Source organism: Trifolium pratense, linkage group LG7 (assembly GCF_020283565.1).
Source record: "Trifolium pratense cultivar HEN17-A07 linkage group LG7, ARS_RC_1.1, whole genome shotgun sequence".
Taxonomy (NCBI): Eukaryota; Viridiplantae; Streptophyta; class Magnoliopsida; order Fabales; family Fabaceae; genus Trifolium; species Trifolium pratense.
In genome coordinates, this window is record NC_060065.1 from 16,139,804 (window position 1) to 16,254,430 (window position 114,627).

Below are 114,627 nucleotides of genomic sequence, written 5' to 3' on the forward strand. Positions count from 1 at the left end.
CTCCTCAAAAGCTTCTTCTTTGGCTCAGAGGGCCCAGTAATCTTACTCCACTGACTTTTAAGACCATAGATTTTCTTTTCCTTGGCAGTCTTGACAGGAACATTAGAAACAACTACACTATTACTAGCATTGCTCCTTAACTTCCTAGTACTAGAAGCAGGAGTCCTCCCAGTAAGGTTGAGATTGTCCACATAAATAACATTTGAATCTTTCTCAGCAGATTCATCAACATTCAAAGGAACAAACATAGTTTTACCACTATCATCAACATAAGGGATCACATAGATATGATGAACAAAAACATTATCAGTAGTAGTTGCTTCAGAACCCTTTTCTTTGTTAGAAACAATAACATTATCTGGAGACTCGGGTATAACAATGTCATCCAAATTTTCCCGTGCTGCAGATGTTGTAGCATCATGTGCAACATCTTTCTCAGGAACACTCTTCTTGACATGTTCCAACACAGAGTCATCTTTGACCTCAGTTGGAGCGCTAATATCATTACCAACAAATGTTAAACACAGCAGGGGAAAACACCACATAACTTTCTCTGACAAATACTTTCTCTCCACAAGAAACATCCTTATCATCAACAAACACACAATTCTTACCAAATCTTCAGATGTTTCAACATTACCCATAACAGCGTGCATTACTAAATAAATTGAAGGGAAAACTGCACGCCACACTTGCAATAATTGCTATAACTCTTCAGATAGGCAAACACCAAGTTTGCCTCGCAATTTTTCAAATTGGACCGCATCTAGAGCCTTAGTAAAAATATCAGCCAGCTGTTCTTCAGTGGCAATATGCTCAAGAGTCACTATACCTTCTTCAACTAGATCTCTAATAAAATGGTGCCTAATATCAATATGCTTCGTCCTGCTATGTTGGATAGGATTCTTTGAAATATTGATGGCACTAAGATTGTCACAGTACAATGCCATAGCATCTTGTACCACATTGTACTCCAGCAACATTTGTTTCATCCATAATAGCTGGGAGCAGCTACTACCAACAGCTATGTACTCAGCTTCAGCTGTAGATAAAGATACACAGTTCTGTTTCTTGCTGAACCAAGATATAAGATTGTTGCCTAAAAAGAAACAAACTCCTGAGGTGCTTTTTCTATCATCTGCACAACCTGCCCAATCAGCATCACAATACCCTACTAGCATAGAATTCTCACCATGAGTATACATGATCCCATAGTCACATGTACCATTCACATACTTCAAAATTCTTTTCACTTGAGCAAGATGACTCATCTTTGGCTCAGCTTGGTACCTAGCACATACTCCTACAGCAAAAGTAATATCAGGCCTGCTGGCTGTGAGATACAATAAGCTTCCTATCATGCTTCTATAAAGACTTTGATCAACATCAACTCCCTTTTCATCTTTGGTAAGCTTTAAATGGGTTGCTGCAGGTGTTCTGTTATGAGCAGCACTTTCCATACCAAACTTCTTCACTATATTTCTTGCATACTTACTTTGAGAAATAAAAATAGTGTCTTCCATCTGCTTTACCTGGAGCCCAAGAAAGTAGGTTAGTTCACCTACAAGACTCATCTCAAATTCAGACTGCATTTGCTGCACGAAATGCTGTACCATCTCACTAGACATTCCTCCAAAGACAATGTCATCAACATAGATTTGTGCTATAAGAAATTTGCCTTGATCCTCTTTCACAAATAGGGTCTTGTCATTTCCTCCTTTCCTGTAGCCTTGACTAATAAGGAACTCAGTCAATCTTTCATACCATGCTCGAGGTGCTTGTTTTAATCCATAAAGAGCTTTCTTTAATTTGTAAACATGATTTGGAAAGCTTGGATCAACAAACCCCTTTGGTTGTTCCACATATACTTCTTCATTTAAGTACCCATTGAGGAAGGCACTTTTCACATCCATTTGGAATAACTTGAATTTTAGAATGCATGCCACTCCTAGAAGTAATCTAATGGATTCAAGACGAGCAACCAGAGCAAAAGTCTCATCAAAATCTATCCATTCAATCTGTGAATATCCTTGTGCAACCAGTCTTGCCTTGTTTCTGGTCACAGTTCCACTTTCATCAGACTTGTTCTTGTAGACCCATTTGGTACCAATTACATTTGCATTTTCTGGTCTAGGAACCAAGTCCCAAACTTCATTCCTCTTGAACTGATTTAGCTCTTCTTGCATAGCATTTATCCAGAACTCATCAGTGAGAGCTTCCTTCACATTTTTTGGCTCAAACTTAGACACAAAACAAGCATTAGAAACTAAGTCAAGTGTCCTTCTAGTAGTGATTCCTTGATTGGGGTTACCAATAATCAGGTCTGTAGGGTGATTCTTTTGAGTACGAGTAGAAGGACCTTTCTTTGGAGTAGCAGAGATTTGTTCAGATGCAGTAACCTCTGTATCCTTTTTGGATTCATTAGTAGTTTCACAATCTTCACCACCCGTTATAGATGCTGTAGCATCTTCTGTATCATCTTCAGCAGTTTCACTTGAGGTGTCATCTATTACCACATTTATAGACTCCATCATGGTTTTGGTTCTATTATTATATACTCTGTAGGCTTTACTATTTGTTGAGTGTCCCAAGAATATGCCCTCATCACTTTTAGGGTCCATTTTGGTTCTTGGTTCTCTATCAGACAAGATGTAGCATTTACTCCCAAACACATGGAAGTGCTTAACAGTAGGTTTCCTCTCTTTCCATAGTTCGTACAGAGTAGTTGTAGTTCCAGATCTCAGGGTGACACGATTATGAATATAGCAGGCAGTATTCATAGCTTCTGCCCAAAAACCATGTGAAAGCTTCTTTGCATGTAACATTACCCTTGCAGACTCTTGTATAGTTCTATTTTTCCTTTCTACTACACCATTTTGTTGTGGTGTAATGGGAGATGAGAATTCATGTATGATGCCTTCAGAGGCACATAAGTCAGAGAAACTGGAGTTCTCAAACTCCTTACCATGATCACTTCTGATCCTTAATACAACATTGTTTTTCTCCCTTTGAAGTTGAATACATAGATCTTTGAACACATCAAAGGTTTCTGATTTCTTTCTAATAAAATTTATCCAGGTGTATCTAGAAAAGTCATCAACAACAACATATGCGTACCTTTTACCTCCCAAGCTTTCAGTTTGCATAGGACCCATCAAGTCCATGTGTAGAAGTTCAAGAACTCTGGTAGTGGTAAGATGCTGCAGCTTTGGATGTGGCATCTTGGTTTGTTTTCCAATCTGACAATCTCCACATATGCTACCTTCTTCAATTTTGAGATTTGGCAGTCCTCTGATGGCTTCTTTAGATATTGCTTTCTTCATGCTTCTTAGATTAAGATGACCAAGCTTTTGGTGCCATAGTTTTACTTCATCTTCTTTAGTGATTAAGCATGTTGACATATTTGCTTCTTCTTGGGGAACCCATAGATAGCAGTTGTCTTTTGATCTGACACCTTTCATCAAAATCTCACCTTCGTTATTTGTAACCAAACATTCAGACTTGGTGAAGTTTACTTTCATTCCTTGGTCGCATAGTTGACTAATACTTATCAAATTTGCAGTCAATCCTCTTACTAACAGCACATTGTTTAGTTTAGGCAAGCTATTACTTCTGAGCTCCCCTATCCCAACAATTTCTCCTTTTGCACCATCACCAAAGGTAACAAAGCTGGTTGAATAAGACTTTATACCGACAAGAAATTTACTTATTCCGGTCATGTGTCTTGAACAGCCACTATCGAAGTACCAGTCTTCCCTTGATGAAGCTCTAAGTGATGTGTGAGTAATCAGAGCAGTAATCTCTTCTTCAGGTTGAGTTGTATCACTTTTCTTCTCATTTTCACCTTTAGGTTTCCATTCTTGTTGAGTAGGGGCAGTTGTGGAAACAGGTTTGTGCTGAGGACGTCTGTTAGGGTACCCATATAGTTTGTAGCAGTAAGGCCTTATGTGCCCTTTTCTACCACAGTAATGACATCTCCAAGCATGGTGCTTTCTTCTATTTCTTGACATGGGATGCTGCTGATGATGCTGCGGCTTCTGATAAGGCATCCTTTGCTTTTGAGTTTCTCTAGGCTCCATGTACATGAGGTCAGGACTGTATTTTTTGAATTTGTTGACATTCTCATAGCTAAGCCCAATATTCCTAGGCTTTCGAACATTTTTCTCTAAGATTTCCTCCAGTTGTCCATCAGCCTTATGAAGTTTGTCAAGATGCTCATCATCTTTATACAACATGTCAGAGAATTTTCTCAGCCGCCAAATGTCAGCATTTAATTTTTCAATGACTTCCTTAGCTTCTTCAAGATCAGAGGATAGATAATTTACCTTCTTTTGAAGTTCCTCCATCTTTGAGATATTCTCAAATTTTTCTGCTTTTAACTCATTGATGGTTACCTTTTGTTTCTCAATAACCTTGCAGATTTCAAGATCAGAGGATAAATAATTTACCTTCTTTTGAAGTTCCTCCATTTTTGAGATATTCTCAGATCTTTCTGCTTTTAACTCATTGATGGTTACCTTTTGTTTCTCAATAACCCTGCAGATTTCTTCACTTTTAAGACAAAGTTCCTTGTAGGATGCAGCAAGCTCTTCATAGGTTACCTCTCCATCATCAGATTCTGTATCAGATGTAACAATACCTGTTAAGAATGAGATATGTTTAGCAGTTACAGATGCTGTATCATCTTCTAAGTCATCATCCTCAGACCAACTGACAGTTAGCCCTTTCTTTGTTCTCTTCTGATATGTTGGACACTCAGGTCTGATGTGGCCATATCCTTCACATTCATGACATCGAATGTTTCTGTTTAAGCTTGATTTTTCCTCACCTTTTGGTTTTCCTTGATTTTCATTGCTGCGCATAGTGCCTGGAGCATTGTTTTTGAAATTTGATCTGGGTCTCTTATCCATTCGTTTCAGAACTTTGTTGAATTGTTTTCCCAATAACACCATAGCCTCAGAGATACTCTCATTAGATTCTTCTTCATCCTCCAGTTCTTCTTCATTATTTTTAGATGAGAAGGCAATGCTCTTATTTTTCTTTTCACTTCTTCCATTTGCAACACTTTCATAAGTTTGGAGTGATCCAACCAGTTCATCCAGCTTCATCTGAGATATGTTTTTGGCTTCTTCCATAGCTGTGACTTTCATATCAAATTTCTTTGGAAGTGATCTAAGCATTTTTCTTACTAACTTTTCTTCGGGAATTTTCTCACCCAAAGCATCAAATTGATTATCATAGTCTAGAATAGTCATATGAAAATCTTGAATTGTTTCCTCCTCCTTCATACGTAAATTTTCAAACTGAGTAGTAAGAATCTGTAATTTAGACATTTTTACCTGAGGAGTACCTTCATGAACAGTTTCAAGAATCTTCCAAGCTTCCTTTGCTGAGACACATTTTTTGATCAGTTTGAAGATGTGTTTGTCTACCCCATTGTATAATGCATATAATGCTTTTGAGTTTCCCAAAGCAAGCTCATCCTCTTCTTTAGACCAGTCCTCCTCAGCTTTTAGTTCAAGTGTTGGCTTTCCATCCTTGTCCATGACCACAGGGGGGTCCCATCCTTTCAGAACAGCCTTCCAAGTTTTGCTATCCATAGATTTTAGGAAAGCAATCATGCGTGATTTCCAATAATCATAGTTGGAGACACCAACTAGAAGCGGTGGTCTGCTTACAAGCCCTCCTTCTTTTTCCATGTTGCCAGACATTCTCCCTGGAGCTCACCCTATAACCAGAAAGGGTGTCTGCTCTGATGCCAATTGAAATCTGGCACGCAGTGAACACAATGCTGCACAAGATGCTATAGCACACGTTGCAGCAAGACAGTCGCAGAACACAGTAAATAAATAAATAAATTGCAGAACAATAAATAAGACAGGTAATTGTTAACCCAGTTCAGTGCAACGTCACCTACTCTGGGGGATACCAATCCAGGAATGAATCCACTATAATAGCTCTAGTTCAAAGCCCTCGACCAACACCCGGTACTTGACTTATCACCTAGACACTACCCGTGCAATCCTACCTAAGAACCTCTTAGATAATGAGACCCCGTCCCAAATTCCCTCTAACAACACGTACTATGTTGCTGTCAATAATTATTGTAAGGATGGAGACACTCTCCTAGAAACTAGACAACACTCTTGCTTAAAAGCTTATGAGTGAATCACACACGCTAACTCCGTGCTTCAAAGCTTATGAGCAGCTTACAATAAACAACACAAACCCAGTCCTAAACTTGCATCAAAACGACACAAGAAAGGCTCACAAAAGACACACACACTAAACCTTAAAACGCACGCTTTTTGTAATACAAGGTTTAGAAATCGCAAATAAAATAGCTTGATGCTTCACATATTTATAGTCTTCAATTGTCTTGATGTCCAAGTTAGGTCTTCAGACAAACACAGCTGTAGAATTGCGGCCAACCCTAGATTATTTCCAGAAATATAATTCATGTTGTACCAAACAAAAAAAACGCAAAAATATAATATAATTATATTTTTGTTTTAAATAACTTTCCTTCAACCGACTTCAATAAAACTTGCTGAGCAAGGCTCGTTTTGCCCAGACGCACGTGCCTGAATATATAATTGAAGCAAATCTTGACTCAGATTTGAAATAAAAATTCTGCACGAAAACAGAGCTTCAGTATGCTGTACTATAATGCTACAGCATCTCAGTCCAGCATCTGGCTGGTTGGCTTTTGCAAAATGTAGCCAATCAAAACACCAACAGGATCCAAGGAGCAGGAGGTTTTAATAGCCATAGACATATTAGGTCCAGACGCCTTGCTTGATGACCTGGTCGATTACAATGGTGTTGCTCAACTGAGGTTGCCAAAAAGTTTGTTTTGGATCAGTGTCGGAAGTGGAATTTGGTATGGGTGGGCAAGAATAAAGTTGCCCCCTCTAGAGCCCGGCGAAGTGGAAATGTTGTTGGAATTACACAAGGGGGTGGTATAAGTCGGACGGACAGATTCAAATCACTTGGAAATTCTTTACAGGTTGACGCAGTGGCACATCATCTATCTGTTCTTAAGGAAATGTATCCTGATGGGGTTAATCTTTTGTCTCTCTCTTTTCTGGAATTGGCGGTGCAGAGGTAGCTCTCCATCGACTTGGCATCCCCCTAAAGAATGTGGTGTGAGTTGAATAATCATAAGTCAATAGGAACATTTGTCAAAAGTTGGTGGGAGCAGACAAATAAGAAGGGGACTTTGTATGATATGGATGATGTGCAGCAACTTGATTCTGATCATTTGGAGTAGCTGATGAGCGCATTCGGTGGTTTTGATTTGATTGTTGGTGGAAGTCCGTGTAATAATATGGCCGGAAGTAATAAGGTTAGTCGGAATGGACTCGACGACTCTGAGTTGTCTATCTTTTATGACTTCTTTAGGATTTTTGGCTTGGTGAAAGCTATGACACCAAGATTTAGATGAATTGTCTATAGGATGAACGATGATGTAGGTCATAATGCCACTTTTGGGGAGGCAACATTTAATAATGAACTTAATAAGCGCCAAAAAGTCTCTCGTTAATTAATATAACAATCGCAATCACTATCATTGAATAACATTGATGAAATTGTTATGACTAACTGACGACGACAGACTATGTGACCTTTTGCGCCTGAATTGTGAAAAGAAAGTAGAAGGAAATAAAATTATGGAAATAAATGAATGAACTTAGACTACTCTAATCTAAATTAATTCATCGATTTTCTTAATTTTCTTTTTTTTCACTTTTTTTTCTTTTCTTCGAACCAAACAAAGCCTTTTAGGTGAGCCGGAGAATGGAGAGAAAAATGGGAGATGAGAAATGAGAGTATACGGCCTTTTACATCCTTATCTCTTTCAAGCTTCTTCAAAAAAAAGTTTCATATTAAATACTTTCTATTAGGTGAGCTACAAATGCATGTGATCTTGGTTTCATGGTTTTGTTGAAATGATGTCATGTCATGTATGTGTTCTAGACAGCAAATTGTCACTAGAAGAAAAAGTATAAGAATTTGAGTAGGGACCTACACTTTGGGGCATAACATGTCTTGTATTTAAGTGAACAAGTCATTTAGCCAACCTGTAAGGATTAAGACCGATTTTGTTCAGCCTAATTAAAATCTTCCTCTAATCTCATTAATTGCCATTTGGCAGCAATAAAGAGATTGAAAACAGCAATGCAACTAAGTTTACCTGGAAAGTACACACAATAAAAAAGTTGAACAAAAACCTAACAAATATTCATGAAGGAAAAGAAAAGCTCTCAGTTAAGTGTCATACAAACCCCCACCAAAAGTCCCAATCATTTTACTAGCTAGCTGCAACTTACAGCGCCAATTGATTCAGTCCTTGTGCCAATTGTGTAATGGTGGATGTTTTATTTATGGTCATCTTAAACGTTTCCTTCGAAGCAGTTATTAAACATATAAAAAAAAATAATAAAAGATAAAATTAATGTTGATAAGATCATTTTTTACACTTTTAAATATTGAATATACAGTACAAGTTTTAAGATAAAATTTTCTAACTTATATACTTCTGAGATAGTCTTATTTAACATTTTCCTTTATTTAACTATGTTTTATTTATTGTCGCTATTTTAGAAAAAAGATAGTGAAGTATTAATGAGATATATTCATAAGTGGGTTTCACTAATGTCTCACTTGTGTTTATTTCTCTCATATATATTTCTTTTGTTTTACAATGAATGATTCATTTGTAAAAAAAAAATCTTAAAATAAATGAACTTTTTATTTTCAATACAATATTAATTTATTTTTTTAATTCTACTATCTAATTAATACTATTTGTATATTATTCACAATTCAATATATTTCACTTTGCGTTTGTGGTAATTGTAAATTCACCAATACTTGACAAAAGTACCTTAGTAAAAACATTCTTTCGAGTTGGCGAATGAACCCTAATCTAAAAATATGTAATCCAAAACGATCCCTAAGAAAAGCCAATTAGATGAAAGTTGGCGAATGAACCATCCATCAACGTAAAATGGTCCATGTACCACCAACTCCATGCGACAAACGGCATCATGCAATAACTACTCTTTCGAATCAAATAGTCTGAAATCAATCATAAAGATAAATACATATATTGAGACGGCACTAGCACAACTATCGACAAAACGATACACAATGTAACAATGGATTATGGGGTTGCAAATCAATTACGTGATTTCTCAAAATTCATCAATGATATTTGATGAATCTTAAATCAGCAACATTAAAAACATCCACACGTATTCACCTTGCGACGCATTGAAAACATCCTAAAATTGTGTGTATAAATTTTTCAAAAAATGTTATGTGGATAATAATTTTGTAGATAAAAAAAAGTCTTATTAGTAAAAAATAAAATAAAATAAAATAAAGGGTGTTGAGCCTAGACATCTTGTGTGCTTTTTTTTTTCTACGTTTACACATGGATATAGAAAGAGAATGAGATAGTGACAGAGAATGAGATTCTATACAGCTAAAAAGAATACACCAATTTAATGATTGGTGTTTTTTGTTCTTGCATTTTTACCTTCCTTGCCCCTCACTCCAGCCTAAAGAATCCTTCGGAAGAGAAGCACATTACCACAACATGGTGGAAATGGGAAAGTTCCATGCATGTAATAAAAACACGGTTCATGACTGCACAACACAATATCCAACCCAACGAATCCACCGATAAGCTTGATTCTCTTCTAATTAAAGCTTAATACTATTCTATTACCAATATGTAGTATAAAATAACTATGGCCAAAAAATAGTACAACACATTTTCTAACATAGAAATATCAACAAATAACAATATTACCATTATAGAAAGAGAAATAACAATCATAGAAGTACTAGTAACATACTCTTGGACACCAATACGAAACTTATAATTTAGTTTAAAAAATATAATATTTCTCTGGTGTTTATCGCGGTCGGTTCATATAGTTGAATCTTTTACTTGTATCTATAGTGATTTGAATTTAAGTTGTGACATGTGTTGTCTGATGGCAGAGCGGTTGACCCAGGAGGTCCACGTATTCCTGTGGTGCGGGTATCACCTGTAATCAGGACGTGTCCATCGTGTGATCTGCGCAATTATCTCCCGATCGAGTAACCCGTCCCAACATGTAGATGGGCCCTTGGCCCAGTCTGAAACACAAGTATACAATTCTCTCCTTGATTGAAAGATATATTGTCTCAAAATATGTTTATAAGTGAGGACAACTCTCACCTTACAAATCGAGTTTGTAAGGTTGAGTTAGATAAATCATAAATTCAAAGATAACATTACAACATCTCCAAAATTCATTGAACCATCTGCAATTAGATTTCCAGTATCAAACCACTCTCAATTTATATCGATGCATCAAATTTAATAGTGTATTTCATAGGGTTATAGAATGTGTGTCTACATCTAAATTTATATTTATCAAAAAACGAAAAGTAATACCGCTTGAGAGTAGGTTGTAATTGTTGTATGACAGATTCCAACCTCCCCATGTTACAAGTTCTCCTTGACCTGTCCTGCCCCACCAACCATCCAAACATTTTATAAAACCCCATTTCCTTCCCTTCCAACCCCTCATCACACACACATCCTTCATTTCTTACCTTCACTTTTCATATCATTCTTCCATTATCACTTCACCTCTTAATCCACTATCCTCTCTTTCAAAAATGTGTAGCTCCAAAACCAAAGTAACTGTAGGCATAGAAATTACAACCACAGCTACATCACCTGTTGCCAAAATCAATGGAAGACCTGTTCTTCAACCAACTTGTAACAGAGTTCCAATCCTTGAAAGAAGAAATTCAATTAAAAAAAAAGTCCAACCAAAATCACTTACTTCACCACTACCATCATCACCACCACTTCCACCAAGCAAAACATCATCAACACCACCACTTTCACCAAAGTTAAAGTCACTATCACCAAGACTTCCATCAACAAAAAGAGTCAATGAAACTAATGGATTGAACACAAGTTCTGAAAAGATTGTAACAGGAACAAGAAACTTAACAAAGACTCCAACTTTAGAGAGGAAAAAATCAAAGAGCTTTAAAGAAGGTTCATGTGGTTCTATTGAAGCATCATTGAGTTACTCTTCAAATATGATAACTGATTCACCAGGGAGTATTGCTGGCTTGAGGAGAGAACAAATGGCATTGCAAAATGCTCAGAGGAAATTGAAGATTGCTCATTATGGAAGATCAAAGTCCGCAAAATTTGAAAGTGTTGTTGTTCCTCTTGTTGATCCTTTAACCAATATTATTACTTCAAAAACATGTGAAGAGGAGGAGAAAAGATGCAGCTTTATCACACCCAATTCTGGTACTTCTTCCGTCCCAAATTATAAATTATTTTGTAAAAAAATTGTCATAAATTATAAGTCGTTTTATAATACTCATTAAACATTTAATATTATTTTTTCTCTTATATCTTTAATTATTTATTATTCTATTTTTTTTTTCAATTTTTTAATTTACCTTTTTAATACCATTAATAAAAGATAATTTTTTTTTCAACACAAAATTAATTACACTTTTTAATTTATTAAAATGACTTATAATTTAAGAAGGAGATAATAATCAATTGAGAATTCAAATTTTAATACAAATTCATAACTACCATTGGTTAAACAATCCAAGTCTAGTTCCACTCGGACCACCGTAAAATTAATATGCTAGAAGTCCACATGATTAATTATTTTTGTTAGCTACTATAATTAACAATTACATAAACAATGATTTAACAAATTAATTGCTTTACAGGCATATTGATGATCTTTGATTTTATACATAGTTGTGTGTGTTTTTTGTATATGAAAAGCAGAATGTGCTAATTTCAGTTTGCTTCTTTTCATAAATAGATCCAATATATATTGCTTATCATGATGAGGAATGGGGAGTTCCAGTTCATGATGACAAGTAAGTTCCCATTTTTTTCTCTCATCACACACAAATTATACAATGAAGATCAAACAAAAAATATGTAAAGAAAAAATGAGGATGATGATTGACAAAAATATGTTTTTGCACATGCAGGATGTTGTTTGAACTTCTAGTTTTAAGTGGTGCTCAAGTTGGATCTGATTGGACATCAATCTTAAAGAAACGTCAAGATTTCAGGTTCGATTACGCTGTAATTACTCACTTAGCAAAGACACTTTATATTAAAGGTGTATCTGATGTCTAACACGTGTTATGTGTCTACCACGACATTGACACTTGTAATAACATACTACTTCTGACCTTAACTATAAGTAAAATTGAGTTAAAGAAAGTTAATTTATCTAGTCTTATTTTTGGACCAGATACATCAACTTTCTTTAAGGTCGGAGAGTGAACAATAACTTTTATCTAATCAAATTACTACTGGCATCTATGTGTCAATGTCTTTATGTGTGTACGGTGTTGGTGTGTGTCACTTCTAGATGCATGATTGCATATGCATACATGTATGTACTTTTCTTTGTAATGAGAGAACTAATGAACATTAAATTATTTACAGGAATGCATTTTCAGAATTTAATCCAGCAACTTTGGCCAACTTGACTGATAAGCAAATGATGTCTATTAGTTTGGAATATGGCATTGATATAAGCAGAGTTCGAGGAGTTGTTGATAATGCTAATCGAATTTTAGAGGTAAACAGACTCAGAAACTTAGTCTTCGTTGTAGTTATAGTTATGCTGTGAACCTTTATATTGCAGTAAAATACTGACAAATGTGATTGACGCGGTTGCAATATCATCCTAGAGACATGTAAAACCTTTATGGTGCGGTCGCAACTGTAATTGCGGACCTAATCAGAACTATATAGTCCACAAAAACACTAGATTTACCTGTTTTTAGTGTATATTCTAAAGAAAATAAAAGATTAGTTATCAATGATGAAAAGGTACACTAAAGTCTTATAAAAAACTTCATTTTAATATTTTATCTGTACTTCAACCATGACAAGAAAGTTTGCACTTTGCATACATATATCCAGCTCCCGACAGGATGGAAATTTTGATACCTGACCCCATATGTTCTGTTTGATCTCTATTTTTAAATTTCAAACTTTATCAATACATATATGCACGATTTTAATTAGTCACCAATGTAGGGCGAAATGGGTATCTCAACTGGTTGAGCCGGTTGAGCTAAGAGTTAAAGAGTTCGAGTTGCAGGGTTCAAGTCGTGGCAATGATTATAATTGTAGACAAATGTGACTAATAGTCTCAAATGTTTATTTAAAATCTTCTTAGTCATTTTATAGTTATGATTTAAAATCTCTTTTGAAATATGATGATATTCTCTAGTTTAAAGATTTTTAATATTCTCTTATATAAATTGGTTCATTTTGCATTTACAGGTTAACAAGCACTTTGGTTCATTTGAGAAATACATATGGGGTTTTGTGAACCACAAACCCATTTCCACACAATACAAATTTGGGCATAAGATTCCAGTGAAGACATCAAAATCAGAGAGCATAAGCAAAGACATGATTAGAAGAGGCTTTAGGTTTGTAGGCCCAACAATGGTACATTCCTTTATGCAAGCAGCTGGCCTCACCAATGACCACTTAACCACTTGCCATAGGCACTTGCAATGTACCTCATTGGCATGCTGATGAGCATATTTAATGTGCTAACTATAGTTCACTTTTAATTAATGTGTTGTGTATAATTTTAGATAGGAACAAAAAAAAAAATTGGTTTTCTTAGTTATGAGATGTGAGAGGAGTTTTAATGATAGTTTGAGTGTGGTTTGTAACTGATAGTTGAGGGCCTGAGGGGTGAAATTGATTATTAGAACAAGAAAAAAGGTTTAGGATTGTGTAGTATAAGTGTGTTTTGTTCTATTGGTGGCGAAAATTAATTTTGATTGAATTGATTTTATTAAATTGGTTTTAGAAGGTGAATTTCAAATAAAATATGTTTAGGTACTTTTATGTAAAAGTGAGTTACATTGAACCTTAAATTTTGAATATAAAAATCACATTTGAACCCAAAATATGCAAATTCAATTTTTAAGTTAGAATTTGTTACGAATAATATAAAATTATTGATGTGACTCTATCCTATAAACTTAAGTTTTTGAGATAATCGATTATTTGACATGGTATGAGAGCCTCTATAATTAAGTGGTCTAGAGTTCGATCCTCATTTTCCTCACTTTCTAATTTAAAAGTGGAATTTAAACATATGATAGGTGGGCATATGCATTGCCCAAGTGAGTTCTTGCGTGACTCTATCCTATAAACTTAAGCTTTTAGGATATTTGACAGAATTAATTATGGCAACATAACAAATTTTAATCAAGAATCCTAAAATACATAAAAAGCAATTTCAAGTCTTTGGATGAATTTTTGCCTCTCCCAAAAAGTGCATTCATGAACTAAAGTGGTGGAAACATTAGGGGCCAGTCACCATGTGCATTTGCAATTGTGAAGCAAGGGCATGTGTAGTGTCAGTTTGCCTTTAGTTGCATTATATGTTCCCTTTAACAGCCTGTGTGAATTGTAGAGGGGAGGTGTAGGACCATATAACCCTCCTCACACTTTCATTCTGTTAGCTTTGTTTATGGGATACTGTACCTCTAACTCTTTGGTTTAGGTGAATATTGTCCCACAATATTATGTTTGGAATTTGTGTGGGGATCTTTTGAGTGACTTTCAATACACTTGTCATGTGCTTGTGTGAGTATATGATTATTATTAAATCATAAATCACTAATGCATACATGTTAACAAGATAAGTATATTCTACCATGTGAAACTCTTTCTTATTGATAGAAATAGTTCTCTTCTTCTATGAAGAGAGTAAACAACTATTTTATACTCCGTCCGACCTTATTTATAAGTAAAGGTGTTGGATCACTGAAGGAGCAGTAAAGAATCATTCACATTAGGCTCAAGAACAACTATACAAGTGAGTTAGACACTACACTTTAACCCACAAAACCTTAAACTGTTAGATTTATGGGTCCTCTCACTTATAAAGTATTCAACCTCCAATTTTCTAAGCAATACAAGACTTAATCACACTTTGTCACAACACTAAGAGCATCTAAATATCAAGGATTGAATGGACATCCCAATTAAATTGGTACATTTAAGCTCTTCCATCCTATAACTATAGCTCATAATAATATTAAATAAAAATAGAAAAACATATGTACATGGGGGCGAGCTAGACCTTACCCCAAAAATAACCTACGGGTTTAATAATACTATAAACTACCATTTGCACTCTGTTAGCAATATGAAGAAGCCACTTTTGCTGAAAGTTGGAGTATTGATTAAACATCAATTCGTTACGATCCTTGCCAAAAGCATTGACAGAAAAGACAAAAAAAGTCACCTGACTCCAGTGTGTATTTCCAATATCTTCATTACCAAGGTTCTTTTCAAGCCAAGACATGAGACCTAGGCTAAAGAATTTTGCCCAATTATCTAGTTTGATAATTGGTGACCAAAGTTCTCATGCTTCTTCATAGTGTCTCGATATATGTATAATGGATTCAGGTCCTTGTTGGCACCGGATACAACTATTGTCATATGTCATATTGATTTTATATCTCTCTTAATCAGTCATAAGTCTACCATGAGCTATTTTCCAAATAAAAGAATGGATCCTATTAGGACCTTTCCATTTCCAAGCCAGCTTGAATAAGTGTGAACCAGTTTTCTCAATGAGTCTTTTATCCATGACAATTGAGTAGGGTGAGTTAAGAGAAAATTTACCATCAGTAAAAGCTCTCCAATTTGGGAAATCTAAATGCAACTCTATGGATGGAGGTTTAGTAGAAGCTATTTTGGTACGAACATCGTCCGACAATTGTTGGTTAAGGACCTCCCATTTCCACTCAGTGTCATGTGCGAAAAACAAACGGTGAAGTTTATCTGACCAACTGGAATACTATTAGCAAAATTGGTACTGAGATGAGCAATATCATCGATCCACCTATCCTTCCAAAACCTAATCTTTTCCATTTTGAATGGATCAAGGTATATTAGTTTTAGCAATATCTTCCTAAACATTGCAAATTGCTCTCCAAATGTTTGAACAACGATGGCTCAATTTACTAAATTACCATAAATATTTCTAATTTAATGGTCTTAATCATCTTTTTGTTCTACTAAACATGCAAAATCTTAACCTTATTTGAATTTTCCTCAATTTTAGCAACAACCAATTATTTTATTTCCCACTTAATTCTACTCTATTTTTATATATATATATATATATATAGATGGGGAGGGATCAAATTACACGGGTGTGGTTATGGTGCATAAGCCCAAACTTATGCACCATGCATAAACTTGTTTCCTACACCCACCATATTTGCTTCCTACACCAAAAGTCAACCAAAAGTCAGCCCAAGCCCAAAATTAGTCAATCCATTACTCGCGCGCCCCCCATATACTACCACATTACTTGCGCGCCCCCTATTTGCTTAGCGCACCCCCCAGTTTTTTCTCCCTTTTTTTTCCCTAGATTTCTTGTGAGCCCCCCAAATTTTTTTCCTCCCCTAGAATTTTAGCGCGTCCCCAATTTTTTTCCCTCCTCCAAACTTCTAGCGCACCCCCCCCCAATTTATAGCGCGCCCCCCGTTTCCAATTAAATAATAACTTTTGTTCCTTTGAAGTATATATTATAAAAATTTATTTTTAATTAATTTTCGTCATACACCCCCTCGAAGCCCAACATAATAACGAATGGTTAATGTATATATAAAGCATACTTGTCAAACATACAATTTAATTTTAAGTTTTATCAATCATAATCACAATATAAATAAAATCTCATACATTAATTACATATATATATATATATATCGATTTTTCTTTACAATAAAGAAATGATCGAATCCAATATCTCATGCATACTATCCAAATTTTTTTCAACTAAACTAACCCTAATTGCTTTATATGATTTTTTGTTTTATGTAGCATGGTTTTGTAAAATGGTTATGTGATGTTTTACTTAATAACAATGGTTTTAGTGGATAACATCTTGGCACTAATGCCCATATGAAACCATTTAACTAAAATAATGATTTCAGTGTATAACGCTATGAAACCATTTAACTAGACTAATGGTTTCAGTGTATAACATCTTGAAACCAAATAACAAGACTAATGGTTTCAGTGTATAACAGTATGAAACCATTTAACTAGACAAATGGTTTCAGTGTATAACATCTTGAAACCAATTAACAAGACTAATGGTTTCAGTAATAATCAATATTTAAACCATTAAACCATACTTATGGTTTCAGTAATAATCAATATTTAAAATCATTAAACCATTTAGTGTAAAACCATTTTACAATACAAATGGTTTCAGTGTATAACTATATGAAACAATTTAACCAGCATAATGGTTTCCAGGATTTTTAAAACCATAAAAACACAATATTGATTTCAATAAACACATAAAACCATTTTATAATACAAATGGTTTCACTTTTTAACTCTCTGAAACCATTTAACGAGCATAATGGTTTCCAGGATTTTTAAAACCATAAAAACACAATATTGATTTCAATAAACACATAAAACCATTTTATAATACAAATGGTTTCACTTTTTAACTCTCTGAAACCATTTAACCAGCATAATGGTTTCCGGAATAATTGTAACGAAAATTCATACTTATGGTTTCACTGTTGTAACGAAAATTTATATTCTCGAGGAAAACATACAACCAGAGAGATTGACTGGTCTCAAAGGGTCTCCAAATATTCAAATAATTTTGTATAAAATTCTGCGAATTTTTCAAGAAATATTAATATTTTTAATAACATTTCTTCCTCATTTAAATAATTAAAAATAGTTACAGGTGTCCAAAAATTCCCAAAGAGATACCCAAATTTCAAGAAAATTATGTATTATTTTTATATAAAACAAAATTAAAAAAAAGGATTTCATAGGACCCACACGCGCCTCCACGCGCCTCAGCTGCGACTGGGCGTAGATGACGCGCACTGTTCATCTCCACCTTCACCCATTTCTGCAATTCGCGGGTCACGCGACCCGGTTTACCGACCCACACGCGAAATTATTAGTCTTGTTAAATGGTTTCAATATGTTAATTAATTAATATTGACTATGAAGGTAAAATAGATTTTTTGAATCCTTAAATTTCAGCAACAAGAGATGCTTCTTGCCACGTTTCCCTAGACTAAGCACTTGTTCAAGTAAGCACTTATTTGATTAAGCTAAAAATAAAAACATAAAAATTAAGCAAGTAGAGGGGGTGCAGAACGTAAGTCAGGCGGGTGCAGAAAACAAATACAGAAGTCCAGGCCCAAGCCCAGTCCATTTTCAAAAAAAAAAAGTAGAAAGGAAGAAACGATTCCGTGCGGCGCCAGTCCATGGCGCGTGATACAGATCTCAGATGTCGGCCTTCTGATCCATCCGATGGCTAGGATTTAACAAATCAAAATAGATCTGAGCCTTAAGATCGTTTTATAATAATCTAACGGTCATGACTTAAAATTGGAGGGAGCCAATGACACGTCGCCACGTCATCGTCTTCAACCTCCACCTTCTTCTTCCTCATGAAGAACATGAAGGGAAGCCATGAAAGCTTCAAAATACCTTCATGATCATAACAACAACAACACTAAATCTCAACCGAAAATTATGAGTGGGTATACCATTTTACTCGAAATTTAACGCTGATCATGAATCCATGCTTAGATTTCACAGTGGAGGTATAGATTTTAAAAAACGATTCAATCTTTAAAACCTAAAAAAATTGAAAACACTTATTTGAGCGAAATAAGCAAAATAAACGGTTGGAAAAGCTTGAGGACATGATTTGGAACATGAATCAATTCGAAACTTACTTAGTTTGACTTTTAATTCGAAACTTACTTACTTAGTTTGGGATTTTGAGATGATAACATGTTTCATCAAAATGTCTATAATCGGATGGTTGTGATTAACTTATGCACCATACATAAGATTGACCTTATGCATATTAACTTGTGCCAAATTACACCGGTGTAATGTAACACCCAAACCCGTTATTTAATTAACTCTGCCTTTATAAAATCTTTTTCGAAAATACGCAGCGGAAAAATTGAAAATCTGATTTATAAAGCGCTGGTTTGAATATCACAAACTTCATTCAAAATAATACTAATACATTTATCTAGTAGAATATTCGAATGAACTAAAAACAAAACCTCGCATCGAACGATACGTTATTAGTTATACAAAACGGATACTTTTCAAATGAAAGCTTAAGACCAACAGAGTATACTAAGAGGACTACATGCATATACATATAAAAACCCCTTTTTCCCGTGTCTCAATCAGAGCAGAGCTTCACCATTGCACTCGGACGAGGCTAACACATAACCTGTCAACCTGGACCCCCAAAGGTCCAGCAATTAACACAAAGCAGAGAGTTAGAAAACATAAACATAAATATAAGTGTGAGTAGTATACTACACACTTCACACGCTATCATACATTTCTAACTCACGCACATACATCGTCAAATACGACTACCAATTAATCATTCATTTACAAACACACCAATCATATAGTTTCACGTCTTCTCGGACACTACCAAATTGTTCATTTTATAGTCATGACGGACTCTGCTCATATACCAAGACATGGCAAAATCACAGTATTAAACAATTAGTAAATACCAAAGCTTAACACATACGGAAAACACATTACAATCCAATCAGATAATGTCACATAACAATTATCAAACACATGTGCATTTACCCTAATGCATCTAATGCCAATTATCCAATGTCATGTCATCCCTAGACACGACTAATGCATGTGGTACCAAGGCGTCTCACCAACGGTGGACCAAGAACAGTTTTATATCTTGCTGGATATGTCGGAACTTACCGAACCATCTTATCTCCCTTGGATAAGCCAACACAGTTTTACATCATGTTGGATGCTGCTATTCACCCCATTTAAGATGAACCCAGTTTTACATCTTGTTGGATGCGTCGGAACTTACCGAACCATCTTATCTCCCTTGGATAAGCTCAATAACAGTTTTATATCATGTAGGATATGGTTATCATCAACCATCTCTCCCATAAAGAGGAGTCACACAGTTTTATATCATGTTTGGATATGGGTTCCAGATCTCGGATAACATAATCCCATCTTCGACCACTTTTCATAAACATAAACCATTTTCATCAATTATTGGAATTCACATGATTCCCATAACACAATTATTCATGAATGCATGATTACTTTTAAACACATCAAATACCTGACGCTATCTAGCTCGAAGCTATTCATTCACTGATGCGGAAACACAATTCCAACATCTAACACATTAGGATAACACAATATCCTATCACTCAAATCATAATTATTCACATGATAATTATCTGCATAACCATTTTTATACACATAAAGTTTCATTTACACTTATGTCATAAAACACACATCATTTCCTTAACATTGCAATTTAATGCTAAAACATCACATTGCTCACTTTAAGCTACAACTTATTGCATACACGTTTATCAATCATATAACGATTAACAATAAGCATTAACAGTATCAACATGTATCAACAATCATGTAAGGATACCCTTAAACCATGTTACAAGTGTCTAATTACACTTACAAACATCAATCAAAATTGCTGTCACAGTGCTGTTCGCTAAGCGAATCCGTAGCGAACCCGTAGCGAATCCGTAGCGAACCCGTAGCGAACCCGTAGCGAACTACATCAGAGGGTTACAGGTACATGGCGAACAGGTAGCGAACTTATTCGCTAAGCGAAGCCGTAGCGAACAGGTAGCGAACTTATTCGCTAAGCGAAGCCGTAGCGAACCCGTAGCGAACTACACCAGAAATATCTGTTCTTGAGTTTCTAAGGCGGTTTAACCTTGAATCCACTCAAAAATCCATCTAGACATGTTATAAATTCTTATAAACAGCTAATTCAAGCATATATGGTATCAAGGAACATTAATCATCCCTTCCAAACATCCAAATACATCAAACAATCAAAATCATGCCAATTTCTTGCAAAATAAGCAAAGTTGCATAAACATGCAAATCATTGATCAAACATCTACATATTCCCATTTTCAACTCCCGAAAGTTGTTTACCTCATCTACCATGAGTTCACTACACATGTTAGGATCAAAAGAATCCATTTTCCATTAAGAAAATCACCCACAAAACCCACAAGAAAAATAGAGTGGAAAGAGTTTGGGAATGGAGGAATCGACATCCTCCCCTCTTCCGAATCACTCACGAATATGTAATCTAACTCTCGTACCTTAGCTCGACGAATCCACAAGCTTGCTCTTCTCTTTCTCTCCCACGAGCTCTCCCTCTCCCTCATGAGCTCCTCCTCTTGCTCTTTCTCAAGAATTGCAACTTATGAGACTATTCATTGGTTTGACTTGCTACTTATAGCTCTCTCTATTCTCATGGATCAAAGCCCAATTGGCTTAGGCCCAATGCCTATTCCACGCCCAAAGGCCCAAACAACATAACTTCTCGCTCATTAACTTACGTTCTCGCTAAATGATTATTCGCCGCTTAATAATTTAATTATAAATCACGCCCTCGCGTAATAAAATAATTAAATAACGAATACTAAATTTTGGGTCGTTACAACTCTACCCCCTTAAAAGATTTTCGCCCTCGAAAATTACCCGACTAAAACACAACCCCGGATAAACTCCCTCATCCGACTTTCTAATTCCCAACTTGCATTCTAACCAACGGGTTTTCTAGTCATAATACCTTAACCGATACGGTCTCTTACACAAACTCCGATTCAAAATCATACTTCTTCCGAATTCATACCAACAACACATACAAACTCCAAACCAAACCAAGTTTGACAAAATCAGTCAATCCCAATCGACACAATCTCGTCTACTCATCAACAATAGATCAAGGACAGCTAATCCCTTGATTTGTCGATAGATAGTCAACAATCGTGATGATGGCATAAACCATTCTCATCAAACTACTTAAAATTTCAACTTAACATCTTACGGTACTCGCAGCACTACTCCAAAACAAAACCACTCCACTCGAAATACTCCGAAAGACCCTTCCGTTGCATACTTCACAACTTTCCAAATTCCATAAGTTCTCAACTGCGTCGAATCTCACTCCAACCATTCATTTGGTAGCACAACCTCTACACTCATTTGTTGTCCAACTTCTCAAGGTTCTTAACACATTCCAAAATTATATTTTCTCCAACCGTCAAATTCTTTTCCTTCGCAACTCCCAAATCGTTGCGTCGAACCCCTTCATAACTGTTTTATTTTCCAAACAATCTCTTATCCAAATTTCTAGGTTCCTTAACACGACATTTCCAATGTCACTTTCCGTCGAGGTACTTCTATCCAAAATATTACCTTAAGTCACTCGTCGACTAACTATCCTTTCATCGTCCATGATGAAAATATCCAAAATATTTTATTTCCTTACCACATAATATTACTATACTACTCCAACATATACGATGTTCCCAACATCACTTAGTCTCCACCAACTTTTTTTTTTTTTTTTTTTTTTTTTTTTTCCATAAATAATTTTCCAATTGCTACAAAACATCTCTGATACTTACTTCAAGCATCACTTCCAAATTCTCAACACACATTTTCCAAACACAACAATCACTTATGTGTGAGATAGTCCTTTCCGCAAATTCTTACTTGACATAAGTCACTTTCTTACGTCTCTCTAATACTCGTGCTCGACACGTTTTCAAAGGCTAACTTTCTTATCCCCAAACATCCAAAGGTAATACTTCGCACTTAGCTTCTCAAATCCTTCCAAGAAATGACTACTCGGTTCAAACATACTCAACCTTTATAAATCCTTCCTAGGCTCTTCTTGATCACCTAGTAATTCTGTATTTAAATCTCAGCTACTATCAAAAGTTGATTTCCAAACAACCATGATCTCCGTCTTGTTGATTCCAACACAACTCTCATCAGATTCCTCTGAAAACTTTTCATCAACAAAGCTTCCATCTTTATCACTCTTCCTCCTCTTTGAGGATGAACCATCAAGTGAAAGACAACCAAACAATGGAACATTCTTGCTACGAGTTCCGCTAGAAACACCACCAGTCCCACTTATTGTAATCGGGTTTTCAGTTCCCTAACCACACCTTCCATCCTTGACATCAATCTCCCACTTAACTTAACCCTCAAGGTACCCACCATTCGCATACTCGTCGTATGATCATCACTAGGTTTTCTTACCCTCGACGCACACGTCTTCTCTGTTTCCCAGCAACGGTTTTCACTTATCATTCAATCTGCTCCATCGTTCCCCAATGGCCACATTCTCCCTACGGCTAAACAACTTCATTCCGACTCACTCCGAAATGATCATCTGATACTTCCTCCAAAATATTCTCCAAATAAGAACTCCACTTCGAACAACGCTACTCAATCTTAAACAATCCACTTCAAGAACATCTCTATTCGTCCTTACTTCTCGCGTTCGAAACATCTTGGAGAGACAAAATCTTCTCCCCCACTTATCTCAAACCCACCTTTACACTTCCACTAGAACATCCGGTGTAAGCACCTAACCGTCCTATCGATTCCAAATTTATTCCTCCCAAGAGAAATCTAATACCGACAGCATTCACATGCATGTCGTATGCAAAGGGTAAACATAAGGTAAGATATCTAAGCATCTACTCAAAACCCCGGTGCAGTCCTCTTGACATACACACCACTACAAAATACATAAACACACTATTCCCATCTATGCTAATGTAACGACCTACGTAACAACTAGCATACATAATTACTACCACATGTCTGTACATATATTTATAACTAAACTATATGTAAGACAATGAAACATCCATGTACACAAGACATCGAGTCAAGTACATGCATTACATTTCATATCACTCACAGATATGAATTCCACAAAATCAATTCAAACATGTATATATATATATATACATATATAAAATATAGCATGCTTTCAACAACTTCTCAACACGAGAATACATTCACACTTAAGTAAACACTCAAGCTATAAACATAATAATACACAACAAAAACAGACAGACACGACTGGCACACATGCTCACTCGATCTGAATGCACAGACCGACTCTGATTGACACATAACCTCACAGTCCGAAGACGACCTGCTCTGATACCACTTTGTAACACCCAAACCCGTTATTTACTTAACTCTGCCTTTATAAAATCTTTTTCGAAAATACGCAGCGGAAAAATTGAAAATCTGATTTATAAAGCGCTGGTTTGAATATCACAAACTTCATTCAAAATAATACTAATACATTTATCTAGTAGAATATTCGAATGAACTAAAAACAAAACCTCGCATCGAACGATACGTTATTAGTTATACAAAACGGATACTTTTCAAATGAAAGCTTAAGACCAACAGAGTATACTAAGAGGACTACATGCATATACATATAAAAACCCCTTTTTCCCGTGTCTCAATCAGAGCAGAGCTTCACCATTGCACTCGGACGAGGCTAACACATAACCTGTCAACCTGGACCCCCAAAGGTCCAGCAATTAACACAAAGCAGAGAGTTAGAAAACATAAACATAAATATAAGTGTGAGTAGTATACTACACACTTCACACGCTATCATACATTTCTAACTCACGCACATACATCGTCAAATACGACTACCAATTAATCATTCATTTACAAACACACCAATCATATAGTTTCACGTCTTCTCGGACACTACCAAATTGTTCATTTTATAGTCATGACGGACTCTGCTCATATACCAAGACATGGCAAAATCACAGTATTAAACAATTAGTAAATACCAAAGCTTAACACATACGGAAAACACATTACAATCCAATCAGATAATGTCACATAACAATTATCAAACACATGTGCATTTACCCTAATGCATCTAATGCCAATTATCCAATGTCATGTCATCCCTAGACACGACTAATGCATGTGGTACCAAGGCGTCTCACCAACGGTGGACCAAGAACAGTTTTATATCTTGCTGGATATGTCGGAACTTACCGAACCATCTTATCTCCCTTGGATAAGCCAACACAGTTTTACATCATGTTGGATGCTGCTATTCACCCCATTTAAGATGAACCCAGTTTTACATCTTGTTGGATGCGTCGGAACTTACCGAACCATCTTATCTCCCTTGGATAAGCTCAATAACAGTTTTATATCATGTAGGATATGGTTATCATCAACCATCTCTCCCATAAAGAGGAGTCACACAGTTTTATATCATGTTTGGATATGGGTTCCAGATCTCGGATAACATAATCCCATCTTCGACCACTTTTCATAAACATAAACCATTTTCATCAATTATTGGAATTCACATGATTCCCATAACACAATTATTCATGAATGCATGATTACTTTTAAACACATCAAATACATGACGCTATCTAGCTCGAAGCTATTCATTCACTGATGCGGAAACACAATTCCAACATCTAACACATTAGGATAACACAATATCCTATCACTCAAATCATAATTATTCACATGATAATTATCTGCATAACCATTTTTATACACATAAAGTTTCATTTACACTTATGTCATAAAACACACATCATTTCCTTAACATTGCAATTTAATGCTAAAACATCACATTGCTCACTTTAAGCTACAACTTATTGCATACACGTTTATCAATCATATAACGATTAACAATAAGCATTAACAGTATCAACATGTATCAACAATCATGTAAGGATACCCTTAAACCATGTTACAAGTGTCTAATTACACTTACAAACATCAATCAAAATTGCTGTCACAGTGCTGTTCGCTAAGCGAATCCGTAGCGAACCCGTAGCGAATCCGTAGCGAACCCGTAGCGAACCCGTAGCGAACCCGTAGCGAACTACATCAGAGGGTTACAGGTACATGGCGAACAGGTAGCGAACTTATTCGCTAAGCGAAGCCGTAGCGAACAGGTAGCGAACTTATTCGCTAAGCGAAGCCGTAGCGAACCCGTAGCGAACTACACCAGAAATATCTGTTCTTGAGTTTCTAAGGCGGTTTAACCTTGAATCCACTCAAAAATCCATCTAGACATGTTATAAATTCTTATAAACAGCTAATTCAAGCATATATGGTATCAAGGAACATTAATCATCCCTTCCAAACATCCAAATACATCAAACAATCAAAATCATGCCAATTTCTTGCAAAATAAGCAAAGTTGCATAAACATGCAAATCATTGATCAAACATCTACATATTCCCATTTTCAACTCCCGAAAGTTGTTTACCTCATCTACCATGAGTTCACTACACATGTTAGGATCAAAAGAATCCATTTTCCATTAAGAAAATCACCCACAAAACCCACAAGAAAAATAGAGTGGAAAGAGTTTGGGAATGGAGGAATCGACATCCTCCCCTCTTCCGAATCACTCACGAATATGTAATCTAACTCTCGTACCTTAGCTCGACGAATCCACAAGCTTGCTCTTCTCTTTCTCTCCCACGAGCTCTCCCTCTCCCTCATGAGCTCCTCCTCTTGCTCTTTCTCAAGAATTGCAACTTATGAGACTATTCATTGGTTTGACTTGCTACTTATAGCTCTCTCTATTCTCATGGATCAAAGCCCAATTGGCTTAGGCCCAATGCCTATTCCACGCCCAAAGGCCCAAACAACATAACTTCTCGCTCATTAACTTACGTTCTCGCTAAATGATTATTCGCCGCTTAATAATTTAATTATAAATCACGCCCTCGCGTAATAAAATAATTAAATAACGAATACTAAATTTTGGGTCGTTACATGTAACATTTGAGTAATGTTACACCGCTCAATAACGCTCAATATATATACTAGTATAACTTACCCGTGCAAATGCACGGGTTAATGTTCAATGAAAAATATAGATATTTTTTTGACACATGAAAAATATGGATTATTAAATTTTCAATATTTTGTGGTTTTTTTAATTATTTGTAAAATTAATTTTATATTTAATGTAATAATTTATTTAAATATGATAAATGATCCAAATTTTGGAGATTTTAAGGAGAAATGGTAGAACAGAGAGTGATACTCCACTCCTCGTTCCCAACCCACATGTTCGTATATTTGTTCTTTTATTTTCATAAAAAATGTCATTAAGCAAAAACTAATCTAACGGTTAATATATATTAGTTCTTAATCGTCATCTCTCTCCTTTAGACATTTGTTTTCTTCTGGAGTATTTTAGCCCATGTCCCCATGTGAAAAAATTTCACATTTGTGTAATGAACAGTAGAATTATTTGTCATTTGCTTGACAAAAAAAAATTTATATCATTTTTTTTATGCATATCTCATTTGTTAATGGTGCAAATTTTAAAAAATTTATCTATTTGTTTATCTTACAGTGATGTTTGGAAAATAAAAACAAAGTAATACATGATATTATTACTTTTAATTCTTTCTTTTTTTATATATAAAATCATTGTTACTTTCCTTACTTTCAGTTGATATTTATCGTATTTTTTATATAATAAAATCTACAAATGTATGTCCCACCCCATGTAAGTTATTTTTTGCTTGATACCTCCATGTAGATTATTTTTTTTATCAATACCCCCTATTGTAATATTATGTTTGGTATAAATCACTATGTAACTTTTTTTTATTAATAAAATTAATAAAATAAAATAGAAAAATAATCTATGAAGTCAATTACTTCATTCCTTTTATATTTCAGACAATCACACCATTTTCTCTGTTCGATAAGTATGAAGTTTAAGAATAACTTTTTTTGTGAACAATTAAATTACTATTTTTATTTTTTTTTATATTCCTTTTAAGGTGAGTATTTTTGTTCAGAGATTCTTAAGCCTTCAATTTTGTTTTGAAACATATTAAGCCTTCAATTTCTCAGTTCCACATTTGGCCAATTCGTTCTATATAATTTTTTTTTGATAAGCAATTCGTTCTATAGTATAGTCTTTCGAGGAGTTTCTATTATTTTATCAGTATATTTGTTAAATATCACATGAAAAATAAGACAAACAAGAAAATAATGAGTAAAAAAAAAGAGTACAACATTTATTAATAATAGTAAAAAAAAAAAAACATTTATAAGCATGATTTACACCAATAAAAAATAATATGAACAAAAAGTGTTTTTTAATAAGTAAACATGATTAAAAAAAATGACAAAAAAAAAATAATATAAATAAATACTTAAAACTCTAACATCAGTTGATAATACCTAATCCTAATTTGAATAACGAACAATATGTTCTTCCGTTTGATAGTAATAATTATGAATATTTTGATATAGTTCTTTGATAGTACCTGCAAAAAAAAGTGCATTTTCGTTTTTATGGTTTTATTGAAATTGAGTAAAAAAAATAGTTTTATTTAAAATTGGATCGATATAATTCTTTTTACTTTTTATTTTCTTTTTATCACCTCCAAAAATTATTGCATCATGTTGTTAGATGCTGCGACTGGCACCCACTGTTCTCTTTGTTTTCCTTACTCATATATAATTTTTTTTTTGTTGGTACATATTATATTTATTAACAAATTGATTTGTTAATAAATATAATATGTTTATTTTCCTAATTTGTGAATGTGCAAATTAAATACTATGAGTTTTAAGGAAACCTATAAACAAAGAGAATTAAAAAAAAAAAACTTAAATAGGAGTTTTAAATGTGATAAGAAGATCAAAAACTACCAAAATTGTGAACATAAAACTCAAGAAGTGTAAACAAATGACACATAAGCAACTCATGCTTGAGAAGATGCCATGTAGGATGTGAAAACAAAGTTGGCTAAGCAAGAGAATGCCACATAGGAAAGTTTCCATGAGAAAAAACTCCTAAACATATAAATAACTAGTATAACTTACCCGTGCTATCGCCCGGGTTAATGTTCTATGAAAAATATAGATCATTTTTTTTCACACATGAAAAATATGGATTATTAAAATTTTAATATTGTGATTTTTTTAATTATTTGTAAAATTAATTTTATATTTAATGTAATAGTTTATTTAAATATGATAAAAGATCCAAATTTTGGAGATTTTAAGGAGAAATGGCATAATGGAGAGTGATACTCCACTCCCCGTTCCCAACTCACATGTTCATATATTTGTTCTTTTATTTTCATAAAAAAAAAGGTCATTATGCAAAAACTAATCTAACGGTTAATATATTTGTTCTTAATCGTCATCTCTCTCCTTTAGACATTTGTTTTCTTCAGAAGTATTTTATCTCATGTCCTCGTGTGAAAAAATTTCACATTTGAGAAGCAAAATGGGGCGATTTTAATAATATTATTTATTTAAAAGTAATGAACAGTATAATTGTTTGTCATTTGCTTGACACAAAAAAAAATTATATAATTTTTTTAAGCATATCTCATTTGTTAATGTACAAATTTTAAAAAATGTATCTATTTGTTTAAAAAAAACTAACAATAGCAATAGATAGAAAAAAAAGTAGTGATTCTGTAAAAAAAAAAAAAAAAAAAAAGAAGAGTAGTGAAGGTGAGAAGAGAAAATAGAGAAGGGGCGCTGAGACACTCAATGACCCTCACTCTTACATGTTGACCCGTATATATAGAAACTATAGTAGATTTTTGGTCCTTAATTTTTGAAATTTTCATACATTTCAACATTGATTTAATTTAATCAATATATATTCCAAAAATGAGTTGGTCAATAATCAAGAGTTTCCATATGTAAAATTTCAATTGTATCAAAATATTAATATATAGACATTTGTTCATAAAACCTGATTGAGCAATTTCTATATTTATAATTGAGCACTAATGACTAAAGGAAAAAACATAGAAGAATGATACATCAGCAAAATGAATTGAGAGATTGTCACGTGAGATTTTGACCGGTAAAAGAAATGAGAGGACGCCACCTAAGAGAATGATGAATGAGAGGATGCCACATTGGATTAGTAAAAATTAAAGTTCATAAGAAAGTGACACGTAGATTTGTTTCCTTGAGAAAAAACTCTTAAACATATAAATAATAGATAACGAAAATATTTACTAATAAAAATTTAAACGCCATACATAAAGTGTTTAAAATATTTAGTTAATAATATTTATAAAAATTATTTCTTTTGAAAATTTAAATGTATATTCATGTTAAAAAAATAGAATAAGATGTCAAAATATTTCCTAAAATATTTCTAGCAAAGACATTGGTGACAATATTTGCTATTTTTTTATGGATTCAAATTTTCATTGACCATCTTAATGGTCTCTTAATTATTGCGTGGCAATTTTAATGACAATATTTCACTCTTTTTTTCCCTTTTATGAGTTCATATTTGCTTTGACTAATATGTTTATTGACAAAATATGAATATCACGAAAATATTTACTAATAAAAAAACAAAGACACGTTTGCATGAGTTTGTTGCTACTCCTCTGATCACTCGTATAAAAACAGTACGTAAAAAAAAAATGTTTGGGAATGGAACGTTCCATATATCCTTGCTTTAAGAAATAATTAAAAAAAATTATCTGAGAACATGTAACGATGATTTCTATGTTCCAAAAGAGACTACACCCACCAAAACTATATTAATAGGATAAAATAATTACAGTAAAATAGGGAGATTAAACCTAACCCTCTCAAAATGAATAGAACATATAACTTGACACAAATGAAGTTTGTTATTAACAAAGCTATTACATAAAAACAAAAGAACTAATGAAGAAAATAGTTGGAATCTAACCCTCTCAAGTAAATATATTTAATATTATTTTCGAAATTTAAATCAATTTGAAAATTCAAATGTATTCATGTTAAAAAAAAGAAGAAAAAGATAAGATATCAAAATATTTCTCGTAAAGGTCATTGGTGGATGAGAAATTCTTAGGTGAGTACTTACCTAACAATTAATGATTAGACACATTCAATAAAATAATTACATGTAATTACATGTAGTAAAACCATAACAATAAGCAAATATGTTAAAAAAATGCAATACACATATGAGATCAACAGCAAGAAAAGACATTTGCGTTTCCAACAACGTATAAATTCAATAATTAATACATATATTATCGTTTTATTTCTTTTTTTTGTTAAGTTCAATACATATATTATTCTTTCTTTTTTTTCTTGTTTTCTTTTTGGGTTAAGTTCAACATATATTTTTTTTTGTTGGTCAAGCATATATTTTTATTTTATCTAAAAAAAATATGGTGGTACATATTCTTTTGGTATTTTTTTCAATTGTGTATAAAAAGAGAACAAATATATAAGTGTGATTGAAATTGCCTGCTAAGAAATATAGAATTAATGATTTAAAAAAAAAATTGGAACAAAAAAATTACAAAAGAGCTTAATTGAATTTGAAACAAATATATAATAATAAAATAAGAGTGGTTGATTAGTAGTGAGCTATTGGATAAAAAAGATAAACAATGCATTTATGTCTATTGTCTTTTTAATTTTAACATATTTGTTTATTATTATGGTTTTATTACATCTAATTATCTTATTGAATATGTCTAACCATTAATTGTTGGGTGATTACTCACCTAAGAATTTTTCTGGATGGATTCAAATTTTCATTGACCATCTTAATGATCTCTTAATTATTTTGTGCAATAATTTTAATGATAATTATTTCATTTTTTTTCCTTTTATGTGAATTCATATTTGCTTTGACTAATGTTTTATTGACACAATATGAATATTAACGAAAATGTTATCTTTTCTAGATTGTTTTTTTGGTGTTTTTTAGTTTTATTCTGGACATGTTGTATCTCTTTGATGTTCTGCTATCATATAAGGACAGGACTGAGCTTATGAGCTCCATGCTTAAAGTTGAGCTTTGGTTTTTTTGAGGCTCTTATGTACCAGACTTTGCTTGTATTGTGTTTTAGCACTTCTTGTGCTCTTTTCTCTATTTAATTAAAAAATTGCTTTTCCAAAAAAAATTATGTTATATTTTCTAAAGAATTGAATTCATTTAAGTAGAAATATTTCAAAATTGCCATTAATATATTTTTTATTAAAATAAAATATTCTCTCAATTTATTTTTTTATAGCCATTGTACCCAAGAAAAAACCTAATAGGAAATAAATCATGGACCCTGTTAATATTAGATTGATACGTTTTATAATTAATATATTTAATCATTATGGTATTTAATTTGAATTCATTTAAGTGTATGTGTTTCAAAATTGGTATTAATATGTTTTCTAATTAATTGAAAATTTTCATTCTTGTAACAAAAAAACATTCTTTCCATTAACTTTGAATTTAAAATTTCAGAACCATAAAGTCAAAATAAATAGTAATTCAGAACCATAGATGACTCATAGCGTGCCATTTTTCGATGTTCTTTTTTATCAAGTTTTTTCTATGTGAATAATAAACAGGTTTATTTTGCGGTGGCTTCTAAGGTGAGGGCTCTGTTAAGTCCCTCACCGGTGTACCACTTATTTTAACCATCAGATTGAATAGGCTTTACTTGATAAAATAATTTATGACCACACCCGATTAATTTCTTTCACTCTCCTTGCCAAATCTCATTCTCTTTGTGTCCTGCAATTTTTCTTCCATCATTCCTTTCTCCCTCCACCGCCTGAACAAAATTAGTAATTACTCTTAAAATTATATTATACTTAGTATTAATGGTGTGAAATTGGGATTTAATGCCCCTTTGCGACCAACTTGTTACCAAACTGCTTTTGAAGGTTTGACCCAATTGGCAGTTTATAATTTTGATAAAATTGTAAAAACAAACTTTAATTAGTAAAGGATAATCGGTAACTGTAATGGTCTTTGAATTCCATCTTTAATTTAAACACGGGAAAAAGAATAACTGGATTATAACTTTGAATTTCTAGATGTGTAATTGATGTCTTTTTCTCTTGTCAATTTATAAGGGTAGTGCACCATTGGTACGACACTGAAAACTTTGCAAAGAACAAACATGTTTTCTGTTTCTTTCTGAATAATAAGGGTTTTATTAAAAAAAAATACGGAGACAATTTTGATCGGTATGGACATATATCTTCTGATAAAAAAACGGTGTGGCTGTATCCTGGATGTGTCGATGTACAAAGATAACTTTCTGCAGATTTTGTGAGTGGAAGATGATTCATATGGAGAAGAGATAGAGTGAAGGTTGTGTGTGAATATGTGTAGAAGTTCTTATTTTAATTTCTGTCTAATCCAAACCATTGATCAGATCTGATGGTAGTATTTTAATGCCTCACCGGTGAGGGACTTAATTGAGCCCTCACCTTAGAATCCACCTTATTTTGCATATAAAAATAAAAAGACAGATTTATTTTGCTTATATTAATAGAACAATAACATTAGTTGATACTACTAAATTCTAATTTGTATAAGGAATATTGTCATTCTTCTACATGAATCTGCAAATAAAAAATTATATCTCAAAATTAGTACGATTATAATTATTTATAAACATCATTTAAGTACAAAACTTATATCAACAAAAAAAATGTAGTAGAAAGATGTAAATTAAAGATATATACCAACACATTGCAATTTGGATCGTCGGCTTCACTACTACAAATAAAACAATGAAGAGTCACGAAAATTATAAACATGTGTAATGTTCATCCAAAGACCTCTTATAGAATAACAAAGAGACATAACAAAGAGACATACCTGAAATGTGATTTGTAATGTTCATCAAAAGACCTCTTATATAGAATAATAAACATGGGTATATAAATAATTTTCCCAAAATGTGTAGTTAAAACCATTACTAAAAATTAATTAAAAATATATTGATTCCTTTTTTGGAATATATCAATGTTTTACACAAAATAAAAATAAAAATTTCACACAAATGAATTATTTGGACGTACATGAATAAAAAAAATATTAAATTTGCATAACTAATTAATATAGAAATTAGACCAATCGTTAGTTGGTCAGTGGTGATTGATTGACGTTGAACTTGTCCCGAACCAGATTAAATTGGTGGTGAAAACAAAAAAAAATATAGAAATTAGTAATTTTTCGAACCATAAGAGTGTCACCTATTACATAGATTAAGGAGAGGTTGCCACTTAGGAAAGATCATGAAAGAGAAACTTATAAACATATAAATAATAGATATTAATGAGATATAATTATTTATATTTGAATTTGAGTTATTTCCTTTTAAAATTATTTTTAATAGGTGCATTAAATACGATTTATAAACAATAATTGAGAAATGGTTGAATTTCTAAATTAGCCAAAGATTCTAAGTAAAATGATATCATCATGTATTAGAGAAATTGCAAATGCCTTCATAGTTAGCCACATAGGAATTGGAGAAATATTAGAATGCCACATAAGACATGGATCAAGGAAATGGTGCCACATAGGAATAAGACCATGAGAGAGAAACTCCTAAATATATATATATATGGCCAATGCTAGGGTGGGAGACCATGACATGTCTCTCACCGGTGCACCATATGATATGTGGATTGGATTGAATGTGTACATGATATTATGGTGTACTGTCAGTATTATATTATTTATTAATTTTTTTGACAAAAAAAAGTTTTCAATTTTTCCGGATAAAATTTTTCTATTTTTTTTTTGGAAAAAAAATTTCGGTTTTTTTTTCGAAAAAAAAAGTTCCAAATTTTTAAGGAAAAAAGTTTCGATTTTAGAAAAAAACAATTCCGGAGTCTTTGCTGAACAAAAAAGTTTTCGTTCTTTTTTCAAAAAAAAAAGTTTCGGATATTTTCCGAAAATAAAGTTTCCGATTTTTTTTCTGAAAAAGATCCAATATTTTATTCGGAAAAAAAGTTTCAAATATTTTCTATTTTTTTACTCTTTTTTGTATCGACAATAATTTTTAGGTGAACATTTCGAAACTATTTTTCCCAAAAAATCGGAAATTTTTTTTGGGAAAAATCTGAACTTTTTCCATAAAAAAACAAAAACTTTTTTTTTTTTAAAAATATCCGAAACTTTTTTCCCGAAAAAAGAACGGAAAATTTTTTTCCCAGAAAAACTCTGGAATTGCTTTTATGTGAAATCGAAATTTTTTCCCCCAAAAATCAGGAACTTTTTTTCCAAAAGAAAAAATCGAAAATTTTGTGCCCGAAAAAAAGATAGAAAACTTTTTTCCAGAAAAATTTAAAACTTTTTTTTTTCAAAAAAATATAAATAATATAATACTGACAGTACACCATAATATCATGTACACATTCAATCCAATCCACATATCATATGGTGCACCAGTGAGAGACATGTCATGGTCTCCCACCCTAGAATTGGCCTATATATATACTCTTACAGGGGTGTATTTTATTGAGATTTTAAAGGATTTTAAAAGATTTTTTTTGATAAAAAAATCTTGTGGTATTCGATCATGATTTTTACCAAAGTTAAATAAATTGTGTGGTATATTAAGATAATCAAGATTTTTTTTCAGGGCAATAAAATTCGTTGGTATTGTATTCAAAAGTCTATAGATTTTGATAGATTATTCTTTCAATCGATTAACATATTTTCTTTTGAATGACAAATCGTTCATCGCACACACATATTTTGTACTTTTCAATCGATTAACATATTTTCTCCTTGAATGACTAATTATTCATCACACATATACGCAAAAAAAAAAAAAAAATGCAAACAATGTGTTTATTTTCAATCATTATATATATGCCACTTTGAAAAAAATTTAGCATATAATTTTGTAAATTTTTGCAACCTAAAAATAAAAAAATAATTCAGCAACTTTTTTGATGATTCATAGTTGTTTTTCCTCTTGCAACGTTATTTTTATTTGTTGTTGATTTTCTCAAGGAATTATTCATTGATTTTATTTGTTGTTGGGTTTTTTTTAAGGAAATGATTCATTTTTATTGATCATTGATTGATTCATTATATTTTTAGAAAAAATTTGTATCGAATTTATTGAGTTATAAAAATCTATAAAATAATTTGAAATCTCAAAAGTCAGGGTTATAAAATCTCACGGATTCTTGTGTTAAAATCTTGATTGTAAAAAGTCTTTTAAAATTTCACAAAATCAATATAATCTCACGAAATCTTTTAAAATCTTCAAGATTTTTTTTTGCCAAAATAGTCTTTTGAAATCTCAATCCAATACATCCACTTAATAATAATAATAATAATAATAATAATAATAATAATAATATACTTCCTCCGGACACAAATATAGGCAAAAATCCATTTTTAGATTCATTGAATAATGAATTAATGTATCTTGACTATAAAAATAAATTTTACTGTTCTAACCATTCAATTTAAAAGTTCATTATAAAAATAAATTTTACTGTCCTAACCATTTCAAATTAAAAGTTCTTATTGAGTATATAAATTTCATAAATTTTAATATAATTTTAAATGAATGTATAATAAACTTTTAAAAAACATAAATAAATATAAAAATATGCATATATTTGTTTAAAATTATCAAGGCTCATTTTCTTGAAAATTAAGAGGGTTAAAAAAAAAAATACCTGAACCAATTAACTTACAATTGTTTAAAATGCATATATTTGTTTAAAATTATGCACTAGAGTTAAGTTTTGGCTGTGATATAGGTTACACTATACCTGAAAATTGATTTAGATAGAACTAGACAAGTGGACAGAGAGAGTTTGAAAATTTGAAAAAACAAACAAAACTACTATTTTTCATAGAGAATTAGACGCATATCCATCCATATCTTCATGACCATTTCCTCTCCCTCTTCATACATTCTTCTTTCAATTTTTATGTATGTATAGTGTGCTCATAAATTAACACATTGATAATAATTAATATCATATAGTTTTAATTTTCTATTTATATATGATATATAAATGTGTGTTTTTCCAATTTTTGGTTTTGTTATGATCTTCTCCCTTTTCAATCCACAATTTCTTGTCAATTACTTACTTCCATTCTTGTCAATTAATTTATTCATATCTCTCTATTCTTTCTTTCTTTCTTAATTTGTTCACTTTTGAATGTTACAAAATGCAAACAAAAGGGAGATGTCTCTTCATTATTGACCACATGCAAAGGAAAAATTATCATTAAATTCTCTAGTGATCGATCATTCTCAGAGATCTTAAGAAGATATCAAATATTGCTGATATTTCTTTTTATTTTCAGGTTTGACATGCATTCCATTATTAACATTTTTTTTAGGGGTTAGGTTATCTCATTTTATTATCACTACAAAATGTTCAAATTATATTCCACGATAGTTTTTCATGTCATTCAAGAAATGGGTTAAAACCCTTAAAAAACAAAAACAAAACGGTTAAAATTATTTCTTTAATTTGTGATTTGGTAACCAATTAGCTTCATGCCAAAAATAATTTTACATATGGATTAACATTAGAAACATTGTACTACAATAATATATTTAATATTATGCTCTAATGAGAAATTTTCCTTTTATTTTTTTGCCAACCCATCTTAATTAGGGTCCATGATCCCAATAGACATCCTACGACATCTCGGTAAGGCCTCGGTGTGTTACGTGTTATGTAGCTAAACCGAGAGTAGATGAGTCGAGTAATCGATTTCAGTGTTCTTATTTTTAGAAGAGTCGTGTTATTAACTCTCCCAAACTTTTAATCCGAGTGTGCATTGAATGTCACATTTGCTATTTATTATATTAACTTATTTTCATACATTGTTGCAGAAATTTCTCTTGTGAGCTGTGTTATTGTGTTGTTGACGGCGTCAAAGCCTATCAAAATGCCTGATTCACCTCATGTAACCGTAAGCATTCAATTTGATAAAAGGCTATAATTTGCTCTTAAGACTTAAAACTTGACGTAATCTTGTTTTGTAATAGACAAATAATTATTGCTTAAATATACAAAAGGTCTCTGTACTTACGGGTCATTTGAGTTTTAGTCTCTGCATTTTAAAATTTTTTCGTTCTGCCACTGCACTTATGGGCCGGCAAAATGAAATGTTTATAAAATGTAGGACTAAAACTTAAATAACCCGTAAGTGTAGGGGCCTTTTGCATATTTTTAAGTCAATAATTATTTATGAATTATGAAATTGTAGGAATTGAGTATCAAAATTCAAAACTTGTTTTTTTAAACGTTTATTAAATAAATGCAGATGAGTAACAACAATGTATCAGAAGAAGTTGACAAAACTGAACAAAGTTGTGCAAATGAAAATACAGAAAATGATGATATTAGAAAGGTGAATAATCAGGAAACAAAAGATGGTTTGACAAATGAAAACAATGCAAAGAAAACAACAAATAAGCCAGCAAAATCACCATCATTTTCATCATCTAGGCCTCAAAAGTTAGAATCACACATGAGGAATTTCTCTGAATTTTCCAATACTCCTAGAGATAGATCAAGTCCAAGAATGATTTCAAAGAGCGGACCGAATTCGCGTAGTGATAGTTTAGAAAGCACAAGTACACCAATATTTAAGCCACATACAGGAGGTGATGTGAGATGGGATGCAATTAACTTGGTTACAAGAGTGTCACAATGTAATCTCAACTTTGGTCATTTTCGGCTTGTGAAGCGTGTCGGTTATGGTGACATCGGAAGCGTTTATCTTGTTGAACTTAAAGGGACAAGAACATTTTATGCTATGAAAGTAATGGATAAGGCTTCACTTGCTAGTAGAAACAAGCTTCTTAGAGCACAAACTGAAAGGGAGATTCTTGGACTTCTTGATCACCCTTTCTTGCCAACTTTGTATTCTCATTTTGAAAATGACAAGTATTATTGTTTGATCATGGAGTTTTGTAGTTGTGGTAGTTTGCATAGCCTCAGAATGAAGCAACCCAACAAGCATTTCACTGAAAATGCTGCAAGGTTAGTTACTTTTATTTCAGTTCAATAACATATATAGTTATATGTTTTTAGTTTTCACCACGTATTCGGTTCACTGGACCGCCTAATCTGATTCGGGGGTCAATTCTGACATCAAGTGGTTTCAGACCCCTCCTTTAACTTAATTTAAAGTTTCAAACAGGTTACATATTTTTTCGTATATAATTAGTCCTTTATATTTAAAATTATTTTCACCCTTGACCCAACTTTCATTCTTATTAGTCCACCTTTGTTAACAAACTTCATTAAATTGATAATAAAGGTCATATTAATTTTGATGAATTATACATTGTAATGATCATTATGGTGTAATGTAGATGTAATCTTTTGATGAATCGAAGATGTAAGTTACATTTTCCGTTCGAACATCGTGAAACTTTAAATTAAGTTAAAGGACTCCTGGCGTAAGATAATAGACCATAGTTCGAAATTGCAGTATTTGATAAAGATTTTAGAGGTCTTTGCAACGACATTACAACTACAATTGTGATCGCATTGGCTATCTTGTCAGCATTTTGCCTCAATATAAATATTTCAACCACTACATGTTAAGAAAATAAAATTTTGTTAGAATAGTTTTTTTTTTTAACCAATTTTGTTAGAATAGTTAGTTCATTAGTGAATTATGTTTTTAGTTTGTTTGTTTGTTAATCTTAATCTAAGCTTTATAAATGCATTTTATTGAAAGAATTGATTTTTCAAATTTCACTGTGCTAACTAATTTTGTTGTGGCATGTAGGTTTTATTGTTCAGAGATTCTATTAGCATTGGAGTACCTCCACATGTTAGGAATAGTATACAGAGATTTAAAACCAGAAAACGTTCTAGTCCGTGACGAAGGCCACATAATGCTATCGGATTTTGATTTATCCCTTCGATGTTCGGTTAACCCTACACTCGTCAAGTCCTCCTCCGCACACATAACCACCACCGCGACATCCATTGGAATCCTAGACGACGATCACGCCGTACAAGGTTGTATGCAACCATCAAGTTACTTGTTTCCAAGAATCCTCCCATCTAAAAAAAACCGAAAATCAAAATCAGATTTCGGTCTCATCCGTCTACCAGAATTAATGGCAGAACCAACGAACGTCAGATCAATGTCGTTCGTTGGGACACATGAATATCTTGCACCGGAAATCGTGCGTGGTGAAGGACACGGTAGTGCTGTTGATTGGTGGACATTTGGGATATTTTTATACGAGCTTTTAACCGGAACAACGCCGTTTAAAGGTAACGGAAACCGTGCTACGCTTTTCAATGTTGTAGGACAACCTTTAAGGTTTCCTGACTATCCTTCTTGTAGTCCTATTGCTAAAGATCTTATTAGAGGATTGTTGGTTAAGGAACCTCAAAAAAGATTTGCTTATAAAAGAGGTGCTACTGAGATTAAACAACACCCATTTTTTGAAGGGGTTAATTGGGCTTTGATTCGAAGTGCAACTCCACCTATTATACCAGAACCATTTGATTTTAGTCAGTATGTTAGTAAGGAAACTGTTGTAGCTGATGTTGCTGATAAGAAGATTGTTGATATTGTGAGTGATAAAAATAATAGTAAGGTGCAACATGATTCTTCTTATGAAGATTTTGAGTATTTTTAGGGGTACTAGTTGGGTATGAGTGTTAATTAGTCAAAGACGCATATTCCTTCCTCTATTTAGGTCTGTGTATAAACTTTTTGAAGCCTAAGGCAAAGCAGAATTTTTTACTTTCATTCTATTTTTATTTTTTTTTATATGTTTTCTTTCATTCGAATTTTAATTAGTAGTTCAGTCGTTTCGAATATACTAGCACTATCTTTAATATAGAAATAAGTACAAATTACTACATGAACAATAATAAATTATAGGGTAAATGTTGTCTACCCCTGCAAAAAGTTAGTGAAATTTGATTTATTCCGTGCATAATTTTTTATTTTATTTATAAAATAATTGTTTTTTTAAAAAATTATTATAAGCTGATTTGGAATTAAAAATAAATATAAATTAAATTTATTTTCACGTGTCCATGCATGCTATGTCATCGAAAATGCACAATAAGAGATTCTCATAAATTTATTGTTTTTTTAATTAGATTGTAACATTTTTTTATAAGCTTCAAGTAGCTTATATTTTATCTCAATTATATTCACAGAGATATAAGAGCATCCACAAAAGAGATACTCATTTTTGAGTACTTAATTAGACCCCACGTGTACACATCACTCATTTATAATATTTTAATAATACTATACTATCTAATAAGTATTCAATCCCTCTAACCCAACATCTCTTAAAAAGTGATGGTTTCTCTCCCAACCCCCCTCAATTCTTTTCTACCCCCTGAATTTCCGTTTTTCCCCTGGGTACTGCGGTTTATACGAACCGAAATAAGCTGACATTCTGATAAATTTTGGTAACCACTTACCGAAATCTGGGACATTTCGGTTCGCAGGTACCGAAACAATTATTTCGGTAAACTTCTACCGAAAATAGCCTAATTTCAGCGACCAACGTACCGAAATCTATGACATTTCGGTTCGCAGATACCGAACAAACTGACGTTCGTTTTTTGTGTACCGAAAACGCTAATGTTCGGTTTGCAGTTATCGAAATGGTCTAATATTTGGCTTCGGTGAATACGAACCGAAGTTTTTTGGCAAAAATGTTTCAAACCGCAAGGGCAAACTTGGATTTTTGGGGGGTAGAAAAGAATTGAGGGGGGTTGGAAGAGAAACCATCTTAAAAAGTTCTAATTAGGCCCTACCAATAACACATTTCATCACATCAATAAATATACATCATTATAAATGGGACCCACAAAAACACAATACTAATGCTTATTGTAGAACTAGTACCTATTAGGTACTCAAATGAATATTGCTCCAATGGTAGTACCTAATAAGTACCATGAGTACCTAATAGGTACTACACCATTGGAGATGGTCTAAGCGTCTACAACAAAATGCGATCAATAATCATCCTAAGAAATGCAATTACCAAGACCCTTTTTCCAAAAAATTGGAAGATTAAAAAAATCAATAAAAGATAGTCATCTAAAAATAATTGAAAATAAATTACAAATGTAAATGTTTATATCACAAAACTTTTTATTTTTAAAATATAGGAATAATGAATAAATAACTAAACAAATATATAGGAATAATGAATAAATAACTAAAATACCTATTTTGCCAAATATATTTAATCAAAATAAGTGAAGTGTAAGAAAAACCCATTAAAATTGCCAAATAAAAACTTTTGCTTTATTTCTAAACCTCATAATTTTTTTTAGTTTACGATGGAGTTAAGGATCGAACTCACGACTTCTAGCATATTACCCAAATTTCTCACTACTGGATCAAATCTAGTGGCTTAAAGCTGATAAATTTTAAAAAGTATTTGTTTTCTAAACTAAAAACAAGAGAATTGAGATAAAAAAAATAAAAAAAATGCAAAATTATAATAATTGTAAACTAAATTGTAATAAAACCGTAAATAAAATAAAGGTTCATGCTAAACACCAACAGTGCCCCGACACTAGTTAAACATACTAAAAAAAAAAAATGACAAAGTTTTTTTATTTATTTTCTTTTTAAGTATGTTTAACCTAGGAAGCACCGACCCTCTATGGTTAGGCGTGTCGTGGTGTCCGACACGTGTCGGATAACTCATATCGGTGTCGGAAAAAATTCAATTTTTTCTTTAGTTTGACACTCCTTTGATCGGTGTTTGACACTTGTAAAACACTCGTATGACACGTGTCGGACAAGTGTCCCAAAAATAATTATTTTTTCTTTACTTATACTCTCCTTAGACACATATCAGACACATCTACAAGAGTTAAAGATGTGTAGAAACAACAATATTGATCAATGAGGGATTGAAGATATTACATTTTGATTACGATATTTTTAGTTTTTTCGATCGTAGATGGATAAATAAAGATAAAATACTATCATATCTTGTTTTAAAACTTTTTTTAAAAAATAACTTACTCAAATTAGATTTATATGTATATATTTTGATTCTCAATTTATATGTTTTATAAATATGTAACGGTGTCGGTATCCTATATTTTTTACATTAGCGGTGTCGTGGTGTCCATATCTGTGTCGTGTCGCGGTATTCGTGTCGGAGTTCGTGCTTAATAGTTTAACTAGTGTCAATTTTTTCATATTTAAAGTATTTAATGCATAATTTCCATTTTGATGCCCATTTGCCTAATAGGTACCACTTCTAATATAAGAACTCCCTCTCTCTTCTTTTTATGGGACCCACTTTATTTAATATATTCAAAAAAATTTAATTTGGCAATATTATTTTAAATTAAATTTCAAATTTTAATGATGTGGAGTTATTGATGAGATCAATTTTAGAACTTTTTAAGAAATGCTCCATTGGAGGAGTTGAGTACCTATTAGGTACTATTATTAAAAAAATAATAAATTGATGATGTGTCTATGTGGGACCATTTAAGTACTCAAAAATAGAGTGCTCCATTGTGGATGCTCTAAAATAGATATTTCACGAGCCAAACAAACAAAACCCACTAATAATAGCCTCAAATAAATAAAAATGCATTATATGCTCCAATCATTCTCATGTTTCTCCAATGAGTTTTGTTTTGACTGAACGAACGAACGAACCTTATTTCTATTTCATTTCATTTCATGTGACAGTAACATCCTTTTCTTATTTTTCTTCAAAATAAATCTAACCAAATGGAAAATCGAATCTACACTTCAAATAGCCCAACCAACTACATATCCCCGACGACCCGATTTTACGACCCGAATACAATGTTCCTCGCTCATTATCGCCGCACCGCCGAAGCTGCCGCCGCTGCTTCCTCTATCCGTTACTCATCTTCTCTTTCTGATATCGACATTGCTCCACCTGGAGTTTCTTCTAGAATCTCCTCTTCTTCCACTGCTAATTTCCTCTCCCAAACTAATCCTTGGGCTAACGCTTTCAATAACACCGCCGCAAATGTTGCCTCTGCTTCACTTCAACTTAAACGCTCTGCTGACGGTTAGTTTTCTTCTTGTTCTTGTTTTTGTAATTGATTTGTTTTTATAATAGCTTCAGTTATGTGGATTATTATGAAATTATGATTTATGACAGTTAGATTATAATCTTTTAGGTTTTATTTATTTATTTATTTATTTATTTATTTGATGATTGATTGTTGGACCGGGTTTGGAGTTGGATCTTGTTTTAAAATTGAATGAAGTTGAAATAGAAAATATCGAATGAGGTAAATAAATTAATAAATGAAATGAAATAAAGTACGTAGTATATTGTACTTTTTTTTGTAGTATAGTGTACTTGTTAGTGTTATTTGCTTATTTATAATTGTCAAAATAAATGCTTGCTTTGTTCAGTTTTATAGAACGGTTATGTTTGTGTTTGAGATTTGTGCAAGTGTGAGTGACTGAGTGAGGATGCAAATCCTATGAAGTACATACATTCCTCGGATCATGCTTGTCCTGACGACGGACACGTTTCGATGTCCGACAGAGACCCATATGATCACATTGAATTATGTCATTTTCTCAAATTATCAACGGTGTCGTGTATAGTGTATGTGTATGTGCCTGTGTCTGGGCTTCATAGTATACATGGATACTGAACACAAGTTACTGGACAACACCCTAATTGCTACCAAGAGATAGTGTGTGTGTGTGTGTGTGTGTGTGTGTGTGTCTATATATATATATATATATATATATATATATATATATATATATATAAATAATAGGGGAGCCATCCGGCTCTCACCTGTCATAGGGAAGATCTGCCACTGGTGCTACATGGTGTACTTCTCAGCATTCTCGTGTTTGCATTGTTTATTGCATATTTAGTAGTATGTGATTATGACTCTAGTGGCATTGGCTTAGGTGGGATTTATGTAGTTTTAGCAGTGTTGTCAATCGCAGATCGTTATAAATAACAATTTGTTCAAATTCTGCTACTACAGTACTATAGCGCTATAGTTGCTATTGGACAATACTTTTACTAAACAGCATATTACATAACGAAAACTATTTTGTCTAAATTTTGCTATTCTATAACACTAGAGAACAACTATAACCGCTGTTTGACAACACTAATGTGAGATAGGTGATGTGAAGTTGTGAACAATAACAATTAGTACTAATAGCGACAGAAAAAAGAAAGAAAAAACCTCTAGAGTTAGCTTCTTATTTGAGTGTTTCACTACTTACTAACCAAGTGAATTTGACTTCAAACTGAGGGCACAGTGTTGCTATTTTAATACCCCAGATTTATATATGCTATTTTGATATAATTCTGACAAACATATACTTAAAGCTTTTATACAATATTAATGAATATTTGTCATCTCAGTTTCTAGATGAAATGTATTCTTTGTAGTTACTAAAGCTTATGCTCTTTGTTAAAATTATTTTCTAAGTCAAACTTATAAAGTAACATTATACATTTGTTTTGGTTTCCCTGTATATACACTTCTATTATGTACTATAGCGCTCTACCATCCAACCATTTTGAATACATACGGGCAAAACGAAGCTTGGTATACTACAAACTCACTGGCCAAGCGCCCTAGATATGATACCGGAAGCACTTTGCCTATTTATCCACAGAGACCAGGAGAGAAGGATTGTGCCCACTATATGCTAACAAGAACCTGTAAATTTGGAGAGAGCTGCAAGTTTGATCATCCTATTTGGGTTCCTGAGGGTGGAATCCCAGATTGGAAAGAGGTGACTATTGTTATTATTTATGCCTATATTAAAATTATATTTTATTGTATAGTACTCTATTATTGGCTAATGAAAAATGATGTATTTTATGATTCTATATTTATAGAAAGTATATTTGAATATATATAATGGTGCGGTGTATTATATACTAGTTTAATCAATTCTATTTCTTACAGTTTATATGTATTATATACATGTCAGTGTCCAACACAGTAGAGGTATTATTAATGGATTTTAATAAAATAAAATGTAGCACAGATATGTCAAGTACAATAGTACTTGTAGTACAAGAATATACAAACTAACAATATGAAAGACTAATAACTAATTCTAATATCTTAATGTTTTACCCAAGATGGAGTATATAAATCGTATGTATCAAACTTGTCAATGATTCAAGCATTTAACCAGCTTGGTGACTTCTGAAGAACTGAGTTGATAATTCAGATATATCAGCGGAAGTTAATGGTTCTTGTTAACATATCCTGATTACTGTGTTCCTATCAATTTGGAATAAGAGCATATGATTTAGGAGCTATATTTGAATTCTGTCATAATGCTACTTTTTATCTGTTTTCTTTCGTTAACGATTTTATATCAACCAAGATTTTTTTTTTATCGTGTCACATCGTTGTTTACAACGATTTCACTAATTTGAAGTTGAGTAACTCAGTATATATCTGTCTGTTTAATGGTGAATGTAGTCAACTGCATAACTGTATTAGAATGATATTTTACTATGCTGTCAACTTGTCAATCAATTTTTATTCTAGTAGTATCCAGTGCCCAGTGAAATTTAGGGCGTGCATGCGAGGTTGTTTAAATTGTATGCCAGGACAATTCTTTTCTAGTTGATTCATATACTAAATATGTTACCTGTATTGCTTGTCATTTTTATGTTTCCTGATTAGTGTCTGTTGGAAATTCGTTTTGGTCGCAAATCAACTACAAATTTAAATTCTTAAATAGAATACGGTTTTACTGATTTGTTATGAATCATGATACACAGTTTATTCATAACCGTTTCAGGTTCCAAATGTTGTTCCAAGTGAAACTCTTCCTGAAAGACCTGGAGAACCAGATTGTCCAGTAAGTAGAATTTGCAATTATCTTTTTCCTTCAGATGCATTTGATCATTTACTAACTCATTTTGGGTTAAATACATGGCAGTTCTTTCTGAAAACTCAAAAATGCAAGTTTGGTTCAAGGTGTAAATTTAATCATCCAAATGTTCCCTCAGAAAATCCTGATGTTTCTGGCTTACCCGAGAGACCACAAGAGCCCCCTTGTGCGGTTAGATATTCATCTTTGGCACGAATACTTGAGACATCATTTATAAATGGCTTACATATTTTTTATATTTATCCAGTTCTACTTGAAAACTGGAAAATGTAAATATGGTGCTGCATGCAAATTCCATCACCCCAAGGATATCCAGATTCAGTTCTCTGATGAATCGAGCCGTACCGTTGAGCAGACACAAACAAATTCTTCTATGTTTGACGGGGCAATAGGAGATACACAACAAATTCAGCCTCTTATATCTCCACTGTTGCATAATAGCAAAGGGCTTCCTGTGAGACAGGTATTTAATTTTCTCATAATTTCTTTGGTGTTCATTTCTGTTGCATAATATCTAAAACGCATAACCACAAAATTGCTTGGTTTTTCACTGTACAAATATCTGCTGACAGGGGGAAGTGGATTGTCCGTTCTACATGAAAACTGGAAGGTAAATACCGATTTTTCTTTTTCTTGAAGTGGAATATTGATTTCTGTTTAATTGGTTAATAGTTAATAGTTATGTTGTTAATGGAAGTATTTTATGAATTAAATGTCCTTACTTTTTTTCATTCATGTGTAATTATCCTATAATGATTTAAATGTCCTTACTCTTTTTTTACCATTCATATACACATCAGTTGCAAGTTTGGGGCCACTTGCCGCTACAATCATCCCGTCATGAATGGTATGTATGGCGTTGGATGTTAACACTTTTTCATGTTCTTAAACAATAATTTCACATGTTTGTGTTTTGGTGCAGCAATTAATCCACCTATTTCTGCATTGGCCCCTTCTCTTTTGGGATCCTCGGCTGCTAATCATAACATTGGAGTTATTAATCCAGCTGCATCTTTTTATCAAGCTTTTGACCCCAGGATCTCAAATCCAATGGTAATGTGGAAGTTTTTACTGTACTTCATCTCGTAGAGAATAGACTGATGCAAATTGCAAATGATGTTAACAAACACCTGTTCCTCATTCTTGTGGGGTATGGGAGTGGTTGTTTCAAACAAATGAATGTTTCAGGTGCTTAAACATAAAATTTACAGGTGACCTCGAAGTTATTGTTTTATTGGTATACTATTTCTGTAGTGGCTCTACTTATTGGTGTACTATTTCTGTAGTGGCTCTACTTAGAAGTGTGATAGTTTAGAAAAGTTGCTATTCTTGTGTTATTGTAAATTATATTCACGAGAGGTATCATCCATTTTATTTTGAACATACTTGAAGTTTAATGCATCTCGTGGCTATTTGTTTTCCAGACCCAGGTGGGAGTAACAGGGACTATCTATCCTCAGCGTCCTGGACAGATTGAATGTGATGTAAGAATTTATATTATTATACTTCTTCCACCAATTTCTATCTGGGGTACCTTGCATTTGTTTCTTTTATTGCTCTGCTTAGGAAAATTTAGTATTAGGTGAAAAATGTTGGGAGCTAGGGACTCAGTTTCTGTTTAATGATTACTAGTAACATACTTTAGGCTGCTAGGGGCTCATATCATACCATTACTGGTCTTGCCTCAAAATAAGACTACTACTGTTCAAACTTCATGCAAGCTTATATTATTTGCTGTTTAACTCTGCATGCAAAGCCATAGTCTCTGAATGAAACATCTAATTTTCTTTTACATTTCTATTTAATGATTTGCCATGCAGTTCTATATGAAATCTGGCATATGTAAATTTGGGGAAAGATGCAAATATCATCACCCAATTGACCGCTCAACAGAATCATCAAAACTGCAATCAAATGTTAAACTTACTGCTGCAGGGTTACCAAGAAGAGAGGTATGTTTGCTTGTTTTCACATGCATGCATGTTACCCTTAGTAAAAAAAATTGTCGAAAAAAGTGCAAAATTACTTGAATTGTTACGTCCTGCATGTCATGGAAAAGTTTCAAGTCATTTTTAGTAGATGCTGATTGTTGGACTGCACGAGTAATGTGACGAAGGAAGTGACTCTTGTGCATTGTCCTTGTTTGTAGCCATTAACTTCAGTTTTTAGTAGCAATGTAGCATCAACCTAACTAGCTTCAAATTTCTATCAGAGATTCATGATACTAGTGAATTTCATATTCAATATTAAGTGATGTATAAATCTATTGGCATATCATAACTTTTTTGTATGGTGTCTTTAAGGGTGTTGAGATTTGCCCATATTATTTGAAAACTGCCACGTGCAAGTTTGGCGCGACATGCAAGTTTGATCATCCACCACCAGGAGAAGTGATGGAGTTGGCCAAGTCGCAAGGAACTTCTACAACCAATGGAGGAGAAACAGAGACCAATGTAGATGTGTCTGGTTCTGCTCCGGAACAATAGAGATCATGCTTGAAATTTCACGCTATTTCCAAGTCACCTTGTTTTATTTCATATCATGTCTTGAATAGCTTTAGCAGAAGACCTGATTTACTTATTGTAATGGAAAATTTATCTCTGGATTGGCACCAGTGCTTATTTATTTGGCCTATGAAAGTTATGTTCAACTATAGCTTTTATAATCATTAACATAATTTTAAACTAGTTAGTTCCATGCCTCTATAAATAATATGTTTATCGTGTGTGCTTCTAACATACCACGTAGTCTAGTGATAAAAAGATAGGTTTTGAATCAGAGAGGTCTTGGGTGTGAATTCCGCCAGTGCCTTTGGAGGGATGTAATTGTAAATACCTTTGTAGGCCTTGGCATTGATGGATATAGTTGATGTTGGAAAAATTAGACAGAATCATCACAAATAGGTAAATGTAAAACACATAAAATTATACATACTCATAATTTAGTTTTAAGAAACTTTGTCGATGATTGTGTATATTACATATAGGTTGATGGTTAAATTTCCGAGCATATATGAAAAATGGTGTGGGTTTGATAATGTTATCGTGCCTAAGATTAGAAAGATGTTTGACACTACAATGCAAGATGGAAGAAGAGTCACATCATGCAACTGATGCGAAATATATGCTTAACATTTTTTGTGGTGAACTTGAGGGCATGAATGAACATGAACCAATTTTTTTACTCCATTCAGTTCTAGTCTGAGTACCGTTCGCAGGTTAAGTAGTAAACTCAGTTTGCATCATAGGTTACAAATAATGGTTTGCAATTTTTTTTTTAATATTTTTATAACGTCCGCTACTTAAGAAACAAAAAGAATAAAAATAAAAATACAGAGGGAGCACGAGTAGCAGAATGAAAAGAAATTGTCAAATTATGAAAATTGTGGCAATCATTTTTTGAGTTCAAGACTTATAAGAAGTGCGTTCCATCAACAAATTATTGACATCATTAGAACTAACCCTCCTAATGCTTGATTAAACTCTTTTGATGGAGATTCTTTTTTCTACAGCCAAAGCTCTTACTTGGTTCTGTTGCGGCTGCATATCAGATTCAAAGTGTTGTTTTTCCTTTAACTTGACATTTGTATAAAGGCATGGATCAATCTAACCTTTGCCCCCTTTGTAATTTAACCCCGAAATATCCAGTGTATTTGTGACTGCCAAAAGATCAAACCAATTTGGGTGCATATCAGAAGGCACACAAGAGGGAATTTCTAGTCTAAATAAAGTGATCCCTTGACTTAACCAATCATTAAACAAACATGGTCTACTTGGTGCGTCTTTTACTCTATTTACTACCCTCTATTGTTGGTCCATTTATGAGAGATCGACACAAAAGATTCTTTTGTGTCGATAGATTAATGATATTCATTTAATAAATCCCACTAACGGGTCCCATAAATCTTTTATTTGTGTCTATATCTCAAAAATGGAGCAAAGTCAAATTCAATCCTACTATGTTAACCTACTTGAGATTGGTCTAGTGGTGTTGGTTTGGGTCCTTGAAGTATGCTCCTCTCAAGATCTCAGGTTCGATCTCCCCTAGTGCCAATTTCGGTGGGCTAAGTCCATACAGAGCAAAAAACTCTGGCTTTAAATAGAGCCCCCGCAAGTGGGCGGTGGGATTGCTCCCCTTGGATTAGCCGGTCGTAGGGCCGGATACCAAGTTTTCAAAAATAAGCTAATCAAGTTGATAATAGTTAGATTCCTTCTTGCGCCCCTTGAGTCTCACACACGTCCCCCAGCCTTCCAATACTACCCCACTCGCAACATAGGATGCGAGTGAATAAATAGCAAAAAGTAGAGAAAAATAGTTCGCATCCTAGAATGCAAACCTTATAAAATCTAATATTTTTGTATCTCACTCCCTTCGCCCCCTATTTTATAAAGTTCGCATTCTAGAATGCAAACTGAGTTCACATTCTAGGATGCAAACTGTTTTTTCCCAGAATGTGTGCCCCTTGAGTTCACTACTTAGTTGCGAGGGGGGTGTTTTTGAAATTTTCAGGGGCAAACAAAGACTTCTGTGGGGCGCGAGAAAAAAATCTCTAATAGTTAAGCCAAAGTTGGTCTCTCACATGTGGAGTTGATATGCTTCCTGATCGGGGTTTTGCCGCTTACCTTTCATACACACAAAAATGACATTGCATTCACATATATCTTACCAAAGATTGTCAAGAGAGAAGCTTGAAAGTTGTTTCATTTGTAAACAGGTCATCAAGAATCAGCCAAAATATTCCGGAAAAAGGAAAACTAGAAAGGAAATGAAAGTGGTTTTTCCACCGTAAAGGAGAAATGGGTTTTAAAACTCATCACATTATTCCTTACAAGAAAAAAACCACTATTTCGAACCGTTGTGAAAAGCAAAACATTAATAACATCCATAAGCTTCACCTATATGCTTGGAAACAAAAGTTGTTACACCCAAAATTTGCTTCATGCTAGAAACAAAAGCTATAGGTAGAGCTCAAACTTATCTCTAACCAAACAACTCAAAACTGTACAAACTAACTAAGAACAAAAATGTGTTCGGATAGAACCAAAGCACAATTGTAGGATTAAAAAGTTTGACTAAACTCCCTCCTCCGCATTTAAGGAACTATTGGGGCATACAACATTTAAGGAACCATTAGAAGATTTCAACACATTTCCATTTTGTGCTTTCGATGTTGGCGAGTGTGGTTCATGTATCCCATTGGTTAAGTTTGCATTTTCTTTGCTTTTTGACACAACTGTCCTCTCACATGCTGCTTCTATTAATCCTGTTGTTACAGTGTAGCATTGATGGGACCAAATTAAAATATCAGAAAAATATTATCCATTAAATGGAGCACATGAAAGGTATTCAAAGAAATATTAACAATTGCACCTTAATGGACATAATTTAATACTCTGCATCATTATTAACTAAAGAAAACTGAACAACCATCCAAACCTAGGGAATACATACTCTCATGTTACATATTTATGTGACACAAGCATGTGAAAATTTCTATCTCAGCATTAAACATTAAAATTTGCGAATGCGAACAATTTTTAAATGACCTCGTCAGGATCAATTCACCAGAACCTCATTTCAGTGAGAAAGGAGATATATTTGTTAGAGTTGTTCTTTTGATTAATTAAAAAAACCTTCGCTTTTCTTAAAAATCTGTAAAACATACTCCCTCCGTGACAAAATATAAGCAAAATTCACCTTTTCAGATTCATCGCATAATTAATGTATCTGGTAGAGACCAGGCATGGAATAACTTTGAAAGAAAAATACCTGAGAATAGTGGAGAAGGTTTCCCTGGTCTAGACTTAAACTCAGGGTGAAACTGAGCACCAATAAAGAAAGGATGACCAGGCATTTCAACTATCTGCAATTGTATCATAATAACATAATTACAATAAAAAAAAATGTAGTTATAAATTTTCAGATGCTACAAGATTTTAAGATTTCCACTTTCATGCAAATACACACCTCCATACGCCTCCCAGTTTCATCTTTGCCGACAAAAGATAGACCAGCAGTCTCAAGTTTTGATATCATGTCAGGATTAACCTGTATAGTTCAACCACTTTTGCACATGAACAATGTTGATTTATTTTCTCATAAAGGAAGCTTTTTCGCATGCAAACACAACTTACCTCGTATCTATGGCGATGCCGCTCATCGATAAAGCTAACATTGCCATACCTACACAGAATTCCAATATAATATCACAAATGAGATATAAATGTTTGGTGAAGATACACAACATCCATTTTGAATTATTTTTATTAAACATGTTAAGATAAATTATCTAGTCGAATTAAATTAAAGATGAAGACAAAATTTCACATAAATTTAAATATTGGAGCACATTCATCTTAGGATGATAGGTCATGCAACATGTTTGTACATATCAATAAACTTGGTTTATTAATCCTTACAACTTGGCTGATTTGCAGTCAGCAACATTGAAGTAAGTTCTCCTTGAACCAAGACGCATAGTTCCTCCCATATGAGTCTTCGAACCCTATCAATAGAAAACCAGGTTAACTAAATTCTAAAAGGAATAGTATTATCACGACATAACTACAGAAAAATGGGAGTATCAGTGCGAACATACTTCTGGCATAAATATGACACAAGGATTTTTGGTTTTAGGATCAAATTCTGTGCTATTAGCATCATGAAGACCTAGAACAGATCTTGCAAATTCAACGACAGCAATTTGCATCCCCAAACAAATGCCAAGAAACGGAACACTATGTTCACGAGCATACTTAGCAGCAAGAGTTTTCCCTTGCACTCCTCTATCACCAAAACCTCCCGGAACTAGAATCCCATTAGCACCCTGTAACAAAAAACATTTAGGTAACATTTGAAGATAATTTAACATTTGAATACATTTAAGTTAAAGAAATGCATTTAGTGCATAAAAGTGCAAATAGTACAAACAATAAAAAAAACCTCTAGAAGACTCCAAGCAGCTTTATATGCATTGGGATCCTGCAGTCAGGAAATTAACCATCAGAGGTTTGGAATAAAGCAAAACAAAACAGGTTAACTAACATGCAGCAACAGTAGAAAGATCAATAATTACCTCTTTAAAGGTATCGTCTTCCAGATTCTCAGCAGGAACCCAATCCACAACCAACTTGCGGTTGCGAGCAACAGAAGCGTGCAGAAGTGCCTGCACAGGACCAATTATAAAAGATGTTTCCTTTCAGCATATCACAGTACACAGGTTCCATGAGTGCTATAGCGCCACTATTTGACAACATTTCGTACTAAATAGTGTATTGTGGAACAATAGTGATTTGTTCAAATTCTGCTATGCTATAGAGTTATAACACTGCTATAGCCACTATTTAACGGCACAAACAGTGGCACACCATAAAAAGAAGAAAGAAAGGTTCCATACAGCAGTTCATATTGGGAACTGAAAATGAGATAACACACAATACACACCCAAAACAGTCGATATCAATCGTTTGTGAATTACCACATGCATTTTAAAGAATAGCATCTCACTGGCTTATCCTTACAACAAACAATAAATCTTGTTACACAAAAATGGCAAAGAAGCACAGATAACAAAGCAAATGAGTTAATAGATAATACCTAATCATAAAAAGTACTACATATTTCATTGGGTTAAAAAAAAGGTAACAAGATCTTTCCTTGACGATAAAAGAATCTCAGTCTGTTGACTCATGCTCGCCGTTGACATAAAACATGAAGTTGCGTAAAAGAAACAAAAAATGAACAACTTATCCAATCATTTCCCTTAACTGTGACCAAAACAAAATGGCTGTGCAGTTGAGTTAAACCGGAAATAAATATTCGTCTATTGTTTCAACTTTAACCGGAAAAAATCCTAATCTCCGTCAATCATCACAAGTATCTCTGAAAGTCGGATAAAATTCAGGTTTTCCTGCATCAGAATTGCAGGTAGTCGTATAGAAACACATTACTGATAGTACTATTGCACATCAACCATTCTAAGTGTATCTAAACTCGAGATAACAGCATCAGAACTGAAAGCAATAAAATAGTCGTATAGAAACACATTACTGATAGTACTATTACATCTGCTACAGAAAAAATATGGTGTACAGGCCACCGATGTTACTTTAGATGAGACAGCTCACTCTATTAACAAGCTTAACGACTAAAACTGCGAGTTGCTGTGAATAGGGGGGGAAAGGAGAGAGAATTATTGAAAAGTAATGTACCTTCAGTACAGAAAGATATGCATCTGAAAGGTCTGTATATTTTCCCACCATTGCAATTCTAACCTGTGAACAGCATAATATGTGTGAAGCCAATACTTGACACAATTCATGGAGGTGAAAAACTAGTCCTGGATTATTATAATTATTATAATTTTTATGATTTATCATAAATATAGAAACGCACAGATTCGGGAAATTTGTCATAAACTTTTGTTCTAGTGATCCACTCCTTAAAATCAGGCTCTCTGGCAACACTGAAAATAATAACAAAATCAGTTCAAAGACAATCATTTTGACAAAACTATGGTACCATAGCTAACAATAAATTCTCAAAAAATCAACACAACAGGATAACGATTCTTTCTGGGGATAGGGATGAAGATTACACCAACAAAAGAATGAGTTGGTCGAACAAACCCTTGCAAGTTTAAAGTTTTCAGGATTGCTTCGTGTGCCTTCTGGTCCTATTCGTAACAAAACAATATCAAAAGAAAAATTTCTAGTTAATATATGAATCACATAACAGAAAAATAATGCAATTGAACAATCTAGGAAAAAGTATATTAGAAACAAGTTTCGTAAAATATCATAGAATTACTTACTCGTAACAGCAAAGGAATGTGCCAAATATTTGGAACATCACAGAGAGTGAGTATGTTTGATAACTGCAGCAGATACACAAGTTTGCTTTGAGATTATATATATGCGAGACTTCAAGGATATGTGAAGTGAAAAAGTGTGAAGAGTTCTTTTGTGTCAGTTACCGGCACGTGACAAAATTGAGAAAGTTTTGCCTTAACATTTTCATCAAGTTCCTGGTAAGGACAACATAATAATGTTCAATCATTATTAGTGGAAAACCATCGGGGATGAAAAGAAAAAACAAAGAGCAAGAGACAGACCTTTGAACTGCGACAAGCAAGAAGATTTGGGATCAACCCTAACCCTCTTAGTTGACGGACACTGTGTTGGGTTGGTTTTGTTTTCTGTAGATTAAAACTTCCATTAAGTAAAAATATACTATTAAATTTCAATGTTTATTTATTACATACAGTATGCAGTGTACCTGTTCACCAACAACACTGAGAACAGGCACCAGGCTGACATGAACCAAACAGAAGTTGCTAGGGCCTAAAAAAAACAACAATGAGATGCGACTCCTTTGCCAAAGAACATCCAACCAAAATATTTTTAAATAATTCAGTATACTATAAGGTCTCGGTCATGACAAACATTACCTACACGGTACGAAAATTGGCCAAGAGCTTCAATAAAAGGCATAGATTCAATATCCCCTACATCAAAGTAAAGTAATTTTATATTAGCATTTTATAGAAAATTATAGAAGTACTGAAAATGAAATTCTACAAAGTATTAATTAGAATCTGTACAAAACACAACAATTTACCTATAGTTCCACCCAATTCAATGACACAAACATCAGCAGGGCCTTCTTTTCCATCAACGGGTACCTGTGCTACGCGTTCTATCCACTCTTGGATAGCATCTGTAACGTGTGGAACAACCTACAAATACAGCGAACGTAAAATCAAAACCAAGAGACGATCAACCATAACAATAGATTTTGAAGGAAGATTAAGAATGGCTAAACATACCTGAACAGTTTTGCCAAGATAATCTCCTCTTCTTTCTTTCTCAATAACAGACTATTAAGCATTCAAAACAAAACAAAAAAATATTAAGAAACCACGATCACTCATAATAAACAAAAACAAAATAAAATCTAGACATTTAAATAGAAGAAACAAACATTTTGTTCACCTGATAAATTTTTCCGGTTGTGATATTATTTTCGCGAGTTAATTTGATGTCCAAGAAACGTTCATAGTTTCCAAGATCAAGGTCAACCTTCAACCAAAAAAGAAGAAGAATGAAAATAGAACATGAGTGAAACAGGAATGCTATTAGTGTGTTATTATAGTCGAAAATTGAAAATGAATCATGTGACCTTCAGAACAAATAAGCTACATGTTCAAGTGAGTTGCAATAAAAGGAAAGATGCACACCACATAAGTAAGATTCACATTAATATGTCTGATGCCGTGTTTTAAAAATGTAATCGATACAATCTCAAACCACCAATTTAGTGCCTAAAAGGACAAGCATGACAAAAAAATAGAAGGTTAACTAATTTTATTTACCTCACCACCATCATCTAAGACAAACACTTCACCATGCTCAAAAGGAGACATTGTCCCTGCATCAGTGTTCAAGTAGGGATCTGCAATATAAAGTTTAAATGCAACTAAAATAACTATAAACAAATAGCAATATTCACAACATCGAAAGATTAGTTTTACAAAAGATAAAAAGACTTGCGTGATTAAAAAAAAAAAAATCTGTTTTTGCTTTTAATTTCAAAATTATCAATCTGTCACCTTATTTTCAACATATTACAAATGGGAGATCGTAGAAAATAGTGGTTTGCTCATATTTCGCTTCGCTTGAGTGCTATAGAGCTTCTATACCAGCTACTTGATAATGATATGTACTAAATCACTTATCACAGAACAATAGTAGTTTGTAAAATTCTGTCCCACTATAGCCGCTATTTGACATCACTGGTTACTTGTTTTCAAAACTGTACAATATGTTTGTTTCACTATTTCCATAATAAATATTTGAAAATAGGGAACAGAAAAACAATGTGGAATTTTCATTATCAAAAGCAAAAACAAAAAATGTAAACATAAAAAAGTTTTGTCAAACCAAATAGGCTGCGTTTCTTATAGTTCTAAATGGTAGACCCCAACCAAATGTTAGTTGGTTCAGTGGTGATTGGCGCTGAACTTGGTAGGGAGGACCACGGTTCGATCCCCTGCAACTGCATTTGGGAGGGGACTGGAACCACTTGATGCCAGAACTCGCCCCAAACTCTGGACTACTAGGGTCCCCTTCCCCTAGGAACCAGAGGGTGAAAACCAAAAAAAAATAAAAATAAATTGTAGACCCCGGGCGCAATACAAAGGTTTTAGAGGCCTCTGCAACAGCATCACAACCGCAATTGCGGCCACATTTTTCCTCAATATGGTTTGTTGCTTAAGCACAACCGCAATTTAGAACTGGATCTATCAACTCAAATAGAGTAAACTAATCATCTCCTTCCTATCAACAAATACATAAAAATGCAACCACCTCTAAAAATCTGCATAATGTTTGTTAAAAAGGGAAAATACCAATTTTGATCGAAGTAACACGAAAGCCGCAAGCCTGAAGGAGTACTCCAATGCTGCTAGCAGTAACTCCTTTCCCAAGTCCACTGACAACTCCACCCGTCACCAAAACGTACTTCATTTTTCCTGGATTTATTTACTCCAAACAAGTCTTCTTGAGCTGCTTATTGTAGGTAAAATGCACAAAACCATATAGCAATGTTATTACAAAAACAGCATTAGACTAAGACACAATGATATAGTTTTCATCACTTCAATTCCTTTTTCTTACTGCGAACCATTTCATTATAGTACAAGGCCTTTTCGGATCGACTTATTTGAACTTATCTATTAGTATAAGCACTTCTGAGACTGTTTCTGAGAGCATAAAGAAACTAGTTATGACATGTCTTTAACGTATTTTCATAAGCCCTACTACATTAGCTTATGAAAACAACTTAGTATAAAAAAGTGACTTAATTTTGTCTTTTGTTATAGAAATAGATTATACATAAGCAATTATATGATAAGTGGTTATGCTATAAGCCTACAAGCCCTAAATTAATTAGTTTATCCAAAAGGGGTCTAAAAAAATTCACCTATAATAAAAAATTATATACTTTTAACCTTTTTTTGAAAAACATACAACATTTCCTAGAAAAAATTCAAAAAAATAAGAAACTGACAAAAGACCCTAAAAGTTGTTAATTTATGAGATCCACTTTAAGTTGGTTTTCTGATAAAACTGAAACAATAACGAGAAAACAAAGATGAATAGTAATGATAATAAAATAGACAAAGGGCAATGGCATTACATAAACAAAACACAACATGCAGAAACAAAAAACGAAACTTTAGAAGAAAATAAAAAATGGGTTGTGAAAGAAATTGCAAAGAAGAGAGAAAAATGAGAAACCTTATTGGTATTGGGGGAATATGAAAGAAAGAAAGAAAGAAAGAAAGAAAGTGAATGAGAGGCAATGTGCATGGAAAGATGGAAGGAGAAAGGGTTTGTTGATATCTCTGACTCACTCACTCCTTTCTTCTTCTTGTTGCTTGTTTTCAGGCGGCGGGGAACAACCCAAACTAGCTTCTACTTTTCAACTTATACAACAAGCTAAACCCACAAACAAACAAATCATTAACAAATTAAATAATAAATAAATTCATTTTTATTAGTATCACATTAAACAAAAAAAAATAACAGTAAACAATTTTTTTTATAAAATACAAAATCTTTTTTTTTATCCTATAGAATTCAATTTAAGGAACAACGATGAATTTGTTCAAGTGGCAAGGGTCTTGATCTCCTTAAATATATGGTCATGGGTTCGATTTCTGACTCATCTGATTGAAGAAAATTTGGATAAGAGAGGAGAACCCACCTCGTGTGTCCCACAAGTTTTCCGATGAAAATTAGTCATCATTAACGACGGTGAAGACTTCGTACCAATGATAACCCAAAAAAAAAATTCAATTCAAAGGTGAATTTTAGAGATCGTTTGTTACCTTTTTAAAATTAAAAAAAAAAAAAAAATACTTGTCTTGTAAAAATAATTGATTTAATTTTTTTTCATTCGATCGTTACAAATTTTCAAATCAGAATCTAAAAACAATAAAAAAAAAATAGTTTCAAATAAGAAGGTGCCAAGAGTTATTAACAATGGCGGATCTTGAGTGATTTTGTGAAGGGTGCCAAAGATTTATAAAGTTATACTAAAAAAAAAAGTTGTATTTAATATTTTTTTTTTTAGATTACCATTATATTGGTACGAAGTTTTCAACGCTATTAGCGATGACTAATTTTTTTCGGAAAATATGTGGGGCACATAAGTTGGTTTCTCCCCTCCTAATTTAGGAAACCTAATTTTTGTCCATTTTTTCTTTGTGTTTTTCTTTTTTGCGTGATTTCTTTCTTCTTTTGATAATTTATTTTATTATTTTTTTAAATCTAATATATTTTTAAATCTAATATATTAATTTTTTTTTGTAAGTATATCCTGTTTGGCCCTACTTATTTTTCACTTTTTTTCTTCTCCTTAAAAGTAGTAAATAAGTAAAAAATTATGTTTGACCCAACTTCTCCTTATTTTCTATTTCTTTACTTTATTTCTTTAATTCTTTTAAGGAGAAATAGGATCAAATACAATTTTCTACTTCTCTGTTTCTTTTAAGGAGAAGTAGAAAAGTAAAAAATAAGTAGGGCCAAACAAGGAAGTTTCTATTTCTATTTTTCAAATTTATTATTTTTTAAAAATAAAATAAATCAGACATGTTATTTAATTTTTTCAATTTTTAAATGAATATGATATGTTTCAGATGCCTATTACAAAGGTTGAAATTCAACAAGCTTTGTTTCAGATGCATCCGGATAAATCTTCAGGGCCTGATGGATTTAATCCAGCTTTTTATCAGAGGTTCTGGGAGCAATGTGGTGATGATATTTTTTTGGCAGCATCTAACTGGTTGGAGAGAGGGTACTTCCCCACTAGTCTTAACGAAACAAACATTTGTCTCATTCATAAATGTGACAATCCGATGTCTATGAAAGACATGCGTCCTATATCTCTCTATAACGTCCTTTATAAGATGATATCTAAAGTGCTTGCTAATAGGTTGAAGATTTGTCTCGACTAATGTGTTTCCCAGGAGCAGTCAGCATTTGTGGAAGGAAGATCGATTCTTGATAATGCTATTATTGCGATCGAAGTGATTCATGCTTTGAAGAGAAAAACTACAGGGCGTAGAGGCGAGTTAGCACTAAAGATTGATATTAGCAAAGCGCGCTTATGATAAGGTGGACTGGGGTTTTCTCCGTGGAGTTCTGACTAGAATGGGATTTGGTGACGTTTGGATACGTTGGATAATGATGTGTGTAAGTTCTGTCAATTACTCGGTACTCATGAATTATGACAGAGTTGGACCGATTATACCGGGTCGTGGGTTGCGACAAGGAGACCCTCTTTCTCCTTATCTGTTTATTCTGGTAGCGGAGGGCTTGACTTCTCTTATTCACCAGGCGGTTGGGAGGGGTGATGTTCATGGAGCGAGAATTTGTCGTGGCACCCCAGAGGTGTCTCACCTTCTGTTTGCGGATGATTGTTTCTTGTTTTGCCGGGCAAGTGTAGCAGAGGTAAATCAGCTTATGAGCATTCTTCATACTTATGAACTAGCCTCTGGTAAGGAAATTAATTTGGCCAAATCCGAAGTATTTTTTAGTCGCAATATGTCTCCTGCCGATAAAGAAGACCTATCCCGTATACTTGGTGTCCGTTATGTTTTAGGAATAGGTATATATCTTGGTCTTCTGTCTATGATAGGAAGGAGCAAGAAAGCAATATTCTCTTACATTAAGGATCGTATCTGGAAGAAAATGAATTCTTGGAGAGGAAGAGCATTGTCTAAGGCCGGTAAGGAGGTTATGATAAAATCTGTGCTTCAAGCCATCCCATCATATGTTATGAGTATGTTTATCCTTCCTTCCTCACTCATTAACGATATCGAGAAAATGTTGAATGCCTTTTGGTGGGGAGGCGGAGGTAACAACAATAAAGGGATCCACTGGTTAGCTTGGGACAGACTCGCATGCCCTAAGGCGAAGGGTGGTTTAGGCTTTCGTAATTTTGAAGCGTTCAATATGGCTATGGTGGCAAAACAAGCATGGAACATCATTCAAAATCCGGACTCGTTGGCGGCTAAACTAGTTAAAGCAAGGTATTTCCCACGCTCATCGTTACTCGAAGCATCTTTGGGTTATAATCCTAGCTTTGCGTGGCGTAGCATTTGGAAGGCTAGACAAATTCTCTTACGTGGGTGTAGGTGGCAGATTGGTAGTGGCGACAACATCCGTGTTATGTATGATCCATGGCTGCGTGGAAAGGTTGATCGATGGGTGTCCTCACCTCAAGTGGAAGATGTTTATCATTTAGTTGTTAAAGACTTGTTACTTGAGAATTATAAAGCGTGGGATATAGCTAAGATTCGTAACTTGTTTACAAGTCGGGTAATGGACGAGATTATTGCAACCCCTCTTATTGGATCAGTTAAAAAGGATAACGTGGTTTGGGAGGAGGAAAGGAATGAGTGTTATTCAGTTAAATCTGGTTACAATCTAGCCATGAGATGTATTATTCGAAGCGATAGGCACCATGTAGAGGGCAATTGGAATGATATTTGGAAAGCTCAATCTCCTCACAAAACGCGTCACTTACTATGGAGGTTGTGTAGGGGGTGCCTGCCGACACGAGTTCGCTTAAGACAACGTTATGTAGAATGTGAACTAAGTTGTCCTGTGTGCAATGTTGAGGTCGAAGATGATACTTGATGACGTATCGTCACACTCTCATAACCCATGCTTATTTGAGGAACATTAGACTTATTTTAGAGGTTTTTAAGCAATAAATCAAGAGAAATCAACTCAGAAGCAAGGTTACTTGGAATGCAAGAAAGCAGGAAATTATGCATTTGAACTACGCTGGGGGCGTGAAGCATCACGCGCCGCGTAATGGACATATCAGAGAAGAGTACATCCTGCTTCAATTACGCGCGGCGTGGGGACCTGTCCACGTGCGGCGTAATACCCTGATCAGAAGAGGGTTTGCCACTGACATCATCACGCGCGGCATGATGGAGGAGTTGAACTACGCCGGGGGCGTGGAACCAGTCACGCGCGGCGTAATAGCTTTACTGAAGATCAGTTCTCCTCTGACTTCTTCACGCGCGGCGTGGAGCAGTTACACGCGCGGCGTAGTAGACAAAGAAGCAACCACGTGTGGCGTGATGGATCTGACGCGCGGCGTGGTTGCAATCAGTATATATGGAAAAGTCAGTTTTCTGCGAAAGAGTTCGAAAATTCTGAGTTCATCACTACATTTCAGAGATTCTGGGCAAGAATTAAGGTCCGATCTTGCATTCAACTGGATAACTTCAAGGTATTTAGCAGCATGGGAGCTTTCACCATGGAGTTGGAGCTTGGAGTGAATCAAGAAGCTATGAGGAGCTAAATCCCTCAAAGAGGTTGGATCTAGGATGAAACTTAGGCAGTAATCTAATGTAATCTTGCTTATTGAATTGAAACTCTCTTGTAAGTGTTATTTCATGAATGACTTTACTTAATGCATTTCAAATTCTGATCAACTTTGCAATGATCTTAGATTCTAATTATGTATGAGAATATGAGTTAGAATCCGAACTGAATTCATGAAGCATTTGAGTGTTTCCGGTCGAGAGATTGAAACATAGAGTGTAGCACACGATCAATGCGTTTTCAATTACTCCGTTGTCAGTAGCTTTCATCCGAGAGATCGGAGGAGTATCGACAAAGGATAGAGTGAATTTATCAAGAGATTGAGATTCACCATATTGTTGATCTAGTTGTAACGCTTGAGTGATTCAATTCGATATAATTGATGGCATATGATTACTATAGCTTAGGTGGTTCCGATGATCCAACCTCGCTCGTCTACTATTTGAACTCGAAACGTTTTCTTACAACCCAAACTACTCAAACAAACCCCCAAAATGTGTGTTATTTTTAGATATTTATAGACACAATTACTTTGTTACAATCGCGCAATCCCTGAGGATCAATATCTTTTTTATTACTCAATTGACGAAATTGTACACTTGCAAGAAGTCAATCAAGTTTTTGGCGCCGTTGCCGGGGATTGTTGATCGATTCGACAAGGCGCTTGTGTCTATTTTTCTGTGTTTTCTTTACATTTTCTGTAGAGGGCAATTAGAATGATATTTGGAAAGCTCAATCTGTAGAGGACAAAACGCGTCACTTACTATGGAGGTTGTGTAAGGGGTGCCTGCCGACGCGAGTTCGCTTAAGACAGCGTTATGTAGAATGTGAACTAAGTTGTCCTGTGTGCAATGTTGAGGTCGAAGATGATACTCATGTGTTTTTTGGATGCGTAGCAACTCGCGAATGTTGGTCGGTCGCAGGCCTGTCACAGTTGCTTCATAATGCAACTTACCAGCATGGGACTGTCGCAGACAGGGTATTTCGAATGTGCAGAAACGAGGATAGTGCAATGATAGGACGGGTTGCATCGTTATTTTGGTGCATTTGGCATAATCGAAACGACAAGATTTGGAATGACAATATTCAGTCCCCGAGCCAAGTTGGAAGCATGGCGTTTGTCGTATGGAATGAGTGGTTTTCTGTCCACCAACTGCAGCGTCATAACGGTGCTCCGATTGAGGATCCTAGGGCGGTTCGGTGGGAGAAACCAGAAGCGGTATGGATAAAGTGTAATGTTGATGCTGCGTTTGTGGTTGGGTCAGGTGTTACTTCTATAGGTCTTTGCTTTCGTGATACCAATGGGCATTTTGTGGCTGGCTTGACTCAATGGCAGCAGTCTTTTTATTCCATAGTGGAAGGCGAAACATTGGCACTATTACATACAATGAAATAGGCTATCCATCGTGGATTTCAGCGAGTCCAATTTGAAAGTGACTCAAAGGTGTTGGTTGACGTCATCCATTCGAGAAGACGGGACAATTCGGAATTTAGTTTAATTGTTAACGACATTATTCTTCTTATGTCATCTTCTGTAAACTTTGAGGTTAAGTTTGTTAGGAGACAAGCGAATTTGGTTGCTCATACTCTTGCTAGGGCGGCCAATGTTTGGGCTAATTTCCATAGATTTGAGAGTATTCCCTTATGTATTGAACATTTATTAGTTAATGATATAAATTAAGTTTGTTTGGTTCAAAAAAGTGAAAATGATATGTTAATTCTACGTCGTCAAAAATCCTAGTCAATATTTGTCTCATAATCAATTACTTGACATGGCAGCCAAAAATTTACCTCAAGAACCTTTTTAAAAGTTTTGATATTTTTCAGAGACTAAAATCAAACTTTTTATTTTACAGGGGCTAAAATCAAAACAAGCCGTAATTGCAAGACCGTTTTCATATTTAAGCCATAAATAAAAGGAGTCACTAAGACCTTATGTTAAAAAAGTTACTCCTTATCCACTACATGCATACCATGTTAATTTTTGTCTAATATATAGTTTATATAAGATATCTAAGAGGTGCAAATATCATGTCAATATGCACCTACTTTAAGATGCTTAAAGAATATCTCGACACCGTTGGCATTTTTCATAATATATATATATTTGAGGGGTGTTGTGGCTCCTGACAACCCTAGTAAAAATTCGACCCTGCAAGAGTAACATCTCAAATAATAAATTATTTTAGAAACATCCCAAATAAAAATTCGACCCTGCAAGAGTAATATCTTGATGGCAGTAAATTATATGATGTTTTTAGTTGTATTTTAGAATAGTTTTTAGTAGTTTTAGTAGCAATTGAAGACCAAATGTAAACAAATACCTAGAGAATCGAAGTTACTTGGCCAAGAAACAAGAAAAATGGAAAAAATATTAAAAAAAAAACCCAAATGGGTTAGCTATTTAAAACAGTTATCATTCATCCCGTTGATAAGTCTCTTATCATAACTTTTTTTTTTCTCTTAAAAATCGGAGTATTTTCAAATCAATATCTCAAAATATATACATACATGATCATGAGTTGTAATAATGATAAATTATGATCTTAGCTAACCAGAGTCAACCTTTGTCTGGTGGTGCTCCTCTTCCGTTCTGGTGAATGGGAGGGGCGTTTTGTACTTACAGCTAGGGATGTAAATTTACACCCGTCAGAGCGGATCCCCGTGGGGGATTGCCCTGTTCGGAGCTCTGAAAATAGAGATTTTTTCCCTGTGGGGACTGGGATGGAGACAAAAACTCCCGCGCAGGCACTTCGGGGCGGGGATTTGGGTCGAAGCACATGTCCTCGCGGATTTCCCGAATTCGTCCATATATACTTTTTGACATGATATTTTTGGGATAATTATTTAATATTTTGTCAAAAGTAACTTTACTTGTCTAATTTGGTTGGATATTTATCAATTACTAACAATTTTGAGATATTTTGGTTATGAATTTTTGTATGATTATGCATACTTTGCTATACATGATGGAATACTTTGGCTATTAGGTTTTGTATAATTATTAGTAGTCAAATGTTTTTACAATGTTTTTTGGTTATGAATGCATTATGTGTTGTATTTATTTTTTAAAAAAGAAAGATGCAAAATATTTGTTTTTTTATAAATAAAACCGGAAAAATAACGTCATACTATTGTCATATTTTAGATCGAAAAATATAAAAAAAAAAAAATATTCGATATCCATGGATCTCCACGGGTACCGTGGGGATCTGTGGGGATGAGGATAAATATTCCCCCATGGGGACGGGGATGGAGACAAAAACTCCCGCAGACACTTTGGAGCGGGGAATGGGACACTTCCTCCGCACATTCCCCGCCCCATTGACATCCCTACTTACAGCTGCTTTAACACTCAGGTCGGTAAGAGGTGAAATAAAGTTTTAAGAAAGAAGTAGAATGTACTTGGTTTCTCTGCATGAGAGGAGTATATATAGCCCCGACTTTGGGCCAAGACCATTGATGAGTGTATCACGCCATCAAATGGATGTCGGAAAACAGCCGAGGAGCCTTGTTGGACAGTAAATGCACATCATTCCGATGTCAGACATTATAGTATGACGGGACACTGTGTCTGTTGGGTAGAGACGCACGATCTTGGGCATACTATGTGATGGATAATTTTCGCAAGTGAACGAATTACCACGTAGTAATAAAAATATCGATCCACAGGGATTGTGTGATTAAACTAGTCTAATAGTGTTCATAAACATTATGCAAGAAATACACATAAATTGGGGGTATGTTGAGTGATCAATTGTTAGAAAACGTGCTTTGATATAATGGAAAAGCGAGGTAGAATCATCGGAATCACCTAGTCTATAGCTAAACCACATGCAATCTACTATATCATAGGAATCTACTCAAGTGTTCACAACTGGATCAACAAATTAGTGAATCGCAATCTCTTGTCAAAATCCACTCTATTCGTTGTCGATACTCCCCCGATCTCTCGGGCGGAAGCTTCCTACAACGAATGATATGAAAGCGCGTCGATCGTTCGCTACACTCTATGTCTCAATCTCTCGACCGGAAACACTCGAGTGCTCAATGCAATTCAGTTCGGAAATTAAATCAATACTCTCGCACGTGACTTAACTCGAAATCATTACAACACTAATGAAGGATTATAAAGCATTAAGAATAGATTTGCATTGAGTAAACACATGAACAGAGTACATTCTTACATATAGCAGATCACAATTGATTCATCTACATCCTAGACTATCCTAGATCCTACCTCCAAAAGAAGCTTAGCTCCTCATGTTGCTTCGTTCGCGTCCTCGCTTCAACTTCATGGCTTGAGAATCCATGCTATTGAGGTGCTCGGAGCTATCCTATGGAGTCCTTGATCTGGATCTTGATGCTTCCAAAATCAGAGAATAGATGAATATTGCAGAATTTTCCAACCCTCTAACAGAAAAATGCAGAATCCTTATATAATGAACGCAACCACGCCGCGCGCCAGATCTATCACGCCGCGCGTGGTTGCACTTTCTTCAACGACGCCGCGCGTGTAACGGTATCACGCGGCGCGTGATCAAATCTGAGGTCTCTGATCTTCAACTCTGCCATCTTCACGCCGCGCGTGATAGCTCCACGCCCCCGGCGTAGTTGTTCCTCTTCTCTTCACGCCGCGCGTGGTCAAGTGCTACGCCGCGCGTGATCAAGTCAGAGAGCAATCCAATTCCTGAACAAAGCTTCACGCCGCGCGTGGTCAGGTATCACGCCGCGCGTGATCAAAGTGAAAACTTGGCTCCCTGTGATCTCCATCACGCGGCGCGTGATGGGCTACGCCCCCAGCGTAGTGAAAACCAGCAATTTCCTGCAATTTTTCCTGTTTTCTTGCAAAACAAGTAATCAAGCTTATGATTAGATTTCTCTTACATTTATTGCTTAAAACCTACTAAAATGCATTTAATGTTGCTAAAATAGGCATGGATTAGAGAGTGTGACGATCCGTCATCACTATGTTTGGTCGTGCTCGACGAATAGAAATGAGGATTTCCTTAGCCGTTGGGCTGAAAGCCCGTCCAGAACAAATTATTTAAAAGAATATATATATTCCTTTCTAACTAAAATTTGAATCAACAAAATATCTTTATTTAATATTCTAAAAAAAATAGAGGGTTAAGAAAAAAATGTATACCTACATTCATTTTTTTTCAATATTAGTAGTACTTAATAATAAAAAAATAAAAAGAATTAAGTATTAAGTATATATATCAGTTTTTTTTGACAATGCAAGACATATATATATATTTCACTAAAAGAAAAAAAAGAAAGAAAGCTTAAGGCAAGTTACTACACATACACACGTCAACCAAAAAAAAGTAAGGAAAAAAAAGAGCCACATTACTAACATTGGTTTTGTGCCCATGTTTTTGGCCGCGTATTTGACGTGTCACTTACCACTTTAGGCCTTTTTTTTCTTTTTTGTTTTTGTTTGTTGTTGAATGGTGTGCCTATGAAACAGAAATATTGAGGTCCCTTGTAAAATAGAGGCCCTGCTCTATAGAGTGTGGTGCCCTGGGCCTATGAAACAGAAATATTGAGGTCCCAGTAAAATAGAGGTCTGCTCTATAGAGTCGGGTGCACTATGCTTGGGCCGGTTAGTGGGAATATGTTAGGTTGAATTAGGTTTTGTCGAAGCTAGGTAAGAGCTTTCGAAAAATTAAAGGATTGTGTCTGACTTTTTGAAAAGTTGATATGATTTTTTTTTTTACTAAAAATAAGATGTTCATTCATTCTAATAATTGATAGAATACATCAGATGCAAATACAAATTCAACTTCGCTAAAAATGAAAATGATGAATCTGCGAACAAACTCACAGCATCCAAGTTAATAGCATACAACGACAAAATGCCTACAAGTAATATGATAAAATTAAAGTCACCGGAATGTGCATGCTTCCGGATCTGCAATGTTAACGTCCAAATCATTGATTGAATTTGTTATGTGAAAAAACTAAAAAACTTGGTTATGTGAAAATAACTTATTTATGTGAAAAGTTGATATGATTTGTTAGTCCGTTTAAAAGTATATTTCATACGAATATATTAATTAAATAAGTAATTATATTTATGTTTAAATATGCTTATCATTCTATAAAAAAACATACATACTAACATAGTTAAAATATACTAATTATATTTATGAGATTAAAATCGCCTTTTAATATTTAACATGATAGTTTAAAAAATGTGACTATACATGGCAACATATTATAATTCTATAAATTCTAGTTTATAATAATATGTTTAATAAAAATTTTAATAGATTTATAATTTAATCAAGGTTTAAATTTTAATATATATAATAATAATAATAGTAATAAAAATATAGTTCATATTTAGTTAAGTAGATCAGCCTAACAGGCCTAAAAAACTATTTTATGTCCTATGATTTGACCTAAACCTAACAAGATTAGATTGTAAGACCCCGTAAGCTGGCCTATATATATATATATATATATATATATATATATATATATATATATATATATATATATATATATATATATATATATATATATATATATATATATATGCTTTGTCTAATATGAAAAAATTCATCAAGTCTTACACCTTGTACAAATCATGAATAACAATATAACGAATACAAATTTTATAAAATTCATCGTTGCATTGAAAATTTATATCATATAGATCCTTCATAATGTTTTAAAAAAAAATTGAAAACCATTTGACATGTTAGTTATTGAGATCCATCAAAATTAACAATTTATGAGTTTTTATTGAATATCGTTAATTTTGATGAGTTTCAATAACATATATAATAAAATGATTTTCAATTCTTTTTAAAAAATTTATGAATGATGTATATGATATAAAATTTCAATCTAACGATGAATTTTATAAAATTTGTATTCGTTATAGTAGTATTCATGTCTTGTGCAAGGTGAAAGACTTGATGAAATCTTTCCCCATAAACTTGGCCATATATATATATATATATGGGGAGTGCTAGCAACACACTCCAATAACAAACACACTCTAACACACTCTCTTTTATTGGTTAAAATTTATATGGGTCCCATAAAAGTTATATGGGTCCACATTTTTTTATGGGACCCATGTGAATTTCAACCAATAAAAGAGAGTGTGTTGGAGTGTGTTTATTAAAGAGTGTGTTGCTAGCATTATTCATATATATATATATATATATATAGGGGGCTGCTAACTTAGACCCAGTTGGGTCTAAGTTAGCAAGGTGCACCTTTTGAGTTGGACAAAAATACCCATTTTTTTAATTTTTGAAAGAATAGAGCAACAGGGGCATTTCTGTAATTTTACCCAACAATACACGCGCCCCCAACTTCTTTCCCCCCCCCAGGACGCGTGGCAGCGTGTGATTGCACAAAATTCGCGCGCGTGCATCACACGCGCCGACAGGCGCGCGTGGGTGGAAGGATGACGCGGAGAGAGAAAACTTTTTGAAAAGGCAGGCCATGTGTCACGCTATTATTGGTTGCGTTAATTTTTTTCCATTTAATACTTTAAACTCGATTATTTTGTCGTAAATTAATTTTTTATTTTTTATTTTTTATACCAAAATTCATAATTTTTTTTTCTCTACAAATAGAGACTTGGTTCGTTTGATTTGGACACAGAAAAAAAAAACCCAATTTTTCACTACCTTAATCTCATTTTTCACTACCTTACATCAACTCACTGAAACCATTCTACAAGCTAAATGGTTTCAGAAGCAAATAACTAATAATCAACTTACTGAAACCATTCTACCAGCAAAATGGTTTCAGATTACAACTCTCTGAAACCATTGTACCAGATAAATGGTTTCAGAAGCAAACACAATTAATAAATTACTCACTGAAACCATTCTACCAGTAAAATGGTTTCAGAATACAACTATGTGCAACCATTCTACAAGCTAAATGGTTTCAGAAGCAAATAACTAATAATCAACTTACTGAAACCATTCTACCAGCAAAATGGTTTCAGATTACAACTCTCTGAAACCATTGTACCAGATAAATGGTTTCAGAAGCAAACACAATTAATAAATTACTCATTGAAACCATTCTACCAGTAAAATGGTTTCAGAATACAACTATGTGCAACCATTCTACCAGTAAAATGGTTTCAGAAGCAAACATTAGTTTTTAATTACCGTTTTATCTCATTTAATTAACTAAAAATAGTTTCAGGTCTCCAAAAATTTCATAAAATATACCAAAAGTTCCAGAATATTATCTACTATTTTCCTGGTATAATGGTTTCAGTGAGTTGGTTGAGTGGTGCGTGTTAAATTACAACACACAAGTAACGTATTTAGTAGACAAAAAATGAGATTAAGGTAGTGGAAAATTGCGTTTTTTTTTCGGTGTCCAAATCAAACGAACCAAGTCTCTATTTGTAGACAAAAAAAAATTATGAATTTTGGTATAAAAATAAAAAAATAAAAAATTAATTTACAACGAAATAATTGAGTTCAAAGTATTAAATGAACAAAAATCACGCCCAGCCAACCATTGTGTGACACGTGTCCTACTTTTAAAAAGCAAATTTTTCTCTCTCCAGGATGTAATCCAGTGTGGCGCAGGCGCTGGAATCTGATGGATCAGGATGATCTGGGCTGTCTGATTGATCAGACAGTCTTGATGAGATCAGATCTTGGCTGTCTGATGGAAATCAACGGTCTGTAACCATGGTCGTTCGGTACGCGCGCGACACTGGATCCGCGTCTATTAATGGGTATTTTGGGAAAAGAAGGTGGGGGCGCGTGTATTGTTGGGGAAAATTACAGAAATGCCCCTGTTGCTTTATTCTTTCAAAAATTAAAAGAATGAGTATTTTGGTCCAATTGAAAAGGTGCACCTTGCTAACTTAGACCTAACTAGGGTCTAAGTTAGAAAACCCCATATATATATATATATAGACACACACAAGGTGTATGGGTAATTACCCATAAAAGTGAGCTGGTATGGGTGCAGGTACGAGTACCTTAGTGTCCACCCCTCCTCGTACCGACATAGTATATATTTATTTATTTTATTTATATTATTATATAATAATATATATGTATATCAATTTAAATAAAATACAACACTATTAAACTATTACACATTTTTGCTTGTTCAAAAAACTATTACACATTTTTAATAAAAAAATATTTATTTATAACATAATGCAAATAAAATGTGAATATGTCATGAACAATATGAATTTTACCACGAGGTTAGTAATAATTTTGTTTATAATTTTCATGAGTCAACATTAAAATCTTTAAATTTTTTTAATTTTATTAAAATGATATGATATTTTATAATTGATCTATTTACTTTTGTGCAAAAGTGCGGGTAACGGGTACGAGTACTTAAGTACCCATAGGGTATGGAGACTTGTACAAAGATTGTTACTCATGCAGATGAGTACGAGTATCTTTTTAAACCGCGGGTATGAGGATGAGTACTATAGTACCCGATCAATATCCAACCCATTGTCATCCCTAGCAAATACTCCCCCCGTCCCAAATTATAAGAAAAAAACTCAATTTCTTTGTCCCAAATTATAAGAGAAAAAAACCAAAATTCTCTTTTTCAAGAATTATTTTTACTTAAAAAGTAAAAAAGAATTCTCTTTTTACTTGTATTATAAAAAAAAAAGAATTATTTTTACTTATTCACATAAAATTAAATGCAAATTGCATTTAATTTTCTCTCTTTCTCTCTCTCCCCACTTTTATCAATAAACAATAACCAATGAGAATTATTTGTACATCTTCCTATGAAACTTATTTCAAGGAAAATACAAAAACACATACTCCAAATTTATGTTTTGGTTTTTCTTAATAAGTGTGATTTTTATTTTTTCCCTTATAATTTGGGACGGAGGGAGTACCTAACCACATCTCACAACACTCTAATAAAAGAGTACAAGAGAAAAACAAAAAAGTCAGATATAAGGTTAAAGTGCTATGATCGGTGCATTGAAACAAGAAACTTGAGGTCTCTATATATACCCTTGAGCTCCCCTTGTTCACTTCTCTAAGCAATGTGAGACTTCTCAAATATTATTTCCTTAACATTTATTTCCTTCATTAACAATGTGAGATTTACATCGCAATCAACCCCAACAATAAATATGACATGATATATATAGTAGTGACAAATATATTGGATAATAAATAGCGAGATTCTATGGTGCACTCCATTTTTGGAATATTTTGGTGCAGTTCTTTTTAGCAAACTTTTATTTAGCAAACTATGGTGAGTCTTTTTTTTTTTAGCAAACTTTTATTTATTGCATATGAGTCCCCCATCAAGTAAATATTTATTTACAATTTGCAAACAAAAAATAAATTTTATTTCAATTTAAAACAAATCAGATAATATAATTTATAATGTTTTTTATTTGACCAAATTAAAAATGAAATTAGAAACTCTAAATCACAAATTTCACCTTTTCTTTGTCTCATCTTCTTGTTCAACAAACAAACAACTTGTGTATGCTTTCATTATCAAAGAATTGGCAAATATAAGATAATACGATTATGCTTAATATACCTTTCTTTTTCAAAAGCTGCTACAATCCTATGGGTATTAAATTGGGAAAAATAACCAGAAAATAAAATCAAAGAATTTTGATCTGTGTAAAATGTCCTTTCTGAATTTTTTTTTTTTGATGTCTTTCATGGGTAAATCAAAGACTTTTTTGATAAATAATAACTCTACAATTGAATAAATGATACACACAAGAGATTTTTTTTCAAAATTCTTTGATTTTATTATCTATCGATTTCAAAATTGATTGTACGTGGTGGCAGATGCAGTCATGTTTAAGAAGGAGTATAAGAATTTTAACATAGGGATTATTTGTAATTAATCACAACCATCTTCTTGGCGGTATGAACAAAAGTTTTGATTTTTTTTTTTTTTTTTTTGAGGTTAAACATACTTCCAATTAACTAAAAACTGCTGATACACCAGCTGTGTTACAAAGTGCTGCAGATATGGAGTTTGGAACTACTCCCATCCACAATTTAGTACCAACAACATTTGAAAAACCTGCTAATCCATGAGCAACAACATTTAGGTGACGCCTAACATATGTCACAACTACACTATCTAATTGTTCAATAAGTAAATTACAATCTTGAATCACTAAATCTATCACAGCAACATGCTTGTTTGAGTTAATACAACTTACTACAGTGGCAGCATCAGATACAATAACAATGTCTGTCATATTTAATTCAATAGCTTTTTGAAGACACCATCTCACACCAATTGCCTCGGCCAAGACAGGCTCAACATCAATTAATTCTTTCCTGCAGGCTGAGAGAACAACACGGCCTGATTGGTTGTAAATAACCATTCCCCATCCAGTTGCATTACCTGAAAAACAGCCAGCATCAACATAAAATACATGTGGGGCAGAAGGCATTGGTTGCGCAGCCTGATTTTATGACTTTGGTGTTTTGTTTCAATTTTAGTGACTTTGGGGTATGCAGAGCTTCCGGTGTGATGTACACATGTAAGCTTTAATTTCAGTGATTTTGATGAAAGCAGGTGATGAGTAAAGAAGTTTCAATTTTAGTGATTTTGTGACTTGTTGTTTTTTGTTTCAATTTTAGTTGTAATTTTGTTTTAATTGATTTACGATCACAATTAAAATTAAAAACAATTTAAATATTGGGGTAATTTTGTAACTTTTAATATGATAGAGACTTAGTTGAAATATTAATAGATATAAAGATACATGGTAAGTACCATATAAGTAGTTTGTACCATATAATTCAAAGTGAGTCAACACTGCGTGCTCATTGACCAGATTAAGACTGCACCAAAACGGTCCAAATAATGGCTGCACCATAGAATTTTCCAAATAAATATACAACAAATATATACTTTTCTGAGGAGGGATCCGTTGACTCCAGGAGTAAGTCTCCACTGACTTACTCCGCTTAATAACTCGATATCGACATTATATTTCTTCAATCCAACCGTTGAATTCAAAGATCTCATTGAGTAGATCAACTCCACAAATTTTATAAAAATTCAAAAAATGTAGTTATGTATTCAGACTATTGAAATTCAACGGTTTTTTTTTAAAAGTTTGTCGTATGTTCAATTGAAGTTATCAGAAAAAGTATCAAACAGTTTTGAATTTTTATAAAAATTTGTAAAGTTGATATACTCAATGAGATCTTTGAATTCAACGGTTGGATTGTAAAAATATAATACCGATATCGAGTTATTAAGCGGAGTAAGTCAATAGAGACTTACTCCTGAGTCAACGGATCTCTCCTCTACTTTTTTAATTTTTTTAATATTATTTATAAGTTTTGGATTTCGTGTGCTTGTAAGTGGAGAGAGAAAGATATCAATTTGTTATCCCAAAATGTGATGTTCAAATAACATATATCAGTTTATTAGGCATGACAATAAAACTCATATCCGCAGGTACCCGTCCAAACCATGTCCGCTTTGACGGGGAAAACCCGAGTTGACTGGGTTAGAGTTTTCCCCGATTTCAAAAGATGTGTTTGGGGCGGGTAATGAGTACATTGATACCCACCCCGAATCCGTCCCCGAACCCGCCCCGCTTATACTAAAAATTAGATTTCATCTCTTTTAAATTAGAAACGTTTAAACAAACTCTTAAATTACATTTATATATTTATTTTTTATTTTTAATTTGAGTATTAAACAAACCATTTTCTCTATTTTTTTTCTTTATTTAAAAAAATATTGTTAAGAGAAAATAATTTTGGACATTTAACTTTTTTTTTTAATAAAAAAATACTAAAATACAATCTAAATTCATGTGGAAAGAGACGTAATGGGGATACCCGAAACCCGATGGGGATACCCGATCCCTGTTGAGTATGAGTTTGGAGTTATCATTTTTATTCCCGCTAGAATTTGAGATGAGTTTGGGGAAACCCAAACTTTATAAGTTTGAGTTTGGGGAGGGCAAAACCCGTCTCCGCCCCACCCGATTGTCATGCCTACCGTTTATAATACTCATCTCAAGAGGCGAGTGAAGCAAATCTTGAGGAATTAAGAGAGACTTTCGGTTGCATAGTCTGGTGGGAATTGGTCATAACATACAAATCAATATTTATGATTTGAAAAAAGAATATAACTAAACATAATTCAAAACACAAATCAATATCCTTCAATTTAAAAGCTGAGACTAATTAATTTATCCGCAAAAGTAAACTTGTGCATGACATAAAATCTACATCACTAAGTGCAACTTAGAACTAACCCATGTTTCATCTCTCAATCCTTTTCACTCTCATCTGTAATTTATTTTTGACATAATATCTGGGGTTGTATAAGAAACCAAAGAATTACAAAAGAGGACGAAAGACAAAAATCACAAATATAAAAAAACAAAGTAAAATAAAGAAAGCAAAAATGAAGAAAATTGAATTTTCATCATTTCTAGTATTGTAATGCTGTTGACCTTGCACTTCCATATCGACTATGTGATAGTCAGCCTTGGTTGAACTCCCAATATCTGATAACAATAAGAGAATTCAACAATTTTAATACTTATAGCAAACATAGCATATAAGTATATATTAGAAAAAACAAGAAATTTAATAAAACATATAAAATTTGAGAAATGAATGTAAAAAAACTTACCCTCATTTGATGAAGGAAGAATAGGAAAGCCCTTAATCTTGGGAGATCCCAAAGGCTCAATCCACCAAGGACAAACCCTTTCAAGTTCTGTAAAAGTATTTGGTGGTTTGGAATCCCATTGCACCTAAGAGGAGATATGTAATTAAGTTTATTTAAATCAATCAAGATAAAAGAAAAATGTATTAATAAAATCTTCAAACTATTTCTAAAGGTTAGTAAAGTACTATTTGATTTTACCTTGATACATCTCCATTCAGATCCAGGCCACCTAATGGGATCAATATCTTCATTACCAACAATTGTACCATATCTAAATACTCAACAAAAAAAAAAAAAAAGTAAAAAAATGTTATTATGACTAGTTTCATAGACAACAATATAAAATACAATATAAAATTTGGGATTGTGATTTACCTTCTTGCAGATTCTTCATCTTGAGACAACCTACGTACCCTCGTTCCAATGGGGTAGTCTCTTTCAATGGACTCAACATAAGTTTTCAGAGGGATCATAAACTCAAAGGGAGTAATCCTACATATGTATTAATATAAGTGAAATTTTTTAAAATTTTGAATGATCACAAGAAAATTGTGAGTTATATATTCTTCATTATAATTTCAAACAAAAATATCAATAGCTCACCAAGGGTAGTACTGGACAGTGAACATAGTTCCTGTTAAAACAGCAAAGGAAGCAACACCCATTGGTGCAAATGTAGATGATGTTTTCCATATATCACTATCTTGTTTCATGGCTCGACGAATCCCAATACCAATTTCACCATTCTCTCCTCTACAATAACATATATAATATAAGTATTGTCCAAGTTATTGATAATTTCTAGCTATGATATAAAATTAATGTATACAACATTAGTAATGTTTTTTTTTTTTAAAACTCGATATGCAGTCTAAAAACCGACTAATCTGAAGGGTTCAATTCCACCATCTACTCGCAATTAGTCTAAGAAGCTCTGTGTGGATTAGATCACTAAAATTAAGACTAGGAGGAATTGAACCTGAAACCTTAAAAAGAGTATACTTAGGGTTTCAAGCTAACATCACTAGGCCAACTCAAATTAGTAAATGTTATTGCTATATAAATTTTAATGCAGAAAGAACTTTTTTTTAAATTTTAAACTACGGTGTTGATATCTCATATAACATAGTTGTAAAATTGACATTAATGTCATCATTATTAATAAAAATTCCGCTTTATAATAAAACAAAACATGGAAATAAAAAGAGAACCTGGCAAAAATGCATGAATCTCCGGGAACAAGTTTTTTAGAATTTACGAACTTGCTCCAACCACTTGTAAGGTAGTGAGCTTTTTGATGATCTGCATTTCATGATAAATTTTTGATAGAATATGTTGTGTTAATGTCTCTAAAAAAAAGACTCTTGTGTTAACAAAAGAAGGTAAATATTTGAAATAAAATACATTAACTTAAACTTACCACAGTAAATATGTCGAAAATTCCACTCAATTCCATGCAAGTCCTTCATCACTAAATCTTGCATTGGTGGTTGACCAGTCATATCCTATAAAAATGACACTGATGTAATTTTGTGTAATGCATGTGTAAAAAAATTTACACCGTCGTCGATGAAAACAATGAATCTCTCTCTCTCTCTATATATATATATAAATAGAATAACATTGTGAAATTAAAGGTAAAAAGAGACACAATTGCATCAACTAAAACAAACCAGTGTAGGGAAGCATCTATCTGCATGTTCCTTTGGAATATAAAGTCCAGCAGCATGTGTACTTGTTTCCAGCATCTTAGTGAAAGTAAATATTTCACTAAGACTATCATCAACTGGATCATTCTCCTCTTCCATCAACTCTTGTTGCTGTAATCATTCAAGCAATAATCATAAAAATATAATTATTTTTTTCTTTTCATTTTCATGGAATAAAAGTACAAATATTAAGTTTAGTGCCAATTCCTATAAAAGTTCCAACCATTTTTAGTACTTTTTTTTTTTTTTTGACATTAAGAAATTTCATTTAACTAGAAGCAGGAGATTCAATACAAACAACTTTTGCCACTGGGCCTGGGACGCAGCCCACCCATGATTTGGCACCTACATTCCTAGCCAAAGTAGCTAGTTCATGAGCAGCAAAATTTTTGCTCCTTCTAATAAAAACAACAATTACATTTGGCAATCTAGAAAGAAAATCTCTACAATCTTGAATTATATTTTCCACTAGAACATCACAAACACTGCCATGTAGACATTTGACAGATATCTCAGAATCAGATTCAATGGTGATATGCTCATGATGCGTTGAAGCTTGAATCCACTTTAAACACCATCGCAGCGCCATAGCCTCGGCCAGAGTTGGAGAAACTTTGATCTTCTCTAGATGAGTTGCAGCAAAATCAACCATACCAAGATGGTTTCTCATAATCATTCCCCATCCAGTAGTTCCATTAGAGAAGCACCCTGCATCAATGTTTACTTTAAATTTTGCTTGCTCCGGAGGCTCCCAACTGTCCGGATTCTCGCGAACTATATTGCTCTCATTACAGCAAGAACCTGAGTTGAATTCTGCCACAAAATCAGAACTAGCAGCAGCAACATAAATTGGACAGAATTTCACATTCTTAAAAATCAACTTGTTCCTTCCTTTCCAAATCATCCATAGAGTAGTGCTAAATAGTTGGGAGGCTAATTTGTCAGGATTTGAAAGCCAAAGTTGCATCCAAGAAATTAGGTCGACATTGTTAGGAGCATGTAACCCAAGAGGAGATGAGAACCAAACCTGTTTAGACAAAGGGCAATGCATGAACAGATGTTCATTGCATTCAATATCATTAAAACAAAGAGGACATGTTGTATCAAGAGTGATCCCTTTCTTTTCCAGTCTGCTTCTAGTTGGGAGAATTGCTTTTGCCAACCTCCATAAGAAATTCTTGATGCAATTTGGCACATTTACTTTCCAGATAGCCTTCCACAACAAGTGATCTCTGGATGAAGATGCCTCGGGACTGTTTTGGTTCCTAATTTCAGATAACATATGGTAAGCTGAACGTACAGAAAATTCTCCATTTTTCTCCCAGTGCCAAATCAACTTGTCAGCAGGAAGTCTCCAAGAAAGTGGAATATTAAGAATTTGTTCGGCTTCAAAAGAATTGAAACAATTTTGAACCAGGTTCTTGTCCCACATTTTTGTCTCTAGATTGATCAAATCACTAACCATTGCATTAGGAGCCAAATTAGACACGGGACTCCAGACCTTGAACTTGTCTTGCGCCGGCAACCATTTGTCATTCCATATGTGCACATCCTTCCCATTACCAATTAACCATCTAGCTCCCACATCAATTACTTCTCTTGAATTACACAAGCTCCGCCAAGCATAGCTAGGTTGATATCCCACATTCGCATCCATGAATTTTGATCTTGGGAAGTACCTGCTCTTGAACACTTTTGCAAGAAGTGAATCTGGATTTTGAAGTAGTCTCCAACATTGTTTCCCAAGAAGGGCTTTATTAAAATCTTCGAAGCTTCTGAATCCGAGACCGCCTTTACTCTTTGCCTTTCCTAGTTTGTTCCAACTGACCCAATGAATTTTCCTTTGCTTCTCAGTTGTTCCCCACCAAAATTTTGCCAACATAGCTTCAATATTATCACAACAACCAGTAGGTAACTTGTAACAACTCATAATGTAGTTTGGGATGGCCTGGGCGACTGACTTTATCAAAGTTTCCTTTCCCGCTCTTGACAAACATTTCTCTTTCCAACCTTTGATCTTCTTCCAAATCCTCTCTTGAACACTAGCGAAGATTTCTTTCTTAGATCTACCAAAAATAACAGGAAGTCCCAGGTACTTGGAGTGATTTGTCACAGCCTTTACATCAATCTTGTTACAGATCATATTCTTCTCAATAGTTGGCAAATTTCGGCTAAATGACACTTCTGATTTCTCAAGACTCACTAATTGACCTGAAGCTGTCTGATAAGTTTGGAGAATATTAATAATTACCTCTGCTTCCTTCTGGTTAGCTCTAGCAAAGAGAAGGCTATCATCCGCAAAAAGTAAATGAGTAATCTTTGGAGCATTCCTCGCCACTTGAAGACCGTGAATCTTATTGTTTCTAGCACCCTTGTGTAACATACCAGATAATACATTAGCACACAGAATAAAAACATATGGGGATAATGGATCGCCTTGGCGAATACCTCTTTCTGGCTTGAATCTTCTACTTGGTTGACCATTCACCAATAATTGATATGACACAGTAGATATGCAGTTCATAATCAGGTTTATCATTGTGGGCGGGAAACCTGTGGCTTGAAGAGTTGATCTGATGAAAGGCCACTCCATTCGATCATAAGCTTTTGCCATGTCTAACTTGAGTGCCATCATTCCTTTCTTCCCTTTTGTCTTCTTTTTCATCCAATGAAAACATTCCATAGCTATCAGAGCGTTGTCAGTTATCAATCTCCCTTTCACAAATGCACTTTGCTCTTCATCTACAACCTCTGGTAGGATGCATTTCATTCTGTTAGCTATGCATTTTGTCACAATTTTCATAATTACATTGCACAAACTTATGGGCCTGAAGTGATTTGGGGAACCAGGATTCTTGCACTTTGGAATTAAAGCCACAAAAGTTCGGTTTAAACTTTCAGGAGTACCATTATCATTAAGAATGCTCAAAACCTTTAAACAAGTATCCTTACCCACAATATGCCAGTATTTTTGAAAGAAAAGAGCAGGTATTCCATCCGGGCCAGGAGCCTTTAAAGGATGCATTTGATCAACAGCTTCTTTAATCTCTTCAAGGTTGTAAGGTTGGCTGCACCAGTCCTTTTGATCATCTGAGAGTTTTTTGTTTACTGCTTCACATACTTGATCCATACTAGTGGGATTAGATGATGTAAATAAGTCAGAGAAAAAATCAATTAACACACCCTCCACTTTATCTTGGCCATGCCACCAAATACCGTCTTCATCTTTCAACTTTTTTATAGCATTTGTTTTCTTTCTTTGAGAAGCCTTTCCATGGAAGAATTTTGTATTCTTATCTCCATCCTTTAACCAAACAGCCCTGCTGCGTTGTCTCCAAAGTAGCTCTTCATGTTGCAGAAGTTCAGAGTGTTTTCTTTCCATTTCTCTATATTTCTGAATTTCATCCTTAGAACCATCCCACAAACATTCTTCTTTTAAAGCCTCCTCTATTTTTAGAATCTCTTTTTTCACCTCATTTGATCTATAGTGTTTAAAATCAACATCTAGAGATTGAAGGGCAACTAATTTTGTCTCACAGTCACCCCTAGTGCTAGACCAATACTTCTTAATGAGAGACTCACAATTTCTATCTTTGGACCAGCATTCTTCAAACCGAAAAATGTGAGGTTTCTTATTTCTTCCATCATGGTCATGCGCTTCCAGCAGAATTTGGAGAGCAGAGTGATCGGATCTGAATCTAGGTAAATGAGTGACTTTGATGGGGCTGAATCTGTTTGTGAAACCAGAAGAAGCCATAGCCCTATCAAGACGACATTGAATGTTCTCCTCGCCCTCTCTTCCATTTGTCCAAGTAAAAGGATAACCAGTGAATCCCAAATCTGTCAAACTGCACTCTTCCATCGCCACTCTACCCAAATTTAACTGAGTGAGACTTCTAGGATTGCCACCTACTTTCTCTGTAGCAGACACAATATCATTCAAGTCTCCAAAACAAATCCAGTTTTCAGCTGCAGAGGTTGAAATCTCATTAATTAAAGCCCACGTTTTCCTCTTGTTATATTCTTCTGGGAATCCATAAATTCCTGTAATACTCCAAGGCTCGCCATTCAAATCATCACCAACCGTCCCATTAATATGATTTAGAGAATAGGAGGATATGGTGATATTTGTAGCATCATTCCACCACAAAGCAATACCACCTGCTCTATCTTTACCATGACCTGTACATCCAACCGCAATCCCAGCATTAAAACCACATCGAATTCGGACTCTTTCAATTTCATCTTCAAACATTTTGGTCTCCATCAAGAACAAAACGTGGGGATTTTCAAGGTTGTTGAGCCTTGACAAGGCTCGAATTGCCCGAGGGTTCCCCAACCCCCTGCAATTCCAACTTATAATTTTCATTGATTTAGGAGGTGTTGGTCCTCCAACACCCCCTCTAGTAAATTTTCACAAGTCATGTCAGTTGTCAATCTTCTCTTTGGATCGCCACCACAAAGCTCCATGGCCTCTTCCTCAACAATTGTCACTTCCGCAAGTTGTCGCTTCCCAAGTTCAGCCACCACATTATCACTAGTTTTGCCTTTTTTGGTTCCTGCCCTCCTGGTCCACTTTTTTCTTGGTTTTGGGACTGGTTTAGGCTTTGTGTTTGAGCCTTTGTCGAATTTCCCCAACTCTGATTTTGAGATAACAACATTGCTTAGGGATTCAGCCACACTTTCCACAGCCTGCGTGTTCTTCCCCTCCTCTTGAGTTGCCCCCTTATCAATCTGTAGGATATTTTCTGATGCAACCATAACTTGTTCAACCTCTAATCCTTTTTCTTTCTCAACTGAACCCTCTTTGCTTTGGCTGGTTTCAGTGAATAAATTCTTGCTACATGATCCAGTACTAGTATCTTTTTTAACTTCACCAGTGATTTTTGGTAGTGGTGATGCTCTCAGCCATTGACCAAAAGGCAGTTCCTTCTCAACAATATCCTCGAACTCAGTCTCATCTTTACCTTCCATGTCCTCACAATCTTTTAATTGGTGCCCAATCCTCCCACAAACAAAACAAAAGGTAGGTAATCTCTCATATTTGAAGAAAATTCTGAGACTTTTACCTTGATATTTGATTATTGTTCCCCGTTTGAGTGGATTTCGCAGATCAATGGTAGATTTGATCCGGAGGAACTTTCCCATTCTGTTGCTCTCCTTGCTGTCAACTTCAACAAACTTCCCCAACACATCACCCAGCTTCCTTGCCATCTCATCTGATCTAAGCTTGAGCGGTAAATCATATATTCTAGTCCAAAACTCACCAGAATGCATTTCAATGTCTGATGGTTGCTCATCACCAGAAATCCGCTTCAGAATGACGATATTACGGTCAAAACTCCATGGCCCATTCCTTAAGACAGTTTCCAGATCTCGTTTTGAAGAGAAACGAAATAGGAAAAGATTTTTGTTAAGGTCTTGAATTTCAACTGGGTTCTTCAACCTCCAAGCTTGAACAATCACTTGTTTGAAAATCCTCCCGTTGAACGGATTCGTGGTCCACAGCTTACCTACCAGAGAGTTAGCAAAGATTTCTTCATCACACACTTCCACTCCATCCGCCTCAAAACCATCTTCTTCTTCTTCCTTCGTGAGCGCAACATTCTTCCAATTCTCCATTCTTCCAAACAAAAAACCAGATCCAAAGAAAGGGATAGGCTTGCTAGAATGAGCTAGACGATAGGGCCATACAAGGAGTAGGAGGAAAAAAACCAGAAAAAACTAGTGGAGTGAGCCGCCGCAAGACTAAGCGGTAACCTAGTTTTGGGTTGCAGAGAAACACGATAAGTTTAGAGAGAGAGAGTCTAACTTCTCTCTAGAAACACGTGGATCAATATTGAGTGTTTTTGGTCACTACAAAAAGATTAAAAGTAGTCTTGTAGACTAAAAACATATATTTTTATATGTGAAATACAAACCCGAACACCGGAGTACAACATGGACACTGATATATTGTTGAAATTAATAATAAATTGAGAAAATGACAAAGTTTTAATGCAATTATAAATATCAGTATTGTACCGGATATCAATCACTGTTTGATATTGAAATATGCCTAATAAAAAAAATGTTTGTATAATCCCATAAGTGTAGCTGAAATGGCAGCTACGAGGAATATTATTGGAGTGACCGGGGTTCGAATCATGAATTTCATATTTCTCCATATTTAAATGTGTGAGAGTCTAGCCAATAAGCTACTTGACAAAAAAAAGTTTGTATAGTGAATAATTAAATGAACTTATAGAGAAAATAAAAGCTTATTTAACTCATTGAAAAGTTCTAACCTCCGGGTCCGGGATTATTGTAACTAGAGCGAAAACCTCATCTGTGTTAACATGTACCTACAAATATCAAATATAAGTATATTATTTACAACATGAGTTAAACGGGAATGAATTATCTGAAGTGTGATTTACACTTGAGAGAATAAAGTGTAATCTAACACCATCTAAATTTGTTTTCTCTAAATTTTTATATGTTTCTCTCTCTTGATCAACGGTAACAAACCACACTTTATTCTCTCAAATATAATTTTAGTGAATGAAACAATACTCTTGTATAAAAATGACACTACGTACCTTCAACTGAACAGCAATAACGACACATAAAATTTTGCTTGAAACCTTAAAGTTAGGAATTTCAAAGTTGGGATCTTGTTGATGGTATATTGCGACCTATTTTAGATTTCCATAATTAGTCATTGGTAACATTTTATACAATAGAATAATATATACATGACCATATATAAAAGCAAAGAAATAACCATTCATTTTCATAACTTTTTATTAATTAATGGAAAAATATTGAATTAAAAAATTAAAGAGTACAAGAGAAACTAGAACTCTTGCAAATTTCCGCTAAAGTTACTCTTTAAATTTTTAATATAGGACAAAATTTACTCTTTATATTTTACTTTTTTGAAAAGACCAAAATAAGATACTCTTTAAATTTATTGTAAGATTAATGTATTTAGTCGATATTATATATTAAATACATCAATTTTTTAATAAATATGAAAGCAATTTTTTTATATTAATGAAAATAGAGAATAATATACAATAATCAAATACTAAATCAATATCAATAATAGAAAACAAGAGTCTACCAAAAAAAATAAAAAAAATAATAGAAAACAAGACACAAATAAGAAAATCTAGAGTAAAGAAGGTAACTAAACCAGGTGATTACCCAGCAATAAACAAAACAAAGAAAGTGGTCCAGAACAGACACAAACAATGGCCAAACAAAAAATCTCAAAAAAAGCAATACCAAACACCATGCTTGACTAAGAAAACTATTTTCCAAATTTACGTGTAGAATATTCATCACATTAGTGACAATATTAATCGCAAGTGTTGGAGATCCCTTATATTATTTTTTTAAAATAAATTATTTTGCTTATTAAAAAATAAATCCGCCGAACCAAAAATGAAACGTTATAATACTAATTTATAGAAAAAGTACAAAGAGATTGTAAGGAATTCGTGAATAATTTTTGACTTTTAAATAATTTTTTTTACTATAAATAATTTTTCTTTTAGAATGTGGAAATTGGAAAGTATTATTTGGAAGGAATTATTGAATATTTTTGCAACTAGTTAATGTAAGAGATTTTAGTAAAAATAAAAAATAGGATTTTTTCTATCATTTGTTTGATTGAAATTTAACTGTGTCAAAAAAAGAATGTGAGTGTCTAGTTACTAAAAATTAAAGGGGATGTTGGTGTTATATAATAAACGTCCAAAAACTAAAAGGGATATTGGTGTTATGTTTTTAATATTTTACACCCTTGTAAGGTTTTTTCTAGCTTTGCGATTTAAAAAGCCGACGTATAAAGGTTCTGTTTGACAAAAATAACTTATAGCTGGTAAGCGCTGATAGCTTATGACTGATGGCTGATGATTGATGGCTGGTGGCTTCTAGCTTCTAGCTGATAAGTTGATTGAAGTATTTGGTAAAATTAGCGAAAATTAGCGGTTTAACTGACTGATAAATGTAAAATGACATAAGAACATCTTTAATTCAATAATTTTTTTTATCAAATTAATACTATTTAAGATACTTAGAATTTTGTTTCAAAAAAAAAATACTTAGAATTTAATATTTTAAGTTTGTTTTATTTTTTTTACAATATTTTAAGTTTATTAATTCAATAAATATATCTTTCAAATATTATTATTAAACTAATTTTTATATGCTGAATTTTTTTTAAAAAAATTATTTTTCTTTCGGTTAATATACTTTATGAAAAAATAACAACAAAATATATTCACAATATAATATAATGGTTAATTATAGTAAGGTACGTTGTTTAAAAAAAAAATTATAGTAAGGTACATACCTATGAATTGATAAAAAAAAATGTTTTAGCCTTCATATTTGAAAATAGATAATAAGGCAAAATTAAAACATACTATATACATGTGATTTTAAAAGAAGCAACGTTAAAACATGCATTTACTTATTTTATTTTAAATTCTAATGATAATAAATTATAAAGGGTAAATATGGATTTTAGTTAAAATAATAAGGGTAAAAGAGGAAGAAAAAATGAAAAGCTATAAGTTATAAGCTCAGAAGCTACTTGAAATAACTTTTGAAAAAGAAGCTATAAGTCAGTAAAATAAGCTAAAAGCTCTTTATGAAAAGACTGTTACCAAACAAGTCTTTTAGCTTATAAGCCATAAGACAAAAGCTAAAAGTTAGCTTTTTTGGCTTGCCAAACAGACCCAAACTCTACTAAAGTAGCCATGTGAATACCGTCTTTAACAAATATGATAGTCAACATTCACAAAAATTAATCATAAAGTTTGAATAGAATTATATAATACTACTAGTAATAGACCCGTGCGACACAGGTCGTAACGTTACGCCGATATTTTTTGAAGTTATACTTTGTTAATTAAAATTTTAAAAAAATGAACGAAATAAAAGATTGCATTATAAGACAGCAAACAATGTAGAAGATTTTCATTAAGTAGACATTCATTCACGAAAAAGACATTGTTTTTTGTTGTTGAGACGACAAAAAGTCTTGTGATAATATCAAATATGGTGTTATAATTGGATAGTGTCATAGTTTAATCTTATCATTTGGAAACGGTAAGATAAGTTATGTTAAAAGACAAACCAATCGAGTTGCTCACGACTTAGGTCAGGCAGCTCGTTATAATGCTAGTCACCAAGTCTTTTTATTATTGTCATCGTTGTATTGGAACTACTATTATGATTGAAATGCACTACGTTTTCTTTTGTAAAAAAAAAGTATTTTTATTTTAATTAATTGAATTAAGATAAGATTAGAATTGATTATAATTGAATTTAGATTTAAATTTTAAATTAGGATCATAGTTAAATTTGAAGTTAAAATTTTCTGTTGAACATGGTAATAAATTATTAAATTTAATTATTTAGATATATAATAATAAAAATGTAATGAAAATAATTTAAATAAACGTTAAAAATTTTGACTCAAAATAAACGTTAAAATTAGAAGAGAAAAACTACACAAAACTTTTTTTATTTATTTTTGTAATAACTACACAAAACTTTGATACTTCCTATAATATATAAAAAGAGCGATAAAACCAAATACAAAATTTAATATTTTTATTAATGTACTACTCTACTATTCATTGAATAATTTCTTCCTACAAATGTTTTTTTTTTTTTTTTTTTAACTAATTCATTGAACCACTATCTGGTGTCTTTTTTGTGAAGAATATATATATATATATATATATATTCGTTCCCAATAATTTTATTTTGTTTTTTTATAAATTCTCTCTTGATTATGTATTTTTATTCGAAATGTGTATGTATACACATTAAAAAACTTATGTACATATTCTGTCCAAATACATTTATATCATAAAATAAATGCATTATTAGCTCAAAAAGGTAAATAATGCTCGTAATATGATTTTAATAATTCTCTATAAAATTTCTAAAAAAATATTGATTTTTTTTAAAGTATTTAAAAATTCATAGATAATTGAAAAAATTACATAAATAGTAGTTCAAATATTATAGCTTTCAAAATAATAGATAAAATATTATAGTTCTCTTAATTTATAGATTAAACAAAAATATTATACTAGTTGTTGTATTTATTGATTTGACTGGAGTTTTTTTTTTTATGTATTAAATAGGTATACCATAAAAGTCAAGTAGACTGTACAAATACACTTTTTTTTTCATAAAAAATCTTTTTATAAAGCAAAAAAAAAAAGAAGAAGTCAAGTATCATTATAATATTAGTTTATAGTTAAAAAAAAATAGTTTATTATTGTAATTGTTCTTTGAATAATAGATAAAAACTCTATAAAAAAAAGAATAATATTAATAGATAAAAAAAGAGGTAAACAATACAATAAAAAGGTTGACCAAAGTTTTATTTTTTTGACTAAATTGACCAAACTTTTATTTAAAATCAAAATATTCTTTTTTTTTTTTTTGCTAAGAAAAAATCACAATTGCTTTTCAATGTGACTAATTTACAGTGAATATATTTTAAATGTTATATCAACCATTTGGTGAATTTTATTTCACTCACAAACAACACCATGAAGAATCAGGAGTATGTTTTAACTATGAATCTTAAACATGAAATTCAAATAAGAGAAATTCTATACATATTAAAATTATTTAGACAATATATATCATTTTAAAATCCAATTTTGTTATTTGTTGATATTTGTTCTTAAAATTATACAAACACAAATTTGATTATTTAATGATAATAAAGAAATCATCTTATGTATTTCAAGCCCTTATCTTTTCAATAAAAATGATATGACAACTATATGAGAATTAACATATTTTCTTGAACATATAAAAGATCCTCACACTGAAAAAATAAGAGTTTAGAATATAAAAAATGGTAAAGAAGATAGAACCTGCTCATTGTGTCCTTGAACAAAGTAGAAAACCTTATCGCCAGTCTTAGGGATGTATAGTGAATCACCAGCACATTTGTACCAAAGTTTGGTACAAAGATCATCATTCACAGCTATATCAACAAGACCAAAAGAAAGAAAATTAGAAGACAAACAAGATGGAGAAAAAATAAAATAAAGGATGAACACAACACATGGGATAAATAATCAAAATAAAAATATTGAAAATGAATTTACGACGATTACCGGAGGCCGCGGCATACACACAGCCTCTATCTGCATAATCCATTTCTCTCCTTTCTCGCTCTTCAAAGGTTTTAAAAGACGGCAGAGAAACTAAAACGATATATTCTTATATAGAGAACAAATGAGATCTACGATATATAGGAATAAAATATAATAAGAAATAAAATTAAAGAACCGAAAAAAAAGAATAATAGAGCAAAAAAGGAAAATGATACTAAAGAGCTGCGTTTTTCCTAAGCAAGCAAAAAATCGAAAATGTTTCGCACAATGAGACCTAATTTTATGTGGACCCACTGACGACATACGTCATTACACGAAAATAAAGACTGTTTGCAAGAGTTTTTAGAAGAATTTGCACCAAATTCATGGAGGAATAATGCACTAGTATGAGAGATTTTGTAAAGGAAGAAAATAGCTGAAGAATTGTAAAAAAGAGCCAAATTTCCTGTTTTGCCGCCCCAGGGGCGGAGGTTTTAGTGCCTGGGGCGAAAATTTCAGCAGAAAGGTTCTTCTGCTGCTGTTTTGCCGTCTGGGGCGGAACTTTCAGTGCCTGGGGCGAATTTCTTGCAGCCTGGGGCGAAAATCTCATTAATTGACCCCAGTTATAAAAGGAAGTTGCAGATCCGAGCCAGGGTATTCGATTTTGGACATTGGAAACATCAATTGGGAGAATTCTTGATGATTTAGGAGCTTTGAGGCAAGGATCGAAGTGTGGAAACACATAGACATCAACTTGTAATCATGCTTTCTTTCATTTCTTTGATTGTAATGTTTTCTTATACTATGTGTAACTAAATTCCCATGATTGGTCATTAGGGGATTCTGATTTCTATTTCTCTTGAACCATGTGATTCTCATTTGATTTGATATATGAATTACGAAGTTAGTTTCTTCAATTATTCCTTGTGCTTAATGCTTTGCATGACTTGATCAATTGTGTAATGATTTCAATTATTTGTTTTACTATGACGATAAGAATGAATGATCGATCTAGGAATGACTGGTCGATTAACTTTCACTTAAGAATTTCAGATTGTTAATTGAGATTAAAAGATTAAAGTTTGTAAACCTCAATTGATCATAGATTACCTAAGACATTAGGAATCGATGATCAAGGGAGAAGATTATGTTACCAAGACATTGAGCATAATCATTTTTGATTTAATCTAATCGTGAAACTAAACTGAGTAAATTTATAATCATACATGAAATTACCAGGAAAAGTAGTAATTAGATGAACCAAAAGGATCAACCGTCTTTCTTCTATTGAATTAATTATAAGTTATTTCCAATCTTTATGATCGAAATTTGAACCAAACAAATTCCCCCCCCCCCCCCCCCCCCCCTTTTTACATTTCAATTTATGTGCTTTAAGTATGAATTCAATTCGTGGTTGAATTACAACAATCCCCGAGGATCGATAAATTTTACTACTTGCGATAATTTTGTATACTTGCAAAATATTCATCACTCACCCGTCTTCGACAACGAAGAAAAGTCTCATTTACCCTCCCCTGTTATGAGGCTACTTCGAGTAATAATTGAACATATATATTGTTTTAAAATATTGTGTATGATAAGAAAGTGGAAATTAAATCCAACGGGAGTCCAACGGAAGACTTTCTGGTTGGTAAAGGGCTGCGACAAGGAGACCCGTTGTCACCTTTTTTTATTTTTGATAGCCGTGGAAGGCTTAACGGGGCTGTTGCAAAAAGCTGTAGAGTTGGGAAAATTTAAAGGTTTCAAAGTTCATGATAATTTACATTTTCATATTCTTCAGTTTGCAGATGACACTATTATTGTTGGTGAAGGTGACTGGAGCAATCTTTGGACTATCAAAACAGTCATGAGAAGTTTTGAAATGGTGTCTGGGCTAAAGATAAACTTTTTTAAAAGTAAGTTGTATGGCATTAACTTGGAGGACAGGTATCTCGAGGTAGCTTCAGCCTTCCTTTCTTGTAGCATTGACCATTTCCCGTTTCACTTCTTGGGTTTGGCAGTAGGAGCTAACCCTCAGAGACAAAATACATGGAGACCTATTATTGAAACCATGAGGAAAAGATTATCAGGATAGAGTGGACGCCACTTATCTATTGGTGGTAGAGTCACTCTTATTAACTCTGTTCTGTCTAGTTTGCTTTTGTACTACTTTTCTTTTTTTAAGGTCCCAACCTTGGTTTTAAAAGATATGATTAGTATCCAACGGAATTTTTTATGGGGTGGTGGATTGGAAGGTAAAAAAATATGTTGGGTTAAATGGGACACGATATGCTTGCCTAAAGACAGAGGTGGGTTAGGGGTTAAGAACCTAGAACTTTTCAATTTAGCGTTGTTGAGTAAGTGGAAGTCGAGATGTTTATCTAAATCAGATGCTTTATGGGCGGAGTTGCTAAGATATAGATATGGGTCTTTTTCAAATAATTTCTTGAGTCGCGCCGAAGTTAGCGCAAAAAGAACAGACTCTTTGTGGTGGCGGGATCTTCTTAAAGTAGGAGGTTTGGAGGGGGATCTATGGTTCTCTTCAAATGTCAATAGTATTCTAGGAAATGGAAAGTCGATAGGCTTTTGGAAGGAAAAGTGGATTGGTAATGATTCTCTTAAAGAGTTGTTTCCGAATTTGTTTGTACTGGAGCTAGATAAAAACGTGGTAGTCGCCGACAAGGGGCAGTGGGAGGCAGAGGGGTGGTCTTGGATTCTATTTCATGAAGGTTTTTTGACAGGTACCGATGAGCATGACGCGACTGTTTTGATATCTATGTTGACTGGTTATCATCCTTTCGATTGAAGTGATAATCAGAGATGGATTCCGGAAGCGTCGGACCGGTTTTCGGTTAAATCCACGCATCAGCTCTTGCAACAAGGAACTGCGGTGGAAGGCGGTTGTCCGAATATTGTAGCAGCTTTAAAGAAATTGTGGAAGAATGATTTACCATCAAAGGTGTCTATTTTTGGGTGGAGATTATTGCTCGATAAATTACCAACACGCGTAGCACTTCAACGCAGGCGGATTATAACAAATCCTCATGATCTTTGTTGTGTTTTTTGCTTCAGATCTGTCGAGGATGCTACAACATGTGTGGCATTGTATCTATAAATGGTTGGGACTTGGATTTACTTCTTACAACATGTTATCGAGACATTTTTTGCACTTGGGGACCTTGATAAAACCAAAGAAAGGCATGAGAGTTAGGCACTTAATTTGGTTGGCAACTACTTGGGGCATTTGGCGTCTTAGGAACAACATTTTATTCAGAGGCGAGATTGCAAATGTGTCAACTTTAGTAGAGCAAATTAAATTTATATCTTGGCTTTGGTTTATAGGGAGAGCCGGTTGTAATCTTTCTTTTGTTTATTCCAATTGGTGTAGTAATCCCTTAGATTGTTTACAACGTTGTTAAGGGTTACTTATTTTGAATTGTAAGGGTTTGAGTACTCTTTGTACTCCTTATAATTCATTTTTTGCTTATAAAAAAAAAGTGGAAATTAAATGTATTTATGGGTATATGCTGGAGTGGTTTTAGATACTACGACAAAAAAATTGGGAGAAAAAAAAATGAAATATCTCTCTAACCTCTCTCACTAAATATAGCAATAAGAAAATTAGTAATGAACTTTTTTTCTGTCTTAATAAGACCACTAATTATATTTGATTAGTAGTGGGAGTAGTACAATTTCAAAAATAAAGACAAATGTTTCATTTAAGGAATATCGCTTATCGTGCGGTTTCTTTGCTCACTTCCTCCATACAACACCTTGCAATCCTCTTCATTGGGAAGTTCTTTACGAGCCCCCCCACCTCATTTCTCTTTTTCTAAAGATCATTTTGCCTTAATTGCTTTTACTTATTTACCAGCTGCTCTGGACGGGAAAAACATATATAGCTCCAATGGTAAGGCATGTGAATGATACAGTGGCTTTGAATTCAGGCATTGAGGTGAAAGATGTCTCCAAGAATGTTAGCACTCCGACGCTCAAGTCAATATTTAAAAGACATGAAATGCTATGAAAATTTAGGTGAATATTGTGTACCTTGATAACTAGGGTTATGCTTATATATATATATGCCAAACATTGCATGAGTATGCCTGAAGAGTGGTGATTCCACTACACGAGTGGGGCTGGCAATAGGACACCTTTTGTACTATGGTCGATTCCTATTGACTGATACCGTGTGATATTTGAGACATGGGTATCCTTGTCTTTGAGCGTTGATCATATGCTTGATAGCATATATTGGGGCTTCACGTCATTATCTAGAGTTGTAGATGTCCAAATGAAGTCAAACCAGTTACAAATGAAAGCTAACAGCTACAACTCTCATTAAGACATGAAATTCCAATTCAGAAAGACACATACCTCAATTCTGTCTTTTTTTGCCAAGACGCCATCCTGCCACGCCTAGGCGCAGCTCAGGTCACTCCAACATGATTCAACACTGCCTTGTAACGCATAGGCGCCACTCTATCACGTCTAGACATAGCTCCGATTTCCACTTGCCACATCAGCCACGCCCAGGCGCCACTCTGCCACACCCAGGCGTAAAACCTGTGCTATTTAAGCCCAAAATTTATATTATTTTAGGGTTCTAAGATTTTTACATAGAATTGAGAGAAACACTCTGCTAGGGTTTGAGAGAAGTCGCTGTTCAACAACAATTATTGGAGTTGAAGCTTCTCAATATCGATCTTATGTGTAATTCTTTCACTTTTCTTGATTCTTTGTAATTTCTCATTAGTAACTAATTTTTCTATTATTAGAGATGAGTTGAATTTGGATGAAAACTCTATGTTATGATTTAATACTATTTATTTGAATGAATTTGAATATGTTGGTTATGTAATCTCTGTGCTTAATGCTTTTTATTACTCGATCACTTTTAATTAAATTGATTTACGATTTGAAACGAGAGTGGAATTTGTGAATGCTTGACTTGCCTTTGTAGTCTAGAGATAGATACAAACCCTTGAAACCATTAATTTCTTACAATTCTATGCTTATTCTTAATTTTAAATTCGCTAAGAGATTAGGAATTAATTTAAAAATAAGGGTTTAATCACTAAGAGATTAGGATTAAACAATCTAGAAAATTGGTAACAATATCTTGAATGAATTCAATATTTGAATTAAATTAATAATATAGAGTTTGAACAGAAAGGATACTCATCCCTGGCATTATTATTATTATTATTATTATTATTATTATTATTATTATTATTATTATTATTATTATCAAATTTTAAGTAATTTTCGTTGTTATTATTATTGCTACTGCAACCAATCAAACTGAAATCTTTTGTTCAATCGAGTAAAAATTACAATTCAACAGTATAACACAATCTTTGAGTTCGACACTCGGACTTACTACCATTTTAAATATATTACTTGGACGATTCAGTACACTTGATGAAATTGCCATCAGTCCTTTCCAGGTAGGCGAGGGTAGCATGTCCCGTCTTTCCAATTTTTTCAGTTTCTGTTGTTTCCTTTCACATGGGTAGATGGTTTAGTAATGCTTTCGTGGTTACCTGGTGAATATTTGATGGTTCCGATCATAATGGGTTCTTGTCATTTGTCCTAGTGTGTCCTTGTAGTCGCTTAGTGGTTCTATGGGGTTCTTATTCAGAAGGTTGGTGCCCCCCACTCATTAGCGGGTTCGTGTTCGAAGGGTTGATGTAGTTCTCTTTGATGAATCCTTGTGTTGATGAAGGTTTGTGTTGATGAGGCTGAGGCGCTTCGCTTGTGATTTTTTTGTTGTTTCTCTTCCTTTATGGTTTGATTTGATAGCTTGATAAATGTTGTTTAAAAAAAAAAGATTGCTTGATAAATGTTGGTGTGTTTGTTCTGGAGGATTAAAGGTTGCAATTAATATACCTCTTAGCTTTTGATTTTCTCTTCATCTCCCGAAGTGTTTTCTTATCCCTTGGATACTGTTGCATAATTATTGAGTTGTCCAAGTATATACAGTCAACTGCAGTAAGTGATAAGAGAGAGTGTCATATCCACATGGATTTTTTAAGGGAACTTCATTTCATTCAGCATACAATTAGTGTTTAGCTTATGAGCAAAATCGTAACCAAATGTCATTTTAGGGTTTAAGCAAATTGTAAAGAAAATTGATTGAAAAGGTTTTTGATAACAAGCGTTGGAAAATTGTTGGAACCATGATTCATTTAACTTCATTTAATGTCTTTTGAGTGATAAGTAGTGTAGGCATGACTTTTTTGAGCAAGCTTGTCTTACGGTGTATGTCTACAACATTATATGTAAAACGGAGGATAAAATGTTCAAATGTTTAGGTCACGCTTAATTTGTTTTAGTTCAGATTTTCTTGTTTGTATTCTCACTATGACCTTAAAGTTTATGTCTATATCTTTAAGTAAGAAGTATTTGTTCATCTTCTACTTAACCATATTAATCCTTTATTTCCATGTATCATTAGATGTTTCATAACAATAAACTAGTGTCTAGATCTAAGTTGATCAATCCTAAAAATAAACATATAACATACAGGCAAAAGGAATAAAAAGCATAACAACACAAATCACATCACAAAAAATGACATTAAACTTTATTAAACTTCACATGTTTCCAACTTAAAAGAGTTTAGCTCATTATGAGCTTGGTAACACAAACAACCAGAATGATATAATCATACATCATAAAAGATATGAAATATAAACCTACAATCACAACCACCGAAGGATGAGGAAAATGTTTCTCAATTCTAAGATGATATCAGAGTCTCTCCAAGATCTGTTGGACCACTTGCTATCAAGTTTCCGCTATCGGGTCACACACAGTCCAATAGTGTTGGGTAGTGTGTTAAGAAATGTCACATCAGATGTGAGATGACCTTAACATGTGTTTGTAAGTAGAGACAATCATCACACTCGTTTTGTAAAGTTAAGTTAGACCTTACTCCCAATTTTAAAAATTAGATTTCTTAATTCGTACGAAATTTGACAAAATGACATATATATTTGCAACGGAGAGAGTATTAGGTAGGGATCACATCTATCTTTGAGAAATTAAATTAGTCTTTATTCTTTTTTTTCTTATAAAAAAAAACAGAAATATGGTAAGAAAGATTTCGTGCCTCAAATATCACAAATGAGTGTTTATTCTCAATAACAAGACATGTATAATATACCTCCATATCCTCGCTTGTTAGACAATAATTTTTTATTTTTTTTTGGTAGAGTGTTAGACAATAATTTAGCAAAATAAAAACGAAATTACACCATACTAGTGATACTCTTACAAAATAATAACTTCATTGGTACGTATACCAACAAATGAAAATACTTTTCCTCAAAAGGGAAGAGATTTAAAAAGAGAATCAAATATATGAAAAATTCTCTTCTCTCTTAAAGACTTTTTTTTCCCCAAAAAATAATATTTTTTGCCTTTTGTTAAAAAATTTCGGCACATATTTTTTGAAATTTTTTAACCTTTAAAAATAATATTTTACACTAAAAAAATTCGAAAAATATTTTTCGAATTTTTTATTCTTGTGCAAAAAAGTCTTTTTGAGAGAAAAATAGAGTCAGGGAGAAGTGAATTTTTCCAAATATATTCACACTAGTATCTAAATGAAAAAGTTCCCAGCCGTAGAAACCAATAAAAACCAAACTAAAAACCCAAACAATCTCTTATCTTTGCTAAATGCACCATTCTTTTGTGTAGTACTTCTTGCTTGGTTGCTTGCTTCATCTGCAGTCACATATATAGACATGAATGACACATGCTTTCTTATTAGCAAAAACTCACAGCTAGTTAGTAACAATTTTTAACAAAACAAAAATAAATTAGTTATTCAATAAAATTTAAAAGTAATTTTTTTTTCTTATAATAGAGAATGAACTATTTTAATTCACAAATTTATATTAGACATTGTAGATTTTGATTTTATTTTTTTTCTGTAATTTCTCCTAGTTTTCACAATCGCATAACAGTGACTAATTTCATTCGAAAAATCCATGTGTAAGAGTTTAAGTTTCTTACTACTTAAATCAATCCATTTTTAATTATATACATTATTTATCGAAGAATATCATGATAACTCATAAAAAACTTAATGTATTTAGTTCAAAATTTTAACTAAATACTACATAATTTTCTTTTAAACGGTCAAAGTTAGTAATTAGTTGTTGGTGTTAATTTTTTCTTAAACCATAGAACTTTATTCCTTATATAATTCCTTTCCCCCTTAGTTCAAATCACTTGAACTATCCACCCCACCAAAATACATATTTATTTTTACTCACTTTTTATAATTAGAAAGGTACGGAGTATGAAATAGTGATTTATAACCACAAATATATGGGAACCACAATTTTAAAACCTTCACCATATATAATAAGCAAAGTTTCATAGCAATATTGTCATCATTACCTGAAGGACTAGGTGCACCACTTGGGGAGATATTGCTGGAGCCATTGTTTAATTTGTAAAATACTTGAGCCTCTTTTGATTTTGGATCCATGTGCAGCAGCTCTAATTCCATTAAAAAAAAAAATTCTTAAGGTTATTTTACAGCTCACAATTAAGCCATTTCTATATAATAAGAGTATGAAACAAAATAATACCTCAATTCTTTTTTTATAAGAGTAATTCACGTATTTAATTTATATTATAGATTAAATATTTTTAATTATTTTATAAATTTGAAAAGTGAATTCTCTCTTATAAAAAAAATCGGAAGCAGTAATTTATAGTAACTGTTAAGAAGTTCTACATCGGTTGCGAGATGATCTAAATATGTGTTTATAAATTAGAAGTAATTCTCATCTTAATTACAAGCTGGTTGAGTTAGGCCCAAAACTCAATTCTAAGATGGTATCAGAGCATCTCCACGATCTATCGGGCCACCCACCGTTTATATCCACGCACCAAGCTCAGTAGTGCTGGGCGTGAGGCGGTCTGTTAAGAAGTCTCACATCGGTTGCGAGATGACATGAATATATGTTTATAAACTAGAGACAATTATCACCTTACATACCAATTTTATAAGGTTGGGTTAGACCTAAAACTCGATTCTAAGAGTAACTTAAATTAAAAATTGCCCAATTATATAATAAAAACTTTACCGGGACATTTTGAGATATTGACAGGGGCATTACAAACTGTTGGAAGATGCAAAGCCAAAGTGACATTAATTACAATACCACCCAAATCAGGATCATTACGATCTTTGATAATTAGACACAAACACTTTTTGTTGGTCTTAAGTAGTGTCTTGAGACCACCACAACAATCTGGTGCTGGTGATTTTCCTTGACCTTCAACATAGGGGAGACATGATGCTAGCCCTGTTAATTGTGATGTGCATTCATCTTTGTCTTTTGATGAATCTGCCATTCCAATCCCAACTATCATTGATGCTATCAGCAAGAAATGAATCATGGCTTTTGTGTTGTTGTGGTAGAGCATATTTTTTTTTTTTTGTGGTGTTGAGAAAGTGGGAAAGTGAATTTGTTGAAAGTAATGTGAGATTGGAAGTACTTAAATAAATATTATAGTAGTATGTTGTTGGTGAAGAATGTTATTTGTCATATCTTATCTAAATACTTTTGGAATGGAAATGGAAAAAGGCAAGAAAATAATGGTGTGAACAAAGCTAGAAAAGTGCACTAACTTAGTGGATCACTTCTCCAACCCACTAACAGAAACAGAGGGTAGAGCAAATGATGAATAATGGAAAAGGATAATTGTGTCTTCCATCTAATTGTATGGATGACTAGTGGCAAGAAAAAATGACATCATATTAGACATTCTAATGACTTCACACAAAATCTTCACACGGGGACTGTTCGACACGTGTATAGTTGAAACTTGAAACGGTGTCAGTGACAAAACTAACGGAAAGAGCTAATTGATGCAAATGGTGGAAATGTAAGGACCTAATTGATACTTTTTAAACGTAAGAGACCAAATTAAAACCTAAAATAAACGTAAGAGACTAAACATGTAGTGAAACCTTTGATCTTTTAAACAACTTGTGCAAAAGACAAAACTTTATCTCGTAACAATAATTTCAGGTTTGTCCAATCTCGGATACAATTTAAAAATCAAACATATTACAACTGAAATTGTCTTGTCAAGTCCCTTAATTTTTAGCAGACCAAACACATATATTAAATATATAGATCATATTTTTTTATAGTAAGTGTGCAGAGAATTAGTAAAGAAAAATTGATTCTGAGTTGTCAAAAGTGATTATGGAGTCTCACATTCAAAAAACTCTGAACGTCAAGACTCTAACTCTAGACTAGCTGAAGCAAAGGCTCTGGACAGGATAGGCTCTAGGCTCTATATCACTAGTAGTGAAAACCAGATTATGAGCAACGGTTTAATTGATCACTACATAATCATCACTCAGATAAATGAGGAATTATTATGAAGATTGGATCAAGCTTCAACTTAATTACATATACGAAGTCAAAGATTCAAAAATAGACGTTGGAAGAAAATCCACTGCAATTAGCTAGTACAAAGAGCACCAAATAAGGAATTGTTTCCTTATGAAAATCAGACATGGTGAACTAATATGAAATGTACTACAACCGTAAACCTGAAGACTTGCAATCATGCAATTAATCAAGAAAACTCGCTCAAACAAACTCCAATGGTACAATCCTTCATCGACTATAAAAGGAGAACAAAAAGAATTTGAAGAAGATAACATATATACTCTTCAATTGTTTTGTAAATCCTTGTAAAAGCACTTAGTGTCGTAAATTGTCTAAGTGTGCATACTGTAAACTCATTGTGAGTAATCTGTTTATCAAGAAGCAAACTCTATAAACACACGTCTTTGTAAAATCAACAGTGATTGATATCCTTGAGAGACTAAGATTAGTCTGCTGCCTCAAGAAGTGATTGACATTGGTCAGTGAGGTTGTAATCTTTTTAGATTAGTGGATTAATTTCTTGAGTTGCAAGGAAAACTTACTCGGGTAGAGTGGACTGAAGTAGCCTCGTTAACGGTAAACTAATATAAAAATTCATGTGTCTCTTTATTTTGTTGTTGGGAGAAAAAGTTTAAAACATTATAAATCCAATTCAAACCTCCTGTCTTGAATAAATGATCCATCACAAAATATTTGTGACTCATTCTACTCACATGGTAGACCCCTAAAAACGGTTATACACATTGATTTCCTATATATGCACATGTGCATTCACTTTCAAGATACACACATCCTTACCCGATTTACACACTCTCCAACAATTCGTCTTAGAAAGAAACTCCTTAACCACTTGAGCCAAATATCTTGGTATCATCATATCAATAAAAGTAGCTTATTTAGATAAAATTAGGCCGGGAAAATAATACATAATTAAGTGTGATTATTTCGACATCGTTTTTTGTAAAAAAATAATTAAATTCAACACACACACACACACACACACACATATATATATATATATATATATATATATATATATATATATATATATATATATATATATATATATATATATATCATTTAAATAAGTGATTATACATATAGATTTGCTTATTCATTTTTTTTAAGTTCTCGTCATCTTAGTGCGGCGTTGTGTTTGGTCGTTGTCTTGTGCGGCGTTTGTTGGTTTTTCGTCTTAGTACGGTGTTTCGTTGATTCAAATGGACATATTCACTTCAACTCATTATAGATCTGATGAAGACTTGACCGTCAACATTGAAGATCCGGGAATATGAATATTTCGATTACTTTAATTTTATCATATTTGTAGGCACTTTCATGTTGCCGTTGTATGCTATTAACTAGGTGCTGCAAGATTGTTTGTAGATTCACCTTTTCAGTTTTTAGCAATCTTGAATTTGTAATGATCTATGTAGATTCACCTTCTCGCGTGTCCTTCTCCTTTTCAATTTTATTGTTTTGCTACTTAAGTATCTGATGTGATAAAAATAATTTTTTTTTGAAAAATAACCGTTCGCTACTTATCTTGCAAACAGTTTTCGCTACTAATTTAGCTGACTCGTCGGTGCTCAAGTCTGCTACTTCAGTCAAAGGTTTGCCAAGTGGCCAATTTTGATTGGTCACTTATGCGGCCATGACATGACATTGGTCAATCAGAAGGCTTCAAAGAATCTATAACACACCCCCTACCCCCTCTCTTCTCTTCTATCATTCACCTCTCCTTCTCTTTTCTTCAATTTTTTCCGCTTACATTTTGTTTAGTTTTTGTTAGTTTTGACCATTTAGTGAATAAATGGTCGCATAGTCTATTGTTGGTAATTCGAGCATACGATGATGTCGCCCGTTTTCATTTCGTGGAAGTCCCCGGAAGAGGAAAGGACTTTGTTCAAAATACTTCCGATGTGGGACTAGCTACTCGCTAGTTTTTTAGTTACACAACTTTGTTACCCTCATTCTTGCAAATGTGCTATATTCTGATGGAAAATTTCACTATGTTATTCTTGATATTGTGAAGTGTGAATAATAGAGATAATTAGATTTGTTGTGATATATATATATATATATATATATATATATATATATATATATATATATATATATATATATATATATAGAGTCAGGATCCGTTGACACCAACTAGTTTGACACCAAATGTTACACCTCTCAATAACGTTTTAACCGATATAAATTTTATAAAATCCACCGTTGGATTGAAAGTTTACATCATATAGATCATTTGTGTAAAATTTCAAATAAATCCAAAATCATTTGATATGTTATTGAGATACATCAAAATTAACGGTTTTTGTATTTTTTTAAATGCCGTTAATCTTTATGTGTCTCAATAGCATATCAAATGATTTTGGATTTGTCTGAAATTTTACACAAATGATCTATATGATGTAAACTTTCAATCCAACGGTGGATTTTATAAAATTTATATCGGTTAAAACGTTATTGAGAGGTGTAACATTTGGTGTCAAACTAGTTGGTGTCAACGGATCCTGACTCATATATATATATATATATATATAGAGGATGTATATTATGAGAATGGTAAAGTTATATGAGAATATGAGAATGATTTATGACCATTAGATTTTAATGAAGGAGTAGGATTAAGAAACTATGGTAAGTCAATCACGTGACTCTCTTTTCTCACAAATCAGCTTCTCTCACACTCTCTCTCTTCCTTCCTTCATCAAATTTCTCTCGATCTCTCTTTCTCAACTCAAAATCACGTTCAACAATTTCTCTCTTTCTCTTCTCAACTCAACAATTTCTAGAAACCTATAAACCTTGATCCTTTAATATCATCATCATTTTTCAAATGTCTTCTTCTTCCGTAGAATCAGTTCGTGAACTTCTCAACAAACCATGGAAAATTGTTCCCTTTCCCACCATCAAATCCAGCGATCTCTTCTCTCTCTTCCTCAAAGTGTTTTTCTACTTCTCTTCTTTTTGATTTATTCTTGTTTTGTATCCTTCTTGGACTTTGATTTTCCGTATAAATTGGGTTTTTTAAATCTTTGTGTCCCTTATACTTTGATTTTCTGGTATTTAACATTTTAACCTTACAACTCACATAGAAGCAAATTGTTTTTTTTAATGCACTCCAGATGTTTGATAAAATGCTTGTTTGAAACAATTTGTTCTTTAGGTACTGGTGTAGCTGGAGCTTAAGTGCAAATGTCTTGAATAGTTTTGCAAATCTCTTTGTGTACATCCTATATTTTCATAACTCCCAACCTGATCCTTCATTATTTTAAAACTTTTAGAAGTCCCCACATTAGATCTTTCACAGGAAAGCCATAGGTTCTTATGAACATCGTTTACACTCCTTGCTGACCTTAAGAATTGTTTCTTTGTAGGTGTGACTAGTCCATGTGAATGACCTTCATCAAATTTTGAGACTTCATATTTACCCTCATCAGTTCTCTTGAGAACAATTTTTGCTTTACATCCCTGCCGTGTCAATTTTCTTTTTCTACTTTTAGACAAATTATTTTCGGTAACAAGCAATTCAGGAGTGTCAATCTTTTTTTCCTCTTTAAAACCCTCTTTTGAGCAAACCAAATACTTCCATCTGACATTGACACCATCTTTTTCTTTAATTTCAGATGAACTACGCACACTAAAACCAACAGCATGTGCATAATTTTTATAAAAATCAACTCCTTCTGTTAAAGTATCAAATACCTTGCCAATCACAGGTTTGAGTTCATTACCGCACGGAGGAATCCATTCCTCCGGCATATCATTTTCTAGATCATCGAATTCTTTTGACGGCGAGGCTGAATCCATCTCATAAAAATTGTTCCTAAAAATAAACACAGCAAATAAAAATTGTTCCTAAAAAACCCTAAACAATACAAAACTTGTATGAGAATAAACATGTAGAGAAAAATAAATATGTTCTTACTCCTAATCCATTTAGGATCCACCCCTACATGATTGCTTTTTCGTGCAAGATAAACACATGTATACAATTACTATCATTTAAAAACATGTTCCTGAGAAGTTACAGTATATATAAGCTACTATGTATATTGACACCGTAAACAATTTATTTATTTTTAAAGATCAAATCCAGGTCTGAAATTTGATATTATCAATTATTTATGGGAGAAATCGCTCAACAAAATAGAGTATACCATAAAACAAGGTCATGATACCGTAAAAAAAAAATAAGGTCATGATTTAGTAAAAATTAAAATATGAAAAGAAAAGCTAATAACATACCGAGGAACAATCTAACAGTTTGAGGAAGTAAACAAAGGTCGGTGGCCGCCGGAACTGTGAATATGGTGACGAGAAATTTTGGTAGAAATCACTGATAGAAGACAAATAGACAAGGAGAAGAAGAATTGGCGGCAGAGAGTGGAAGAGAGAGAAAGAGTTCAATGATAATGAAAATGGCACATGACAATGTCACATGACTCACTTAAATGATGTTCTAATCCTACTCCTTCATTAAAATCTAATGGTTATAAATCATTCTCATATTCTCATATAACTTTACCATTCTCATAATATACATCCTCTATATATATATATATATATATATAATGATAAACAAAAAAAAAATGAATATTGTGATTTCACCGGAGAGACTCTCACATGAGAGAATTCACTCTCTATTAATAATGTTATATTTTCGTCACCCTCAATCATTTTTTCTGGTTTCGTCCCTCGGTATATGTTTATCGCTAATTACAATTAAATAAATTAGTTAAAATCTACCAAACTATTTTTTTATTTTTTAAAAAAGCGTGCTTGTTAAAATAAGCCAAAAATAAATTAATAAAATTATAGAAGGATGAGAGAACATAAACAATTGCACATTTAGATTAGTTTATTTTTTAGCTTACGCAAATAAATGAGTTTTTGTGTTATGGCATTTCTTAAAATACCTTAACAAACTTACAAATAATACATAAAAGTTTATTTATTTGTATAAGTTATTTTCGTAATTTCAAAAATAAGTTAATCCAAATGAACCCCAAACAAATATTAAGAAAAACAAATTTAAAGTGTATTATGAGAATCATTCACAGAATTTAAAGTGTATTATGTGTTGGATTTTTTGTATGTTCACTACATTTTGCAAAAACATCTTTTAGCCAAGTGTTGAGACATATGTGCATACACCAAGTGTTGAGACAAATGTACATACATATTGGAACAACACCCGTGTGATCTGACTGCGCGTTAGCTTGCGTTATTATTTTATATTCAATCTATTGAAGATTTGCTTGAAGAATTATTTGTGGTTACTTATACAACAAGGCGCACGTGGTCTATTAGTTTCTGAAGGCAGTCGAACCCTAGTTCTATTTTCTAAAAGAATGTAATAACTTTAGAAAATATATTATTTGATTCAAAAACATGTCTGCTACTGCCGCAAGGTTTTGATGACCTAATTCTATCTTGGAGCCCAATCTATTCCACTGCTATATAAAGGGTGTTGCTAACCCTGTTTTACTAACCGAACAAAGATGTAGTCTTTTAGGGTTTCGTGTCTTTGAGCCACTCTCTAGGAGAGTTGGTGTAAGTGAACCACTTGGATTGTGAGATGATCACTATATCCTCACTCAGAAACCTGTAGGTAATGAGTTGAGTATTGTACTTGGATGAAGCTTGTAAGAAACTCCAAATTGTGAACTTAGTCAAGGGTGTTGGGTAGGTATTTGTCATCGAAGTTTGTCTTCTTGTTTATTCAGAATTGTTCTGTTGATCCAATCGCTGTCTGTGATTGATGAGGAAGTTGAGGAGGGCCCCATACCTAGGTGAGTCTTAGGTAGAAAGTATAGCACATGTAGTGATTAAGTGAGAAGATCGTAAACGAGGAGTTTGCTGTGTGGTCTTCGAATTGATACTACTTAGTGGACTTTATCCCAAGCTTTGTATGACCCTAGAGTAGGCTGTTATACTAAACTGAGTTATCAATTCTGTGTGTTGTTTATGCTTTTCAGTATCTGTTTTAATGCCTTGCTTTATTGTTCTTACTGTTAAGACAAATGTGCAGACACGTGTTGACACACTTTGCTCAACACATGACTACATCTTTGATATTCTATTTTGATTCTAGTTTCGGTTTCGATTAGTAAAACAGGGTTAGCAACACCCTTTATATAGCAGTGGAATAGCTTGAGCTCCAAGACAGAATTAGGTCTTCAAAACCTTGCGAGAGCAGTAGACATATTTTTGAATCAAATAATATATTTTCTAAAGTTATTACATTCCTTTAGAAAATAGAACTAGGGTTCGGCTACCTTCAGGAACAAATAGACCATGTGCGCCTTGTTGTATAAGTAACCACGAAATAATTCTTCAAGCAAATCTTCAAAAGATTGAATATAAAATAATAACGCAAGCTAGCGCGCAGTCAGATCACACAGGTGTTGTTCCAATATGTATGTACATATGTCTCAACACTTGATGTATGCACATATGTCTCAACACTTGACTAAAAGATATTTTTTGCAAAATGTAGCCAACATACAAAAAACCCAACATTATGAGAATCATATCAAATTTAAAGTGTATATTTTTTAATTTATTTTTGGTTTATTTTAACAAGCACACTTTTTTAAACAATAAAAAAAAGTTTATATAAACTTTTTTGTGCTTGTACAAAAAAGTTTATATATTAGGCAAAAAAAATTATATTACCTACAAAATTACTTTTTTTAAAAATCTAACAAAGAAAGAGTAGAACTTTTTTAAAAAATTATTATTAATTATATAAATGCCTCCTGTAAAATCTCACTTTAGGCCCCAAGATATGTTGGACTGGCCCTGTCTACTGGCCGCTGAGTTATCACATAACATGCCTTTCTACCATATGTCAGCACAGATAACAGTGATAGTTAACGGAGGGAAGAAATTGATCGATGTTGGAACAAAATTGATTTAAAAATGTTAGCCCCTAAATCTATAAAGGTTTTGATGATAACAAAGTATTAATAAACAATTGGAAGGACTAAAAATTTATTTTAAGTGCGCAGATATAAGCATCAGATAAGCTCTGAGTGAAACTCAGAGGATGTGAATTCAGAAGTTCACAAGCGCTCAGAAGATGTTGGACTTCAGAAGTTACAACCTTCAGATGATGAAGTCTTCAGAACTTCTTGAGTAACTAAAGCTTCATCAACCTCTGAAGATCTTTTTGAAAGCTGTGAAGATTCCCTTTGCAAGTCAACTCTTCTACCAATGAAGAAAAGGACCTTTCAAGCCTGATCAGTTCAGCTACTCTCGTTTTGTCTGTCCTCACTTGAGAACGTGGGTCTTCAGACTTGTTAGCTGAATAAGGAAAGTCTACTCTGCAGTAGTCAAAGTATCTGAAACTCTTACTCAGTTTAGATACAAACAAACTGCATCAAGACAGATTGCTTGAAGACAAAAGATTATCAACTCCAACGGTTCTTTTTGCAACGACTCTTTTCTGGTGGTATATATACTAGAAGGATCAGTTGCATTAAATATATAACAATTATTAAGGATTGAACGTGCGCTGAACAAACTCTGAATTCTGTGTATACAAGTTCTGAACCTCTTATCAAGTGTTTTAGCACTTTAGTCAAATACTTTGTACTCTTTGTATTTGCTCTCTTTAGGTTCTTCTAAGAGCATCTGTATACTTTCATATACTTTACTATTACTTGAGGAAACTTAAGCTTGTGTGCTTAAGTGTGAAGTCTTGAGCTTGTGTGCTTGAGCATTGTTGTGAAGTCTCTTGCTTGTGTGCTTGAGCAGGTGTAATCTTGTGTGATTATAGTGAAATCCCTTGGAAGTGCAAGGGGACTGGACTACTCTCGTTTTGTGAGAGGAACCAGTATAAATTGCTTGTGTGATCTCTCTCTCTCTCTCTTAACTTGTTTTATTGTGTTTATTTATCCGCTGCTGTTGTAGTTTAGTTAAGAACTTGAAAAAGTTTTAAACTTGACTAAAACACAATTCAACCCCCCCTTCTTGTGTTTTCACACCTTCAATTGGTATCTAGAGCTCTGGTCTGTTACTTTCACTTAACAGTGAGACAGTAAAGATCTTGTGATAACACTATGTCTGGAGGAGACGATAGTAGTACTAGAACTACCGGTGAAGCCGGTGAGGCCAGTGGTGCTGGTGGTGGTCCTAGAAATGCTTTTGGTTTTGACTACTTAAGTAATGAATCACATGAAAATAGTGGCAATAGAAAAGCCCCTATATTCAATGGTGATGCATCTTTATTTGAGTGGTGGAAGGAAAGACTGTATAGCAATATTACTGCTATTGATCATGAGTTATGGGATTTGGTTGAGCTGGGAGTAACTTTTGAAAACTTAAATGAACATGGAAGATTGTCCATTGAGCATAGAAAGTTACTCACACCAGCTAACTTAAAAACCTACACTAAGCATCATAGAGTAAAGGATATTGTTGTTGGTGCTATTAGACATGAGGATTATGTCAGAATAGAGAACAAGTCCACTGCTAAATCTATCTTTGACTCTATGTGTGCTACCTATGATGGAAATGAAAAGGTTCAAGAGGCTAAGGCTAGTCTCTTGATAAGGCAATATGAACTATTCACTATGCAACAAGATGAAAACATTGAGACTATGTTTACAAGGTTTCAAATCCTTGTATCTGGTCTTAAAGCTCTTAAGAGAAGTTATTCCACCTATGACCATGTTCAGAAGATTCTGAGAAGTCTTCCTATTGCTTGGAGACCTAAGGTCACTACAATAGAGGAAGCTCAAAATCTCAAGACTCTGAGTCTTGAGGCTCTGATAAGCAATCTCAGAAGCCATGAGATGGTTCTGAATGCTGATTCAGAAGCTAAGAAGAAGTCCAAGTCTGTGGCTTTACAGTCAACTAGGACTCCTTCTAAAGCTCTTAAGACTCAGCTTCTTGACATTGAAGAGGAATCTTCTGCAGATGGTCAAGAGGAGGAAATGGGTGAAGATGAGTTTGCTTTATTCACCAAGTTTCAGCAATGGAACAGATTTAACAAAAAAAATTTCAGAGGTAACAGCTCCAGAAATTCTGTCAGCAAAAAGGATGATCAGAAGAACTGCTTCAACTGTAAGAAGCCAGGACACTTTATTGCTGATTGTCCAGAAATGTCTGCTAAAGATAAAAGCAAAAGATACAGCTCAAAGAAGCAACAATTTAAGAGCAAATTGAAAAAGAGTCTGATGGCTACTTTTGAAGAGTTATCATCTGAGGAAGAAGTTGAGGAAGAAGAAGAGGCAAATCTAGCCCTGATGGCTTCAGCTGACTCAGATGCAGACTCAGAGGATGAATCAGAATCAGAATCAGATTCAGAAGTAACAGATGAGGTATTTTCTGACTGTTCTAAATCTCAACTTATAACTGCACTTAACAAGGTCATTGAGAAACATCTCAGAGTGTTAAGTAAACAAAAAGTTTTACAAGAAAAACTTAACACTCTGACTGAACAAGCAGAACATTTTCAAGGTCTATATCAAGAAACTCTGAATAGAGTAAATGACTTTGAAAAGGGTTGTGCTGTTTGTCACAAACCTATTGATGAGCAGGAAATAGCTCTTCAACAGTTTGTGCATCTCAACCTTGGGAAGAGCAAAGCTGCTAATAGAATTTATAATGTTTTGAGACATAGAGGAGAAGGACTTGGCTATGAATATGGTAGAACATATTCAAAGCTAAAAACCTTTGCCAAAAAGGTTGGAAAATCTTGGGTTTATTATGTTGTTCCACCAAGTGAAGAGGGAAAGAATCCTGGTATTGTTGAAAATGACAATGATGATCTAAGTGATTTAGAAGCTGACAGCTCAGAGGAACCAAGTGCCTCAGGATCTGGAAAGAAAAGTTCAGAACATAGAAGTTGTTCAGAACCTGAGAACATCAGTTCAGAAGTTCTGAAGGCTTCAACATCTGAGACTTCAAATTCTGGATCCAAAGGAACTTCAGTACCTGAAGCCAGTCAATCTAAAAGATCAGAAGTTTTTAAAAAGAAAAATTCTAAATCTCAGATGAAGTACAGGACTCAGATTATTTATGATTCTAGAGTCAGTAGATATAATCAATCAGAACATGGGATTGGTGATAAATACAAACCCTGGAATCATAAACAATCCAAATCCTGGAATAATAACAAATTTCAAAAGAAAAGGTTTCAAAAAGGTCATTATTCCAAACCAAGATCTTTCTCTAACACTAGACAACATAGTAAGCATTTATGGACTAACAAGCGTGGACCCAGAAGATGGGTACCAAAAGCTGAAATAATGTATCATTCAGATTTACCAACTAGGAAAGGATATGTCCTACCTAGAGTATGGAAACAAGTCCTATGCAAAGGAAGAAGGGCTTATGTCCTAGACAAATGGCTGACAAGTTCTCAAGTTAACAATCAGAACTTGAAAAATGAAGAGGAAGAATACTGGGATGACTTTATCATTAACCTTGATGAAGAGTTCTATCGCAATGATTAAAGTTGTTTCTCATACAGCCTGCCACTCAAAGAAGTATCATGAATCACTCATGGTATCTGGATAGTGGATGTTCAAGGCATATGACTGGTGACAAACAACTATTTTCTAAGCTGACTTTGAAAGAAGGAGGATCTGTTGGCTTTGGAGGTAATCAAAAAGGAAAGATAATAGGTACAGGTACAGTAGGTAATTCCTCCCTATCTATTAATGATGTTTGGTTAGTAGATGGACTCAAACATAACTTATTGAGCATAAGTCAATTTTGCGACAATGGTTATGTAGTTGTCTTTAATAAGGAATCATGTACTGTATCTAAACAATCTGATAACTCCATTATATTCAAAGGTCTGAGAAAGAACAATGTTTATAAAATTAATCTTTCTGATTTGAATGAACAAAAAGTGATGTGTCTTTTGACTTTGAGTGAGGAAAAATGGATCTGGCATAAGAGGTTAGGCCATGCTAACTGGAGGTTAATCTCTAAGCTTAGTAAGCTTGACCTTGTCAGAGGATTACCAAAAATCAAATATCACTCAACCACACTTTGTGGTTCTTGTCAAAAAGGAAAAATTACAAAATCATCTTTTAAACCTAAAAACATTGTTTCTACCTCAAGACCATTGGAACTTCTTCACATTGATCTTTTTGGGCCAGTTCACACTGCCTCTATCAATGGAAAGAAGTATGGATTAGTAATTGTTGATGATTACAGTAGATGGACTTGGGTAAAATTCTTAAGAACAAAAGATGAAGCTTATGATGAGTTTAGCATCTTCTGCAAACAAATTCAAAATGAAAAAGGCTACACTATTTTAAAAGTTAGAAGTGATCATGGTGGAGAATTTGAAAATGAACCTTTTGAAAACTTTTGTGAAAAATATGGCATCTTGCATGAATTCTCTTCTCCTAGAACTCCTCAACAAAATGGGGTTGTAGAAAGGAAGAATAGAACTCTGCAAGAAATGGCCAGAACCATGATGCATGAAACTAATGTAGCAAAATTTTTATGGGCAGAAGCTGTAAACACAGCATGTTATGTTCAAAATAGAATCTATATCAGATCTAAATTGAACAAAACTGCTTATGAATTGTTCAAAGGAAGAAAGCCTGACATTTCTTATTTTCATCAGTTTGGATGTACATGTTATATCTTAAACAACAAAGTCCATCTAAAGAAATTTGATGCTAGAGGTTATAAGGGTATCTTTATAGGATATTCTGAACGCTCAAAAGCATACAGACTGTATATTTCTGAAACACATACTGTGGAAGAAACTATGCATGTCAAATTTGATGACAAAGAGCCTGACCAAGTGTTAGAGCTTGTGGAAGGTTTGTCTAGATTTCAGGTATCAGAGGATCAATATTCAGATATTCCAAACTACTCAGAACATCCATTCTCTGAAGAACCTCTGAACATAACAGTTCCTACAGACTCTGAACAACAAAGAACTGAAGCAACTGCTTAACCTGATGTTGATGAGTCTGAAGATGATGAGCCCCCAAGAAACACTTTCAAATACAAATCATCACATCCAGAGGAGCTGATCTTAGGCAACAAGGATAGTCCAAGGAAGACAAGATCTCAACTGAGAAATGAGGAATCTTTAGTTGGTCTTATCTCAATGATGGAACCTTCAAAGATTGATGAAGCTCTGAAAGATGATGCTTGGATTGTAGCAATGCAAGAAGAGCTGAATCAATTTCAAAGGAATGATTGTCGCGGCGCGAAAAATATCCTCGAGCATGAACACTCGAAAAGAAACAGAGTCGCCACCGAATTTTATTTATCCCAAAGAAGGGAAAGGAAAATATCGAGAAAACCTTGAGGAGTGAGAAATGGGTTCGGGAGTTGGTTATGCGAGGGGAAGGTATTAGCACCCCTCACATCTGTTGTACTCAACGGGAACCTTTTAGAGGGAAATGTTTGTTTGCTTTAATGTGTTTTTTAATGTTTACTTGATTACTCGTTTCTTGCTTCATCGAGAAAAAGTTTGTTTTTTATTATTATTATGATTATGGATACGGGAGAAAAAGTTTTGTTTTTTATTATTGTGCCCGACAAGATGTTGAATCCTGCTCCTACGTATTCCCAGGTGCAATGGGAAAATCAGGGTTTCGTAGTTCAGGGTAAAAAATGTTTATGGGTTGGTTGCTTTTAGACGCATGACGTCTAAGTCGCATCCTCGTATTTAAACGCTGCTTGTATGCTCGCACTTCGGAGGCTTAAGCGTGGTTTGTATTACGAAGAATGTCGCATTCTTGTATTCAAACGTTGCTTGTATGCTCGCACGGTGGAGGCTTAAGCGTTGTTAGTGTTACGGAGAAACGACAAAAACGTCACCCGTTTTGTGAAAAGAGTTTTACTTTTACCGCGCGCGAGGGCAGTGGAAAAGGTTTGAGTGTGTTGAGTTGATTTTATGAGTTTTTGTGAAAATGTTTGAGAATGAGGATGGTCCGAGACACGAGTCATACGTCAGGGCCTCGAAGCCATCCGGGTAGAGAAAGTCATACGTCAGTCCCTTCCTTTTTTTATCCTTTTAATCTTAAGTCATTTTAGTTTGATTTAAAGAAATCAAAAGAAAAGATTAAGAGATGTTTTTTACGTGTTTTAAGGTTTGAGAATGAGAATGGTCCGAGACACGAGTCATACGTCAGGGCCTCGAAACCATTCGGGTAGAGAAAATCATACGTCAGTCCATTCCTTTTTCATTCTATTTAGTGATTAAGTATTGAATAAATTTAAGCAAGACGAAGAAGAAACAAATCAAGCTAACAAAGTATAGACAACAAACTCTTATTTGAATAAGCACTTATATGAATAAGCACTAAAAAATAAATAAACCACCGCTGGGGGTGTAAACTGGGGTCTGGGGGTGAGGCAATAGCAAAGCTGCAACACCAAGCCCAGCCCAGTTCGTCCAAAAAAACAAGCAGAACAAAAATGATTCAGCGTGTCATCAGGATCAGGGTGCGGGATAGGCTTCACAGATCTCGGCTTTCTGATTCATCAGATGGCTTAGATTTTAAAATATTCAAACAGATCTCAGCCTTTCACCAGATCCAACAGACATGTTTTAAACTTGGGAGGGAGCCAATGAAGCGCGGACACGTCATCGTCTTCAACCTCCTTCACCTTCTTCACGTTGAAGAATCAACAACAAGAAGCCATGAAAGCTTCAAGTGAAGCTCACGGCCAAACACAACATCATCAATTCTTGACCAAAAATCAAAAGTTTATATACCATTTCGCTCGAAATCATGCGTAGATCATGAATATAAACTTAGATTTTTTAAAAGGTGTTTTTATCTCAAAAAAAGTTCGAAACTTTAAAACCCAAAAAAACTTTAAAATTCACATTTGAACGAATTAAACAAAATTAAGGGTTGGAAAAGCTTCAGTAGGTGTTCATGAGTAAAAAACGTTTAGAAACCTACTTGTTTCGAGGCTTGCTTAGGTGGGTTAACACCTACTCCTTTCTTGGCTATTTTGAATCTTGTGTATGCTCCTCTTGACGGTTTTCCTTCGTTTTTATTGTTGTTTCCAGCTACTGGAAGTGTTTAGAGGCTTTTGGGTGAAGAAGATTGAAATTTGGAAGGTGTTTTAGTCAATTTCGGATTTTGGAAAAAGTGATGAAAAGAGGAGTTTTTTTTTGGTTTTTTCCTTCTCCGTTCTTCCTCCCCTTTGCTCTGAACTCTGTTCTCAATTTATAGAGAGTATTGATCAATTCTTGTAACCATTGGGTTAATTGGTTAATTGGATTTGTTGATGTTTTGGCAGAAAAATTGGATTAGCAAAGATCAAAGGAGAATGAAATGACATGAACTTTTGCTTGCTTACATTGTTGGTGAAGACCAAAGCTAAAAATGGAAAAAGTTGAAAACAAAAATCCAGAAAACCAGGGGAGGGAGGCGCAGCACTGTGTTGTTGTTGTTGCTTTTCTTTTTTTTCTTTTTTTATAATACTAATATAATATAATATAATAATAATAATAAAGAAATTGAAAAAGGAAAGGGGATGGGATGCAGCAGCAGCAGCACGTGTTGTGTTGTTGTTGTTTTGATTTTTTTGATTTTATTTT

General features: G+C 33.5%; 6 protein-coding genes across 8 annotated transcripts; 3 read left to right on the forward strand and 3 right to left on the reverse strand.

Moving 5' to 3' along the window:
* The first annotated feature begins 10,428 nt into the window (after nucleotides 1–10,428).
* Nucleotides 10,429–13,909, forward strand: LOC123894448. Its single transcript, XM_045944456.1, has 5 exons — nucleotides 10,429–11,338; nucleotides 11,877–11,934; nucleotides 12,052–12,135; nucleotides 12,518–12,653; nucleotides 13,367–13,909. The coding sequence occupies exons 1-5, from the start codon at nucleotides 10,684–10,686 to the stop codon at nucleotides 13,625–13,627; spliced, it is 1,194 nt and encodes a 397-aa protein (XP_045800412.1). The 5' UTR covers nucleotides 10,429–10,683; the 3' UTR covers nucleotides 13,628–13,909.
* A 23,547-nt stretch (nucleotides 13,910–37,456) lies between these two features.
* On the forward strand, nucleotides 37,457–40,453 carry LOC123895951 (serine/threonine-protein kinase RHS3-like). The gene is made up of 4 exons (XM_045946414.1): nucleotides 37,457–37,487; nucleotides 37,673–37,752; nucleotides 38,107–38,828; nucleotides 39,586–40,453. Exons 1-4 carry the CDS (start codon nucleotides 37,457–37,459, stop codon nucleotides 40,451–40,453), a joined length of 1,701 nt encoding a protein of 566 aa, XP_045802370.1.
* A 2,935-nt stretch (nucleotides 40,454–43,388) lies between these two features.
* On the forward strand, nucleotides 43,389–49,356 carry LOC123894445 (zinc finger CCCH domain-containing protein 37). Of its 2 annotated transcripts, XM_045944453.1 has the most exons (11): nucleotides 43,389–43,864; nucleotides 45,341–45,579; nucleotides 46,609–46,668; nucleotides 46,750–46,872; nucleotides 46,949–47,164; nucleotides 47,274–47,311; nucleotides 47,502–47,548; nucleotides 47,624–47,754; nucleotides 48,126–48,185; nucleotides 48,522–48,653; nucleotides 49,005–49,356. In XM_045944453.1, exons 1-11 carry the CDS (start codon nucleotides 43,555–43,557, stop codon nucleotides 49,185–49,187), a joined length of 1,539 nt encoding a protein of 512 aa, XP_045800409.1. In that variant the 5' UTR covers nucleotides 43,389–43,554; the 3' UTR covers nucleotides 49,188–49,356. The 2 variants fall into 2 exon arrangements, with proteins under 2 accessions (XP_045800409.1, XP_045800410.1); XM_045944454.1 differs by lacking the exon at nucleotides 45,341–45,579 and having other exon boundaries at nucleotides 43,438–43,864.
* Nucleotides 49,357–51,463: 2,107 nt separating this feature from the next.
* LOC123894444 (CTP synthase-like) lies at nucleotides 51,464–59,235 on the reverse strand. Of its 2 annotated transcripts, none has more exons than XM_045944451.1 (22): nucleotides 59,001–59,235; nucleotides 58,109–58,265; nucleotides 57,074–57,153; nucleotides 56,694–56,780; nucleotides 56,528–56,578; nucleotides 56,320–56,437; nucleotides 56,150–56,206; nucleotides 55,978–56,042; nucleotides 55,814–55,897; nucleotides 55,676–55,726; nucleotides 55,514–55,576; nucleotides 55,329–55,375; nucleotides 55,096–55,165; nucleotides 54,912–54,974; nucleotides 53,777–53,866; nucleotides 53,644–53,682; nucleotides 53,300–53,527; nucleotides 53,121–53,206; nucleotides 52,836–52,884; nucleotides 52,669–52,749; nucleotides 52,471–52,564; nucleotides 51,464–51,964 (listed from the first exon to the last, which is right to left on the reverse strand). In XM_045944451.1, exons 2-22 carry the CDS (start codon nucleotides 58,224–58,226, stop codon nucleotides 51,774–51,776), a joined length of 1,812 nt encoding a protein of 603 aa, XP_045800407.1. In that variant the 5' UTR covers nucleotides 58,227–58,265; nucleotides 59,001–59,235; the 3' UTR covers nucleotides 51,464–51,773. The 2 variants fall into 2 exon arrangements, with proteins under 2 accessions (XP_045800407.1, XP_045800408.1); XM_045944452.1 differs by having other exon boundaries at nucleotides 59,117–59,137.
* Nucleotides 59,236–74,058: 14,823 nt separating this feature from the next.
* On the reverse strand, nucleotides 74,059–82,757 carry LOC123895952. The gene is made up of 10 exons (XM_045946416.1): nucleotides 78,852–82,757; nucleotides 78,467–78,613; nucleotides 78,214–78,298; nucleotides 78,005–78,095; nucleotides 77,397–77,546; nucleotides 77,169–77,285; nucleotides 76,992–77,064; nucleotides 76,755–76,878; nucleotides 76,573–76,626; nucleotides 74,059–74,492 (listed from the first exon to the last, which is right to left on the reverse strand). Exons 1-10 carry the CDS (start codon nucleotides 82,755–82,757, stop codon nucleotides 74,059–74,061), a joined length of 5,181 nt encoding a protein of 1,726 aa, XP_045802372.1.
* Nucleotides 82,758–96,895: 14,138 nt separating this feature from the next.
* On the reverse strand, nucleotides 96,896–99,265 carry LOC123894450 (non-specific lipid transfer protein GPI-anchored 14-like). Its single transcript, XM_045944459.1, has 3 exons — nucleotides 98,739–99,265; nucleotides 98,044–98,145; nucleotides 96,896–97,362 (listed from the first exon to the last, which is right to left on the reverse strand). Exons 1-3 carry the CDS (start codon nucleotides 99,079–99,081, stop codon nucleotides 97,238–97,240), a joined length of 570 nt encoding a protein of 189 aa, XP_045800415.1. The 5' UTR covers nucleotides 99,082–99,265; the 3' UTR covers nucleotides 96,896–97,237.
* Nucleotides 99,266–114,627: the final 15,362 nt, after the last annotated feature.

Excerpts from the sequence above, each read along its gene's own strand:
- LOC123894450 (XM_045944459.1), bottom strand. The coding sequence starts at position 99,081 with ATGCTCTACCACAACAACACAAAAGCCATGATTCATTTCTTGCTGATA. Across the intron at positions 98,146-98,738 it reads CAATATCTCAAAATGTCCCG|AGCTGCTGCACATGGATCCA; the intron begins GTAAAGTTTTTA and ends TAATGGAATTAG. Across the intron at positions 97,363-98,043 it reads TGGTGCACCTAGTCCTTCAG|ATGAAGCAAGCAACCAAGCA; the intron begins GTAATGATGACA and ends ATGTGACTGCAG.
- LOC123895951 (XM_045946414.1), top strand. The coding sequence starts at position 37,457 with ATGATCCCAATAGACATCCTACGACATCTCG. Across the intron at positions 37,488-37,672 it reads AGACATCCTACGACATCTCG|AAATTTCTCTTGTGAGCTGT; the intron begins GTAAGGCCTCGG and ends ACATTGTTGCAG. Across the intron at positions 37,753-38,106 it reads CTGATTCACCTCATGTAACC|ATGAGTAACAACAATGTATC; the intron begins GTAAGCATTCAA and ends AAATAAATGCAG.
- LOC123894448 (XM_045944456.1), top strand. The coding sequence starts at position 10,684 with ATGTGTAGCTCCAAAACCAAAGTAACTGTAGGCATAGAAATTACAACC. Across the intron at positions 11,339-11,876 it reads CTTTATCACACCCAATTCTG|ATCCAATATATATTGCTTAT; the intron begins GTACTTCTTCCG and ends TTTCATAAATAG. Across the intron at positions 12,654-13,366 it reads ATGCTAATCGAATTTTAGAG|GTTAACAAGCACTTTGGTTC; the intron begins GTAAACAGACTC and ends TTGCATTTACAG.
- LOC123894445 (XM_045944453.1), top strand. The coding sequence starts at position 43,555 with ATGGAAAATCGAATCTACACTTCAAATAGCCCAACCAACTACATATCC. Across the intron at positions 47,165-47,273 it reads AAGGGCTTCCTGTGAGACAG|GGGGAAGTGGATTGTCCGTT; the intron begins GTATTTAATTTT and ends ATCTGCTGACAG. Across the intron at positions 47,549-47,623 it reads CAATCATCCCGTCATGAATG|CAATTAATCCACCTATTTCT; the intron begins GTATGTATGGCG and ends GTTTTGGTGCAG.
- LOC123895952 (XM_045946416.1), bottom strand. The coding sequence starts at position 82,757 with ATGTTTGAAGATGAAATTGAAAGAGTCCGAATTCGATGTGGTTTTAAT. Across the intron at positions 78,614-78,851 it reads TAGCTACTTTGGCTAGGAAT|CAACAAGAGTTGATGGAAGA; the intron begins GTAGGTGCCAAA and ends GAATGATTACAG. Across the intron at positions 77,286-77,396 it reads ACTGTCCAGTACTACCCTTG|GATTACTCCCTTTGAGTTTA; the intron begins GTGAGCTATTGA and ends ATACATATGTAG.
- LOC123894444 (XM_045944451.1), bottom strand. The coding sequence starts at position 58,226 with ATGAAGTACGTTTTGGTGACGGGTGGAGTTGTCAGTGGACTTGGGAAA. Across the intron at positions 53,867-54,911 it reads CATATCTTTCTGTACTGAAG|GCACTTCTGCACGCTTCTGT; the intron begins GTACATTACTTT and ends GGTCCTGTGCAG. Across the intron at positions 51,965-52,470 it reads ACCTTCTCCACTATTCTCAG|GATTAATAGAAGCAGCATGT; the intron begins GTATTTTTCTTT and ends CTGTAACAACAG.